General features: G+C 46.6%; 2 protein-coding genes across 7 annotated transcripts in view; both read left to right on the top strand.

Annotated features, from left to right (window-relative positions):
• Nucleotides 1-47,429: 47,429 nt before the first annotated feature.
• EPPK1 (epiplakin 1) lies at nt 47,430-106,260 on the top strand. Its single transcript, XM_088462442.1, has 3 exons — nt 47,430-47,463; nt 55,824-55,876; nt 85,953-106,260. Exon 3 carries the CDS (start codon nt 86,014-86,016, stop codon nt 104,701-104,703), a length of 18,690 nt encoding a protein of 6,229 aa, XP_088318568.1. The 5' UTR covers nt 47,430-47,463; nt 55,824-55,876; nt 85,953-86,013; the 3' UTR covers nt 104,704-106,260.
• Nucleotides 106,261-135,442: 29,182 nt separating this feature from the next.
• NRBP2 (nuclear receptor binding protein 2) overlaps nt 135,443-144,179 on the top strand; it is a 220,245-nt gene continuing 211,508 nt past the window's right edge. For 2 of the 6 annotated variants that reach the window (XM_088462449.1, XM_088462444.1), the window contains exons 1-2: nt 135,443-135,484; nt 140,363-140,503. In XM_088462449.1, the coding sequence (XP_088318575.1) occupies nt 140,492-140,503 (12 nt within the window). In that variant the 5' untranslated portion in view covers nt 135,443-135,484; nt 140,363-140,491. Of the gene's footprint in view, nt 135,485-136,026; nt 136,140-140,362; nt 140,504-144,179 lie in introns of those variants that run through there. The other 4 variants (XM_088462447.1, XM_088462446.1, XM_088462448.1 and 1 more) reach the window with 4 other exon arrangements.

Raw genomic sequence — 144,179 nt, 5'->3', positions numbered from 1 at the left:
TGGGTATATATTAGTACATTAGTATAGGTACATTAGTACATTAGTATGGGGACATTAGTATATTAGTATGGGTACATTTTTATGGTTATATATTAGTACATTAGTATGGGGACATTAGTACATTATTATGGGTATGTATTAGTACATTAGTATGGGTACATTAGTATGGGTACATTAGTACATTAGTATGGGTATATATTAGTACATTAGTACATTAGTATGGGTACATTAGTATGGGTACATTAGTACATTAGTATGGGTACATTAGTACATTAGTATGGGTACATTAGTACATTAGTATGGGGACATTATTATGGGTATATATTAGTACATTACTAAGGGGACATTAGTACATTAGTATGGGTACATTATTATGGGTATATATTAGTACATTACTATGGGTACATTAGTACATTAGTATGGGGAAATTAGTACATTAGTATATTAATATGGGGACATTAGTACTTTAGTATGGGTACATTAGTACATTAGTATGGGTACATTAGTACATTAGTATGGGGATATTAGTACATTAGTATGGGTACATTAGTATGGGTACATTAGTACATTAGTATGTGTACATTAGTACATTAGTATGGGGATATTAGTACATTAGTATGGGTACATTAGTACATTAGAATGTGTACATTAGTATGAGTACATTAGTACATTAGTACATTAGTATGGGTACATTAGTACATTAGTATTGGTACATTAGTACATTAGTATGGGTACATTAGTACATTAGAATGTGTACATTAGTATGGGTACATTAGTACATTTGTATGGGTACATTAGTACATTAGAATGTGTACATTAGTATGGGTAAATTAGTACATTAGTATGGGTACATTAGTACATTAGTATGGGTACATTAGTACATTAGTATGGGTACATTAGTACATTAGTATTGGGATATTAGTACATTAGTATGGGTACATTAGTATGGGTACATTAGTATGGATACATTAGTACATTAGTACATTAGTATGGGTACATTAGTACATTAGTATGGGTATATTAGTACATTAGTATGGGTACATTAGTACATTAGTACATTAGTATGGGTACATTAGTACATTAGTATGGGTACATTAGTATGGGGATATTAGTACATTAGTATGGGTACATTAGTACATTATTATGGGTCCATTAGTACATTAGTATGGGTACATTAGTACATCAGTATGGGTATATTAGTACATTAGTATGGGTACATTAGTATGGGTACATTAGTACATTAGTATGGGTACATTAGTATGGGTACATGTGTATAGGTACATTAGTATGGGTACATTAGTATGGGGATATTAGTACATTAGTATAGGTACATTGGTACATTAGTATGGGTACATTAGTACATTAGTATGGGTACATTAGTATATTAGTATGGGTACATTAGTATGGGGATATTAGTACATTAGTATAGGTACATTAGTACATTTGTATGGGTACATTAGTATGGGTATATATTAGTACATTAGTATGGGTACATTAGTACATTAGTATGGGTACATTAGTACATTAGTATAGGTACATTAGTATGGGTACATTAGTATGGGGATATTAGTACATTAGTATAGGTACATTGGTACATTAGTATGGGTACATTAGTACATTAGTACATTAGTATGGGTACATTATTATAGGTACATTAGTATGGGTACATTAGTACATTAGTATGGGTACATTAGTACATTAGTATAGGTACATTAGTATGGGTACATTAGTATGGGGATATTAGTACATTAGTATAGGTACATTAGTATGGGTATATATTAGTACATTAGTGTGGGTACATTAGTACATTAGTATGGGGACATTAGTACATTAGTATGGGGAAATTCGTACATTAGTAATGGTACATTAGTACATTAGTATGGGTACATTAGTATAGGTACAATAGTATGGGTACATTAGTATGGGGATATTAGTACATTAGTACATTAGTATGGGTACATTAGTACATTAGTACATTAGTACGATTACATTAGTATGGGAACATTAGTACATTAGTTCATTAGTATGGGTACATTAGTACATTAGTATGGGTACATTAGTATGGGTACATTAGTATAGGTACATTAGTATGGGTACATTAGTATGGGTGCATTAGTATGGGGATATTAGTACATTAGTACATTAGTATGGGGTACATTAGTATGGGGTACGTTAGTACATTAGTATGGATATATTGTAATTAGGCTATTCATGAAATTCCAAAAATTATGTATTATCGGAATTTGATGGTGGTACTATACGGCACTCTCAGGTGGCGTGCAGCGGGATATACTTACCTGCTGTCAGTGTGAGCAGGCCCTCCTCCGCTCCCTCTGTCACTCCCTGGTCTTTCCTCCGGCTACGGCTGCTGCTCCCGGCAGAACACAGTAAAGTTTAAAAAAAAACTTCAGCCGTAGGTCGGGATCAGCGGCTGCAGCCTGTGACAGGCGGCCAGGTAGGTGGGAAAGATGAGCAGAGGAGGAAGGGGGGGGTGGGGGGTAGGGAGGACACAGAATTATCGCAGGTGTAATCAGTGCTGCGCCTGCGCTGCTTTTTGTGAACGTTACGGTGCATGCTTAGCTCTGATTACAGCTGCGGTAAGGTAGTATAGGCAGGAAATGTATCTATTTCCTGAAAAGCTGTCATCGCAAAAATAACAGCTTTTGGAATAGATACTGATGGTGAAGAGGAATGATGAATTTCCCCGGTAATTAGGTAGAACTCCATGCGAGTTCTACCTAATTACCTCCATCGATTTTTTAGTAATGATGAATATGCCCCAGTGTTAGAGTTAGGGTTAGTGTTAGGGTTAGTGTTAGCATTAGGCTTAGTATTAGTGTTAGGGTTAGTGTTAGCATTAGGGTTAGGCTTTATGTTAGGGTTAGTGTTAGTGTTAGCATTAAGGCTAGTGTTAGTATTAGTGTTAGTGTTAGGGTTAGTGTTAGCATTAGGGTTAGGCTTACTATTAGTGTTAGGGTTAGTGTTAGCATTAGGCTTAGTATTAGTGTTAGGGTTAGTGTTAGCATTAGGCTTAGTATTAGTGTTAGGGTTAGTGTTAGCATTAGGGTTAGGTTAGTATTAGTGTTAGGGTTAGTGTTAGCATTAGGGTTAGGCTTAGTATTAGTGTTAGCATTAGGGTTAGTGCTAGTATTAGTGTTAGCATTAGGGTTAGTGCTAGTATTAGTGTTAGCATTAGGGTTAGGCTTAGTATTAGTGTTAGCATTAGGCTTAGTATTAGTGGTAGGGTTAGTGTTAGCATTAGGGTTAGGCTTAGTGTTGGGGTTAGTGTTAGGGTCAGTGTTAGAGTTAGCATTAAGGTTAGAGCTATCATCAGATTATGGTTAGGCTTAATGTTAGGCTTAGTGTTAGGGTTAGTATTTGCATTAGGGTTAGGTTAGTGTTAGCATTATGGTTAGTGTTAGTGTTAGGCTTAGTGTTAGAGTTAGCATTAGGGTTAGTGTTAGCATTAATGTTAGGTTTAGTGTTGGGGTTAGTATTAGGGTTAGGCTTAGTGTTAGGTTAGTGTTAGAGTTAGCATTAGGGTTAGGCTTAGTGTTAGGTTAGTGTTAGCATTAGGGTTAGGCTTAGTGTTGGGGTTAGTGTTAGGGTCAGTGCTAGAGTTAGCATTAAGGTTAGGCTTAGTGTTAGGGTTAGCATTAGGCTTAATGTTAGGGTTAGCCTTATTGTTAGAGTTAGCATTAGGGTTAGTGTTAGAGTTAGGCTTAGTGTTAGGGTTAGTGTTAGCATTATGGTTAGCCTTAGTGTTAGTGTTAGGCTTAATGTTAGGGTTAGCCTTAGTGTTAGAGTTAGCATTAGGGTTAGTGTTACAGTTAGGCTTAGTGTTAGGGTTAGTGTTAGCATTAGGGTTAGCCTTAGTGTTAGTGTTAGGCTTAATGTTAGGGCTAGCCTTAGTGTTAGAGTTAGCATTAGGCTTAATGTTAGGGCTATGCTTAGTGTTAAGGTTAGTGTTAGCATTAGGGTTAGTGTTAGCATTAGGGGTAGGGTTAGGGTTAGTTACAGCATTAGGCTTAGTTACAGCATTTGGGTTAGTGTTAGAGTTAGCATTAGGTGTAGGGTAAGGGTTAGCATTAGGGTTAGGCTTAATGTTAGTGTCAGCATTAGGGTTAGGCTTAGTGTTAGGGTTAGTGTTAGCATTAGGGTTAGGCTTAGTATTAGTGTTAGGGTTAGTGTTAGCATTAGGGTTAGGCTTAGTATTAGTGTTAGCATTAGGGTTAGTGCTAGTATTAGTGTTAGCATTAGGGTTAGTGCTAGTATTAGTGTTAGCATTAGGGTTAGTGCTAGTATTAGTGTTAGGGATAGCATTAGTGTTAGCATTAGGGTTAGGCTTAGTATTAGTGTTAGCATTAGGCTTAGTATTAGTGGTAGGGTTAGTGTTAGCATTAGGGTTAGGCTTAGTGTTGGGGTTAGTGTTAGGGTCAGTGTTAGAGTTAGCATTAAGGTTAGAGCTATCATCAGATTATGGTTAGGCTTAATGTTAGGCTTAGTGTTACGGTTAGTATTTGCATTAGGGTTAGGTTAGTGTTAGCATTATGGTTAGTGTTAGTGTTAGGCTTAGTGTTAGAGTTAGCATTAGGGTTAGTGTTAGCATTAATGTTAGGTTTAGTGTTGGGGTTAGTATTAGGGTTAGGCTTAGTGTTAGGTTAGTGTTAGAGTTAGCATTAGGGTTAGTGTTAGCATTAGGCTTAGTGTTAGAGTTAGCATTACCATTAGGGTTAGCATTAGGCTTAGTGTTAGGGTTAGGGTTAGGGTTAACTTTAGGGTTAGTGTTAGCATTAGGCTTAGTGTTAGGGTTAGTGTTAGCATTTGGTTTAGTTACAGCATTAGGGTTAGTATTAGCATTAGGTTTAGTGTTAGGATTAGTGTTAGCATTAGGGTTAGACTTAATGTTAGGGTTAGCATTAGTGTTAGGCTTAGTGTTAGGGTTAGTGTTAGCATTAGGGTTAGTGTTAGCATTAGGCGTAGGGTTAGGGTTAGTTACAGCATTAGGCTTAGTTACAGCATTAGGGTTAGAGTTAGCATTAGGTGTAGGGTTAGGGTTAGCATTAGGGTTAGGCTTAATGTTAGTGTCAGCATTAGGGTTAGGCTTAGTGTTAGGGTTAGTGTTAGCATTAGGGTTATGCTTAGTATTAGTGTTAGGGTTAGTGTTAGCATTAGGGTTAGGCTTAGTATTAGTGTTAGCATTAGGGTTAGTGCTAGTATTAGTGTTAGGGATAGCATTAGTGTTAGCATTAGGGTTAGGCTTAGTATTAGTGTTAGCATTAGGCTTAGTATTAGTGGTAGGGTTAGTGTTAGCATTAGGGTTAGGCTTAGTGTTGGGGTTAGTGTTAGGGTCAGTGTTAGAGTTAGCATTAAGGTTAGAGCTATCATCAGATTATGGTTAGGCTTAATGTTAGGCTTAGTGTTAGGGTTAGTATTTGCATTAGGGTTAGGTTAGTGTTAGCATTATGGTTAGTGTTAGTGTTAGGCTTAGTGTTAGAGTTAGCATTAGGGTTAGTGTTAGCATTAATGTTAGGTTTAGTGTTGGGGTTAGTATTAGGGTTAGGCTTAGTGTTAGGTTAGTGTTAGAGTTAGCATTAGGGTTAGTGTTAGCATTAGGCTTAGTGTTAGAGTTAGCATTACCATTAGGGTTAGCATTAGGCTTAGTGTTAGGGTTAGGGTTAACTTTAGGGTTAGTGTTAGCATTAGGCTTAGTGTTAGGGTTAGTGTTAGCATTTGGTTTAGTTACAGCATTAGGGTTAGTATTAGCATTAGGTTTAATGTTAGGGTTAGTGTTAGCATTAGGGTTAGACTTAATGTTAGGGTTAGCATTAGTGTTAGGCTTAGTGTTAGGGTTAGTGTTAGCATTAGGCGTAGGGTTAGGGTTAGTTACAGCATTAGGCTTAGTTACAGCATTAGGGTTAGTGTTAGAGTTAGCATTAGGTGTAGGGTTAGGGTTAGCATTAGGGTTAGGCTTAATGTTAGTGTCAGCATTAGGGTTAGGCTTAGTGTTAGGGTTAGTGTTAGCATTAGGGTTATGCTTAGTATTAGTGTTAGGGTTAGTGTTAGCATTAGGGTTAGGCTTAGTATTAGTGTTAGCATTAGGGTTAGTGCTAGTATTAGTGTTAGCATTAGGGTTAGTGCTAGTATTAGTGTTAGGGATAGCATTAGTGTTAGCATTAGGGTTAGGCTTAGTATTAGTGTTAGCATTAGGCTTAGTATTAGTGGTAGGGTTAGTGTTAGCATTAGGGTTAGGCTTAGTGTTGGGGTTAGTGTTAGGGTCAGTGTTAGAGTTAGCATTAAGGTTAGAGCTATCATCAGATTATGGTTAGGCTTAATGTTAGGCTTAGTGTTAGGGTTAGTATTTGCATTAGGGTTAGGTTAGTGTTAGCATTATGGTTAGTGTTAGTGTTAGGCTTAGTGTTAGAGTTAGCATTAGGGTTAGTGTTAGCATTAATGTTAGGTTTAGTGTTGGGGTTAGTATTAGGGTTAGGCTTAGTGTTAGGTTAGTGTTAGAGTTAGCATTAGGGTTAGGCTTAGTGTTAGGTTAGTGTTAGCATTAGGGTTAGGCTTAGTGTTGGGGATAGTTTTAGGGTCAGTGCTAGAGTTAGCATTAAGGTTAGGCTTAGTGTTAGGGTTAGCATTAGGCTTAATGTTAGGGTTAGCCTTAGTGTTAGAGTTAGCATTAGGGTTAGTGTTAGAGTTAGGCTTAGTGTTAGGGTTAGTGTTAGCATTATGGTTAGCCTTAGTGTTAGTGTTAGGCTTAATGTTAGGGTTAGCCTTAGTGTTAGAGTTAGCATTAGGGTTAGTGTTACAGTTAGGGTTAGTGTTAGCATTAGGGTTAGCCTTAGTGTTAGTGTTAGGCTTAATGTTAGGGCTAGCCTTAGTGTTAGAGTTAGCATTAGGCTTAATGTTAGGGCTATGCTTAGTGTTAAGGTTAGTGTTAGCATTAGGGTTAGTGTTAGCATTAGGCTTAGTGTTAGAGTTAGCATTACCGTTAGGGTTAGCATTAGGCTTAGTGTTAGGGTTAACTTTAGGGTTAGTGTTAGCATTAGGCTTAGTGTTAGGGTTAGTGTTAGCATTAGGTTTAGTTACAGCATTAGGGTTAGTATTAGCATTAGGTTTAGTGTTAGGGTTAGTGTTAGCATTAGGGTTAAACTTAATGTTAGGGTTAGCATTAGGGTTAGACTTAATGTTAGGGTTAGCATTAGTGTTAGGGTTAGTGTTAGCATTAGGGTTAGTGTTAGCATTAGGCGTAGGGTTAGGGTTAGTTACAGCATTAGGCTTAGTTACAGCATTAGGGTTAGAGTTAGCATTAGGTGTAGGGTTAGGGTTAGCATTAGGGTTAGGCTTAATGTTAGTGTCAGCATTAGGGTTAGGCTTAGTGTTAGGGTTAGTGTTAGCATTAGGGTTATGCTTAGTATTAGTGTTAGGGTTAGTGTTAGCATTAGGGTTAGGCTTAGTATTAGTGTTAGCATTAGGGTTAGTGCTAGTATTAGTGTTAGCATTAGGGTTAGTGCTAGTATTAGTGTTAGGGATAGCATTAGTGTTAGCATTAGGGTTAGGCTTAGTATTAGTGTTAGCATTAGGCTTAGTATTAGTGGTAGGGTTAGTGTTAGCATTAGGGTTAGGCTTAGTGTTGGGGTTAGTGTTAGGGTCAGTGTTAGAGTTAGCATTAAGGTTAGAGCTATCATCAGATTATGGTTAGGCTTAATGTTAGGCTTAGTGTTAGGGTTAGTATTTGCATTAGGGTTAGGTTAGTGTTAGCATTATGGTTAGTGTTAGTGTTAGGCTTAGTGTTAGAGTTAGCATTAGGGTTAGTGTTAGCATTAATGTTAGGTTTAGTGTTGGGGTTAGTATTAGGGTTAGGCTTAGTGTTAGGTTAGTGTTAGAGTTAGCATTAGGGTTAGTGTTAGCATTAGGCTTAGTGTTAGAGTTAGCATTACCATTAGGGTTAGCATTAGGCTTAGTGTTAGGGTTAGGGTTAACTTTAGGGTTAGTGTTAGCATTAGGCTTAGTGTTAGGGTTAGTGTTAGCATTTGGTTTAGTTACAGCATTAGGGTTAGTATTAGCATTAGGTTTAATGTTAGGGTTAGTGTTAGCATTAGGGTTAGACTTAATGTTAGGGTTAGCATTAGTGTTAGGCTTAGTGTTAGGGTTAGTGTTAGCATTAGGGTTAGTGTTAGCATTAGGCGTAGGGTTAGGGTTAGTTACAGCATTAGGCTTAGTTACAGCATTAGGGTTAGTGTTAGAGTTAGCATTAGGTGTAGGGTTAGGGTTAGCATTAGGGTTAGGCTTAATGTTAGTGTCAGCATTAGGGTTAGGCTTAGTGTTAGGGTTAGTGTTAGCATTAGGGTTATGCTTAGTATTAGTGTTAGGGTTAGTGTTAGCATTAGGGTTAGGCTTAGTATTAGTGTTAGCATTAGGGTTAGTGCTAGTATTAGTGTTAGCATTAGGGTTAGTGCTAGTATTAGTGTTAGGGATAGCATTAGTGTTAGCATTAGGGTTAGGCTTAGTATTAGTGTTAGCATTAGGCTTAGTATTAGTGGTAGGGTTAGTGTTAGCATTAGGGTTAGGCTTAGTGTTGGGGTTAGTGTTAGGGTCAGTGTTAGAGTTAGCATTAAGGTTAGAGCTATCATCAGATTATGGTTAGGCTTAATGTTAGGCTTAGTGTTAGGGTTAGTATTTGCATTAGGGTTAGGTTAGTGTTAGCATTATGGTTAGTGTTAGTGTTAGGCTTAGTGTTAGAGTTAGCATTAGGGTTAGTGTTAGCATTAATGTTAGGTTTAGTGTTGGGGTTAGTATTAGGGTTAGGCTTAGTGTTAGGTTAGTGTTAGAGTTAGCATTAGGGTTAGGCTTAGTGTTAGGTTAGTGTTAGCATTAGGGTTAGGCTTAGTGTTGGGGTTAGTGTTAGGGTCAGTGCTAGAGTTAGCATTAAGGTTAGGCTTAGTGTTAGGGTTAGCATTAGGCTTAATGTTAGGGTTAGCCTTAGTGTTAGAGTTAGCATTAGGGTTAGTGTTAGAGTTAGGCTTAGTGTTAGGGTTAGTGTTAGCATTATGGTTAGCCTTAGTGTTAGTGTTAGGCTTAATGTTAGGGTTAGCCTTAGTGTTAGAGTTAGCATTAGGGTTATTGTTACAGTTAGGGTTAGTGTTAGCATTAGGGTTAGCCTTAGTGTTAGTGTTAGGCTTAATGTTAGGGCTAGCCTTAGTGTTAGAGTTAGCATTAGGCTTAATGTTAGGGCTATGCTTAGTGTTAAGGTTAGTGTTAGCATTAGGGTTAGTGTTAGCATTAGGCTTAGTGTTAGAGTTAGCATTACCGTTAAGGTTAGCATTAGGCTTAGTGTTAGGGTTAACTTTAGGGTTAGTGTTAGCATTAGGCTTAGTGTTAGGGTTAGTGTTAGCATTAGGTTTAGTTACAGCATTAGGGTTAGTATTAGCATTAGGTTTAGTGTTAGGGTTAGTGTTAGCATTAGGGTTAAACTTAATGTTAGGGTTAGCATTAGTGTTAGGCTTAGTGTTAGGGTTAGTGTTAGCATTAGGGTTAGTGTTAGCATTAGGCGTAGGGTTAGGGTTAGTTACAGCATTAGGCTTAGTTACAGCATTAGGGTTAGTCTTAGAGTTAGCATTAGATGTAGGGTTAGGGTTAGCATTAGGGTTAGGCTTAATGTTAGTGTCAGCATTAGGGTTAGGCTTAGTGTTAGGGTTAGTGTTAGCATTACGGTTAGGCTTAGTATTAGTGTTAGGGTTAGTGTTAGCATTAGGGTTAGGCTTAGTATTAGTGTTGGGGTTAGGTTAGCATTAGGGTTAGGCTTAGTATTAGTGTTAGAGTTAGTATTAGTGTTAGGGCTAGTGTTAGCATTAGGGTTAGGCTTAGTATTAGGTTTAGTGTTAGCATTAGAGTTAGGCTTAGTATTAGGGTTAGGCTTAGTATTAGGGTTAGTATTAGTGTTAGGGTTAGTGTTAGCTTTAGGGTTAGTCTTAGTATTAGTGTTAGGATTAGTGTTAGCTTTAGGGTTAGGCTTAGTATTAGGGTTAGTGTTAGCATTAGGGTTAGGCTTAGTATTAGGGTTAGGCTTAGTATTAGTGTTAGGGTTAGCTTTAGGGTTCGTCTTAGTATTAGTGTTAGGGTTAGTGTTAGCATTAGGGTTAGGTTTAGTATTAGGGTTAGTGTTAGGGTTAGTATTAGCATTAGGGTTAGGCTTAGTAGTAGTGTTAGGGTTAGCATTAGGGTTAGGCTTAATGTTAGTGTTAGCATTAGAGGTAGGCTTAGTGCTAGGGTTAGTGCTAGCATTAGGGTTATGCTGGGTACACATTAGATGATGTGTACCCAGCACGATCTCGTGAGCGACGAGACCTGGCGGGGGTGTTGGCATCAACAAGTGCATCCACACTTGCTGATGCCGGCAGTGACAGCGGGGGGGGGGTAGTGAGTGACATCTTCAGATCTTTTTGCATATACAAGGTTTGAGGATGCGACGGATGACTTATGGAAGCGTGCATCGGCATCGTGATTGGGTACTCACTGGAAGATTTGAACGATTTGTCTTTCCGATGCATCGGAATCGGCCAAATTGCTCAAGATATTGTCTAGTGTGTACCCAGCTTAGGGTTAGTGTTAGGGTTAGTGTTAGCATTGGGTTGGTGTTAGCGTTAGCATTAGGGTTACTGTTAGGGTTAGTGTTAGCATTTGGGTTAGCCTTAGTGTTAGTGTTAGCATTAGGGTTAGGGTTAGCCTTAGTGTTAGTGTTAGCATTAGTGTTAGGGTTAGTGTTACATTACATTAGGGTTAGGCTTAGTGTTAAGGTTAGCCTTAGAGATAGAGTTAATGTTAGGGTTCAGATTAGAGTTAACATTAGAGTTAATGTTGGGGTTAGTGTTAGGAAAAGTGTTAAGGTTAGCGTTTATGTTAGGGGTAGGGTACTAGGCTCTGTACCTGTCGACATTATGGATTCAACAATATTATATTTGGCTATTTGAACATTTGCATTGGGGGCATCACTGTGGTTTGTATTATGAATTAGGGGTATTGTTGTGTGTCATATTATGAATTAGGGGTATTGTTATGTGTCATATTATGAATTAGGGGTATTATCGTGTGTCATATTATGAATTAGGGGTACAATTGTGTGTCATATTATGAATTAGGGGTATTATTGTGTGTCTTATTATGAATTATGGGTATTATTGTGATTCGCATTATGAATTAGGGGTATTATTGTGTGTCATATTACGAATTAGGGGTATTGTGTCATATTATGAATTATGGGTATTATTGTGTGTCATATTATGAATTAGGGGTATTATTGAGTGTCATATTATGAATTAGGGGTATTGTTGTGTGTTGTATTATGAATTAGGGGTATTATTGTGTGTCTTATTATGAATTTTGGGTATTATTGTGATTCGTATTATGAATTAGGGGTATTATTGTGTGTCATATTATGAATTAGGGGTATTGTGTCATATTATGAATTATGGGTATTATTGTGTGTCATATTATGAATTAGGGGTATTATTGTGTGTCATATTATGAATTAGGGGTATTATTGTGTGTTACATTATGAATTAGGGGTATTATTGTGTGTCGTATTATGAATTAGGGGTATTGTGTCATATTATGAATTATGGGTATTATTGTGTGTCATATTATGAATTAGGGGTATTATTGTGTGTCATATTATGAATTAGGGGTATTATTGTGTGTCATATTATGAATTAGGGGTATTATTGTGTGTCATATTATGAATTAGGGGTATTATTGTGTGTTACATTATGAATTAGGGGTATTATTGTGTGTCGTATTATGAATTAGGGGTATTGTGTGTCGTGTTATGAATTAGGGGTATTATTGTGTCTTATTATGAATTATGGGTATTATTGTGATTCGTATTATGAATTAGGGGTATTATTGAGTGTCATATTATGAATTAGGGGTATTGTTGTGTGTTGTATTATGAATTAGGGGTATTATTGTGTGTCTTATTATGAATTTTGGGTATTATTGTGATTCGTATTATGAATTAGGGGTATTATTGTGTGTCATATTATGAATTAGGGGTATTGTGTCATATTATGAATTATGGGTATTATTGTGTGTCATATTATGAATTAGGGGTATTATTGTGTGTCATATTATGAATTAGGGGTATTATTGTGTGTTACATTTTGAATTAGGGGTATTATTGTGTGTCATATTATGAATTAGTGGTATTATTGTGTGTTATATTATGAATTAGGGGTATTGTTGTGTGTCATATTATGAATTAGGTGTATTATTGTGTGTTATATTATGAATTAGGGGTATTATTGTGTCATATTATGAATTAGGTGTATTATTGTGTGTCATATTATGAATTAGGGGTGTTATTGTGTGTTACATTATGAACTAGGGGTATTATTGTGTGTCATATTATGAATTAGGGGTATTGTTGTGTGTCATATTATGAATTAGGGGTATTATTGTGTGTCATATTATGAATTAGGGGTATTATTGTGTGTCATATTATGAATTAGGGGTATTATTGTGTGTCATATTATGAATTAGGGGTATTATTGTGTCATATTATGAATTAGGTGTATTATTGTGTATCATATTATGAATTAGGGGTATTATTGTGTGTTACATTATGAATTAGGGGTATTATTGTGTGTCATATTATGAATTAGGGGTATTGTTGTGTGTCATATTATGAATTAGGGGTATTATCGTGTGTCATATTATGAATTAGGGGTACAATTGTGTGTCATATTATGAATTAGGGGTATTATTGTGTGTCTTATTATGAATTATGGGTATTATTGTGATTCGCATTATGAATTAGGGGTATTATTGTGTGTCATATTACGAATTAGGGGTATTGTGTCATATTATGAATTATGGGTATTATTGTGTGTCATATTATGAATTAGGGGTATTATTGAGTGTCATATTATGAATTAGGGGTATTGTTGTGTGTTGTATTATGAATTAGGGGTATTATTGTGTGTCTTATTATGAATTTTGGGTATTATTGTGATTCGTATTATGAATTAGGGGTATTATTGTGTGTCATATTATGAATTAGGGGTATTGTGTCATATTATGAATTATGGGTATTATTGTGTGTCATATTATGAATTAGGGGTATTATTGTGTGTCATATTATGAATTAGGGGTATTATTGTGTGTTACATTATGAATTAGGGGTATTATTGTGTGTCGTATTATGAATTAGGGGTATTGTGTCATATTATGAATTATGGGTATTATTGTGTGTCATATTATGAATTAGGGGTATTATTGTGTGTCATATTATGAATTAGGGGTATTATTGTGTGTCATATTATGAATTAGGGGTATTATTGTGTGTTACATTATGAATTAGGGGTATTATTGTGTGTCGTATTATGAATTAGGGGTATTGTGTGTCGTGTTATGAATTAGGGGTATTATTGTGTCTTATTATGAATTATGGGTATTATTGTGATTCGTATTATGAATTAGGGGTATTATTGAGTGTCATATTATGAATTAGGGGTATTGTTGTGTGTTGTATTATGAATTAGGGGTATTATTGTGTGTCTTATTATGAATTTTGGGTATTATTGTGATTCGTATTATGAATTAGGGGTATTATTGTGTGTCATATTATGAATTAGGGGTATTGTGTCATATTATGAATTATGGGTATTATTGTGTGTCATATTATGAATTAGGGGTATTATTGTGTGTCATATTATGAATTAGGGGTATTATTGTGTGTTACATTTTGAATTAGGGGTATTATTGTGTGTCATATTATGAATTAGTGGTATTATTGTGTGTTATATTATGAATTAGGGGTATTGTTGTGTGTCATATTATGAATTAGGTGTATTATTGTGTGTTATATTATGAATTAGGGGTATTATTGTGTCATATTATGAATTAGGTGTATTATTGTGTGTCATATTATGAATTAGGGGTGTTATTGTGTGTTACATTATGAACTAGGGGTATTATTGTGTGTCATATTATGAATTAGGGGTATTGTTGTGTGTCATATTATGAATTAGGGGTATTATTGTGTGTCATATTATGAATTAGGGGTATTATTGTGTGTCATATTATGAATTAGGGGTATTATTGTGTGTCATATTATGAATTAGGGGTATTATTGTGTCATATTATGAATTAGGTGTATTATTGTGTATCATATTATGAATTAGGGGTATTATTGTGTGTTACATTATGAATTAGGGGTATTATTGTGTGTCATATTATGAATTAGGGGTATTGTTGTGTGTCATATTATGAATTAGGGGTATTATTGGGTGTCATATTATGAATTAGGGGTATAATTGTGTCATATTTTGAATTGGGGGCATAATTGTGTGTCGTATTATGAATTGGGGGATAACTGTGTGTCATATTATTAATTGGGGGCACTACTATGGGTATCTGGATAGAAGAGCTATAGTGTCAAGATAAGTCAAAAAGTCAACACCACATTGTCAACAAGAAATATGTGGTATCCTGCAACTGCAAAGTACCAAAGCACAATGCACCAGGCTCATCTAGGGCACATCATGCACAGCCAGAAGTGACAGTTACAGAGAGGACAGTTAGTGATGGTTACATAGAGGACAGTTAGTGATGGTTACAGAGAGGACAGTTAGTGATGGTTACATAGAGGACAGTTAGTGATGGTTACAGAGAGGACAGTTAGTGACGGTTACATAGAAGGACAGTTAGTGACGGTTACAGAGAGGACAGTTAGTGTTAGTTACAGAGAGGACAGTTAGTGACAGTTACATAGAGGACAGTTAGTGATGGTTACAGAGAGGACAGTTAGTGACAGTTACACTAAGGACAGCTAGTGTCAGTTACAGAGACGACAGTTAATGATGGTTACAAAGAGGACAGTTAGTGACAGTTACAGAGAGGACAGTTAGTGACAGTTACACTGAGGGCAGTTAGTGACGGTTACAGAGAAGACAGTTAGTGACAGTTACAGAGAGGACAGTAAGTGACGGTTAAATAGAAGGACAGTTAGTGATGGTTACAGAGAGAACAGTTAGTGATGGTTACATAGAAGGACAGTTAATGGCGGTTACATAGAAGGACAGTTAGTGACGGTTACAGAGAGGACAGTTAGTGATTGTTACAGAGAGGACAGTTAGTGACAGTTACATAGAAGGACAGTTAGTGACGGTTACAGAGAGGACAGTTAGTGATGGTTACAGAGAGGACAGTTAGTGATGGTTACAGAGAGGACAGTTAGTGACAGTTACAGAGAGGACAGTAAGTGACGGTTAAATAGAAGGACAGTTAGTGATGGTTACAGAGAGGACAGTTAGTGACGGTTACATAGAAGGACAGTTAATGGCGGTTACATGGAAGGACAGATAGTGACAGTTACAGAGAGGACAGTAAGTGACGGTTAAATAGAAGGACAGTTAGTGATGGTTACAGAGAGGACAGTTAGTGACGGTTACATAGAGGACAGTTAGAGATGGTTACAGAGAGGACAGTTAGTGATGGTTACAGAGAGGACAGTTAGTGATGGTTAAATAGAAGGACAGTTAGTGATGGTTACATAGAAGGACAGTTAGTGATGGTTACATAGAGGACAGTTAGTGACAGTTACATAGAGGACAGTTAGTGATGGTTACAGAGAGGACAGTTAGTGTCAGTTACAGAGAGGACAGTTAATGATGGTTACAAAGAGGACAGTTAGAGACAGTTACAGAGAGGACAGTTAGTGACAGTTACACTGAGGGCAGTTAGTGACAGGTACAGAGAAGACAGTTAGTGACAGTTACAGAGAGGACAGTAAGTGACGGATAAATAGAAGGACAGTTAGTGACAGTTACAGAGAGGACAGTTAGTGACGGTTACATAGAAGGACAGTTAATGGCGGTTACATGGAAGGACAGTTAGTGACGGTTACAGAGAGGACAGTTAGTGATGGTTACAGAGAGGACAGTTAGTGACAGTTACATAGAAGGACAGTTAGTGATGGTTACAGAGAGGACAGTTAGTGATGGTTACAGAGAGGACAGTTTGTGACAGTTATATAGAAGGACAGTTAGTGATGGTTACAGAGAGGACAGTTAATGACGGTTACATAGAAGGACAGTTAGTGACGGTTACATAGAAGGACAGTTAGTGATGGTTACAGAGAGGACAGTAAGTGACGGTTAAATAGACGGACAGTTAGTGATGGTTACAGAGAGGACAGTTAGTGACGGTTACATAGAGGACAGTTAGAGATGGTTACAGAGAGGACAGTTAGTGATGGTTAAATAGAAGGACAGTTAGTGACGGTTACATAGAAGGACAGTTAGTGATGGTTACTTAGAGAACAGTTAGAGATGGTTACAGAGAGGACAGTTAGTGATGGTTACAGAGAGGACAGTTAGTGACAGTTATACTGAGGACAGTTAGTGACGGTTACATAGAAGGACAGTTAGTGACGGTTACAAAGAAGGACAGTTAGTGACGGTTACAGAGAGGACAGTTAGTGATGGTTACAGAGAGGATAGTTAGTGACGGTTACAGAGAGGACAGTCAGTGATGGTTACACTGAGTACAGTTAGTGACAGTTACACTGAGGATAGTTAGTGACAGTTACAGAGAGGACAGTTAGTGACAGTTACACTGAGGACAGATAGTGACAGTTACACTGAGGACAGTTAGTGACAGTTACACTGTGGACAGTTAGTGACAGTTACACTGTGGACAGTTAGTGACAGTTACACTGAGGACAGTTAGTGACAGTTAAACTGTGGACAGTTAGTGACAGTTACACTGAGGACAGTTAGTTACGGTTACAGTAGAGGCAGAGCTGGACAAGGAGGTGCTGAGTGATCTGCACATCAAGGTAAGAGGGAGAAAGACAGCTCCAGGGCTTGGCAGTGGGATAACCTACAGCCACTGAGAGTAATAAATAAAGGAGAGATCAGAGGGCCTTATTTAGGTTGGATCGCAATGCTGCATTCGCACGCAGCCGGCCGATGTTTGCATCCTGTGCATACGTACAAGATGCAGTGCACGTGCGCGAATCAGGCAGTGCTATCGGGAATGCGATCGCAGCCAGTATGCAGACCCATCACTCAGTGATAGATAGAAAGTTTTTCATGCTTAACTTTCTCTCCCGGAATGGCCCGCTGTCCCCATACACTAGTATCACAGATATCTCCTGCTTACCTTCCTCTCCCAGAATGGCCGCTGTCCCCATATACTAGTATCACAGATATCTCCTGCTTACCTTCCTCTCCCGGAATGGCCGCTGTCCCCATACACTAGTATCACAGATATTTCATGCTTACCTTTCTCTCCCGGAATGGCCTGCTGTCCCCATACACCAGTATCACAGATATCTCCTGCTTACTTTTCTCTCCCGGAATGGCCCGCTGTCCCCATACACTAGTATCACAGATATTTCATGCTTACCTTTCTCTCCCGGAATAGCCCGCTGTCCCCATACACTAGTATCACAGATATCTCCTGCTTACTTTTCTCTCCCGGAATGGCCTGCTGTCCCCATATACTAGTATCACAGATATTTCATGCTTACCTTTCTCTCCCGGAATGGCCCGCTGTCCCCATACACTAGTATCACAGATATCTCCTGCTTACCTTTCTCTCCCGGAATGTCCCACTGTCCCCATACACTAGTATCACAGATATCTCCTGCTTACCTTCCTCTCCTGGAATGGCCGCTGTCCCCATACACTAGTATCACAGATATCTCCTGCTTACCTTCCTCTCCTGGAATGGCCCGCTGTACTCATACACTAGTATCACAGATATCCCCTACTTACCTTTCTCTCCCGGAATGGCCGCTGTCCCCATACACTAGTATCACAGATATCTCCTGCTTACCTTCCTCTCCCGGAATGGCCCGCTGTACTCATACACTAGTATCACAGATATCTCCTGCTTACCTTCCTCTCCCGGAATGGCCCGCTGTCCCCATACACTAGTATCACAGACATCTCCTGCTTACCTTTCTCTCCCGGAATGGTCCACTGTCCCCATACACTAGTATCACAGATATTTCATGCTTACCTTTCTCTCCCGGAATGGCCCGCTGTCCCCATACACTACTATCACAGATATCTCCTGCTTACCTTCCTCTCCCGGAATGGCCCACTGTCCCCATACACTAGTATCACAGATATCTCCTGCTTACCTTTCTCTCCCGGAATGGTCCGCTGTCCCATACACTAGTATCACAGATATTTCATGCTTACCTTTCTCTCCCGGAATGGCCGGCTGTCTACATACACTAGTATCACAGATATCTCCTACTTTACCTTTCTCTCCCGGAATGGCCCGCTGTCCCCATACACTAGTATCACAGATATCTCCTGCTATCCTTTCTCTCCCGGAATGGCCCGCTGTCCCATACACTAGTATCACAGACATCTCCTGCTTACCTTTCTCTCCCGGAATGATCCGCTGTCCCCATACACTAGTATCACAGATATTTCATGCTTATCTTTCTCTCCCGGAATGGCCCGCTGTCCCCATACACTAGTATCACAGATATCTCCTGCTTACCTTCCTCTACCGGAATGGCCCGCTGTCCCCATACACTAGTATCACAGATATCTGCTGCTTACCTTCCTCTACCGGAATGGCCCGCTGTCCCATACACTAGTATCACAGACATCTCCTGCTTACCTTTCTCTCCCGGAATGATCCGCTGTCCCCATACACTAGTATCACAGATATTTCATGCTTATCTTTCTCTCCCGGAATGGCCCGCTGTCCCCATACACTAGTATCACAGATATCTCCTGCTTACCTTTCTCTCCCGGAATGGTCCGCTGTCCCCATACACTAGTATCACAGATATTTCATGCTTACCTTTCTCTCCCGGAATGGCCCGCTGTCTACATACACTAGTATCACAGATATCTCCTACTTTACCTGTCTCTCCTGGAATGGCCCGCTGTCCCCATACACTAGTATCACAGATATCTCCTGCTAAACTTTCTCTCCCGGAATGGCCCGCTGTCCCAAGACACTAGTATCACATATCTTCTGCTTACCTTTCTCTCCCGGAATGGCCCGCTGTCCCCATACACTAGTATCACAGATATCTCCTGCTTACCTTTCTCTCCCGGAAAGGCCCGCTGTCCCCATACACTAGTATCACAGATATCTCCTGCTTACCTTCCTCTCCCGGAATGGCCCGCTGTCCCCATACACTAGTATCACAGATATCTCCTGCTTACCTTCCTCTCCCGGAATTGCCCGCTGTCCCCATACACTAGTATCACAGATATCTCCTGCTTACCTTTCTCTCCCGGAATGGTCCGCTGTCCCCATACACTAGTATCACAGATATTTCATGCTTACCTTTCTCTCCCGGAATGGCCCGCTGTCCCCATACACTAGTATCACAGATATCTCCAGCTTACATTCCTCTCCCGGAATGGCCCACTGTCCCCATACACTAGTATCACAGATATCTCCTACTTTATCTTTCTCTCCCGGAATGGCCCGCTGTCCCCATACACTTGTATCACAGATATCTCCTGCTAACCTTTCTCTCCTGGAATGGCCCGCTGTTCCCATACACTAGTATCACAGACATCTCCTGCTTACCTTTCTCTCCCGGAATGGTCCGCTGTCCCCATACACTAGTATCACAGATATTTCATGCTTACCTTTCTCTCCCGGAATGGCCCGCTGTCCCCATACACTAGTATCACAGATATCTCCTGCTTACATTCCTCTCTCGGAATGGCCCGCTGTCCCCATACACTAGTATCACAGACATCTCCTGCTTACCTTTCTCTCCCGGAATGGCCCGCTGTCCCAAGACACTAGTATCACATATCTCCTGCTTACCTTTCTCTCCCGGAATGGCCCGCTGTCCCCATACACTAGTATCACAGATATCTCCTGCTTACCTTCCTCTCTCGGAATGGCCCGCTGTCCCCATACACTAGTATCACAGATATCTCCTGCTTACCTTTCTCTCCCGGAATGGCCCGCTGTCCCCATACACTAGTATCACAGATATCTCCTGCATACCTTTCTCTCCCGGAATGGCCCGCTGTCCCCATACACTAGTATCACATATATCTCCTGCTTACCTTCCTCTCCCGGAATGGCCCGCTGTCCCCATACACTAGTATTACAGATATCTCCTGCTTACCTTTCTCTCCCGGAATGGTCCGCTGTCCCCATACACTAGTATCACAGATATTTCATGCTTACCTTTCTCTCCCAGAATGGCCCGCTGTCCCCATACACTAGTATCACATATCTCCTGCTTACCTATCTCTCCCGGAATGGCCCGCTGTCCCCATACACTAGTATCACAGATATCTCCTGCTTACCTTCCTCTCCCGGATTGCCCGCTGTCCCTATACACTAGTATCGCAGATATCTCCTGCTTACCTTTCTCTCCCGGAATGGCCGCTGTCCCCATACACTAGTATCACAGATATCTCCTACTTACCTTTCTCTCCCGGAATGGCCGCTGTCCCCATACACTAGTATCACAGATATCTCCTGCTTACCTTCCTCTCCCGGAATGGCCCGCTGTCCCCATACACTAGTATCACAGATATCTCCTGCTTACCTTTCTCTCCCCCGGAATGGCCGCTGTCCCCATACTCTAGCATCACAGATATTTCATGCTTACCTTTCTCTCCCGGAATGGCCCGCTGTCCCCATACACTAGTATCACAGATATCTCCTGCTTACCTTCCTCTCCCGGAATGGCCCGCTGTCCCCATACACTAGTATCACAGATATCTCCTGCTTACCTTTCTCTCCCGGAATGGTCCGCTGTCCCCATACACTAGTATCACCGATATTTCATGCTTACCTTTCTCTCCCGGAATGGCCCGCTGTCCCCATACACTAGTATCACAGATATCTCCTGCTTACCTTTCTCTCCCGGAATGGCCGCTGTCCCCATACACTAGTATCACAGATATCTCCTACTTACCTTTCTCTCCCGGAATGGCCGCTGTCCCCATACACTAGTATCACAGATATCTCCTGCTTACCTTCCTCTCCCGGAATGGCCCGCTGTCCCCATACACTAGTATCACAGATATCTCCTGCTTACCTTTCTCTCCCGGAATGGTCCGCTGTCCCCATACACTAGTATCACAGATATTTCATGCTTACCTTTCTCTCCCAGAATGGCCCGCTGTCCCCATACACTAGTATCACAGATATCTCCTGCTTACCTTTCTCTCCCGGAATGGCCGCTGTCCCCATACACTAGTATCACAGATATCTCCTGCTTACCTTTCTCTCCCGGAATGGCCGCTGTCCCCATACACTAGTATCACAGATATCTCCTACTTACCTTTCTCTCCCGGAATGGCCGCTGTCCCCATACACTGGTATCACAGATATCTCCTGCTTACCTTCCTCTCCCGGAATGGCCCGCTATCCCCATACACTAGTATCACAGATATCTCCTGCTTACCTTTCTCTCCCGGAATGGTCCGCTGTCCCCATACACTAGTATCACAGATATTTCATGCTTACCTTTCTCTCCCGGAATGGCCCGCTGTCCCCATACACTAGTATCACAGATATCTCCTACTTACCTTTCTCTCCCGGAATGGCCGCTGTCCCCATACACTGGTATCACAGATATCTCCTGCTTACCTTCCTCTCCCGGAATGGCCCGCTATCCCCATACACTAGTATCACAGATATCTCCTGCTTACCTTTCTCTCCCGGAATGGTCCGCTGTCCCCATACACTAGTATCACAGATATTTCATGCTTACCTTCCTCTCCCGGAATGGCCGCTGTCCTCATACACTAATATCACAGATATCTCCTGCTTTACCTTTGAGGACAGTTAGTGACAGTTACACTGAGGACAGTTAGTGACAGTTACACTTAGGACAGTTAGTGACAGTTACAGAGAGGTCAGTTAGTGACAGTTACACTGAGGACAGTTAGTGACAGTTACACTGAGGACAGTTAGTGACAGTTACACTGAGGACAGTTAGTGATGGTTACAGTAGAGGCAGAGCTGGACAAGGAGGTGCTGAGTGATCTGCACATCAAGGTAAGAGGGAGAAAGACAGCTCCAGGGCTTGGCAGTGGGATAACCTACAGCCATTGAGAGTAATAAATAAAGAAGAGATCAGAGGGCCTTATTTAGGTTGGATCGCAATGCTGCATTCGCACGCAGCCGGCCGATGTTTGCATCCTGTGCATACGTACAAGATGCAGTGCGCGTGCGCGAATCAGGCAGTGCTATCGGGAATGCGATCGCAGCCAGTATGCAGACCCATCACTCAGTGATTGACAGGAAGTACTCATTGTGTGCAGGAAGTTTAGCAACTTCTGTGGCAGCGTCATGTCAGCCACAAGTGTGCGTGCAACTCCGATGTTACTCTATGTTACCGATGATTTTGCATACTTGCACAATAGTACGGATGTGTGAAAAGGGTAAGGGGGCGGCATTATGTAGTGCTGCGCTGCATCCAGAGTCACTTAGGGCCCTATTAATCAATATAATTTTTATCAATATAAATGTGAAAAAAGGTATTTTAATTTCAAATCCTTTTCACATTATTTTAGCATCACATAAATGTATTAAAGGGCAATTGGAGCAGCGTTCATGAAAAACTACTCCAATCCCATCAATTGGTATATTTTTAGTATGCAGATCGCAATTCCCATACTGTAATGTGAAATTTGATCTGCATGAGATTTACTAACAATCAATTGTAAAAAAATACAGGGAAAGCGCTGTGATGATAGCGCCATCTTCAGACACTTACCTGCACCGGGGGCTGAGCGGTGACCTCCTCTCCCGGAATGGCCCGCTGTCCCCATACACTAGTATCACAGATATCTCCTGCTTACCTTCCTCTCCCGGAATGGCCCGCTGTCCCCATACACTAGTATCACAGATATTTCATGCTTACCTTTCTCTCCCGGAATGGCCCGCTTTCCCCATACACCAGTATCACAGATATCTCCTGCTTACTTTTCTCTCCCGGAATGGCCTGCTGTCCCCATACACTAGTATCACAGATATCTCCTGCTTACCTTTCTCTCCCGGAATGTCCCACTGTCCCCATACACTAGTATCACAGATATCTCCTGCTTACCTTCCTCTCCCGGAATGGCCGCTGTCCCCATACACTAGTATCACAGATATCTCCTGCTTACCTTTCTCTCCCGGAATGGCCCGCTGTCCCCATACACTAGTATCACAGATATCTCCTGCTTACCTTCCTCTCCCGGAATGGCCGCTGTCTGCATACACTAGTATCACAGATATCTCCTGCTTACCTTTCTCTCCCGGAATGGCCTGCTGTCCCCATACACTAGTATCACATATATCTCCTGCTTACCTTTCTCTCCCGGAATGGCCCGCTGTCCCCATACACTAGTATTACAGATATCTCCTGCTTACCTTCCTCTCCCGGAATGGCCGCTGTCCCCATACACTAGTATCACAGATATCTCCTACTTACCTTCCTCTCCCGGAATGGCCGCTGTCCTCATACACTAGTATCACAGATATCTCCTGCTTACCTTTCTCTCCCGGAATGGTCCGCTGTCCCCATACACTAGTATCACAGATATTTCATGCTTACCTTTCTCTCCCGGAATGGCCCGCTGTCCCCATACACTAGTATCACAGATATCTCCTGCTTACCTTTCTCTCCCGGAATGGCCCGCTGTCCCCATACACTAGTATCACAGATATCTCCTGCTTACCTTCCTCTCCCGGAATGGCCTGCTGTCCCCATACACTAGTATCACAGATATCTCCTGCTTACCTTTCTCTCACGGAATGGCCCGCTGTCCCTATACACTAGTATCACAGATATCTCCTGCTTACCTTCCTCTCCCGGAATGGCCCGCTGTCCCCATACACTAGTATCACAGATATTTCATGCTTACCTTTCTCTCCCGGAATGGCCGCTGTCTCCATACACTAGTATCACAGATATCTCCTGCTTACCTTTCTCTCCCGGAATGGCCCGCTGTCCCCATACACTAGTATCACATATATCTCCTGCTTACCTTTCTCTCCTGGAATGGCTCGCTGCTCCCATACACTAGTATGGGCAGGGGCGTATCTATAATGGGTGCAGGGTGTGCGGGGCACACGGCCCCCTGGGTCCAGGGGGGCCCCGCACCGCGCACACCCTGCACCCATAGTATTGCTTACCTCTCCGGAGTCCCACGTCCGAGCGGGGGTCCGGCGCTGGAAATACGACTGGAAAATGGCCGGCGCTGCCATTTTTGCGTCGTTTGCACATGCGCAGTACAGGGAAAATGGCCACCATGGCCATTTTCCCGGGGACCTGTGCATACTCTATAGACTCTGGGCGCACTCTAGTGCCCAGAGTCAATAACTCTGGCGCTGGTCGCGCACAGCTCAGTGCTCTGCTGGCCGCCGGACAGAGAGGAGGGGGCCCGTGTCAGAGACTGCACATGGGCCCCCTCCTCTCTAGAAATGCCCCTGAGTATGGGGACAGAATTCATCAAGCTCCGATATATTTTTGGAGCTTGACTGCGGGAGCATTCGCCATCTTCAGATGGCAAATGCTCCTGCTCCGGGATTGCAATCCACTCCTTGCTTAAGGGAAGGAGGTCTGGGTTGCGATGAGGGATCCTTTTGGATCCCTTCCGCCGGACGTCGGGGCTCTTGTGCGCATGTGTGACCTGTAGGTCAAGCATCCGCACTACGGTCACTGCTCCTTAAAGGAGTAGTGAAGCGGCTCGCGGTGACAGCTGATATCGCATCAGCTGTCACCGTTCCAGAGCAATGATGAATTGCTCCGGTAGCCGCGGCGAGTTAGATAACATCATGAATAGGCCCCTTGGAGAGAGATAAAGTTGAGAGAGATAAAGTACCAACCAATCAGCTCCTAACTGTCACTTTACAGACTGTGGGGTCTATTCATCAAACTTAACAAATACAAGGTGTTAATTAAGTTTAGAATTCGCATCGAGTTCTACCTAAATAACGGAGGGATTCATCATCCCTCTTATACATAAGTGTCACTTCCGAAAATCTGCTTCTTTTGCAAAGTCAGCTTTTCGGAAGTTAATGAGTTTCACCTGCTGCGTCTTTCCGATGTTCTTTGCAGCCGGACATGTGCTATGGGCAGTATGCTGCCCGGGCACCGGCTGTTGAACTGTTAGTCCCCTAGATCAGGTGGTAATTACACAGGGACACAGCAGCAGAGATCTGACACAGCTGGAGGCGGAGGGTGCAGTGAGTACAGAGCGGGGGGAGCAGGAGAAGCGAGTAATGGCAGCTTGTGCAGACTATCGGAGGCTGTACGCCATCTCAGGGTGACGTACAGTTTCACCCACAAGTTCCGAGAAAAATTCTTTTTCAGAACTTGATGAACAGCACAATTTCTAAATTACAGTATGGGGAGTGTGGAAATGAATGCGGTAGGACTGTAACCAGGAGATATTAGTAATATCTCCTGCATTACAAGCTACATGAATGGGACACAAACTGTAATGCCAATGTTTACTGGGTTGGCACAATCTTTTTTGTGCTGCATATGCGTCTGAAGCGAACAGCACATGCAGGACTATGGCTTTGAGACAGCGGTTGCAGTGAGGATTTGGATGCAGATTGATTGACAGTCAGGGGTCGTTTGTGGGAGGTAACAGATGAGTTTTCAACTCAAACACAGATATGTCGCGGCCATTTCGGTGGCTTGTCTGTGCTTGTGACTACAAATTCATTAGCAGTGGTTGAGGCTCCAGTGGCTGATTTGTGACGGACATTCTGAGCATCCATAGGGATGCTGCGACTGATGGTGCATCTGTGTACACAAGCGGCAGATTAGAGATGCAGCCAGTGGGTGTACGGGATCATAGCCATGACAGGATTTGCGTCCACCTCTAAATCAGGCCCAGAGAGCAGGGGAGGAGAGAGAAAGACAGGGTAGGAGACGGAGAGAGATGGGGAGGTGGGGGAGAGCGAGACGGGAGGAGGGGGAGAGAGATGGAAAGGTTGGGGAAGAGAGAGACACAGGGGAGGAGGGGGAGAGAGAGAGGGGAGGAGGGGGAGAGATGGGAAGGTTGAGGAAGAGAGAGACACAGGGGAGGAGGGGGAGAGATATGAGAAGGTCAGGAGAGAGACAGGGAATAAGGGGAGAGAGATGGGAAGATGGTGGTGAGAGAGACAGGAAGAGGGAGAGAGAGATGGGAAGGTGAGGGAGGAAGAAAGAGACAGGAGAGGAGGGAAAGAGGATGGGAAGATCAGGAGAGAGACAGGAAAGGAGGGAGAGAGAGATGGGAAAGTGGGGGAAGAGAGAGACACAGGGAGGAGGGGAGAGAAATGGGAAGGTGAGGGAGAGAGAGACAGGGGAAGAGGGGGAGAGAGATGGGAAGGTGGGGGAGGAAGAAAGAGACAGGAGAGGAGGGAAAGAGGATGGGAAGATCAGGAGAGAGACAGGAAAGGAGGGAGAGAGAGATGGGAAAGTGGGGGAAGAGAGACACAGGGAGGAGGGGGAGAGAGATGGGAAGGTGAGGGAGAGAGAGACAGGGGAAGAGGGGGAGAGAGATGGGAAGGTGGGGGAGGGAGAGAGACAGGGGAGGAGGGGAAGAGAGATGGGAAGGTGGGGGAGGGAGAGAGAGACAGGGGAGTATGGGGGAGCGATGGGGAAGGTCAGGAGAGAGACAGGGAAGAGGAGTTTGGAGATGGGAAGGTGGGGGGGAAGGAGAGAGAAACAGGCAGAAGGTGGAGAGAGATGAGAAGATGGGTAAAACGAGAGACACAGGGGAGAAGGAGAGAGATGGGAAGGTGGGGGAGGGAGAGAGAGACAGGGGAGGAGGGGAAGAGAGATTGGAAGGTGGGGGAGGGATATAGAGAAAGGGGAGGAGGGGAAGAGAGATGAGAAGGTGGGGAAAGGATATAGAGACAAGTGAGGAGGGAGAGAGATATGGGAAGGTGGGGGAGGGAGAGAAAGACAGGGGAGGAGATAGAGAGAGATGGGATGGTGGGAGAGAGTGAGACAGGAGGAGGGGGAGAGAGTGGGAAGGTGGGGGAGGGAGAGAGAGACAGGGGAAGAGAGGGAGAGAGATGGGAAGGTGGGGGAGGGAGAGAGAGACAGGGGAGGAGGGGAAGAGAGATGGGAAGGTGGGGGAGGGATATAGAGACAGGGGAGGAGGGAGAGAGATATGGGAAGGTGGGGGAGGGAGAGAAAGACAGGGGAGGAGACAGAGAGAGATGGGATGGTGGGAGAGAGCGAGACAGGAGGAGGGGGAGAGAGATGGGAAGGTGGGGGAAGAGAGAGACAGGGAGGAGGGGGAGAGAGATGGAAAGGTTGGGGAAGAGAGAGACACAGGGGAGGAGGGGGAGAGAGAGAGGGGAGGAGGGGGAGAGATGGGAAGGTTGAGGAAGAGAGAGACACAGGGGAGGAGGGGGAGAGATATGAGAAGGTCAGGAGAGAGACAGGGAATAAGGGGAGAGAGATGGGAAGATGGTGGTGAGAGAGACAGGAAGAGGGAGAGAGAGATGGGAAGGTGAGGGAGGAAGAAAGAGACAGGAGAGGAGGGAAAGAGGATGGGAAGATCAGGAGAGAGACAGGAAAGGAGGGAGAGAGAGATGGGAAAGTGGGGGAAGAGAGAGACACAGGGAGGAGGGGAGAGAAATGGGAAGGTGAGGGAGAGAGAGACAGGGGAAGAGGGGGAGAGAGATGGGAAGGTGGGGGAGGAAGAAAGAGACAGGAGAGGAGGGAAAGAGGATGGGAAGATCAGGAGAGAGACAGGAAAGGAGGGAGAGAGAGATGGGAAAGTGGGGGAAGAGAGACACAGGGAGGAGGGGGAGAGAGATGGGAAGGTGAGGGAGAGAGAGACAGGGGAAGAGGGGGAGAGAGATGGGAAGGTGGGGGAGGGAGAGAGACAGGGGAGGAGGGGAAGAGAGATGGGAAGGTGGGGGAGGGAGAGAGAGACAGGGGAGTATGGGGGAGCGATGGGGAAGGTCAGGAGAGAGACAGGGAAGAGGAGTTTGGAGATGGGAAGGTGGGGGGGAAGGAGAGAGAAACAGGCAGAAGGTGGAGAGAGATGAGAAGATGGGTAAAACGAGAGACACAGGGGAGAAGGAGAGAGATGGGAAGGTGGGGGAGGGAGAGAGAGACAGGGGAGGAGGGGAAGAGAGATTGGAAGGTGGGGGAGGGATATAGAGAAAGGGGAGGAGGGGAAGAGAGATGAGAAGGTGGGGAAAGGATATAGAGACAAGTGAGGAGGGAGAGAGATATGGGAAGGTGGGGGAGGGAGAGAAAGACAGGGGAGGAGATAGAGAGAGATGGGATGGTGGGAGAGAGTGAGACAGGAGGAGGGGGAGAGAGTGGGAAGGTGGGGGAGGGAGAGAGAGACAGGGGAAGAGAGGGAGAGAGATGGGAAGGTGGGGGAGGGAGAGAGAGACAGGGGAGGAGGGGAAGAGAGATGGGAAGGTGGGGGAGGGATATAGAGACAGGGGAGGAGGGAGAGAGATATGGGAAGGTGGGGGAGGGAGAGAAAGACAGGGGAGGAGACAGAGAGAGATGGGATGGTGGGAGAGAGCGAGACAGGAGGAGGGGGAGAGAGATGGGAAGGTGGGGGAGAGAGAGACAGAGGGAGAGAGATGGGAAGGTGGGGGACGAGATAGACAGGGGAAGAGAGATGGGAAGGTTGGAGAAGGAGAGAGAGACAGGGGAGGAGGGGAAGAGAGATGGGAAGGTCAGGAGAGAGAGAGACAGGCAAGGAGGGAGAGAAAGATGGGAAGGTGGGGGAAGAGGGAGACACAGGGAGGAGGAGGAAAGAGATGGGAGGGAGAGAGAGAGAGGGGAGATGGGGTGGAGAGACGGGGAAGGTCAGAAGAGAGACAGGGAAGAGGGGGAGAGAGATGGGCAGGTGGGGGAGGGAGAGAGAGACAGGGGAGGAGGGGGAGAGAGATGGAAAGATGGGTGAAAAGAGAGAGACAGGGGAGGAGGGGAAGAGAGATGGGAAGGTGGGGTAGAGAGACAGGGAAGAGGGGGAAAGAGATGGGAAGGTGGGGGTGGGAGAGAGAGACAGGAGAGAAGGGGGAAAAAGATGGGAAGATATGTGAAAAGAGAGACACAGAGGAGGAGGGGAGAAAGATGTGAAGGTGGGGGAGAGAGATAGAGACAGGGGAGGAGGAGGAGACAGATGGGAAGGTGGTGGAGAGAGGGGAGGAGGGAGAAAGATATTGGAAGGTGGGCAAGGAGAGATAGAGGAGGAGGGGGGAGAGATTGGAAGGCGAGAGAGGGAGAGAGAGACAGGGGAGGAGAGAGATGAGAAGGTGGCGGAGGGAGAGAGAGAGACAGGGGAGGAGGGGAAAGAGAGACAGGGGAGGAGGGGGAGGGAGAGAGAGACAGGGGAGGAGGGAGAGAGAGATGAGAAGGTGGCGGAGGGAGAGAGAGAGACAGGGGAGGAGGGGAAAGAGAGACAGGGAAGGAGGGGGAGGGAGAAAGAGACAGGGGAGGAGCGGGAGAGAGATCTGAAGGTGGGGGAGGGAGAGAGAGACAGGGAAAGAGGGGGAGAGAGACAGGGGAGGAGCGGGAGAGAGATGGGAAAGTGGAGAAAGAGAGAGATAAAAACTAGCAACATCCGGCAAATAAATGTTCCAAAATATTAGTATATAATAGTACAAATGTGTCCTCATACATCTTTACTCCAAGCGTGACATTCAGGAGTCCTAGTCATGCATGTAAATAAATACGTGTGTGTGGGCGCTAAGATGCGAGAGACATTATCGCCAGCAGCTTGCTAATCGGGGTGAGAAATAGGAAGGTAGGGGAAGAGATAGACAGGGGAAGAGAGGGGGAGAGATGGGAAGGTTGGGGAGGGAGAGAGAGACAGGGAAGGAGGGGAAAAGAGATGGGAAGGTCAGGAGAGAGTCAGGCGAGGAGGGAGCGTAAGATGGGAAGGTGGGGGAAGAGGGAGACACAGGGAAGAGGGGGAAAGAGATGGGAATGTGGGGGAGGGAGAGAGAGACAGAGGAGGAGGGAGGGAGAGACGGGGAAGGTCAGAAGAGAGACAGGGAAGAGGGGGAGAAAGATGGGCAGGTGGGGGAGGGAGAGAGAGACAGGGGAGGAGGGGGAGGGAGATGGGAAGATGGGTGAAAAGAGAGAGACAGGGGAGGAGGAGAAGAGAGATGGGAAGGTGGGGTAGAGACAGGGAAGAGGGGGAAAGATGGGAAGGTGGGGGTGGGAGAGAAAGGAGAGAAGGGGGAAAGAGATGGGAAGATATGTGAAAAGAGAGACACAGGGGAGGAGCAGGAGAAAGATGGAAAGGTGGTGGAGGGAGATAGAGACAGGGGAGGAAGAGGAGAGAGATGGGAAGGTGGGGGAGAGAGAGATAGAGGAGGAGGAGGGGAGAGAGATGGGAAGGCGTGAGAGGGAGAGAGAGACAGGGGAGGAGGGGGAGAGAGATGAGATAGTGGGGGAGGGAGAGAGAGACAGGGGAGGAGGGGGAAATATAGACAGGGGAGGAGGGGGAGGGAGAGAGAGACAGGGGAGGAGGGGGAGAGAGATGAGAAGGTGGGGGAGGGAGAGAGAGACAGGGGAGGAGGGGGAAAGAGAAACAGGGGAGGAGGGGGAGGGAGAGAGACACATGAGAGAAGCAGGAGAAAGATGGGAAGGTGGGGGAGGGAGATAGAGACCGGGGAGGAGGGGGAGAGATGGGAAGGCGTGAGAGGGAGAGAGAGACAGGGGAGGAGGGAGAGATGAGAAGTTGGGGGAGTGAGAGAGAGATAGGGGAGGAGGGGGAAAGAGAGACAGGGGAGGAGGGGGAGGGAGAGAGAGACAGGGGAGGAGGGGGAGAGAGATGGGAAGGTGGAGATAGAGAGAGATAAAAACTAGCAACATCCGGCAAATAAATGTTCCAAAACATTAGTATATAATAGTGCAAATGTGTCCTCATACATCTCTACTCCAAGCGTGACATTCAGGAGTCCTAGTCATGCATGTAAATAAATACGTGTGTTTGGGCGCTAAGACACAAGAGAATCCATGTCATGCAATACACGGTTTAACCGCTGGGCGGCGAATGCTCCACTGATATTGAGGGTCTGATTCAGAGCCGGATGCTATTTGCGCTCGCTCGTTCAGAAAAAGGGGGTGGCTATTTAAATTAACCGTTCGCTCTTTGCGGTCTGTTGACGCCTCCATGTCTGAACGAAACATGCAGACTTTTTTTGTAAAAAGCGCCCCCTGGCCGCTCGCATCATACGTCATGTCCGCTATTTATTAGATTAATCGAGTACATCGAACGGCGTATGAACTGCTCGCTATTCTTGTGGTTGGTTTTTCCTACCGCAATCATGCGAGCAGTTCTGGCTAAAAGACACCCAACTGACGTGGTCGATGACGCTGCTTTGTTAATTATTCACACCCTTAAAACGCCCGTTTTGACCGTTTGGCACGCCTGCGTTCGGATCTCCACTCCCACTTTTTAAGCACCTTCCCCTGTTACCACCCACAAACGCCTCATCCTGTCACTCAAAATAGCAGGCATTCGCTATATTGCGAGCACACGATTTCTGACCGCACTGACTGGTTCACACATGCGTACTAAAACCCATACGCATGCGCAGATGTGCGAACATCGCTCAGAACGAAAGAGCGGCCGCTTACGAGCGGCTCTGAATGAGACCCTGAATACAATACTGTAGCAGTGGATGGAGATACGTGACGGGCGGGCCGAAGCCGCCGAACACATACACTGCTCGCTACAGCCATCTTTGTAATAATATTGAGGTGTCCCCATACGGCTTTGCTGCTAATCTCTATAGACATAGGCCCTCATTCAGAGCCGGACGCTCTGAGCAGAGCGCACGCTCTGAATGAGGGCCGTCCTCCATAATTATGGAGCGTCCTCCTGGACGCTCGTATAGCTGTGGGTCACCACCCACAGCCTATACGAGCGTGCACTTTGATGGCCGCAATGGTCTTGACCATCGCGACCATCGCCACTGCGAGCCGGAGCCTGCGGTTGAGGTTGTCAACCGCAAGGCCCGGAGTGATTCTGGCTCTACCAGAGCCAAAATCACTCCCACTGACATCACTAGTGATGTCAGTGGGCCGGCTTCTGACGGTAGGCGTTCCCTTGGGAACGCCCCCGTCAGGGAGGCACGCCCCCGGCACGCCCACCAAAGGGGGCGTGCTGTCAATCAACATCGACAGCACGCCCCCTTTGATCAGACACAACGAGCGAAGGAAAGTCCTTCGCTCGTCGCGTCTGGCGCATGCGCACGACGGAGCTCCCACCGTCGTGCGCATACGCAGTGCACAACATCGACCCACTTGCGAGCGGACAGCCGCTTGTGAGTGTGTCTGAATCAGGCCCATTGTCGCCAGCAGCTTGATAATCGGTACACATACACTGTAATATTACATGACAGGTGGGGAGAATTACATCAAAATACTTTCTAAAATATCGACAGGGAAATGTCGGCTTACAAACGAATCAGACCTTTCGGTCTCAATCCGGCTCGGCTAGTAGATACAGTAAGTGCTACAGTAGTTTAGGTTCTTATAGACTGCAACCTCTTGGGTCCACAGTGTTATAAGGAGAAAAGACAAACTGAGGATTTGAAGCAGCTGAAACAGGTTAACCCATTCCTGTCCAGGGCAGGGAGCGGCGTCCTCGCAGCCCTACCTTCCAGAGAAATCTGACAGGAGTTTCTGAGATTAGTCAGATACACTAGAAGGGAAACCCCCTCCCCTCTGCTCCCTGGAGGCGCTCAGGAATTATGTATCCACCACTCCCCATTGCCCCCTCGCCACCACGCCCTCTGCAGGACAATCCACATGGGGCACGGCACACTGTCCTGGTGGGTGAGTCCGGTACGGGATAATGAGGGCGCCCCGCGATACTGTGATTAGTTTACTGAATTTGATCATTGTAATTTCTCCCCCACAATAAATATTAATTTCTAAAGCCCAGAGAATGAGAACAATTGGTAAGAATTGTATTGTAAGTATAAAGGAATGTGCCTGCGCTAAATAAATACCTGTCAGCAATAATTAGATATGCGCGGACTCCCGTGTTTTGGTTTTAGGTTTTGGATCTGGATTTAAAAAAAAAAAAAATTATAAAACATTTTTTATAATCAGCTGAAATAATACAATCCAAAAGCCGAAAATTCAGATTTAAAATCCTAATTCCGAACTACTGGAAGATCAGAACCATGGCTCGGATTTGTCCGGATCGCCTCAGGAGATCAGAACCGTGACTGGGATTTATCCGGATCGCCTCAGGACATTAGAACCGTGACTCGGATTTATCTGCATCGCCCCTGGAGATCAGAACCGTGACTCGGATTTATCCTGATCGCCTCAGGAGATCAGAACCATGGCTCGGATTTGTCCGGATCGCCTCAGGAGATCAGAAGCGTGACAGGGATTTATCCGGATCGCCTCAGGACATTAGAACCGTGACTCGGATTTATCTGCATCGCCCCTGGAGATCAGAACCGTGACTCGGATTTATCCAGATCGCCTCAGGAGATCAGAACCATGGCTCGGATTTGTCCAGATCGCCTCAGGAGATCAGAACCGTGACTCGGATTTATCCAGATCGCCTCAGGAGATCAGAACCATGGCTCGGATTTGTCCGGATCGCCTCAGGAGATCACAACCATGACTGGGATTTATCCGGATCGCCTCAGGAGATCAGAACCGTGACTGGGATTTATCCGGATCGCCTCAGGAGATCAGAACCGTGACTGGGATTTATCCGCATCGCCTCAGGAGATCAGAACCGTGACTGGGATTTATCCAGATCGCCTCAGGAGATCAGAACCATGGCTCGGATTTGTCCGGATCGCCTCAGGAGATCAGAACCGTGACTGGGATTTATCCAGATCGCCTCAGGAGATCAGAACCATGGCTCGGATTTGTCCGGATCGCCTCAGGAGATCACAACCATGACTGGGATTTATCCGGATCGCCTCAGGAGATCAGAACCGTGACTGGGATTTATCCGGATCGCCTCAGGAGATCAGAACCGTGACTGGGATTTATCCGCATCGCCTCAGGAGATCAGAACCGTGACTGGGATTTATCCGGATCGCCTCAGGAGATCAGAACCGTGACTGGGATTTATCCGCATCGCCTCAGGAGATCAGAACCGTGACTCGTATTTATCCGGATCGCGTCTGGAGAACAGAACCGTGACTGAGAATTATCCGGATCGCCTCAGGAGATCAGAACCATGACTGGGATTTATCCGGATCGTTCAGGAGATCAGAACAGTGACTGGGATTTATCCGCATCGCCTCAGGAGATCAGAACCACGACTCGGATTTATCCGGATCGCCTCAGGTGATCAGAACCGTGACTTGGATTTATCCGGATCGCCTCAGGAGATCAGAACCACGACTCGGATTTATCCGGATCGCCTCAGAAGATCAGAACCGTGACTTGGATTTATCAGGATCGCCTCAGGAGATCAGAACTACGAGTCAGATTTATCCGGATCGCCTCCGGTGATCAGAACCGTGACTTGGATTAATCCGGATCGCCTCAGGAGATCAGAACCGTGACGTGGATTTATCCGGATCGCCTCAGGAGATCAGAACCGTGACTCGGATTTATCCGGATCGCCTCAGGAGATCAGAACCGTGATTCGGATTTATCCGGATCGCCTCAGGAGATCAGAACCGTGATTCGGATTTATCCAGATCGCCTCGGGAGATCATAACGCAGGGAACCTCCTGGGACATGTGTGAGGGGGCAGCAGAGACGCAGGGAACCTCCTGGAACATGTGTGAGGGGGCAGCAGAGACACAGGGAACCTCCTAGGACATGTGTGAGGGGGGCAGCAGAGACGCAGGGAACCTCCTGGGACATGTGTGAGGGGGCAGCAGAAACATAGGGAACCTCCTGGGACATGTGTGAGGGGGCAGCAGAGACACAGGGAACCTCCTGGGACATGTGTGAGGGGGCAGCAGAGACACAGGGAACCTCCTGGGAGATGTGTGAGGGAGGCAGCAGAGACGCAGGGAACCTCCTGGGACATGTGTGAGGGAGGCAGCAGAGACGCAGGGAACCTCCTGGGACAGGTGTGAGGGGGCAGCAGAGACGCAGGGAACCTCCTGGGACACGTGTGAGGGGGCAGCAGAGACACAGGGAACCTCCTGGGACACGTGTGAGGGGGCAGCAGAGACGCAGGGAACCTCCTGGGACATGTGTGAGAGGCAGCAGAGACACAGGGAACCTCCTGGGACACATGTGAGGGGGCAGCAGAGACACAGGGAACCTCCTGGGACACGTGTGAGGGGGCAGCAGAGACGCAGGGAACCTCCTGGGACACGTAGAGGGGGCAGCAGAGACGCAGGGAACCTCCTGGGACACGTGTGAGGGGGCAGCAGAGACGCAGGGAACCTCCTGGGACATGTGTGAGGGGGCAGCAGAGAAGCAGGGAACCTTCTGGGACATGTGTGAGAGGCAGCAGAGACACAGGGAACCTCCTAGGACATGTGTGAGGGGGCAGCAGAGACGCAGGGAACCTCCTGGGAGATGTGTGAGAGGCAGCAGAGACACAGGGAACCTCCTGGGACACGTGTGAGGGGGCAGCAGAGACAGAGGGAACCTCCTGGGACACGTGTGAGGGGGCAGCAGAGACGCAGGGAACCTCCTGGGACATGTGTGAGGGGGCAGCAGAGACGCAGGGATCCTCCTGGGACATGTGTGAGGGGGCAGCAGAGACGCAGGGAACCTCCTGGGACATGTGTGAGGGGGCAGCAGAGACGCAGGGAACCTCCTGGGACATGTGTGAGAGGGCAGCAGAGACGCAGGGACCCTCCTGGGACATGTGTGAGGGGGCAGCAGAGACGCAGGGACCCTCCTGGGACATGTGTGAGGGGGCAGCAGAGACGCAGGGAACCTCCTGGGACATGTGTGAGGGGGCAGCATAGACGCAGGGACCCTCCTGGGACATGTGTGAGGGGGCAGCAGAGACGCAGGGACCCTCCTGGGACATGTGTGAGGGGGCAGCAGAGACGCAGGGAACCTCCTGGGACATGTGTGAGGGGGCAGCATAGACGCAGGGACCCTCCTGGGACACGTGTGAGGGGGCAGCAGAGACGCAGGGACCCTCCTGGGACATGTGTGAGGGGGCAGCAGAGACGCAGGGACCCTCCTGGGACATGTGTGAGGGGGCAGCAGAGACGCAGGGAACCTCCTGGGACACGTGTGAGGGGGCAGCATAGACGCAGGGACCCTCCTGGGACATGTGTGAGGGGGCAGCAGAGACACAGGGACCCTCCTGGGACATGTGTGAGGGGGCAGCAGAGACGCAGGGAACCTCCTGGGACATGTGTGAGGGGGCAGCATAGACGCAGGGACCCTCCTGGGACATGTGTGAGGGGGCAGCAGAGACGCAGGGACCCTCCTGGGACATGTGTGAGGGGGCAGCAGAGACGCAGGGACCCTCCTGGGACATGTGTGAGGGGGCAGCAGAGACGCAGGGACCCTCCTGGGACATGTGTGAGGGGGCAGCATAGACGCAGGGACCCTCCTGGGACATGTGTGAGGGGGCAGCAGAGACGCAGGGACCCTCCTGGGACATGTGTGAGGGGGCAGCAGAGACGCAGGGAACCTCCTGGGACATGTGTGAGGGGGCAGCATAGACGCAGGGACCCTCCTGGGACATGTGTGAGGGGGCAGCAGAGACGCAGGGACCCTCCTGGGACATGTATGTGGAGTAATTTGCTGCAGAGTAACACTGTAAGTTGGTTAATCAGCAATTACACGGGTAGTGATGACACTGAGTGCATAGTGCGCCCCCAGTGGTCACTGAGGAGCCTGTCACCCTTTCACTGCCGGGGATAATAGTTAACCCCTCACGGTGTGATGATTACTGGGACTGTGCAGCTCTCCTGCCTGTGATCCTGTGCCTGGGAGCATCACCCACATACAAGCCCCTCCTGTATGGCTGCTCAGTGTGGGGAGGGCGGGGAGGGGAGGGCAGGACTGTCCCAGCCCTTTAAATAATCACACAGGAGCTGGTGCAGATTTGGGACTCAGAGTTGGAATGAGCCTAAAAGTGACAGGGAAGCCGGGAAGTCAGTCACAGGACGAGACAGGTGAGAGAGGAGGGGGCACTGGTGAGGAGACCTGTTACCCCCAGACTCATGTTCCCCTCATTTCACTCCTACCTTGTGTACAATCCTCCCCACTACCATCACTGATGGGGTATTCTATATGCCCCCTCCCCATTACCCTCACTGATGGGGTATTCTGTATGCCCCCTCCCCATTACCCTCACTGATGGGGTATTCTTGATGCCCCCTCCCCATTACCCTCACTAATGGGGTATTCTATATGCCCCCTCCCCATCACTGATGGGGTATTCTGTGTGGGAATGGGAAGCGGTATGGGATGCCAGCAGTAGGGATCCCAACGGTCAGAATCCCAACACCGACATCCTGTCCGGGCTAGCATAGTGACACTTGTTGTTCGTTATGCTAACCCTCCCTCTCTGGTGCCTAACTCTAACCCTCCACCCAATCCCGCTACTTACCTTCGGTATCCCGGCGGTCGGGATGTCGACACCGGGATTGTGATAGGCGTCGGGATTCTGGCGTCGGTAATATCAGTGCCGGCATTGCGGCCGCCAGGATACTGACTGTATCCCATTCTATGTGCCCCCTCCCCAATACCATCACTGATGGGGTATTGTGTGTGCCCCCTTCCCATTACCGTCTTCTGATGGGTTATTATATTTGCTTTCTCCCCATAGGCAAATGCAGGGGGGTGGGGTTTCAGGTTGCCCGGTCATGGCTCCCCAGCCCACACCATGACCACAATAGAAATAGTAATATTATTGGAACCACCTGTGGATCCTTTAACCTGTGTCAGTAAATAATAAATGCAGCAGTGCACAAACTAGGAGATCTGGAAAACATGCACTGTTAAGGGTGCACTGCTATAGTCCATCAATAGGGTTGATTATTAATACTGTATAATAATATTACACTATCCAGTGCATAAGGAGACCAATATGTACATATATGTCTAGGGCAGGTTCTTCTGCTTCTCCCCCAGACTCCCGGACTTGCTCCCATGCTCTGTAATGGTGCCCACAGGTGAGATAAAAACATTCAGCTCAGGCAGGATGGCCGTACTGCCACATATAATGGGTTACTGTGATCGCTGGTCCTGTATATGCTGGAATTATCACACACAATACACTATGTATGACACATATAATGGTTACTGTGATCGCTGGTCCTGTATATGCTGGGATTATGACATACAATACACTATGTATGACACATATAATGGGTTACTGTGATCACTGGTCCTGTATATGCTGGGATTATGACATACAATACACTATGTATGACACATATAATGGGTTACTGTGATCACTGGTCCTATATATGCTGGAATTATGACACACAATACACTATGTATGACACATATAATGGGTTACTGTGATCGCTGGTCCTGTATATGCTGGAATTATGACACACAATACACTATGTATGACACATATAATGGTTACTGTGATCGCTGGTCCTGTATATGCTGGGATTATGACATACAATACACTATGTATGACACATATAATGGGTTACTGTGATCACTGGTCCTGTATATGCTGGAATTATGACACACAATACACTATGTATGACACATATAATGGGTTACTGTGATCGCTGGTCCTGTATATGCTGGAATTATGACACACAATACACTATGTATGACACATATAATGGTTACTGTGATCGCTGGTCCTGTATATGCTGGGATTATGACATACAATACACTATGTATGACACATATAATGGGTTACTGTGATCACTGGTCCTGTATATGCTGGAATTATGACACACAATACACTATGTATGACACATATAATGGGTTACTGTGATCGCTGGTCCTGTATATGCTGGAATTATGACACACAATACACTATGTATGACACATATAATGGGTTACTGTGATCGCTGGTCCTGTATATGCTGGAATTATGACACACAATACACTATGTATGACACATATAATGGGTTACTGTGATCACTGGTCCTGGATATGCTGGAATTATGACACACAATACACTATGTATGACACATATAATGGGTTACTGTGATCGCTGGTCCTGTATATGCTGGAATTATGACACACAATACACTATGTATGACACATATAATGGGTTACTGTGATCACTGGACCTGTATATGCTGGAATTATGACACACAATACACTATGTATGACACATATAATGGGTTACTGTGATCGCTGGTCCTGTATATGCTGGAATTATGACACACAATACACTATGTATGACACATATAATGGGTTACTGTGATCACTGGACCTGTATATGCTGGAATTATGACACACAATACACTATGTATGACACATATAATGGGTTACTGTGATCACTGGTCCTGTATATGCTGGAATTATGACACACAATACACTATGTATGACACATATAATGGGTTACTGTGATCGCTGGTCCTGTATATGCTGGAATTATGACACACAATACACTATGTATGACACATATAATGGGTTACTGTGATCACTGGACCTGTATATGCTGGAATTATGACACACAATACACTATGTATGACACATATAATGGGTTACTGTGATCACTGGTCCTGTATATGCTGGAATTATGACACACAGTACACTATGTATGACACATATAATGGGTTACTGTGATCGCTGGTCCTGTATATGCTGGAATTATGACACACAATACACTATGTATGACACATATAATGGGTTACTGTGATCGCTGGTCCTGTATATGCTGGAATTATGACACACAATACACTATGTATGACACATATAATGGGTTACTGTGATCGCTGGTCCTGTATATGCTGGAATTATGACACACAATACACTATGTATGACACATATAATGGGTTACTGTGATCGCTGGTCCTGTATATGCTGGAATTATGACACACAATACACTATGTATGACACATATAATGGGTTACTGTGATCACTGGACCTGTATATGCTGGAATTATGACACACAATACACTATGTATGACACATATAATGGGTTACTGTGATCACTGGTCCTGTATATGCTGGAATTATGACACACAGTACTCTATGTATGACACATATAATGGGTTACTGTGATCGCTGGTCCTGTATATGCTGGAATTATGACACACAATACACTATGTATGACACATATAATGGGTTACTGTGATCACTGGACCTGTATATGCTGGAATTATGACACACAATACACTATGTATGACACATATAATGGGTTACTGTGATCACTGGTCCTGTATATGCTGGAATTATGACACACAATACTCTATGTATGACACATATAATGGGTTACTGTGATCGCTGGTCCTGTATATGCTGGAATTATGACACACAATACACTATGTATGACACATATAATGGGTTACTGTGATCACTGGTCCTGTATATGCTGGAATTATGACACACAATACACTATGTATGACACATATAATGGGTTACTGTGATCACTGGTCCTGTATATGCTGGAATTATGACACACAATACACTATGTATGACACATATAATGGGTTACTGTGATCGCTGGTCCTGTATATGCTGGAATTATGACACACAATACACTATGTATGACACATATAATGGGTTACTGTGATCGCTGGTCCTGTATATGCTGGAATTATGACACACAATACACTATGTATGACACATATAATGGGTTACTGTGATCACTGGACCTGTATATGCTGGAATTATTACACACAATACACTATGTATGACACATATAATGGGTTACTGTGATCGCTGGTCCTGTATATGCTGGAATTATGACACACAATACACTATGTATGACACATATAATGGGTTACTGTGATCGCTGGTCCTGTATATGCTGGATATATGACACACAATACACTATGTATGACACATATAATGGGTTACTGTGATCACTGGTCCTGTATATGCTGGAATTATGACACACAATACACTATGTATGACACATATAATGGGTTACTGTGATCGCTGGTCCTGTATATGCTGGAATTATGACACACAATACACTATGTATGACACATATAATGGGTTACTGTGATCACTGGTCCTGTATATGCTGGAATTATGACACACAATACACTATGTATGACACATATAATGGGTTACTGTGATCGCTGGTCCTGTATATGATGGATATATGACACACAATACTCTATGTATGACACATATAATGGGTTACTGTGATCGCTGGTCCTGTATATGCTGGAATTATGACACACAATACACTATGTATGACACATATAATGGGTTACTGTGATCACTGGACCTGTATATGCTGGAATTATGACACACAATACACTATGTATGACACATATAATGGGTTACTGTGATCACTGGTCCTGTATATGCTGGAATTATGACACACAATACTCTATGTATGACACATATAATGGGTTACTGTGATCGCTGGTCCTGTATATGCTGGAATTATGACACACAATACACTATGTATGACACATATAATGGGTTACTGTGATCACTGGTCCTGTATATGCTGGAATTATGACACACAATACACTATGTATGACACATATAATGGGTTACTGTGATCGCTGGTCCTGTATATGCTGGAATTATGACACACAAGACACTATGTATGACACATATAATGGGTTACTGTGATCGCTGGTCCTGTATATGCTGGAATTATGACACACAATACACTATGTATGACACATATAATGGGTTACTGTGATCACTGGTCCTGTATATGCTGGAATTATGACACACAATACACTATGTATGACACATATAATGGGTTACTGTGATCACTGGTCCTGTATATGCTGGAATTATGACACACAATACACTATGTATGACACATATAATGGGTTACTGTGATCGCTGGTCCTGTATATGCTGGAATTATGACACACAATACACTATGTATGACACATATAATGGGTTACTGTGATCGCTGGTCCTGTATATGCTGGAATTATGACACACAATACACTATGTATGACACATATAATGGGTTACTGTGATCACTGGACCTGTATATGCTGGAATTATTACACACAATACACTATGTATGACACATATAATGGGTTACTGTGATCGCTGGTCCTGTATATGCTGGAATTATGACACACAATACACTATGTATGACATATAATGGGTTACTGTGATCACTGGTCCTGTATATGCTGGAATTATGACACACAATACACTATGTATGACACATATAATGGGTTACTGTGATCACTGGTCCTGTATGTGCTGGAATTATGACACACAATACACTATGTATGACACATATAATGGGTTACTGTGATCGCTGGTCCTGTATATGCTGGAATTATGACACACAATACACTATGTATGACATATAATGGGTTACTGTGATCACTGGTCCTGTATATGCTGGAATTATGACACACAATACACTATGTATGACACATATAATGGGTTACTGTGATCACTGGTCCTTATATGCTGGAATTATTACACACCATACACTTTGTATGACGCATTGGTTATGTTATAATTATACCCTCTTCATGGACTGGCCACACTCACTCTAAAACAAGCCCCCTCTAGAAATCCTGCATTTGCCTCTGCTCCCCATTACCCTTTGTGAACAACTGGCACAGAGATTGGCAGAGTCAGAGCACTCCCTGCCCCATTGTCCTCCCCCTACTGTGCCAAGCAATATGAATGTGCTTTATCTCTGGCTCATTGTGAAATTGTTAACTGCAGATAGAGGTTGTTGTGTATATCTATTACTGTAGTACATGTAACTTATCTGTCATCGGTGCGTAATAACTTACCTGTCAGTGGTGTGTATCACTGTAATAACGTACCTGTCAGTGGTGTGTATCAGTGTAATAACTTACCTGTCAGTGGTGTGTATCAGTGTAATAACTTACCTGTCAGTGTTGTGTATCAGTGTAATAACTTAGCTGTCAGTGGTGTGTATCAGAGTAATAACTTACCTGTCAGTGGTGTGTATCAGTGTAATAACATACCTGTCAATGGTGTGTATCAGAGTAATAACTTACCTGTCAGTGGTGTGTATCAGTGTAATAACATACCTGTCAATGGTGTGTATCAGTGTAATAACTTACCTGTCAGTGGTGTGTATCAGTGTAATAACATACCTGTCAATGGTGTGTATCAGTGTAATAACTTACCTGTCAGTGGTGTGTATCAGTGTAATAACTTACCTGTCAGTGTTGTGTATCAGTGTAATAACTTAGCTGTCAGTGGTGTGTATCAGAGTAATAACTTACCTGTCAGTGGTGTGTATCAGTGTAATAACATACCTGTCAATGGTGTGTATCAGTGTAATAACTTACCTGTCAGTGGTGTGTATCAGTGTAATAACTTACCTGTCAGTGGTGTGTATCAGTGTAATAATAACTTACCTGTCAGTGGTGTGTATCAGTGTAATAACTTACCTGTCAGTGGTGTGTATCAGTGTAATAACTTACCTGTCAGTGGTGTGTATCATTGTAATAATAACTTACCTGTCAGTGGTGTGTATCAGTGTAATAACTTACCTGTCAGTGGTGTGTATCAGTGTAATAACTTACCTGTCAGTGGTGTGTATCATTGTAATAATAACTTACCTGTCAGTGGTGTGTATCAGTGTAATAACTTTCCTGTCAGTGGTGTGTATCATTGTAATAATAACTTACCTGTCAGTGGTGTGTATCAGTGTAATAACTTACCTGTCAGTGGTGTGTATCAGTGTAATAACTTACCTGTCAGTGGTGTGTATCATTGTAATAATAACTTACCTGTCAGTGGTGTGTATCAGTGTAATAACTTACCTGTCAGTGGTGTGTATCAGTGTAATAACTTACCTGTCAGTGGTGTGTATCATTGTAATAATAACTTACCTGTCAGTGGTGTGTATCAGTGTAATAACTTACCTGTCAGTGGTGTGTATCAGGGTAATAACTTACCTGTCAGTGGTGTGTATCAGTGTAATAACTTACCTGTCAGTGGTGTGTATCAGTGTAATAACTTACCTGTCAGTGGTGTGTATCAGTGTAATAACTTTCCTGTCAGTGGTGTGTATCATTGTAATAATAACTTACCTGTCAGTGGTGTGTATCAGTGTAATAACTTACCTGTCAGTGGTGTGTATCAGGGTAATAACTTACCTGTCAGTGGTGTGTATCAGTGTAATAACTTACCTGTCAGTGGTGTGTATCAGTGTAATAACTTACCTGTCAGTGGTGTGTATCAGTGTAATAACTTACCTGTCAGTGGTGTGTATCAGGGTAATAACTTACCTGTCAGTGGTGTGTATCACTTTAATAACTTACCTGTCAGTGGTGTGTATCATTGTAATAATAACGTACCTGTCAGTGGTGTGTATCATTGTAATAATAACTTACCTGTCAGTGGTGTGTATCAGTGTAATAACTTACCTGTCAGTGGTGTGTATCAGTGTAATAACTTACCTGAGTGGTGTGTATCAGTGTAATAATAACGTACCTGTCAGTGGTGTGTATCAGTGTAATAACGTACCTGTCAGTGGTGTGTATCAGTGTAATAACATACCTGTCAGTGGTGTGTATCAGTGTAATAACTTACCTGTCAGTGGTGTGTATCAGTGTAATAACTTTCCTGTCAGTGGTGTGTATCAGTGTAATAACTTACCTGTCAGTGGTGTGTATCAGTGTAATAACTTACCTGTCAGTGGTGTGTATCAGTGTAATAACTTACCTGTCAGTGGTGTGTATCAGTGTAATAACTTACCTGTCAGTGGTGTGTATCAGTGTAATAACTTACCTGTCAGTGGTGTGTATCAGTGTAATAACTTACCTGTCAGTGGTGTGTATCATTGTAATAATAACGTACCTGTCAGTGGTGTGTATCATTGTAATAATAACTTACCTGTCAGTGGTGTGTATCAGTGTAATAACTTACCTGTCAGTGGTGTGTATCAGGGTAATAACTTACCTGTCAGTGGTGTGTATCACTGTAATAACTTACCTGTCAGTGGTGTGTATCATTGTAATAATAACGTACCTGTCAGTGGTGTGTATCATTGTAATAATAACTTACCTGTCAGTGGTGTGTATCAGTGTAATAACTTACCTGAGTGGTGTGTATCAGTGTAATAATAACGTACCTGTCAGTGGTGTGTATCAGTGTAATAACGTACCTGTCAGTGGTGTGTATCAGTGTAATAACATACCTGTCAGTGGTGTGTATCAGTGTAATAACTTACCTGTCAGTGGTGTGTATCAGTGTAATAACTTTCCTGTCAGTGGTGTGTATCAGTGTAATAACTTACCTGTCAGTGGTGTGTATCAGGGTAATAACTTACCTGTCAATGGAGTGTATCACTGTAATAACTTACCTGTCAGTGGTGTGTATCAGTGTAATAACTTACCTGTCAGTGGTGTGTATCAGTGTAATAACTTACCTGTCAGTGGTGTGTATCAGTGTAATAACTTACCTGTCAGTGGTGTGTATCAGTGTAATAACTTACCTGTCAGTGGTGTGTATCATTGTAATAATAACGTACCTGTCAGTGGTGTGTATCATTGTAATAATAACTTACCTGTCAGTGGTGTGTATCAGTATAATAACTTACCTGTCAGTGGTGTGTATCAGTGTAATAACTTACCTGTCAGTGGTGTGTATCAGTGTAATAACTTACCTGTCAGTGGTGTGTATCATTGTAATAATAACGTACCTGTCAGTGGTGTGTATCATTGTAATAATAACTTACCTGTCAGTGGTGTGTATCAGTGTAATAACTTACCTGTCATTGGTGTGTATCATTGTAATAACTTACCTGTCAGTGGTGTGTATCAGTGTAATAACTTACCTGTCAGTGGTGTGTATCATTGTAATAATAACTTACCTGTCATTGGTGTGTATCGTTGTAATAACTTACCTGTCAGTGGTGTGTATCATTGTAATAATAACGTACCTGTCAGTGGTGTGTATCATTGTAATAATAACTTACCTGTCAGTGGTGTGTATCAGTGTAATAACTTACCTGTCAGTGGTGTGTATCAGTGTAATAACTTACCTGTCAGTGGTGTGTATCAGTGTAATAACTTACCTGTCAGTGGTGTGTATCACTGTAATAACTTACCTGTCATTGGTGTGTATCAGTGTAATAACTTACCTGTCATTGGTGTGTATCATTGTAATAATAACTTACCTGTCAGTGGTGTGTATCAGTGTAATAACTTACCTGTCAGTGGTGTGTATCAGGGTAATAACTTACCTGTCAGTGGTGTGTATCATTGTAATAATAACTTACCTGTCAGTGGTGTGTATCAGTGTAATAACTTACCTGTCAGTGGTGTGCAGCCCACACACACTTACCATGTCTTCTGGAGGCGAGCGCTCCTCTTTCAGCGGTGCCATGCGTTTGACATCATGACGTCATGCATGCCATGTCACAATAAAGAAATAAAAACGTTATTGTACCACACAGCCACCGTCAGTGGCTGCCCGGACCCCTCAGATAGATCCAGCTTTGCCAGCTGCAGTGGTCAGCAGGGTGCAGGAAGCGGTTACAGAAAGATTTATCTGTGCTCCCTTGACAGCTGGCGCCTCGGGGAAATGCCTCCATTGCCGCCAGCAGTTCCGCCACTGTTGAGATGTTTGACAGCGCATTTGTGTTTGCTCATTCTTGCTGGTAAATACCTCAGATGACACAACTGAAAAAATATTTTATTGCCTAAGCAAATATGTTTCTTTCAGTCTGGATGTCTTATAAATGAATTCGGGCCCTTTTCCCAGTGGTGAGAGCTGATCTGACAAGGCATTGCCCGCAGGTGGTCAGTGCAGTGAGTGCACCTGGCTGGAATGGATGTACCTTGGGCACACACAATTATATTTCATTCTCATCAGCGCCCAAAGGTTATTTGCTCAGGGTCCCCCGCAAATCTCAGGGAGAAATGTATCAAGCCTTGGAGAGATACAAAGTCTAGAGAGAGAAAGTACCAACCAATCAGCTCCTAACAGAAGTTGTCCATTCAGCTTCTGTGATTTCATTGACTGTGCTAGATAAATCACAGAAGCTGAGGCAATTTCCCCAGTTTATCTCTACAAAGCTGGATATATCTCTCCTTAAATCCGCCAAAGTAGAACAATTGCATCTCACTGTGAGGAAAATAGAAATACGATTGTGATACTTATGATTTGTGGCTGATTGTGTGGTCATCTGGGTGGTTGGGCGTTTGCCATACTGTCATGATGATGGGCCTATTTTTATGTAGAGGCCTGGAGCTGGCGTCCCATCCTCTCCATCGTTAATCTGGCCCTGGCACCACGAGGTGACCCCGATTCTCTCACATCTCGGGGGATAACTCACCGGCTTCATCTCAGCTGCTCACAGGCAGATACTTCAGATTTGCTATAAAAAGATGGAATTTTCCTGTGTTCGCAGGCGCACAGCGGCAGATTCCTGTATGACGCACAGCGAGGATCATTATAATTCCTGAGAGCCGGCGCCCGTCTCCACAGATCCACACTGGAGGAAGCTGGAGGTACCGTATCTGGGTCTCAGTTATATCGGACGGCCATCTTAGATAACAAAATACGGGTCATTGGGCCTGGTACAGAGGTGGACGCAAAGCGGCAGCAGCGGAGACTTTTGTCGCAGACGCTACTAGGAAATGATGCTTATGCTGCAGCCGAGGGGCTGTCTATTGAGACGCCCACCAGCTGCAGCTCTTAATCTGCCGTGGAGCGCACCAGCGAGCGGACATCGGCCGTACCATCGGACTTCTGAACAACTCTGCGATTGCTTGGAATGTCCGACGGTATTTGGCTGCTGGTTTCAGTGGAGCTGCGTCTTTCGACGCAGACCCCTAACAATCAGAGTTCTGCGTTCATCCTAGAATGAATGTACATCTCTGAATCAGACCCTGCGCCGGACGGCTGTAACCATGGTGACGCATGAACTGTGCATCTCGGAAGCATGTGCATAAGTAAAACATCGAGCACGTGCGCCAAATGTTTTACTAGCATCCACCTATGTATCAGGTCCATTATCTTCTGGGGAGATTGTAACATTTTACTGTTCTGATGTCAAGAAGAATCTATTTTGTTGCAAATTTAAAAAAATGTCACAGACATATATATATATATATACTGCATAAGAAATAAATAAGAAATCTGTGAAATTAAATTATGAGGGGCTGGTACTGAGATGGGATTAAGGCAAAAAATAAGGTGATGGGCTCTGGGCAAACCACACTGCAATACCGGGGGGACAAATACATGTATTATGTGTACATGCAGGGTAAATACCGGCTGCTTCTGCATGCAGCCCTGAGATGCTGGGCAGCTTTATCCTTACACTGTAATGTAGCTCTGAGCTAGGACACGTCCCTCCCACATCTAACTCTCTGCACATTGTACATCTGCCCCCTGCAGTGCAGCACGGTGTTACCCAGGGGCACAGTTACTGGCACTATCAGAGTCAGGGTATCACACATGCTGGGCAGCTTTATCCTTACACTGTAATGTAGCTCTGAGCTAGGACACGTCCCTCCCACATCTAACTCTCTGCACATTGTACATCTGCCCCCTGCAGTGCAGCACAGTGTTACCCAGGGGCACAGTTACTGGCACTATCAGAGTCGGGGTATCACACATGCTGGGCAGCTTTATCCTTACACTGTAATGTAGCTCTGAGCTAGGACACGTCCCTCCCACATCTAACTCTCTGCACATTGTACATCTGCCCCCTGCAGTGTAGCACGGTGTTACCCAGGGGCACAGTTACTGGCACTATCAGAGTCAGGGTATCACACATGCTGGGCAGCTTTATCCTTACACTGTAATGTAGCTCTGAGCTAGGACACGTCCCTCCCACATCTAACTCTCTGCACATTGTACATCTGCCCCCTGCAGTACAGCACGGTGTTACCCAGGGGCACAGTTACTGGCACTATCAGAGTCAGGGTATCACACATGCTGGGCAGCTTTATCCTTACACTGTAATGTAGCTCTGAGCTAGGACACGTCCCTTCTACATCTAACTCTTTGCACATTGTACATCTGCCCCCTGCAGTGCAGCATGGTGTTACCCAGGGGCACAGTTACTGGCTGTATCAGAGTCAGGGTATCACACATGCTGGGCAGCTTTATCCTTACACTGTAATGTAGCTCTGAGCTAGGACACGTCCCTCCCACATCTAACTCTCTGCACATTGTACATCTGCCCCCTGCAGTACAGCACGGTGTTACCCAGGGGCACAGTTACTGGCACTATCAGAGTCAGGGTATCACACATGCTGGGCAGCTTTATCCTTACACTGTAATGTAGCTCTGAGCTAGGACACGTTCCTCCCACATCTAAGTCTCTGCACATTGTACATCTGCCCCCTGCAGTACAGCACGGTGTTACCCAGGGGCACAGTTACTGGCTCTATCACAGTCGGGGTATCACACATGCTGGGCAGCTTTATCCTTACACTGTAATGTAGCTCTGAGCTAGGACACGTCCCTCCCACATCTAACTCTCTGCACATTGTATATCTGCCCCCTGCAGTGCAGCACAGTGTTACCCAGGGGCACAGTTACTGGCTGTATCAGAGTCAGGGTATCACACATGCTGGGCAGCTTTATCCTTACACTGTAATGTAGCTCTGAGCTAGGACACGTCCCTCCCACATCTAACTCTCTGCACATTGTACATCTGCCCCCTGCAGTGCAGCACAGTGTTACCCAGGGGCACAGTTACTGGCTGTATCAGAGTCAGGGTATCACACATGCTGGGCAGCTTTATCCTTACACTGTAATGTAGCTCTGAGCTAGGACACGTCCCTCCCACATCTAACTCTCTGCACATTGTACATCTGCCCCCTGCAGTGCAGCACGGTGTTACCCAGGGGCACAGTTACTGGCACTATCAGAGTCAGGGTATCACACATGCTGGGCAGCTTTATCCTTACACTGTAATGTAGCTCTGAGCTAGGACACGTCCCTCCCACATCTAACTCTCTGCACATTGTACATCTGCCCCCTGCAGTACAGCATGGTATTACCCAGGGGCACAGTTACTGGCACTATCAGAGTCAGAGTATCACACATGCTGGGCAGCTTTATCCTTACACTGTAATGTAGCTCTGAGCTAGGACACGTCCCTCCCACATCTAACTCTCTGCACATTGTACATCTGCCCCCTGCAGTGCAGCATGGTGTTACCCAGGGGCACAGTTACTGGCTGTATCAGAGTCAGGGTATCACACATGCTGGGCAGCTTTATCCTTACACTGTAATGTAGCTCTGAGCTAGGACACGTCCCTCCCACATCTAACTCTCTGCACATTGTACATCTGCCCCCTGCAGTACAGCACGGTGTTACCCAGGGGCACAGTTACTGGCACTATCAGAGTCAGGGTATCACACATGCTGGGCAGCTTTATCCTTACACTGTAATGTAGCTCTGAGCTAGGACACGTTCCTCCCACATCTAACTCTCTGCACATTGTACATCTGCCCCCTGCAGTACAGCACGGTGTTACCCAGGGGCACAGTTACTGGCACTATCAGAGTCAGGGTATCACACATGCTGGGCAGCTTTATCCTTACACTGTAATGTAGCTCTGAGCTAGGAGACGTCCCTCCCACATATAACTCTCTGCACATTGTACATCTGCCCCCTGCAGTGCAGCACGGTGTTACCCAGGGGCACAGTTACTGGCACTATCAGAGTCAGGGTATCACACATGCTGGGCAGCTTTATCCTTACACTGTAATGTAGCTCTGAGCTAGGACACGTCCCTCCCACATCTAACTCTCTGCACATTGTACATCTGCCCCCTGCAGTGCAGCATGGTGTTACCCAGGGGCACAGTTACTGGCACTATCAGAGTCAGGGTATCACACATGTTGGGCAGCTTTATCCTTACACTGTAATGTAGCTCTGAGCTAGGACACGTCCCTCCCACATCTAACTCTCTGCACATTGTACATCTGCCCCCTGCAGTGCAGCATGGTGTTACCCAGGGGCACAGTTACTGGCACTATCAGAGTCAGGGTATCACACATGCTGGGCAGCTTTATCCTTACACTGTAATGTAGCACTGAGCTAGGATACGTCCCTCCCACATCTAACTCTCTGCACATTGTACATCTGCCCCCTGCAGTGCAGCATGGTGTTACCCAGGGGCACAGTTACTGGCACTATCAGAGTCGGGGTATCACACATGCTGGGCAGCTTTATCCTTACACTGTAATGTAGCTCTGAGCTAGGACACGTCCCTCCCACATCTAACTCTCTGCACATTGTACATCTGCCCCCTGCAGTGCAGCACGGTGTTACCCAGGGGCACAGTTACTGGCACTATCAGAGTCAGGGTATCACACATGCTGGGCAGCTTTATCCTTACACTGTAATGTAGCTCTGAGCTAGGACACGTCCCTCCCACATCTAACTCTCTGCACATTGTACATCTGCCCCCTGCAGTACAGCACGGTGTTACCCAGGGGCACAGTTACTGGCACTATCAGAGTCAGGGTATCACACATGCTGGGCAGCTTTATCCTTACACTGTAATGTAGCTCTGAGCTAGGACACGTCCCTCCCACATCTAACTCTCTGCACATTGTACATCTGCCCCCTGCAGTACAGTATGGTGTTACCCAGGGGCACAGTAACTGGCACTATCAAGGTATCACACATGCTGGGCAGCTTTATCCTTACACTGTAATGTAGCTCTGAGCTAGGACACGTCCCTCCCACATCTAACTCTCTGTACATTGTACATCTGCCCCCTGCAGTGCAGATTGGTGTTACCCAGGGGCACAGTTACTGGCACTATCAGAGTCAGGGTATCACACATGCTGGCCAGCTTTATCCTTACACTGTAATGTAGCTCTGAGCTAGGACACGTCCCTCCCACATCTAACTCTCTGCACTTTGTACATCTGCCCCCTGCAGTACAGCACGGTGTTACCCAGGGGCACAGTTACTGGCACTATCAGAGTCAGGGTATCACACATGCTGGGCAGCTTTATCCTTACACTGTAATGTAGCTCTGAGCTAGGACACGTCCCTCCCACATCTAACTCTCTGCACATTGTACATCTGCCCCCTGCAGTGCAGCATGGTGTTACCCAGGGGCACAGTTACTGGCACTATCAGAGTCAGGGTATCACACTTGCTGGGCAGCTTTATCCTTACACTGTAATGTAGCTCTGAGCTAGGACACGTCCCTCCCACATTTAACTCTCTGCACATTGTACATCTGCCCCCCTGCAGTGCAGCATGGTGTTACCCAGGGGCACAGTTACTGGCACTATCAGAGTCAGGGTATCACACATGCTGGGCAGCTTTATCCTTCCACTGTAATGTAGCTCTGAGCTAGGTCACGTCCCTCCTACATATAACTCTCTGCACATTGTACATCTGCCCCCTGCAATACAGCACGGTGTTACCCAGGGGCACAGTTACTGGCACTATCAGAGTCAGGGTATCACACATGCTGGGCAGCTTTATCCTTACACTGTAATGTAGCTCTGAGCTAGGACACGTTCCTCCCACATCTAAGTCTCTGCACATTGTACATCTGCCCCCTGCAGTACAGCACGGTGTTACCCAGGGGCACAGTTACTGGCACTATCAGGGTATCACACATGCTGGGCAGCTTTATCCTTACACTGTAATGTAGCTCTGAGCTAGGACACGTCCCTCCCACATCTAGCTCTCTGCACATTGTAGATCTGCCCCCTGCAGTGCAGATTGGTGTTACCCAGGGGCACAGTTACTGGCACTATCAGAGTCAGGGTATCACACATGCTGGGCAGCTTTATCCTTACACTGTAATGTAGCTCTGAGCTAGGACACGTCCCTCCCACATATAACTCTCTGCACATTGTACATCTGCCCCCTGCAGTACAGCATGGTGTTACCCAGGGGCACAGTTACTGGCACTATCAGAGTCAGGGTATCACACATGGTGGGCAGCTATATACTTACACTGTAATGTAGATCTGAGCTAGGACACGTCCCTCCCACATCTAACTCTCTGCACATTGTACATCTGCCCCCTGCAGTGCAGCATGGTGTTACCCAGGGGCACAGTTACTGGCACTATCAGAGTCAGGGTATCACACTTGCTGGGCAGCTTTATCCTTACACTGTAATGTAGCTCTGAGCTAGGACACGTCCCTCCCACATCTATCTCTCTGCACATTGTACATCTGCCCCCTGCAGTACAGCACGGTGTTACCCAGGGGCACAGTTACTGGCACTATCAGAGTCAGGGTATCACACATGCTGGGCAGCTTTATCCTTACACTGTAATGTAGATCTGAGCTAGGACACGTCCCTCCCACATCTAACTCTCTGCACATTGTACATCTGCCCCCTGCAGTGCAGCATGGTGTTACCCAGGGGCACAGTTACTGGCACTATCAGAGTCAGGGTATCACACATGCTGGGCAGCTTTATCCTTACACTGTAATGTAGCTCTGAGCTAGGACACGTCCCTCCCACATCTAACTCTCTGCACATTGTACATCTGCCCCCTGCAGTGCAGCATGGTGTTACCCAGGGGCACAGTTACTGGCACTATCAGAGTCAGGGTATCACACATGCTGGGCAGCTTTATCCTTACACTGTAATGTAGCTCTGAGCTAGGTCACGTCCCTCCTACATATAACTCTCTGCACATTGTACATCTGCCCCCTGCAGTACAGATTGGTGTTACCCAGGGGCACAGTTACTGGCACTATCAGAGTCAGGGTATCACACATGCTGGGCAGCTTTATCCTTACACTGTAATGTAGCTCTGAGCTAGGACACGTCCCTCCCACATCTAACTCTCTGCACTTTGTACATCTGCCCCCTGCAGTACAGCACGGTGTTACCCAGGGGCACAGTTACTGGCACTATCAGAGTCAGGGTATCACACATGCTGGGCAGCTTTATCCTTACACTGTAATGTAGCTCTGAGCTAGGTCACGTCCCTCCCACATCTAAGTCTCTGCACATTCTACATCTGCCCCCTGCAGTACAGCATGGTGTTACCCAGGGGCACAGTTACTGGCACCATCAGAGTCAGGGTATCACACATGCTGGGCAGCTTTATCCTTACACTGTAATGTAGCTCTGAGCTAGGACACGTCCCTCCCACATCTAACTCTCTGCACATTATACATCTGCCCCCTGCAGTGCAGCACGGTGTTACCCAGGGGCACAGTTACTGGCACTATCAGAGTCAGGGTATCACACATGCTGGGCAGCTTTATCCTTACACTGTAATGTAGCTCTGAGCTAGGTCACGTCCCTCCCACATCTAAGTCTCTGCACATTCTACATCTGCCCCCTGCAGTACAGCATGGTGTTACCCAGGGGCACAGTTACTGGCACCATCAGAGTCAGGGTATCACACATGCTGGGCAGCTTTATCCTTACACTGTAATGTAGCTCTGAGCTAGGACACGTCCCTCCCACATCTAACTCTCTGCACATTGTACATCTGCCCCCTGCAGTGCAGCACAGTGTTACCCAGGGGCACAGTTACTGGCACTATCAGAGTCGGGGTATCACACATGCTGGGCAGCTTTATCCTTACACTGTAATGTAGCTCTGAGCTAGGACACGTCCCTCCCACATCTAACTCTCTGCACATTGTACATCTGCCCCCTGCAGTACAGCACAGTGTTACCCAGGGGCACAGTTACTGGCACTATCAGAGTCAGGGTATCACACATGCTGGGCAGCTTTATCCTTACACTGTAATGTAGCTCTGAGCTAGGACACGTCCCTCCCACATCTAACTCTCTGCACATTGTAGATCTGCCCCCTGCAGTGCAGCACGGTGTTACCCAGGGGCACAGTTACTGGCACTATCAGAGTCAGGGTATCACACATGCTGGGCAGCTTTATCCTTACACTGTAATGTAGCTCTGAGCTAGGACACGTCCCTCCCACATCTAACTCTCTGCACATTGTACATCTGCCCCCTGCAGTACAGCACAGTGTTACCCAGGGGCACAGTTACTGGCACTATCAGAGTCAGGGTATCACACATGCTGGGCAGCTTTATCCTTACACTGTAATGTAGCTCTGAGCTAGGACACGTCCCTCCCACATCTAACTCTCTGCACATTGTAGATCTGCCCCCTGCAGTGCAGCACGGTGTTACCCAGGGGCACAGTTACTGGCTCTTTTTCGCTTCACATCCATTTCAGAACCAGCCCCTAAATGTGGGTTTAGGTGTAAATTATGTGTCTGAACAATCCCTCTTTGCTTCAGCCTATAGGCACCAGCTTTCTTTAGGGCTCATGTTCCTCCAATATCTGAGGCGGCGCGGGAGACTTAGATAACGGTTTAATGTGTTTTTTTATATAACTCTGTTGGACAAACGATGAATTACTTCCTCTCTGTGTTATTGTAGAACTCTGTAATTAACTGGCTGTCGCGGCGTCTACCCTCTCTAGGGCGTGCAAATCTACCATTGGATGTGTGCAGTTAAGCAAAGTTTCCCACATTATGGGTAACGAGGTTGGAGGTACATGTGCTTTATACACTTATATTTTCTCATTACTAGGAGGGCTGTAATGAGCAAAGACATCATTGTACACTGACACTAATAGTACAGATGTAGCCGCCGTCATCGTTGCGGCGATGCGCGCTCACAGCGTCATGCATTACGACATAGCACCTCTCTCGCCAGGCTGCGACTAGGCGTGGCCGTCATTCTCCCCATTGCAGTCCATGGCATGCGCGTGCCGTAGACCCGCGCACACTAGTCGCGCCGTCCATGCTGTGATGCGCTCGCATTGCGGCAACGATGAAGGCGGCTACATCTGTATAACCCGTATGCGATGAATGCCTGCAGGAATATTCTACGCTGTGTAAGTAAATGGTTTGTGTCTCTGTCTATAGGACGTCTCGGGTGTAGATCTCGTTCTGCTGTCCAGACCGTTAATAACTGGAAGGTAAGAGATCCCGGTATCCGCTGCTGTGCTCTCAGTGTAATGATGTGAGGCGCTGCCTCCGAAATATATGTCCACTCCCTGCGCATTTCCCTGTACAATCTGAACGATTATGTTTTAATCTTGTGTAGCATGTCATTTGTGTGGCCATTATACATCAGAGTCTATGTTATACAGCACCGTTCTATTCATGTATCGGTAGCGCGGTGGTGGTTGTAGTGTCCTGTCTATGTGGGTGGGAAATGTACACATCAATCTCATTAACATTCCCCTAGAATATAAGATGCACGTCTGCCGCCTATGTGGTCCTGCTCTCCAGGAGGGGAGCCCTGTACAGAGGGAGCTGGTCGGGGTGACGCGTTTCGCATCATACGTCCATTGCTGCCTCACACCATGCCCAGGGGTGATGTCATTGGCAACATGAGCCATTGGGGCGCAGGGCATACAATACGTGTCACCACAGCCTTCCTCATACGTTTTGCGTCATCTATTAGTAAGTTACATCACCAGCCCTCACCCGTCTCCCTGCTCCTGCTATCCGGCAATCTCCCAGAGCGCCCAGGACGGTCAGTATACATGGTAACATCGGTAACACGTGATCATTCATAATATAAATGTAAGGAATATTAGTCCCATGTCTGCGACTTTTGCCGGCATTGCTTCTGTGACTTTAGGCTAATGCCGCTACAATGCCCTCCCCTGGTGGGCATCCATGGTCTAAGACGCCCACTTTGAGCACCTTCAGATGCTGTAATACGTCTGATGTGTGTTTAGACGCCACCATCGGTCGCTCCATCAAAACTTACACCAGCCCTATTCTGGGTGCAGATTATCTGTCAGAGTACGGCCGCCTATGTAAGAGATTACGCCGAGACACTACCATAACACACCCATAATACGGACCTTCTCTGTGCGTCCGCTAAGTCACCGACTAGGAATGCCCACTACATTTTTTAAAACATTTCCGAGGCCATGCGCTTTCTGTGCTCCTCGATTGCAGCTACGGAATATGGAAGCATGCACAGTGCAACTGAAACGCAGGCGCAGAAGAAAAAAAATCTCTCCACAGCGTCCAACATCGCCGCTGCGCCAAAAGTGTCTGTTTGGCCCAGAACCCAGCTATTCCCCCTCTTTCCTCCTACGCTCTGACTTGGCTGTCAGGTGAATACCCCGGGCCCCTCCTGTCTGCCCTTCAGGGGATTTGCTGAGGAATCCGGCAGGTATGGGAGACCGTCCCGTAATTCAGGTTTGTCTGGCGGGGTATAGGCTCTCTGCCCCCAGTATGCAGGTTTCATCCAGTGCTTTGTAAATAAGGGTTGGGCAGCCCACGCAGGAATGTGTCCTGTTTTCTCCTTTCCCCGGGCCAGGGTCCGGTGAGGAGACAGTACATAGATTCCTGCTCCTGGGGTAATTAGCAAACCATGAAACATGCAGTGATTCATCACGTATTCTGTGTGCATATATTATCATTCATATATCAGTATCGTCTCCGTCTATGTAACTGCGCAGACGCTCACAGGCCATCACAGGAATGCAGCTAAAATATCAGGTTAAAAAAAACGAAAAAACTTTCACATATTTGAAAAATGCTTCATTCGAGGAATAGGGCTTCCAAGAATAAAGCATTTTAATAACGTGTTCATCACTTATCGCTATTCTGAGATGAACTGTCATAAGTGGGTTTACTGCCGGCGACAGCATTAACCCTTCGTTGTATAGGGCAAAACAAATATGGCAATAGGATTTTCTTTTACCTTTGATAAATCTCCTTATTTATAGATATCCTCCGATCGGTGGCGGAGACCGTTCTAGCGTCTTTACCCCCATCCGGAACGCAGAGCGTCAGGATTTGTGTCTGATTAGATGAGATTTGGCAGTTTGGCACATGAGTGTTACACCCAGATCCGCTCCAGCTGTATCGGCCTGTGCGTGCTGTCGGCAGATCGCTTCTGATTAGGTTAATAGTGCCCAATGTTTTTGGACGTGCTGCAATATAGGGCTATGTCCCCAGGGTCTCTGGTAATATCGTTGTGTGCGAAAGTGCTTGTTATTCCGCAGTCCTGTTCTGAATTTGGGGTATATTTATCATTAATTGGTTCAGTGATTTCGGTTTGCGTTGCAACAATACAGAATGCATTTCGGGGTATAGTTATCAATCCTCAGGGTTTAGACCCGATAATTGTAATTTATTATCGGTGCTGTTTGCGGCAATCGGAAGTAAAGTGTTGCCTGAATGTACTAATATATATACACATGCAGGAACAGGGATCTGGCAGGAGCTGGTCCCTGCGATGTGTGAGAGGTCCATGTCACCCACAGTGTTACTGCGCATGCGCGGTCTGCACGCATGTACGGGGGCCACTGCCGGGGAGCGATCCTACAGAACCTTCTATTGGTCATTTCTGCCATCTATAGCCCATAGGCTACAGTCTGAATGGCGTTAGCTGCCGGGCCTAGCTCCTGAATGCTTCACAGTCCCCAGTGAGACCTATAGGGGCAGCTTCTGCTGTTGGCGGTATCTGCTGTGACCCCTCTATGGTACATCTGGGAGATCCTCAATATTTAAACAGCAGCTTTTTGGGACTTACCTGTAAATATTGTTTAATAAATATGCCTCTCTATCTGCTCCCTAACGCTGCCGGCGAGGAGCTCCAGCAATGCGCATGGAGCTTTGACCCAGTAGGGATCTTGGGAAGCCTCTCCGGGCTTTGTGTATCCCACTATGCCGGCTGGGTACAGGGTGACTCCATCTTTAGATGGCGTTACCCAGTGATGGAAGCGTGACTTTTCAATGCCAGACTGCATACATAGCAGGATATGGAGACTATGGTAACGCAGGAAACCTCTGTGTACCTCTTGTTGAATAGGAGGAAGCAGTGAGATCTCTTTGGCAAGTAGGGAATTATCCCTGCTTTATAGATAGACATTAAACTCCTCTGTGAGGAGAACCCCTCAGGGAAGAAGACGTTGTACAGACAGTAGGAAGGATTACAGCAGATTAATTGTGGTTTCTGACGTACTGGCAGGAACAGGTGGAATCACAGGGGAAGACTGGAAGCGGCCTATGCCAAATCCAGTATCTCCTCTCCTACTAATCTCTTTACCACTTCAAAGCCACTGGACTCTCCTACCTGCTCTGTACAATACACTGAGCACTGTCACTGCCACTGGGGGGACGATCTCTGACCTGCTCTGCGCAATACACTGAGCACCTGGAGGATGCTCTCTGACCTGCTCTGTGCAATACACTGAGCACTGTCACTGCCACTGGGGGGACGATATCTGACCTGCTCTGCGCAATACACGGAACACCTGGAGGATGCTCTCTGACCTGCTCTGTGCAATACTCTGAGCACTGTCACTGCTGCTGGGAGGACGCTCTCTGACCTGCTCTGTGCAATACACTGAGCACTGTCACTGCCGCTGGGGGGACGATCTCTGACCTGCTCTGCGCAATACACTGAGCATCTGGAGGATGCTCTCTGACCTGCTCTGTGCAATACACTGAGCACTGTCACTGCCGCTGTGGGAAACACTCTCTGACCTGCTCTGCGCAATACACTGAGCACTGTCACTGCTGCTGGGAAGATGCTCTCCTACCTGCTCTGTGCAATACACTGAGCACTGTCACTACCGCTGGGAGGGTGCTCTCTGACCTGCTCTGTGCAATACACTGAGCACTGTCACTACCGCTGGGAGGATGCTCTCTGACCTGCTCAGCGCAATACATTGAGCACTGTCACTGCCGCATATGTATAAAAGGCCTTCTTACTTTTCTTTCCAACTGTTACCGATTACTATATGGGAACTGTCTCTGTTTATAGAAATGTATTGTGTTTTCCCTCCTAGAGTCTTTTTAAGTTACCCCGGTGCACAGTACCACTTCTATTTCTCTGTATACTGAATGTAATTCTCCATTTCTGTCCTTATTTTGTATTTATGGACCATTGCATAGTACTTCTAGGGGTATAATTACTATAGTGCGGGCTTTTAGAAGTGGAGATGTTGCCCATAGCAACCAATCAGATTCTACTTAACTTTTGTCTAGCACCTTCTAGAAGATAATAGCTAGAATCTGATTGGTTGCTATGGGTAACATCTCCACTTCTAAAAATCCGCACTTTACTAAATATACCCCCTAGAGGGTATTCAATCGGGAAGCCGGCGCACGTAAGCCCGACAGCCGGCTTCCCGACTGCATTATCCCGGTGAGGGTTAAATGACAGGCGTCTAATTCTACCGAGTGATGCCAGGCGCCACTGCGGACAGCCGCGGGGGGGAGGGTTAGGTTTAGGGCTCTCGGGGGGGACTTAGGGTTAGGCAGCGGGGAAGGGGGGGTTAGGTTTAGGCACTTAGAGGGGGGATTATGGTTAGGCACTGGGGGATAGGTTAGGGTTAGGCATCCCCCCGGGAAGTTAGGGTTAGGCTAGGGGGAGGGAGGGTTAGGGTTAGGCACCCCCGGGGGGTACTTAGGGTTTAGGCAGCGGGGAAGGGGGGGGTTAGGTTTAGGCACTTAGAGGGGGGATTAGGGTTAGGCACTGGGGGGAAGGTTAGGGTTAGGCATCCCCCCGGGAAGTTAGGGTTAGGCTAGGAGGAGGGAGGGTTAGGCACCCCCGGGGGGTACTTAGGGTTTAGGCAGCGGGGAAGGGGGGGTTAGGTTTAGGCACTTAGAGGGGGGATTAGGGTTAGTCACTGGGGGGAAGGTTAGGGTTAGGCAACCCTAAGGAGGGTTAGGTTAGGTTAGAACATACTTACTTTTTCAGCCTTGTCGGCCTGCCGCTGCTGGGATTTAAACCGCCGGACTTGAGTCCGGCGGTCATTCGTATGTATTCCCCCCTAGAGTATGTGCTGGACGCAGTTACTGCTGTTATTATTCTGTATGAATCGACCACTGCACAGTACTAATTTTGCAAAACTCAGTACCTGTTCCTATCATGTATGTAACTGCACAGTACTACTTCTGCTTGGTGCAATATGCATTATCTGTTAATTTTCTGTGTGTGTATATATATATATATATATATATATATCCATACATACATATCTGCACAGTACTACTTCTACTTGAAGCAATACTCAATATCTGTGGTTATTGTGTATGTAAATATGACTGCACAGTACTACTTCTGACTGGTGCAATACTCAGTACCTGTTCCTATTCTCTATGTATGAGTAACTGCACAGTACTAATCTGCTTTGTGCAATACATACTAGTATCTGTTCCTATTCTGTATGTATGTGTAACCGTGTAATACCCCGCTAATAGATGTTGTAGTGTGAACCTTACTGAGTAAGGATGGACTATTACACTCTGGGTAGGGTCTGTTTATCCTCATGAATTACCAGAGAGGTACAGTAAGGAGGATTGCTTCAGACACAAAGAATTATTCCTGTGGTTACCAAATAACTTTCAATTTATTTTAAAATATTATTGCTCAGTGTAGTTTGGGTAACCACAGTTACAACAACAACTTCTCAAATAGATTAACTAACAAGCGTTTATATATTTATAATACATTCCCACAATAAATTAACCTGTTTATTGTGCTGGAATTCCGGATCTGGAGCTATTGGAATTGAAAGGTCAGTATTTAGCAAATGCAGCAATCCGAATAAAATTCATTTTCCTCCACTGTAACAAATAACATAAACACATTGCAACATTAAACTCGTATCTCTCATTACACTTGAAATAATTCAGTTTACACTAACCAATCTCAATGCCTAACAGTGTATACACATAAATCAGTGCGCTACACCACTTTACTTCAGTACCTTAGTCCGGACTAGGTTATCCCCCCTAACTGAGTCTTCCCTCATTGGCCAAGATGCCTTCGTCGGTGCACACAGGTTTAACATGAAAGTAGATAAAAAACTATCTATGGCTCAGTTAGTAAAGAGAGAATTGCTGAGCTGGAGTCACTAATGATGATTACTAGGGTGCAGGCTGCATTCCTGTAATGAGTCTGTTAATTTGTCTAAAAACCTTGAGGTCAGATACCCCCTTACTTCCTTTGGGGGGTCGCAGTGCACTGGCTGTAATGCCTTTCTGCTCAGTTACCATCAGTTTCAGTCTTCACTAGCTGATGTTGGGTAAGGCTTACAGGGCTCTGACCATCAACAGTGAATGGATGCCCTCAGTAATGCTGGTGCGGTGAGGTAATGCTCCCTGATGTAGATATTACTCTAGCTTGCCCTCAGTAATGCTGGTGTGGTGAGGTAATGCTCCCTGATGTAGATATTACAGTCTAGCTTGCCCTCAGTAATGCTGGTGTGGTGAGGTAATGCTCCCTGATGTAGATATTACTCTAGCTTGCCCTCAGTAATGCTGGTGTGGTGAGGTAATGCTCCCTGATGTAGATATTACTCTAGCTTGCCCTCAGTAATGCTGGTGTGGTGAGGTAATGCTCCCTGATGTAGATATTACTCTAGCTTGCCCTCAGTAATGCTGGTGTGGTGAGGTAATGCTCCCTGATGTAGATATTACTCTAGCTTGCCCTCAGTAATGCTGGTGCGGTGAGGTAATGCTCCCTGATGTAGATATTACTCTAGCTTGCCCTCAGTAATGCTGGTGTGGTGAGGTAATGCTCCCTGATGTAGATATTACAGTCTAGCTTGCCCTCAGTAATGCTGGTGCGGTGAGGTAATGCTCCCTGATGTAGATATTACTCTAGCTTGCCCTCAGTAATGCTGGTGTGGTGAGGTAATGCTCCCTGATGTAGATATTACAGTCTAGCTTGCCCTCAGTAATGCTGGTGTGGTGAGGTAATGCTCCCTGATGTAGATATTACAGTCTAGCTTGCCCTCAGTAATGCTGGTGCAGTGAGGTAATGCTCCCTGATGTAGATATTACAGTCTAGCTTGCCCTCAGTAATGCTGGTGCGGTGAGGTAATGCTCCCTGATGTAGATATTACAGTCTAGCTTGCCCTCAGTAATGCTGGTGCGGTGAGGTAATGCTCCCTGATGTAGATATTACAGTCTAGCTTGCCCTCAGTAATGCTGGGGCGGTGAGGTAATGCTCCCTGATGTAGATATTACAGTCTAGCTTGCCCTCAGTAATGCTGGTGTGATGAGGTAATGCTCCCTGATGTAGATATTACAGTCTAGCTTGCCCTCAGTAATGCTGGTGCGGTAAGGTAATGCTCCCTGATGTAGATATTACAGTCTAGCTTGCCCTCAGTAATGCTGGTGCGGTGAGGTAATGCTCCCTGATGTAGATATTACTGTCTAGCTTACCCTCAGTAATGCTGGTGCGGTGAGGCAATGCTCCCTGATGTAGATATTACTGTCTAGCTTGTCCTCAGTAATGCTGGTGCGGTGAGGTAATGCTCACTGATGTAGATATTACTATCTAGCTTGCCCTCAGTAATGCTGGTGCGGTGAGGTAATGCTCCCTGAAATAGATATTACTGTCTAGCTTGCCCTCAGTAATGCTGGTGCGGTGAGGTTATGCTCCCTGATGTAGATATTACTGTCTAGCTTGCCCTCAGTAATGCTGGTGCGGTGAGGTAATGCTCCCTGATGTAGATATTACAGTCTAGCTTGCACTCAGTAATGGTGATGCGGTGAGGTTATGCTCCCTGATGTAGATATTACTGTCTAGCTTGTCCTCAGTAATGCTGGTGCGGTGAGGTAATGCTCACTGATGTAGATATTACTATCTAGCTTGCCCTCAGTAATGCTGGTGCGGTGAGGTAATGCTCCCTGAAATAGATATTACTGTCTAGCTTGCCCTCAGTAATGCTGGTGCGGTGAGGTTATGCTCCCTGATGTAGATATTACTGTCTAGCTTGCCCTCAGTAATGCTGGTGCGGTGAGGTAATGCTCCCTGATGTGGATATTACTGTCTAGCTTGCCATCAGTAATGCTGGTGCGGTGAGGTAATGCTCCCTGATGTAGATATTACTGTCTAGCTTGCCCTCAGTAATGCTGGTGCGGTGAGGTAATGCTCCCTGATGTAGATATTAGTCTAGCTTGCCCTCAGTAATGCTGGTGCGGTGAGGTAATGCTCACTGATGTAGATATTACTATCTAGCTTGCCCTCAGTAATGCTGGTGCGGTGAGGTAATGCTCCCTGATGTAGATATTACTGTCTAGCTTGCCCTCAGCAATGCTGGTGCAATGAGGTAATGCTCCCTGATATAGATATTACTGTCTAGCTTGCCCTCAGTAATGCTGGTGCGGTGAGGTAATGCTCCCTGATGTAGATATTACTGTCTAGCTTGCCCTCAGTAATGTTTGTGCAGTGAGGTAATGCTCCCTGATGTAGATATTACAGTCTAGCTTGCCCTCAGTAATGCTGGTGCGGTGATGTAATGCTCCCTGGTGTCTATAGTACAGTCTTTCTTACGATTAGAAGATTAAGGCCAGGAGTATGCAGTGTGACTGGTGTTATTTATACTACACACAATAAGCTAGTCTCTGGTATTGTAGTTCACTTAATCAGGTTACTAGAAGTGTAGCCAGGGCTGTGCATAGGGGCATTTACAGAGCTCTCTGGTAGTTTTCAGCAAAGCTCAGCTAGATGGGGGCATCTATCAGAGGGGAATCACCTCCCTCTCACTAGCTGCTGCCTCACAGAGCGTCCCTCTCTGCCAGCCACTGCCTCTTTGCTGAGTGCCCCCGGTCTCCTCAGCTCAGGTGGGCTTTTCTTCTGCAGAGCTGATCCTTCCCTCCCCGTCCTCACTTCCCACATAGCGGCCTTTCCTTAGGGCAGACTCCTACTCTGTCCTTCACCTCAGGAGAGTCTCCCTGGCCGACTTACCTGTCCACCTCAGCCACCTGCAGCCGGTTCTATGTGATGTGACCTCTGCTGGATGACCACTCCATTGCTCACTGCTCCTCTCTTCTGTGAGGGGGAAGGGGGTCAAATATATGTGAACTAGAAAAAACTTTTAAGATTAACATGCAGACAGACACAAATACTATATAATGACATATATATATACATATATTTGACATAGGTACCAGCATGGGTAGGGACAACCAGGGTCTGGGGTACCACAATCGCACAGTGCTACTTCTGCTTGGTGCAATGCTCAGTATTAGTGACAAAAGGCCAATGTTGGGAGATCTGTGCAGAACTGTCAGCCAGAGCATGATGACATGTTGCAGTGTTTGGGGGGGGAGCAGGGGCTGGCACCCTTTATTTGAAGGCGTGACGGGTCCAGGTGCTGTGTCGTTGGACGCAGACTTCCTGGATCTGGGTATCCGAATCCCACGCCCTGAAAGTTACGCAGGCTGGCCGGTGGCTGAAACCATGGCGAATCTCAACCGATGGTCACGGTAGCGATCCAAGGGTGCGTCCTCACACAGATCTTTCAAATGCTAACGGGAGGCTTCTATCTCCTACAGACGCCTCCTGTTACATTTGAATTGAATGACTCAGAATTGCACAGCTGAATCTGGCCCATAGATAAGGTGCATGTTATATTGTTATGGTGACGTAACGTGGGTGTGAGGCTGGTATCTGGCCCTCGGGATCAGTCCCTTACATTATAGATGCTACCGGCCACCAACGTCGGGGAATATGGGAGAGGTCTCTGTGGGATTATAGGTGCCATGGACACCTGATATTAATGCTCCCTCCTGCAGGGCGTGTTACTCTGGAGCTTCATTCCTGTGAATAATAATATCAGTGCCAGCAGGGTGTGTTACTGTCACCCCTGTGTATGACGGATGATGTGTTATACTGACACTGTTATAGGCCTCTATGTGAGCGTGAGAAGGGCACAATCCCCGCTGTGACTGGAATATGTGTTTATTTTATTATTTATGATCAGTTACTTATATAGCACAGCGCTGTGCAGAGATTATTTGCCATATACATCAGTCCCTGGACCACTGAAGCTTACACTCTATATTCCCTATCACACAGACACACCAATTAACCTGCCAGTATGTTATTAGGAGTGTGGACAGAACATACAAACTCTACACCAATACAGATAGAGCCTTGCTGGGAAATGTGCACAAAACCTCAGTGCTGCACGGCAGTATTGCTAATCATTGTGCCACCATGCTGCCCAAATATGTAAGTACAGATAAAACCTCCTGCAAAACGTGTATTTGCTGATTGGGCAAATCCGTCTCCTCCCTGTGTGGGGTCCCTAGTGAAGGACAGACCCCTATTAGGACAAGCCTGCAATCATCGCTTATACAATATCCCCCTTATGCCAGTCCCATGTCCCCCTCGGCGCCTCAGCCCTGTGGGCGTAATGCTGGTGTTTCCCTTTAGGATACATTATTGCCAGCTGGGCACTAACACGACGGGGCTGGTTGTCCTGTACCATGTGCTGCGTTACTTACAGGGCACCACAGGTGTGTGCCAGTTATATTGTGCGGAGCTTTGTGCCGGGATTTTCCCTTATTCAGCACACAATGCCTGTGCCAAGCTGTTTGGGTGGTTACAGCGGTGCCCACGCCCTATTGGCATAACTGAAGCCTATTACAATAACGTCATTTACTGACTTTGCCCAACACGCACATGAGACCTGCCAGCGCTCAGTATCACTGCCCCTCTGAGTATTACAGCAGTCACTGATGTAGAGTAACAGAAATAGCAGCGATGGGAATGTAGAACCAGGTTACTGCATTTGGCACCGGAGTGAGTAAGGTGTGTCTGAGAAAATTCCATCACTCCAGCCTGGATCTCTGTTCCGGAATGTAGGAGCGCACGGTGGCATCCCAGTATCTGTTCACACCATGTCCACAAAGGGAATATGAGAAATAGGGAGCTCTATATACTGCACCGCGTCACGCCGCTTATGTCACCCTTTCCGGCAATCAGTACTGAATATGAGGAGGGCGGAGGGTGGTAGGAATCGTGTTCTAGTTGTGTTATCCTGCGCTGCACCATACTTGCCTACTTTTGCAAAAGCATGTCAGGGAGAGTGTGAGAGCAGCACCTATGAGCGCGGCGGTAATGTGGGCGTATACTGCTACATCTGAGAGACGCGTCATACATGTGATAGGCATGTACTGCTACATCTGAGAGACGCGTCATATATGTGATAGGTGTGTACTGCTACATCTGAGAGGCGTGTCATACATGTGAGGGCGTGTACTGCTACATCTGAGAGGCGTGTCATACATGTGAGAGGCGTGTACTGCTACATCTGAGAGGTGCGTCATACATGTGAGAGGCGTGTATTGCTACATCTGAGAGGTGTGACATACATGTGATAGGTGTGTACTGCTACATCTGAGAGGCGTGTCATACATGTGATAGGCGTGTACTGCTACATCTGAGAGACGCGTCATACATGTGATAGGCAGGTACTGCTACATCTGAGAGACGCTTCATACATGTGATAGGTGTGTACTGCTACATCTGAGAGGCGTGTCATACATGTGAGGGCGTGTACTGCTACATCTGAGAGGCGTGTCATACATGTGAGAGGCGTGTACTGCTACATCTGAGAGGTGCGTCATACATGTGATAGGTGTGTATTGCTACATCTGAGAGGTGTGACATACATGTGATAGGTGTGTACTGCTATGTCTGAGAGGCGTGTCATACATGTGATAGGCGTGTACTGCTACATATGAGAGATGCATCATACATGTGAGAGGCATGTCATACATGTGATAGGCGTGTACTGCTACATATGAGAGATGCATCATACATGTGAGAGGCGTGTCATACATGTGATAGGCATGTACTGGCGTTACCTAGGGACGTGATGCATTCTGTTGCTTAGTACATTCAGGGAATGCGGTAAAACCCCCGAAAACTGCATTTTCAGGGGTTTTACCGCATTTTCCCCTTTAGTACATCCCGCCCATTGTGCTGTATAACTAATGCAGGGAAATTATACTAATGATCCTATTTGAATGTATATATCTCTGTATTTTTTATATATATAACAGCTACATAATGAGGGTAAGGTGCAATCGGAGAGAGTGGCAGACTCTTCAGGGAGACATGGAGATTGCTGCTATGTCAGGGAGATGGAGACGGGGAGATTGCTGCCATGTCAGGGAGACGGGGAGATTACTGCCATGTCAGGGAGACGGGGAGATTGCTGCCATGTCAGGGAGACGGGGAGATTGCTGCCATGTCAGGGAGACGGGGAGATTGCTGCCATGTCAGGGACACGGGGAGATTGCTGCCATGTCAGGGACACGGGGAGATTGCTGCTATGTCAGGGAGACATGGAGATTGCTGCTATGTCAGGGAGACGGAGACGGGGAGATTGCTGCTATGTCAGGGAGACGGGGAGATTACTGCCATGTCAGGGAGACGGGGAGATTGCTGCCATGTCAGGGAGACGGGGAGATTGCTGCCATGTCAGGGAGACGGGGAGATTGCTGCCATGTCAGGGACACGGGGAGATTGCTGCCATGTCAGGGACACGGGGAGATTGCTGCTATGTCAGGGAGACGGGGAGATTGCTGCTATGTCAGGGAGACGGAGACGGGGAGATTGCTGCTATGTCAGGGAGACGGGGAGATTACTGCTATGTCAGGGAGACGGGGAGATTGCTGCCATGTCAGGGAGACGGGGAGATTGCTGCCATGTCAGGGAGACGGGGAGATTGCTGCCATGTCAGGGACACGGGGAGATTGCTGCTATGTCAGGGAGATGGGGAGATTACTGCTATGTCAGGGAGACGGAGACGGGGAGATTGCTGCTATGTCAGGGAGACGGGGAGATTGCTGCTATGTCAGGGAGACGGAGACGGGGAGATTGCTGCTATGTCAGGGAGACGGAGACGGGGAGATTGCTTCTATGTCAGGGAGTCGGGGAGATTGCTGCTATGTCAGGGAGTCTGGGACATTGTTGCTATGTCAGGGAGACGGGGAGATTGCTGCTATGTCAGGGAGACGGGGAGATTGCTGCTATGTCAGGGAGACGGGGAGATTGCTGCTATGTCAGGGACACGGGGAGATTATTGCTATGTCAGGGAGACGGGGAGATTGCTGCCATGTCAGGGACACGGGGAGATTGCTGCTATGTCAGGGAGACGGGGCGATTACTGCTATGTCAGGGAGACGGAGACGGGGAGATTGCTGCTATGTCAGGGAGACGGGGAGATTACTGCTATGTCAGGGAGACGGAGACGGGGAGATTGCTGCCATGTCAGGGAGACGGGGAGATTGCTGCCATGTCAGGGAGACGGGGAGATTGCTGCTATGTCAGGGAGACGGGGACATTGCTGCTATGTCAGGGAGACGGGGAGATTGCTGCTATGTCAGGGAGACATGGAGATTGCTGCTATGTCAGGGAGACGGACACGGGGAGATTGCTGCTATGTCAGGGAGACGGGGAGATTGCTGCTATGTCAGGGAGACGGAGACGGGGAGATTGCTGCTATGTCAGGGAGACGGGGAGATTGCTGCTATGTCAGGGAGACGGAGACGGGGAGATTGCTGCTATGTCAGGGAGACGGGGAGATTGCTGCTATGTCAGGGAGACGGGGAGATTGCTGCTATGTCAGGGAGACGGACACGGGGAGATTGCTGCTATGTCGGGGAGACGGGGAGATTACTGCTATGTCAGGGAGACGGAGACGGGGATATTGCTGCTATGTCTGGGAGACGGGGAGATTGCTGCTATGTCAGGGAGACGGAGACGGGGAGATTCCTGCTATGTCAGGGAGACGGGGAGATTGCTGCAATGTCAGGGAGACGGGGAGATTGCTGCTATGTCAGGGAGACGGGGAGATTGCTGCTATGTCACGGACACGGGGAGATTGCTGCTATGTCAGGGAGACGGGGAGATTGCTGCTATGTCAGGGAGACGGGGAGATTGCTGCTATGTCAGGGAGTCGGGGAGATTGCTGCTATGTCAGGGAGTCTGGGACATTGCTGCTATGTCAGGGAGACAGGGAGATTGCTGCTATGTCAGGGAGTCTGGAACATTGTTGCTATGTCAGGGAGACGGGGAGATTGCTGCTATGTCAGGGAGACGGGGAGATTGCTGCTATGTCAGGGAGACGGGGAGATTGCTGCTATGTCAGGGAGATGGGGAGATTTCTGCTATGTCAGGGAGTCTGGGACATTGCTGCTATGTCAGGGAGACGGGGAGATTGCTGCTATGTCAGGGAGACGGGGAGATTGCTGCTATGTCAGGGAGACGGGGAGATTGCTGCTATGTCAGGGACACGGGGAGATTGCTGCTATGTCGGGGAGACGGGGAGATTGCTGCTATGTCGGGGAGTCGGGGAGATTGCTGCTATGTCGGGGAGTCGGGGAGATTGCTGCTATGTCGGGGAGTCGGGGAGATTGCTGCTATGTCGGGGAGTCGGGGAGATTGCTGCTATGTCGGGGAGACGGGGAGATTGCTGCTATGTCGGGGAGACGGGGAGATTTCTGCTATGTCGGGGAGACGGGGAGATTGCTGCTATGTCGGGGAGACGGGGACATTGCTGCTATGTCGGGGAGACGGGGAGATTGCTGCTATGTCAGGGAGATGGGGAGATTGCTGCTATGTCAGGGAGTCTGGGACATTGCTGCTATGTCAGGGAGACGGGGAGATTGCTGCTATGTCAGGGAGACGGGGAGATTGCTGCTATGTCAGGGAGACGGGGAGATTGCTGCTATGTCAGGGAGACGGGGAGATTGCTGCTATGTCAGGGAGACGGGGAGATTGCTGCTGTGTCAGGGAGACCGGGAGATTGCTGCTGTGTCAGGGAGACGGGGAGATTGCTGCTATGTCAGGGAGAGTTGGCAGGTACAGTACAGTATGCGCTGTGTGCGCTGAGGTCTGGCAATCGCTCCCTGGTGTCTGCTCTCTGTGTTGATCTTGGCAGAGGATGAGGCAGCCCCAGCACACTGTAATTTGTACTCAGTGTTGCTCAGTGTGTGGATAAACAGTGACTGGCAGATAGTGAGAGAGACACAGAATGACTCAGGAATGAGGGAGAGAGCTTTACTGCCTCCATCTTGTGTCACAGGTCCTGCTAATGGCTGCATGGTCCCCAGAAGCTACTCCCACCTTACCTGTAATCATGTGGCTCTGTATATAGAACACAGCACTCTTACCCTGCTCCTTACCCTGCTGTCTCTGCTCCTTACCCTGCAGTCTCCGCTCCTTACCCTGCTGTCTCTGCTCCTTACCCTGCTGTCTCTGTTCCTTACCCTGCTGTCTCCGCTCCTTACCCTGCTGTCTCTGCTCCTTACCCTGCTGTCTCTGCTCCTTACCCTGCTGTCTCAGCTCCTTACCCTGCTGTCTCAGCTCCTTACCCTGCTGTCTCCGCTCCTTACCCTGCTGTCTCCGCTCCTTACCCTGCTGTCTCCGTTCCTTACCCTGCTGTCTCTGCTCCTTACCCTGCTGTCTCTGCTCCTTACCCTGCTGTCTCCGCTCCTTACCCTGCTGTCTCCGCTCCTTACCCTGCTGTCTCCGCTCCTTACCCTGCTGTCTCTGCTCCTTACCCTGCTGTCTCTGTTCCTTACCCTGCTGTCTCCGCTCCTTACCCTGCTGACTTTGCTCCTTACCCTGCTGTCTCCGCTCCTTACCCTGCTGTCTCCGCTCCTTACCCTGCTGTCTCCGTTCCTTACCCTGCTGTCTCCGCTCCTTACCCTGCTGTCTCCGCTCCTTACCCTGCTGTCTCTGCTCCTTACCCTGCTGTCTCTGCTCCTTACCCTGCTGTCTCTGTACTCTCTGCATATTGCAGCTGCTCCCAATGTAAGATATGAAGCTATATACAGTTTAGATAAATAAACTTTCCCTATCTTGCAGCCATAAAATGAGTCATTTATAGGAGGATCCGTGATCACAGGTATCTATCCATTTATTGCCCCACAATTTATGAAAACCTAACTCACCCGGATCCAGCTAACCCTGATCCTTGTTCTAGATGACCCACCGGAGCCTCTAATGTATACTTACCGACATTCTGGCAGCTCCCGGGAGGTCGGTGCAGCAGGGGGTGGGGACGGCTTAAGTTGGCAGTGTTGCGCAATTGCGTCCCCGCTTTCTAATGCCGATATTAATGCCATTGTAAAGCAGGAGGCGGGGCGACGATGACGTGTTTCGTATGTGGTCGCCCGGGGGGGGGGAGTTGGCGGTAGTCTGGGGTCAGGGGTTAGGCACTACAGGGAGGTTTAGGGTGCAGGGAGGGAGGGTTCGGTTTAGGCACCGGGGAGGGAGGGTTAGGGCATGCTTGCTGACATTCCGGCCGCCCCCTCCGGGAGGGAGCAGCCACGTCGGCATAGCGGGGGGCACGTGGCCGGCAAAGGGGTTGCGGCCGGGAGTATTACCCGGCATTGTGAAGCAGGGGCAGGGTCATGGTGAATCAATTCAGCGCAAAAGGCGTCATTGCCAGCCACACTGCGGGATTAGTGTTGTAATTGTGGGGGGCTTCTGGGGAGGTAGTGATGAGGAGGCGGAGGGATCTCCCATAGGAAGGAGCAGGGATCTGAGAACCAGCGTCATCTGATAATGGCGCTTGTTCTCGCAAGCAAACTTCGAAAACTTTCAGTTTTCGGAGTGTGCTGAATATCAGGTGGTCCATTTGGGACCCCTGATGATGAATGGCCCGGTAACTAAAATATGTGGAAACTAGCGTTTTTGCATGGTTACCGTACCATTTATTGATGATGAATAGGCCCCTATCTGTTACTGTCAGTGTCTGTTATCACCAGTGTGGGGCTGCGGTGCTGTGACTCTGTGGGCTACTGTGTGTCACACTCAGTGTTACTGTCAGTGTCTGTTATCACCAGTGTGGGGCTGCGGTGCTGTGACTCTGTGGGCACCTGTGTGTCACACTCAGTGTTACTGTCAGTGTCTGTTATCACCAGTGTGGGGCTGCGGTGCTGTGACTCTGTGGGCACCTGTGTGTCACACTCAGTGTTACTGTCAGTGTCTGTTATCACCAGTGTGGGGCTGCGGTGCTGTGACTCTGTGGGCACCTGTGTGTCACACTCAGTGTTACTGTCAGTGTCTGTTATCACCAGTGTGGGGCTGCGGTGCTGTGACTCTGTGGGCACCTGTGTGTCACACTCAGTGTTACTGTCAGTGTCTGTTATCACCAGTGTGGGGCTGCGGTGCTGTGACTCTGTGGGCTACTGTGTGTCACACTCAGTGTTACTGTCAGTGTCTGTTATCACCAGTGTGGGGCTGCGGTGCTGTGACTCTGTGGGCTACTGTGTGTCACACTCAGTGTTACTGTCAGTGTCTGTTATCACCAGTGTGGGGCTGCGGTGCTGTGACTCTGTGGGCACCTGTGTGTCACACTCAGTGTTACTGTCAGTGTCTGTTATCACCAGTGTGGGGCTGCGGTGCTGTGACTCTGTGGGCTACTGTGTGTCACACTCAGTGTTACTGTCAGTGTCTGTTATCACCAGTGTGGGGCTGCGGTGCTGTGACTCTGTGGGCACCTGTGTGTCACACTCAGTGTTACTGTCAGTGTCTGTTATCACCAGTGTGGGGCTGCGGTGCTGTGACTCTGTGGGCACCTGTGTGTCACACTCAGTGTTACTGTCAGTGTCTGTTATCACCAGTGTGGGGCTGCGGTGCTGTGACTCTGTGGGCACCTGTGTGTCACACTCAGTGTTACTGTCAGTGTCTGTTATCACCAGTGTGGGGCTGCGGTGCTGTGACTCTGTGGGCTACTGTGTGTCACACTCAGTGTTACTGTCAGTGTCTGTTATCACCAGTGTGGGGCTGCGGTGCTGTGACTCTGTGGGCTACTGTGTGTCACACTCAGTGTTACTGTCAGTGTCTGTTATCCCCAGTGTGGGGCTGCGGTGCTGTGACTCTGTGGGCACCTGTGTGTCACACTCAGTGTTACTGTCAGTGTCTATTATCACCAGTGTGGGGCTGCGGTGCTGTGACTCTGTGGGCACCTGTGTGTCACACTCAGTGTTACTGTCAGTGTCTGTTATCACCAGTGTGGGGCTGCGGTGCTGTGACTCTGTGGGCACCTGTGTGTCACACTCAGTGTTACTGTCAGTGTCTATTATCACCAGTGTGGGGCTGCGGTGCTGTGACTCTCTGGGCTACTGTGTGTCACACTCAGTGTTACTGTCAGTGTCTGTTATCACCAGTGTGGTGCTGCGGTGCTGTGACTCTGTGGGCACCTGTGTGTCACACTCAGTGTTACTGTCAGTGTCTATTATCACCAGTGTGGGGCTGCGGTGCTGTGACTCTCTGGGCTACTGTGTGTCACACTCAGTGTTACTGTCAGTGTCTGTTATCACCAGTGTGGTGCTGCGGTGCTGTGACTCTGTGGGCTACTGTGTGTCACACTCAGTGTTACTGTCACCAGTGATTAAGGGCTGTACAGGCTGCTGTGTGCCACTGTCACCATCACAGTGAAGGTCTGTGTAGTACAGCACTGTGGCTGTGTCCTTATCATTAGGCAAACTATCATTCTAAAAAAAAAAAAAACCTTGCACGTTCAGGTCAGGACAGGTTCAAGCACTGTAATTAACAAATAACTTTCAGTAGGTGCGGAGCCGCCGTTAATGAGATCAGTGCTGTGTGTTACATTATGAAGCTGTAATTTCTTCCAAAAGTAAAAGAAAAAACATTTTTTTTTTGCAAAACTTGTGTGTGTTCAGTGGGCAGTGTGCTGTAAGCGTTGAATAATAATGTATCGTAGGTGCAGTCCACCATTAATATCAGCGCTATGTGACTCGCCGTGTGACTCTGTGTGACTCTGTGTAAATCGCTGTGTGTCTCGCCGTGTGACTCTCTGTGTGACTCTCTGGGTGACGCTGTGTGACTTACCATGTGACTCTGTGTAAATTGCCGTGTGACTCGCCGTGTGACTATCTGTGTGATTCGCTGTGTGATTCGCTGTGTGACTCTCTGTGTGACTCTCCGTGTGACTCGCCGTGTGACTCTCTGTGTGACTGTGTGTCTCACTGTGTGACTCTCTGTGTGACTCCCAGTGTGACTCTCTGTGTTACTCGCTTTATGACTGTTTGACTCTCTGTGTGACTCACCGTGTGACTCCCAGTGTGACTCTCTGTGTTACTCGCTTTATGACTGTTTGACTCTCTGTGTGACTCCCAGTGTGACTCGCCGTGTGACTCTGTGTGACTCGCTGTGTTACTCCCAGTGTGACCTTCTGTGTGACTCTGTGTGACTCTGTGTGACTCGCTGTGTGACTCGCTGTGTTACTCCCAGTGTGACCTTCTGTGTGACTCGCTGTGTGACTCTGTTTGACTTGCTGTGTGACTCACTGTGTGACTCTCTGTGTGACTCGCTGTGTGACTCTGTGTGACTTGCTGAGGAAAAAACAATCTCTTTAATCAATAAATGATTTTTCGTCTCTTCTGGTCTCAGGCGGAGAAGCGATCACGGTTTGGCTGTAATAGAGGAAATGGCGTCTACTGTCACATATGAATAATCTTATATACTGTCTCAGTAAAATAGAAGTCCCCCTACAACGTCTGGGATGTGTGACTGTCCACATGGTTGTAATGTTCGGCATGTCTACATTAACTAAGCTGACATTCATCATATCGACTCTGATGAAATGCATTCTTGCCGACATTCAGCTCCCTCCTTCCGGTAGGGGGGGCATGGCCGGGCAACGCCCCTGCTCGGTGTGGTGTGCTGTGACATCATAGTGCAGTGTTGCACTCCCGGCTCGGTGTTCTGTGCTGTGACATCATAGTACAGTGTCGCACTCGCGGCTCAGTGTGGTGTACTGTGACATCATAGTGCAGTGTCGCACTCCCGGGTTGTTGTGGTGTGCCGTGACACCATAGTGCAGTGTCGCACTCGCAGCTCAGTGTGGTGTACTGTGACATCATAGTGCAGTGTCGCACTCGCGGCTCAGTGTGGTGTACTGTGACATCATAGTGCAGTGTCGCACTCCCGGGTTGTTGTGGTGTGCCGTGACATCATAGTGCAGTGTCGCACTCGCAGCTCAGTGTGGTGTACTGTGACATCATAGTGCAGTGTCGCACTCGCAGCTCAGTGTGGTGTACTGTGACATCATAGTGCAGTGTCGCACTCCCGGGTTGTTGTGGTGTGCCGTGACATCATAGTGCAGTGTCGCACTCGCGGCTCAGTGTGGTGTTCTGTGACATCATAGTGCTGGGTGCACTATGCTAAGTGCCTTGTAATATATACAATCTATATTTAATATGTTGTAAATGTATTATTTCAAGTAAATTGCCGGGAAGCACAGGCAGGGAGAGCGGGGAAGCACAGGCAGGGAGAGCGGGGAAGCACAGGCAGGGAGAGCCGGGCAGCACAGGCAGGGAGAGCCGGGAAGCACAGGCAGCGAGAGCCGGGAAGCACAGGCAGCGAGAGCCGGGAAGCACAGGCAGCGAGAGCCGGGAAGCACAGGCAGGGAGAGCCGGGAAGCACAGGCAGGGAGAGCCGGGAAGCACAGGCAGGGAGAGCCGGGAAGCACAGGCAGGGAGAGCGGGGAAGCACAGGCAGGGAGAGCGGGGAAGCACAGGCAGGGAGAGCCGGGAAGCACAGGCAGGGAGAGCCGGGAAGCACAGGCAGGGAGAGCCGGGAAGCACAGGCAGGGAGAGCGGGGAAGCACAGGCAGGGAGAGCGGGGAAGCACAGGCAGGGAGAGCCGGGAAGCACAGGCAGGGAGAGCGGGGAAGCACAGGCAGGGAGAGCGGGGAAGCACAGGCAGGGAGAGCGGGGAAGCACAGGCAGGGAGAGCCGGGAAGCACAGGCAGGGAGAGCCGGGAAGCACAGGCAGGGAGAGCCGGGAAACAGGCAGCGACAGCCGGGAAGCACAGGCAGGGAGAGCCGGGAAGCACAGGCAGGGAGAGCGGGGAAGCACAGGCAGGGAGAGCCGGGAAGCACAGGCAGGGAGAGCCGGGAAGCACAGGCAGCGAGAGCCGGGAAGCACAGGCAGGGAGAGCCGGGAAGCACAGGCAGGGAGAGCCGGGAAGCACAGGCAGGGAGAGCCGGGAAGCACAGGCAGGGAGAGCCGGGAAGCACAGGCAGGGAGAGCGGGGAACGCGTCATTCTGGTTGACCGCCAGCACACACAGCCAGATGCATCGATATATATCCCCAGTGCATACCCAGCTTTAGGGCCTTATTTATGAGTGTTTTCCATATGAAGTACTGGTTGGTCGCCAGGGCTCCGCTGGCGTTACCCTATAGAAGCCTATGGGCTTCTACCGCATCGCTCTGCTCTAAGGGATCTGATCGGTTCCCTCCCAGCATGCCCCACGGCCGTCGCGTCACTCTGCGCATGCGCAGATGGACTCCCGGGTCATAAACCCTTATCGGAAGAGCTGTCCTTTGTGTTACTGATTGCATATGTTAGTACATATGCGATCAGTAGGGACGCGGTGACAGGCGGGGTGCACTCCGCAAGGTTAGTACATCCCGTCCCCTAAATGTCATGTTACAGCTGTTGTTTGAAAAATGACCGTTAGAGCTGATTGGCTGGAGCACCGTGTAAGATTAGTAACGAGAGATAAGAAGAATATGACTCATTGATAAATGAGGCCCTTATTCATTTCTACGACAGTAGGTGAACATGTTAGTATCCAGTTCAGTGATTAATATTGGGATTCCCATTTATATTACACTCATCGTCATTCTCTCTGCCCCTTCCAGGAGGGAGCAGCCAGATCGGCATAGCAAGGGGGTGTGGCCGGCATAGGGGGGCGCAGCCAGACAGCTTACCCGTCATTTGTGGGCGGAGTGAGGGGTCACCGGCATTGTGAAGCAGAGGGCGAGGTCAAAATGACGCGATTCATCGTGATTGGCGTCACCGAGGGGTCGGCGGCTGGAGGGAGGCTTGCCTGCCTTTCCGGGGTGCAGGGAGCGGCACCCAACTTCAGGAGATTGCCGGCCGAATCGGGAGGGTAGGCAAGTATGATTTACAGGGGGCAGAACTGCTCCCCCACAGAAGGGCTAGGTATAAGGAGGGGCTGGTAATACTATGTGTATGTAGGCATTGGATGTGGGCATCGGCTGCCATGGCACCAGTGTCCCTGTGGCTACCTTAGGCCCGCAGGCTGATTTGGGACGTGTACTGATGCAGGTTGCAGCTTGCTCTCTTCCCATGCTGGTGTCAGCGGAGGAACTTGGCATAGTTTAGTGGGGTGAGGCTGTCAGTGGCGGGTGGGGGTTTGATTACCGACATTCTCACCTAATGTATAACATCGCGCAAGCAGTGCTGTACAGCACAGAGCATAATACTAACTGTGTGTAATGGGGAAACAGCGATGAGCTCATTATGCACCCTGTAATTCTGCAGAGCTCAGACAGGGCTTCCATAAACACAGGTGTGTATCTGTGACTCTGTACCCATCATTTACCGCATGTATGTGTGACAGTGTACCTGTCCTTTACCTCAGGTGTGTGTGTGTGTGAAACAGTGTACCCGTCCTTTACCTCAGGTGTGTGTGTGTGTGTGTGTGTGTGACAGTGTACCCGTCCTTTACCTCAGGTGTGTGTGTGTGACAGTGTACCTGTCCTTTACCACAGGTGTATGTGACACTGTACCCATCCTATACCACAGGTGTGTGTGATACTGTACCCATCCTTTACCGCAGGTATGTGTGACAGTGTACTCGTCCTTTACCTCAGTTGTGTTTGTGTGACAGTGTATCTGTCCTTTACCACAGGTGTATGTGACACTGTACCCACATCCTATACCACAGGTGTGTGTGTGATACCGTACTCATCCTTCACCACAGGTGTGAATGACACTGTACCCATCCTTTACCACAAGTGTGTGTGACACTGTACACATCTTTTACCACAGGTGTGTGTGTCACAGTGTACCTATCCTTTATCACAGGTGTCTGTGTGTGACAGTGTGCCCATCCTTTATCACAGGTGTATGTGTGACAGTGTACCCTTTCTTTACCACAGGTATGAGTGTGACAGTGTACCCATCCTATACCACAGGTGTGTGATACCGTACTCATCCTTTACCACAGGTGTGAATGACACTGTACCCATCCTTTACCACAGGTGTGTGTGACACTGTACTCATCTTTTACCACAGGTATGAGTGTGACAGTGTACCTATCCTTTATCACAGGTGTCTGTGTGTGACAGTGTGCCCATCCTTTACCACAGGTGTGTGTGAGTGTAATTTGTGCATTAATGCAGATGTGTGTGACAGTGTCCCCATCCTTTACTTCAGGTGTATGTGAGTGTAATTTGTGCATTAATGCAGATGTGTGTGACAGTGTTCCCATCCTTTACCACAGGTGTGTGTGAGTGTAATCTGTGCATTAATGCAGATGTGTGTGACAGTGTCTCCATCCTTTACCTCAGGTGTGTGTGACTTCTGTCTGGCTCCCCTGGTGACCTCAGGACACTGACATCTCCTCAGCTCTTTCATGCAAATCTGGAATGTGATGTCTCCTTTGTTTGTCAATATAATAACTAGAGGGGGTAAATTTACTAAGATGGGAGTTCTTTTAAGAAGTGATGTTGCCCATAGCAACCAATCAGAGTCTACTTCTCATTTATCTAGCACCTTCTAGAAGATAATACCTGGAATCTGATTGGTTGCTATGGGCAACATCACTTCTTAATAGAACTCCCATCTTAGTAAATTTACCCTTAGGTGTCACTGGGCTCCACAATGCAGATCACAGACAGGAATGTGCCCCGGTCTGTGGAACTGGTCCCCTCCCATTGTAGAGCCCAATGTAAACAGGACAGCCCGTTGCCAAGTGCCTTGTAATATATACAATGTAGGGTGTCGGTGTAACCAGGCCAGGTATCTGCAGCCTGCAGCATTAACCCCTCAGCTGCCGGAGTAAAATATATAAATGTATGTGCCCCCCTGCAGTGTAACATGGTATGACTATATAAATGTGGGCGGGACTATATGTCTGTGGGCGGGACTATATGACTGTGGGCTATTTTCTGCGCATACGCGGTTTTTGTGTGTTTGTTTTTTCTGCGCATGTGCATTGAAAAATGAGAACTGCGCACAGCCTCCGCAGCTCACGGGAGGTGTGGACTGCAGCGGGGGCAGCCTCCCCCCCCCCACAAAAAAGAGATAGGAGCCACCACTGATTAACACCAATAAATGTGGTCAAACCTCAGAAAACGCCATGTTTGGAGGTTTGTCTGACCGCATTCCCCATATGCACCATGTTCCGGAAGGTGAAACTTTCCCCAGCTTGGACCCAATAGGCCCCCTCCGTCTGTAGATGGCGTTGTATAATAGAAGCCTAAGGGCTTCTCTTCAGTGCTTTCGCCAAGAAGGGGATCACGGAAGTGCTTATATCACATAGGACAGCTCTTATCGGGAGATAGCAGCAATCGTACAAACATACGGCGTTACTAAATGCTGCTACGCCTGTGTACCTGCATGTATGCCGCCCCTTGTGTGCGCCATAGCTCTTACAGTACAGGGTAACAGTACAATACAGTACACAAGTAACAAAGGGCAATACATCTGCCTGCCTTCCTGGGGGGCCGGGAGGGGCACCCGATTTTCGGAAGGCTCCCGGCCGATTCGGGAGGGTAGGCAAGTATGGCTTACAGTCATTAGCATTTTACTACCCACAATTCCCGGATGTAACACCCACATTTATCACTCAGTAACACTTGTCCATGTGGGCGTGTGATCATTTGTTTATATGAAAAAAGGCCGAGTGCAGCAATGCATTCTGGGCACGAGTACAAACAAGATCATAGAATGCAAATATCTACTTCCCCCGCGCTGGATAATAGACGGGCAGAGTACGGATAATATACGTGTCATTGCACACATTACAGCGGATTATCTAATCGCCCATCTTGTCCTTTCTGTCTCAGCGTCTAATTTGAATTAATAATTGGTTTATTAATTCAATAGAAGAAAATGATTCAGAGAGGAGTATGGTAATTAGGGGACTCCACCTAATCTCGGGAGTCGCAGACACACGCAGGCCGCAGGCTACAACCGTCCAGGAATAATCATTGCTCAGTCGTCTCTACGCTATGGGCCTGGTCTGCATTCATTGTGCGATATTTGGTAAACCGCGCGCAGACGCAGCTCAACGAACGCACGAGCGTTTCTCAGTCGGCTGCATCTTGACCAGTTATCACTAGGGCCGCAGCTGTGTGGCGGCGCCGGGACCCCGGAGTCTGAATGGATGCTGCACGCATTTGCGCGGTATCCATTCAGTGCCGTGAGAGGGCTGTGGGAAGCCCAGCTAGTGAGGCTCCCCCCAGCCTGACGTTATTTGGAGGCGTGCCATGTGGGCATGCCCCTCAGATAATGTCACGTAAGGAGGCGTGGCCTATGGTAATTAGGTCACACCCCCAATTTCGCTGAGAAGCGCAGAGCACTCGGCCGGCACAGGGCGTTATTAGCCCTGGAGCCGACCCTGTTTGTCTGCATTTCTCATATGCGCCAAGCCCCGGAATACGATACATTCTGGGACTTGGAAGCGGTTGGCAGCGCCATCTAAAGATAGAAGCCTATTGCAGAGGATTCCAAACTCAGGGCCTGATTCAGAGCCGGACGCTCTGACCAGAGCGCTCGCTCTGAATCAGGGCCGGGCTACCTAAAATTGGAGCGGCCTCTTGGACGCTCGCGTAGCTGTGGGTTACCACCCACAGCTTATGCGAGCGTCCATGATGATGGTCGCGATGGTCAAGACCATCGCGACCATCGGGCTTGCGACGAGACCCTGCGGTAGGGTCTCGCTGCCGCAAGCCCTGGAGTGATTTTGGTTCTATCAGAGCCAAAATCACTCCCACTGACATCACTAGTGATGTCAGTGGGGCCGGACCCAGACGGTAGGCGTTCCCATGGGAATGCCTCCGTCTGGCAGCCACGCCCCCGGCACGCCCACCAAAGGGGGCGTGCTGTCACTCACCATCGACAGCACGCCCCCTTTGGTGCGAGACCCCGATCATTGCCTGCCACGTTGCTCGCCGGGTCTCGCGCATGCGCACGACGGAGCAGCCTCCGTCGTGCGCATGCGCATTTGGGTACCATCGACCCGCTTGCGAGCATCCTGCGCTCGCGAGTGGGTCTGAATGAGGCCCTCAGTCCTCAAGGCACGCTAACAGTCCAGGATTTAAGGATATCCATGCTTGACTACAGGTGACTTAATTAGTACCTCAGTGTGTGAACGTTAACCAGTGATAGAGACTGATTCAGAGGTGGGTGGAGACGCGTCCGCGTCTATTATCGGCCACTTGTCTGCGACTTCAATGAAATGCTGCAACAAAGTCCTCCCCTGCTGTACATCTGTGTCCGAATGTGAAAGGACTTAGACGCCCACTGTCAGCATCCGCAGGCGCTGAGGTACCGATTGGTGGTGGTGGGTCTCTGACGCATCAGGGATTCTTGCCCCAGCCCCTATGTCTGGTGCAGATCCGCCATCCGTGTACGGCCTCCTATGGGAGCGGCTGAGCACCTGTGGACGCATCCAATTTAACCGACACTGCAGCGACACTGCCATAACACGCCCAGAATACGGACCATCTCTGTGCGTGCGCTTAGCCACCTCCCAGACATTCTCATACCGTGCGCCTCGCTCGCAGCAGCGCCTTTGTGCCTACCCGATGTGTAACGCATGCACCGTAGGAGCATTTAGGGATTCTCACGTGTGCGCAGTAGCAGAAAATCGTTTCACTAAATGAAGATCGGCGTTGCGTGCGCTTGCTATTCCGGCAGTAACGAGTGTATCTGCGCAGATCTCCCAGTCACTCAGGACAGGTGGGGACAGGGCGTTATAGTACCTGCGGCTGCCATTCACACTTCTATATCAGCCATTAGGGAACATACAGTAGGGAGGGGTGAAGCGGTATCACCGAGCCCCATTGCAGAATTTGGATAGCTGCCCACTCGCGTCACCGGGACACCCTCTTCTGCGCAAACACGAGCTCAGAAAAGTCCCCTGCTCTGCGATCACTGCGGGGTAGGGAGTGTGGCCCTCAGAGGGGGGGAGGGGGGCTCCCTTACGGCCACAATAGCGTCCGAATTCCCTGCTTTCCCCATAATTCTGCCACTGGCTCAGACGATCATCTTTTCAAACTCGCAAAACACGTCAAGTGGTCTTCCCGGCTCACAAGTGGATAGGTTACGAACAGATTTGAAATATGCTTATTCTTTATCAGAAGGCAGCAAAACGTTAATAACTGATAAATGCTGTTAATACTGATTGTGGATTTTCCTTTTAAGGCGGCATCATCCTGCCGACTTACAGCGCAGTCGTTATTAGCTTACATTGGGCAACGCTTGGCATGATCTGCGCTGAGATCATCGACGTCAGCTTATTGTTACCTAATTCTGATCGCAGAGACGGAATGTGGGCAGGTTAGGACAGTTCCCATATCTGTATGTGTCACCTGCATTCATCTCAGAAAATAACCCTCTAATTGCCAGGAGTCTATGACGAAATGATGTCACCGGCTGGTGGACGCGCTCTGTGGTGACTTCATGCTGTTCTGAGGAACAGGGCGGAACACCGCTCCTGTTAGGAAGTAACGGCAGCAACCGATCAGACGTTTCACATTTACAGCAGAAGATATCGGCCCTCATTCAGAGCCGCTCGCTATTTGCGGTCGTTCGTTTTATAAAAAGGGGTGGCTATTCAAATGAACCGTTCGCACTTTGCGGTCTGTTCACGCCTCTAAGTCTGAACGAGTGAGCAAAACTTGCGGTTGTAATTTTGAAAAATACGCCCCCTGGCCGCTCGCACCATACGTCATGTCCGCTATTTATTAGATTAATCGAGTACATCGTACAGCGTATGAACTGCTCGCTATTCTTGTGCTTGGTTTTTTCAACCGCTATTTTGCGAGCAGATCTGAGTTAAAAAAAAACAAGTGACGTGGTCAATGACGCTGCTGTATTAATTATGCACACCCATAAAACGCCCGTTTTGACCTTTAAGCACGCCTGCGTTCACAATTCCACTCCCCCGTTTTCAAGCACCTTCCCCTGTTACCACCCACATACGCCTCTTCTGTCACTCAAAGTAGCAGGCATTCGCTATATAGCGAACAAACGATTTTCGGCCGCACTGACTGGTTCGCGCATGCGTATTACAATCTGTACGCATGCGTAGATGTGCGAACATCGGTCAGAACGAACGAGCGGCCGCTTACGAGCGGCTCTGAATGAAGCCCATCATTAAGAACAGGGGTCGTTAAAGCATCGAAAAAGCTAGAAATATTCTAATAAATAATATTGTGCCATTTATGAATACAGTAAAGCGTTGGTCTGGGAATAATAATAACTGGTGGATTATAGGTGGTCGGAGATCACAGAATACAGCCAAATACACACTAGATGATTTTTATGAACGAAACAGAAGTGATCAGTACCCAGAGGTACCCGATGAGGCGCTGCTTCATGCTCCCAAAAGCAGTTGTCCCCATGGAAAGCATCGCAGCTACTTCTGTAGCTGCGTTACTTACCTGCTCCCCGTCGTCCTGGCTACGCATGCATGACTTCGGGTCACGCATGCGCAAAGCCGCCGGGAGGGAATGGGGAGGCGGCGGAGGCAGAGGGATCCCCTCGGATCCCTTTTCACAACCCCTGAACTCCTCCCATAGGAAGGTTTGGGGATCCGAGAACAAGCGCCGTCTGCAGATGGCGCTTGTTCTTGGCAGCAAACGCAGAAAACTTTCAGTTTTCGGAGTTTGCTGAATACCGGGGGGGTCCTATCGGACCCCTAATGATGAATGGCCCGGTAACTTAAATATGCGGAAACTAGCATGGTTACCGGGCCATTTATTGTTTGATGAATAGGCCCTCGAGTGTGTTTTCATCAACAAATAGATCTTACTAACTGCTTTGGGCCTATGCGCTCGCAAGTGGGTCGATGGTGGGGCACTGCGCAAAAAAATTATCTCGCTCCAGGGCTCTCTACAAAAGGGGCAGCTGTCGATGTTGATCGACAGCTCGCCCCGTTTTATAGGTGGGGTGGTGGGGTGGCTGGACAAACGGAGGCATTCCCGAAGGAACGCCTGCCGTTTGGGGGCGGCCCCACTGACATCACCAGTGATGTCAGTAGGGAGCCTCCTGCTCTGTTAGAGCAGGAAGCTACCTGGGGCTTGCGGTAGACGAGACCCTACTGCAAGGGTCTCGTCGCAAGCCCCGATGGTTGCGATGGTCTCGACCATCACCTGGTCCCTCGCTAAAGCTATGGGTGGTAACCCACAGCTTAGCGAGCGGCCAGGAGGCCGCCTTTCTAAACAAAAGCGGCCGCCCTCATTCAGAGCGAGCACTCGCTTTTTGCTAGCGGCTCTGAATGAGGGCCTTGGTTCCATAGTCCTCATCATTATCATAGGTAGAACTGACCTTATTGTGCTTGTGGAAGACAATATTTCTTGTGTCTTTAAGAAAAAATATTCTTCTGTGCCATAAAAAGGTCATTGATTACAAACACCCCTACACTTATCGCCTTACAGCGTCTAAGTGCAATCACAAACTTCAGTCTCTTCAAATCGTGACAGTCCTGCCCAAACCGACACAGTTAGGAGGTGCATTAGAGACCTTTTCACACTGGTTTTAGGCCGGCGTTATACGCGTGTACTTCCTGCGCCACCCAGTGGTCAGGCTGCCTTATCGCAGCATATACAGTGTACCCGTCACCTATCCAGGCTGAATATCGGCTGCTCCTGCCTTGTATAGGCCATGCGTGTGCTCTAAAGTGCAGCATCTCTACTCAGAAATCTTTACTTTTCGAATAAAACTACTTACGAAATGTAACGCTGTGTTCTGAGAACTTCTACAAGTCACATTATATATTTTTATAATACCCCGCCTGTTTATCAAGATTATTATAGCAGCAATAACTTTTGCCCATGGGGTGAGAGGGGTCTCTTCTTAGTTGTCTTCTATAGAAATAACTGAGTCTGCACTGCAAAAGCGCAGCGAATGCTCCATATAGAGATGTGTCCACTCGCCAAATAAACGTTAGTGCGCTGTTTATTATGTGGTGCACTTTTTTTAACATACGTTTTTCCTACATGAGTTTAGTGCAGAAATCTGTCCAACTCATGAGCCCTCGTATGAGCTGCGTGCAGCCGATCAATAATCTATATTCTATGTCGTGTTCTCTCAGCTGGAAGTTGCTCAGGCTGAGCAGACCACGGAGGCATAGTAAATGCCATGTGCACATAGCCTTCGAGGATACAGGAGCAGAATGCTTGATGATGACTGCACAAATGTCAGTCATGAATATAACTTTTACCTCTGTTCTTTCCACAGTGATTGAGGCAACCACGGAATACCTGAGAAGAAACGCTCCTCTACTCAGCCAGCCACAGCCATGGAGAAGAAAACTACTCACACAGTGAAACACTCGACGGGCAAAGTGGAGATTCAGAGTTTCCAAAGCCATCATTCCTCACACACTGTCACGCACAGCTCGCACACCGTCAGTTCTCAGAGCCATCACATATCCAAACATACGGTTCAGTCCAGGAGCCACCACGAGACCTCTCACATTAATGGAGCCATTGGCCATCATGAGACCTCGCCAGCGATCGAGCCTATCAAAGCCTCTCCCTGCATCGGTGGCTTTTTAGTGGCTCATACAAAGGAGAAAGTCGGGATCTACCAAGCTCTACAGAAAAAACTTGTGTCTGAGAGAGTAGCCACAGCTCTGCTGGAAGCCCAGGCTGCCACTGGCTACATCATCAATCCGACAAATAATCAAAATCTATCTGTAGAGGCAGCCATCCAACAGGGAGCTGTCGGCCCAGAGTATCGAGAGAAACTCATCTTTGCAAGCAATGCAGTAACGGGGTATAAAGACAAAGAGGAAACATTATCTTTGTTTCAAGCATTTAAAAGAGGTCTGGTGGCCAAAAATGATGTTGTGCGTTTCCTGGAGGCTCAAGTGGCCACCGGTGGCATTATTGACCATGTAAATGGACACCGTGTGCCTTTGCCCGAGGCCTTGAAGCTTAACTTCATAGATGAACATATGCTTAAAACGCTTACTGAAGTTTCTGAGTTTTCCAAGTGCTATCTTGATCCCAACACAAAGGAGAAATCCACTTACCAGGAACTATTGTCCAAATGCACCAAAGATTCTGACAGTGGATCACTACTGCTCCCTCTACAGGAGACACTGCAAGGACTGAGGAACACAGTAACACTCGAACAAATACTCAAGGCCAACATCATTAGCCAGGTACAATTTGATGAAATCATGCAAGGCAAACAGACCACCCAGAAGGTGGGAGAACTTCAAGAGGTCCAGCAATACCTACATGGAGTGGCAAGCGTCGGTGGTGTGTACATAAAGAGCACCAATAAGAAAATTAGTATATATGAGGCTATGAAAAAGAACTTCCTTCCATCAGACTTTGCAGTTGCTCTTTTGGAAGCTCAGGCTGCCTCTGGTTTCATTATTGATCCAGTGAGTAACAAGACGTTCTCGGTCACTGAAGCTATTCAGGAAGGACTGGTGGGACTTGAACTCAAAGAGAAACTGCTCACTGCAGAAAGAGCAGTGACAGGATTTAAAGACCCATACACTGGAGAAAAGATTTCCCTTTTCCAAGCAATCAAGAAGGAACTTATTGACAAGAACTTGGGTGTTAATCTGCTAGAAGTACAAATTGCAACAGGAGGCATTATTGATCCTGTTCACAGTTTCCACGTTCCATTGGAAGTTGCCTACAAACGTGGCTTGCTTGATGAAGGCACTGCAAATATAATATCTGACCCTGATAATGATGTTGGTGGGTTCCTGGATCCAAACACTAATAACTTGGTCACTTACCAAGAGTTGAGAAAACGTTGTACAATTGATCCTGACTCAAAACTTTCCTTTTTCCCCTTGGAACTCACTTTCCATGGCTTAAGAGGAAAAGTTACAAGTGATGAGCTGCTGGACTCACTGATCATTGATAAAACGACTTATGAAAACTTACAGCGGGGAAATATCTCTGTACAAGATGTTGCTGAACAGGAGAAGGTGAGGCGGTATCTTCAGGGAACTGGGTGCATTGCTGGAGTGGCTGTAGTGTCTACCAACGAGAGAAAGACCATCTACCAAGCAATGAAAGAACATTTTCTTATGCCAGGAACTTCCATCACTCTCTTGGAAGCACAGGCTGCCACTGGATATTTGCTAGACCCCATAAAGAACTTGAAATTCTCTGTGGATGATGCTGTGAAAAATGGCTTGATTGGACCAGAGTTTTATGAAAAACTTCTGTCTGCGCAGAAAGCAGCCACGGGCTACAGAGATCCTTTGTCTGGAGAAACACTTTCTCTGTTTCAAGCCATGAAAAGGGGATTTGTTATGAAAGATCATGGCATTCGTCTTCTGGATGTCCAACTTGCTACTGGTGGAATCATTGACCCATCAATGAGACATCGAGTCCCAGAGGAGGTGGCTTACACACGTGGCTGTTTTGACCAGGAAATTAATAAGAGTTTGCTCAATCCAACAGAAGACATAAAGGGATTTTTTGATCCAAACTCTAAAGAGAACCTTACCTATGGACAATTGCTGGAGAGATGCCTTGTTGATTCCCATACAGGTCTCTACCTGATCCCTGTGTTTGACAATACCCAGGATGCACTCAAAGCACCACATTCATTTGTAGATTTCAAGACCAAGGTGACATTAGATGAAACAAAACTTACACTGACTTATGGAAAATTCAAAGGACAACTTGTTTCCCTGTGGCAACTTCTCTTCTCAGAATATTTCACTATTGAGCTGAGAGAGTCCCTATTTAAACAGTATAAATCAGGAAGCCTTTCAGTGGAAGAGTTTTCTAGCCAAGTTGAAGCGACAATTAAGCAACTGGTGTCCTCCACCAAAATCACATTTGAGGGCCTAAGAGAATCTGTTACTCCTGGACAGTTGCTGGACTCTGAAATTATTGACAAGGAATTGTTTGAGAAGTTGCAACAAGGTGAAGCATCAGCAAAGGATGTGGTCAATATTGATACAGTCAAGAAATTCCTGCAAGGCACTGGAAGCATTGGTGGATTGATCCTGACAGATACCCAAGAAAAGATGAGCATCTACCAAGCTAAGAGAAAAGGCTTTCTAAGACCTGGAACATCCTTAATTCTACTTGAAGCTCAAGCAGCAACAGGCTTTATTATTGACCCAGTGAAAAACAAAAAATATTCAGTTGACGAGGCTCTGAAGTCAAACATAATTGGACCAGAGTTCTATGAAAAACTTTTGTCAGCAGAAAAATCAGTCACTGGCTATAAAGATCCGTATACAGAAGAAATAATTTCTCTCTTCCAGGCCATGAGCAAAGACTTGATTGTGAAAGAACATGGCATTCGACTTCTAGAAGCCCAGATTGCCACTGGGGGAATCATTGATCCAATAAATAGCCATAGAATTCCTGTTGAAGTTGCTTACAAACGAGGGTATTTTGACAAGAAAATGAATGTTATACTCTCAGATCCAAGTGATGACACTAAAGGGTTCTTTGATCCTAACACCAATGAAAACCTCACCTACCTACAGCTGAAGGAGAAATGTATCTCAGAACCATCAACCAAACTCTGCCTTCTTCCCCTCATCAGTACACAGCAGCGGTTCAACATCAATAACCACATCAAGGATTCTTTCAGAAACCTGGAGATTTATGTTAGATATGGAAGATTCAGGGGGCAAACGGTTTCAGCTTGGGTTCTCATTAACTCTGAGTACTTCAATGAGTGGAGGAGGAGAGAACTTCTAGAGCAGTACAGACTGAAGAAGCTGACATTGGAACAAATCTTCACACTGATTGAGGAGGAAATGAAAAAGTGGACAGAGATTCGCATCCCTGCCTTGAGAGGACAGGTAAACATTTACGATTTGCTGGAGTATGAGATAATTGATAAAGAGGTATTTGAACAAGTCATAGAGGGAAAATTAAAAGCAGAGGATGTATTTAAGATGGAGACAGCTCAGAGGTACTTGCATGGGTCTGGTGTGCTTGGCGGAATCCTCATTCAGCCATCCAACCAAAGGATCAGTTTTTACGAAGCAACCAAGAAGAACATCTTGCTGCCTAGCACCGTCCTGCCATTATTAGAAGCCCAGGCTGCTACCGGACACATAATACACCCAGAGAACAACCAGAAACTGTCTGTGAATGAGGCTCTCAAAGCAGCAGTCATTGACCCACAGATATATGATAGACTTGTTTCTGCAGAGGAAGCTGTAACAGGTTACCAGGATCCATTTTCAGGAAAGAAAATTTCACTCTATCAAGCCATGAAGAAAGGCCTTGTTGAAGAAAAACATGCCAAACTCCTCTTGGATGCCCAACTAGCCACTGGGGGAGTTATTGATCCAATACACAGCATCCATCTACCAGATTCTGTTGCCAAGAAGTATGGTTATCTTAACGAGGAAGTGCTTGAAAGTCTTTCTCACCCTACAGATGACGCAAAGTCCTTCTATGTCCCAAACACCAAAGAAAAGGTGACTTATTCAGAACTCATCAGTCGCTCACAAAAAGATGAATCTACCGGCATTTATTTGCTCCCATTGCCACAAGATTATGCCGAAGTTCCAGTACAAGAAATTTACTCTGATGAGGAGGTACGGCAAACATTCAAGAACACCAGGATTGAAGAACGAAACACTACAGTTTGGGACCTGATTCATTCTGGATTCTTCACGGAAGAACAGCGATATGATATTCTGGAAAAATATAAGTCAAAGAAAGTGACGCTGGAAGTGCTGATCACAGAAATTGTGCAAATAGTCAAGAACAACGAAATCAAGAAGACAACTCATATTAGTTTTCAGGGACTGAGAGGAAAAGTGCCAGTCGTGTGGCTTCTAGATTTGGGTATTATTACACAGAAAACATTTGATGAACTTGTACAGGGCCTTATCTCCATTGAGGAAGTTTCACAGCTGGAAAATGTAAAAAAATGTCTCCAGGGCACCGGCAACATCACTGGAGTTTTTCTGCCATCAACAAAGGAAAAACTGAGTATTTATCAAGCAATGAAAAAGAATTTAATCTTGCCTGCTAATGGCTTAATGCTTCTGGAAGCCCAGGCTGCAACCGGATTTATAATTGACCCAATAAAGAATGAAAATTACACAGTGGACGGAGCCGTGAAGGCTGGTGTGATAGGACCTGAACTTCATGAAAAACTCCTGATTGCTGAAAGTGCAGTGACCGGATACCATGATCCCTACACTGGAAACAATATATCTCTGGGACAGGCAATCCATAAAGAACTTATTCCTCAAAAAGAAGGAATTCCCCTGCTCCAAGCCCAATTGGCAAGTGGTGGAATTATTGATCCTCTGCATTGTCATTATGTCCCATTGCAGCTGGCTTACAAGTTGGGGTTTCTAGATGAACAAATAGCCAAACAAACAAATGAGCTGAAAATCTACTTTGATCCAAACACGAAAGAAAAACTGAGCTATCAGCAGCTAAAAGAAAAATGCTACACTGACCCGGATACGGGCTCTGCGCTTCTGTCTCTCTCAGAAAGTGCTGCCTTTTATGCTGAAGGCCACCTCACCGATGTTTTAAAATCAGTCACAGTTAATATCAACACTGGAAAGTTTAAAGGCCAAACCGTGTCTGTTTGGGAACTTCTGAACTCTGAGTACATAAGTGTCGATAAACAGAAAGAACTCATTCTTAAATACAAAAACAGTAGTTCTGAAGTTCTGCAGGAGGTTATAAAAACAGCCACCCTATTCATTGAGGAGGCCGAAGCAAGCAGCACAAAAATAAAGTTTAAAGGCCTTCGGAAGCAGGTGTCTGCAAGTGACCTTTTCAAGTCAGAGGTCATAGACAAGCAAACCCTTCACGAGCTTAATCTGGGAAAGAAAACAATAGTAGAGGTGACAGAAATGCACAACGTAAAGCGTTACCTGCAAGGTACAAACTGCATTGCAGGAATTCTCCTTCAGTCCACCAACACTAAGATGAGCATTTACGAGGCAATGCTCAAACGCATTCTGAGACCTGGAACGGCTTTGGTTCTCTTAGAAGCTCAGGCAGCCACAGGGTTTATTGTGGATCCTGTTAAGAATGAGAATCTTTCGGTGGATGAAGCACTGGCTGGTGGACTAATAGGACTTGACATACATGCTAAACTGCTCTCTGCAGAGCAAGCAGTGACAGGATACACTGACCCATATAATGGGGAAAAGATTTCCCTCTTCCAAGCCATGCAAAAGAACCTCATTGTTGAATGCCATGGAATCCGGCTGCTGGAAGCCCAGATTGCTACCGGTGGTATTATTGACCCAGTGCATAGCCATAGAGTCCCGGTAGAGGTTGCCTATAAGCGTGGATACTTTAATGAAGAGATGAACAGAATCCTCTCAGATCCCAGTGATGATACTAAAGGCTTCTTTGACCCCAACACCCATGAGAACCTCACATATCTACAACTTGTGGAAAGATGCATCCAGGACCCTGAAACCGGGTTGTATCTGCTACAGGTTGTGAAAAAGGGAGATAATTATTTCTATATTACTGACCAAATGAAATCTGACTTGAAATCAAGAAACATAAGGATGCAGTTTGGAAAGTTCACCAATCAGACAGTAACAATCTGGGAGATCCTGACTTCTCATTATGTCACAGACCTAAAAAGGAGAGAGTTGGTTAAACTCTATACAATGGGAGTGTTTACCATAGAACAACTCATATCTAACCTCACCACACTTATAGAAGAATATGAGACCAAAAGTAGTAGCTTGAAGTTCAAGGGAATTCGAGGAGAAGTGAGTGCCACTGACTTGTACAATGTGGACATAATTGACAAAAAGACCATGGATGACCTGAAAAAAGGCAAGCAATCTGTTGAAACTGTTTCCCAAATGGAGTCCATTAAGAGATACTTGGAAGGAACAAGCTGTATAGCTGGAGTCATATCCTTACCAAACAATGAGATCCTCAGTATTTATGAAGCTATGAAGAGAAACATTCTACCCAGAGACATTGGTGTGAAACTTCTGGAGGCCCAAGTTGCCACTGGATTTCTTATAGACCCCTCAAAAAATCAGACCTTCTCCATCACCGAAGGATTGTCCGCAGGAGTGGTTAGCAGCGATGTTCAGGAACAACTTGAAATAGCCGAAAAAGCAGTAAGTGGATTTACAGATCCTGAATCTGGTGACAAAATCTCAATTTTCCAAGCCATCAAGAAAGGTCTCATAGCCAAAGAGCGAGGAATCGCTCTGTTGGATGCCCAACTGGCTACTGGAGGGGTTGTCGATCCCGTTCATGGTCATAGACTTCCTCTTCAAGTGGCTTACAGGAGAGATTATTTGGATGAAGATCTTTACATTATGATCTCAGATGCTGTTAATGAAAAGAAAGGATTTGTGGACCCTAACACTCATGAAAGAATAACATACAAAAGTTTGTTGGAAAGATGTGTCAAAGATCCTAAAACTGGACAGTATTTACTTCAAGTGGCTGAAAAACGTGATGACTACTTCTACATTGATGAACCAACTAAGTACCTTCTGACATCCACTATGGTGAAGATGAATGAAGGCAGGTTCAAGGGACAGGACGTTTCCCTGTGGGATCTTTTGTGTTCTACTTACATCTCTGAAGAAATGCGAAAGGACCTCATTAAGAAATACAAAACAAAGACCTCATCAACACTTAAAGAGATAATAACTGTGATCCTTTCAATAATTGAAGAAAAGTATAAGGGTCAGACTGATATCTGGTTCCAGGGATTAAGGAAACAGGTCACTGCAGCAGAACTTTTTGATTCCGGAATTATAAACAAAGAAACTCTTGATGGTTTAAAGCAGGAGAAACAGACTGTGAGTGATATTTCTAAAACAGATTCGGTTAAGAGATATCTTGAAGGAACCAGTTGCATTGCTGGGCTCCTCATCCCTTCAAAACATGATCCCACCAAAAAAGAGACAATGAACATCTATGATGCCATGCTAAGGAGACTGCTAAGACCAGGCACTGCTCTTATCCTGCTAGAAGCTCAGGCAGCTACTGGATTTGTCATTGATCCCATAAAAAACAGAAAACATTCAGTCGATGAAGCTTTAACTGCTGGACTGATTGGATATGAGATTTATGAAAAACTTTTATCTGCAGAGAAAGGTGTTACGGGCTACACCGACCCATATACTGATGAGAAAATCTCCTTGTTCCAAGCTATGCAGAAAGATTTAATTGTCAGGGAGCATGGCATTCGTTTATTGGAAGCTCAAATTGCCACTGGTGGCATCATTGACCCAGTGCATAGCCATCGTGTCCCTGTGGAAGTGGCTTACAAACGGGGTTACTTTGATGAAGAAATGAACCTGAGTCTTTCAGACCCTACTGATGACACTAAAGGATTCTTTGATCCAAATACCCATGAAAACCTCACCTACCTGCAGCTGCTCCAGAGATGCATCCAAGACCCAGATTCTGGATTATATCTGCTGGAACTAAAAGACCAGAAGTTCTCCCTTTCACAGATCCAAAACAAATTACAATCCAGAATGATTCAGGTCACTACCGGGGAGTTCAAAGGACAGAATGTTTCCATCTGGGAACTTATTAACTCTAAGTATATTTCTGTAGAGAAAAGAGAGGAGCTGGTGAAACAATATGAGTCTGGTACATTGTCTGTTGAAGAAATAATAACTATAATTATCAAGGTCATGACTGAAACAGAAAGAAATGTATCCGAAGTGGATGCAGCAGTCTCAGATAGTCAAGATTCCAATGTTCAGAAGTCACTCCAAGTAGAAAAGGTGGAAGTGTCTGTGGGCGACTTCAAAGGACAAAGTTTATCATTGTGGGAGCTCCTGAGTTCCCGTTATTTCTCAGAAGAGAAAAGGAAAGAAATATTAGAAAAAGTGAAATCTGGGACTCTGACCATGCAAGAAATTATTACATATGTCACAATGGTCATCGCTGAGGCTGAGGCTAAGGGGACTGAAACGGTCTCACAAAGTGTGGCTGTAACAACAGAACAGGCGGCCGAATCTGATCAGTCTGTAAACAACGATGAAATTCAAAAGGCCCTGCAGAGTATAAACCTTCACGTTAGGAAAGGGGACTATGCAGGACAGGATGTGTCTGTATGGGATCTTCTTCAGTCTAAATACATCCCTGACACAATAAAACAAGACTTGTTAGGAGATTACAGGTTAACTGTCCAAGGCATCATGGAGCTGGTTTTAAAGTCAGTAAAAGAGATTAAACAGAGGAGCAACAAATCTACATTAAAAACAGAATATAATTTGACAGAGGAAGTATATCATTCTCTGCAGACTGCCCAGATTGAAGTAATTCTAGGCGAGTTGAAGGGTCAGAAACATTCTGTGTGGCATCTACTGAACTCCAAATACATTTCAGAAGAGAAAAGGAGGGAGCTACTAGAGAAATTAAAATCGGGGACAATCAGTATAGATGAACTTATCAAAATTATCACCACTATTATAGAGGAGACAGAAGAGCGCAGCAAAAAGTTGAAATTTAAAGGCCTCAGGAGACAAATTACAGCAACCGAACTGCTCACATCTGAAATCATTGACCAGAAAACAATGACAGAGCTGGCTCAGGGGACAAAAACTGTGGAAGAAGTAACTCAGATGGACAATGTAAAGAGATACTTGGAAGGAACCAGCTGTATTGCAGGAGTACTTGTCCCATCTCTCAAAGATCCTTCAAAGAAAGACAAGATGAGCATATATAATGCAATGCTAAAGAACATCCTTAGACCCGGGACGGCACTGATTCTCCTGGAAGCTCAGGCAGCCACTGGATTTATCATTGACCCACTGACAAATGAGAAACTATCTGTAAATGAAGCTGTATCGATTGGCATAATTGGCCAAGAGCTTCAAAGAAAGCTCCTGTCTGCAGAGAGAGCAGTAACTGGCTACATTGACCCATACACCGGAGACAAAATCTCCCTTTTCCAAGCCATGCAGAAAGATCTGATTGTAAAAGATCATGGCATTCGTCTACTTGAGGCCCAGATTGCCACTGGCGGCATCATTGACCCAGTACACAGCCACCGTGTCCCTGTGGAAGTTGCCTATAAACGTGGCTACTTCGATGAAGAGATGAATCAGATCCTTTCAGATCCCACAGATGATACAAAAGGATTCTTTGATCCTAATACTCATGAGAATCTTACATACCTGCAGTTGCTGAATCGGTGCATTCGGGTCCCAGATACTGGACTGTACATGCTGGATATGAAAGACAAGAAAGCTTTGTCAGCAGACAAGGCCATAGACATCTCTTTGAAGACACGTACTGTCCAAGTTACAGTCGGTCAATATAAAGGACAGACTATTTCCATTTGGGAACTCCTAAACTCTCGTTATTTTACAGAGGAGGAAGAAAAGAGACAGTTACTCCTGAAACAATACAAATCAGGAACGATTACCATAGAAGAGCTGATCCAAATCATTATTACAACCATTGAAGAATGGGAAGAGAGAAAAACTAATCTGATCCTCAATGAATCCACCGTGGGTCAATTAAACCAAGAAATTACAGAAGAAAGACAGACAAATCTCCTGCAGTCTAAATTCATTGAGATCACTAAGGGCAAATTTCAGGGGCAAAATCTCTCCGTGTGGGAACTTCTGCACTCTGAGTATATTACTGAGAGTAAGAAGGAAGAGATCTTGCAGAAATATTCTTCAGGGATCTGGAATCTAGAAGAGGTCATTAGAATCATTACAATCATTATTACGGAGACTGAAGAAAATACAGATATCATTGAGAAAGTAGAGGTTGATGGCACATTTTCTTTGCCCAAGTCACAGGAACATGTGACAGATGATGAGGAACTCCATAATGCCTTAAGTGTTTTCACTGTACAAGATGAATCTGAAGAATTTCAAGGTATGAGGGTATCTCTTTGGGAAATCCTCAACTCTAAATATGTTTCGGAGGACACAAGAAATACCCAGCTAATCAAACACCAGGCCACTGTTGAAAAACTGAAACAAACTATTTTAAAATTTATTGAGGACTCAGAAATAGAATCTGATAAGCAGATACAAGGAGAATTGGAACTTAAGCTCACTGAGGTCACTGTCGGAGAATTCAAAGGACAACATGTCTCTGTCTGGTTCCTTCTCCATTCCAAGTATATTACTGAGGAGAAGAGAAAAGAACTAATTGAAAAGTACAAATCAGGGACCTTAACAAAAGAAGCGCTCTTAACAATCATCATTACAATTATCGAAGAGACTGAAAAGAGTCGCAGTTTGAAGTTCAAGGGTCTTAGGCGGCAAGTAACAGCCACTGAACTGCTCCAGTCTGAAATCATTGACCAGACCACCCTGAATGAGTTGACCCAAGGTAGCAGAACAGTAGATGAGGTCAGTCAGTTGGATTCTGTTAAGAGATACCTGGAAGGAACCAGTTGTATTGCAGGTGTGTTTGTCCCATCAAAGAAAGATTCTTCACAAAGAGAAAAGTTGACCATTTATGATGCAATGTTGAAACATATACTGAGACCTGGAACAGCTTTAATTCTTCTTGAAGCACAAGCGGCTACTGGATTTGTGATTGATCCCATCCAGAATAAGAAACTGTCTGTTGAAGAGGCTTTATCCGCAGGACTAATTGGGTATGAGATTTATGATAAACTTCTGTCAGCAGAAAGAGGAGTTACTGGCTATAATGACCCGTACACGGGCAGAAAAATTTCTCTCTTCCAGGCCATGAAAAAAGACCTGATTGTAAAGGACCATGGGATCCGCCTTCTGGAAGCCCAGATTGCTACTGGTGGCATCATTGATCCAGTGCACAGTCACCGTGTCCCTGTGGAAGTAGCATACAAACGAGGTTACTTTGATGAAGAAATGAACCAGGTTCTCTCTGATCCTACTGATGATACAAAGGGATTCTTTGACCCAAATACCCACGAGAACCTCACCTACCTGCAGCTGCTCCAGAGAAGCATTCAAGACCCGGACACAGGCCTATGCATGTTGGAAGTGAATGTAAACAAGTTACCTTCCTCCCAAATAGGGATAGAAACTATTCTTGAGTCAAAAACTGTTCAGATCACACAGGGTCACTTACAAGGCAAAGAGGTTACGGTCTGGGAACTTCTGAATTCTGTTTATATTTCTGTAGAAAAAAGAGAGGAGCTGCTGAAAAAGTATAAAACTGGCACTTTATCCATCAATGAACTTATTACAGTAGTCACCAAAATCATTCATGAAACAGAGGGATCATCACCCCAAGTGGATATGACGGACAGTACTGATCAAGATACACAAGTTCAGACATTGCTCCAATCAGAAAACACTGAGGTATCTGTAGGTGACTTCAAAGGACAGAAGGCCTCATTGTGGGAGCTCCTAAACTCTCATTATATCTCTGAAGAGAAAAGGAAAGAATTATTACAAAACATAAAATCTGGGACCATAACTGTGCAAGAAATTATTACAATTCTCATTACAATCATCACTGAGCATGAGAGTAAAAAGGCTGAGAAAATCCAGCAAGATGTGGCAGTAACAGTAAAACAACCAGTGGAAGTTGACCGTTCTGTGCAAGATGATGAAATTAAAAAGGCCCTGCAAAGTATAAACATTGACATCAGGAATGGACAGTATGCTGGACAGGAGGTTTCCGTGTGGGATCTTCTTCACTCCAGATACATTCAAGAGGAGAAAAGGCAAGAACTGCTTGGGAATTACAAGTTAACTGTCCAAGATATAATTGGGTTGGTTGTACAGTCTATTGAAGAGACTGAGCACAAAAACATCAAAAATCTTCTAGGAACAGAATATAATTTGACGGAGGAAGTATATCATTCTCTGCAGACTGTCCAGATTGAAGTAACTATAGGCGAGTTGAAGGGTCAGAAACATTCTGTGTGGCATCTACTGAACTCCAAATACATTTCAGAAGAGAAAAGGAGGGAGCTACTAGAGAAACTGAAATCGGGGACAATCAGTATAGATGAACTCATCAAAATTATCACCACTATTATAGAGGAGACAGAAGAGCGCAGCAAAAAGTTGAAATTTAAAGGCCTCAGGAGACAAGTTACAGCAACCGAACTGCTCACATCTGAAATCATTGACCAGAAAACAATGACAGAGCTGGCTCGGGGGACAAAAACTGTGGAAGAAGTAACTCAGATGGGCAATGTAAAGAGATACTTGGAAGGAACCAGCTGTATTGCAGGAGTCCTTGTCCCAACACTCAAAGATCCTTCAAAGAAAGATAAGATGAGCATATATAATGCAATGCTAAAGAACATCCTTAGACCCGGGACAGCACTGGTTCTCCTGGAAGCTCAGGCAGCCACTGGATTTATCATTGATCCAGTGAATAATAAGAAACTTTCTGTTGATGAAGCTGCAGCTGCTGGTGTAATTGGCCAAGAGCTTCATACAAAGCTCCTGTCTGCAGAGAGAGCATTAACTGGCTACATTGATCCATACACCGGAGACAAAATCTCTCTCTTCCAAGCCATGCAGAAAGATCTGATTGTAAAAGATCATGGCATTCGTCTGCTCGAGGCCCAGATTGCCACTGGTGGCATCATTGACCCAGTACACAGCCATCATGTCCCTGTGGAAGTTGCCTATAAACGTGGCTATTTTGATGAAAAGATGAATCAGATCCTTTCAGATCCCACAGATGATACAAAAGGATTCTTTGATCCTAATACTCATGAGAATCTCACATACCTGCAGCTGCTGAATCGGTGCATTCAGGACCCAGATACTGGATTGTACATGCTGGATATGAAAGACAAGAAAGCTTTGTCAGCAGACAAGGCCATAGAAGTCTCTTTGAAGACACGTACTGTCCAAGTTACAGTCGGTCAATATAAAGGACAGACTATTTCCATTTGGGAACTCCTAAACTCTTGTTATTTTACAGAGGAGGAAGAAAAGAGACAGTTACTCCTGAAACAATACAAATCAGGAACGATTACCATAGAAGAGCTGATCCAAATCATTATTACAACCATTGAAGAATGGGAAGAGAGAAAAACTAATCTGATCCTCAATGAATCCACCGTGGGTCAATTAAACCAAGAAATTACAGAAGAAAGACAGACAAATCTCCTGCAGTCTAAATTCATTGAGATCACTAAGGGCAAATTTCAGGGGCAAAATCTCTCCGTGTGGGAACTTCTGCACTCTGAGTACATTACTGAGAGTAAGAAGGAAGAGATCTTACAGAAATATTCTTCAGGGATCTGGAATCTAGAAGAGGTCATTAAAATCATTACAGTCATTATTACGGAGACTGAAGAGAATAAAGCCACCAATGAGAAAGTAGAGGTTGGCACAGTCTCTGTGACCAAGCCACAGGAAAATGTAAATATTGATACTGGTGAATTCAACAAAGCCTTAAACGCCATTGCTCTCAGCATCAAAACTGCTCAGTTTCAAGAACAAAAAGTTACTCTTTGGGAAATCCTCCACTCTAAATATATTTCAGAGGACAAACGGAAAGAGCAGCTGAACAAACACCAGGTAACTGTTGAAAAACTAAAGAAAGTAATTACAGTATTAATTGAGGACTCAGAAATAAAAACTGACGAACAAATACAAGAAGAATTGGAACTTAAGCTCACTGAGGTCACTGTAGGAGAATTCAAGGGACAAAATGTCTCTGTCTGGCTCCTTCTCCATTCCAAATATATAACTGAGGAGAAGAGACAAGAACTACTTGAAAAGTACAAATCAAGGACATTGACAAGTGAAGAATTGTTTAAAATTCTCATAACAATTATTGAAGAGACTGAAAAGAGTCGCAATTTGAAGTTCAAGGGTCTTAGGCGGCAAGTGACAGCCACTGAACTGCTCCAGTCTGAAATCATTGACCAGACCACCCTGAATGAGTTGACCCAAGGTAGCAGAACAGTAGAAGAGGTCACTCAGTTGGATTCTGTTAAGAGATACCTGGAAGGAACCAGTTGTATTGCAGGTGTGTTTGTCCCATCAAAGAAAGATCCTTCACAAAGAGAAAAGTTGACTATTTATGATGCAATGTTGAAACATATACTGAGACCTGGAACAGCTTTAATTCTTCTTGAAGCACAAGCGGCTACTGGATTTGTGATTGATCCCATCCAGAATAAGAAACTGTCTGTTGAAGAGGCTTTAGCCGCAGGACTAATTGGGCATGAGATTTATGATAAACTTCTGTCAGCAGAAAGAGGAGTTACTGGTTATAATGACCCGTACACCGGTGGAAAAATTTCTCTCTTCCAGGCCATGAAAAAAGACCTGATTGTAAAGGACCATGGGATCCGCCTTCTGGAAGCCCAGATTGCTACTGGTGGCATCATTGATCCAGTGCACAGTCATCACGTACCTGTGGAAGTAGCATACAAACGAGGTTACTTTGATGAAGAAATGAACCAGGTTCTCTCTGATCCTACTGATGATACAAAGGGATTCTTTGATCCAAATACCCACGAAAACCTCACCTACCTGCAGCTGCTCCAGAGATGCATTCAAGACCCGGACTCAGGCTTATGTATGTTGGAAATGAAGGACAGCACACAGGCTTCTCAGGTAGACCAAAAACACAAATCTGTTCTTCAGTCTAAAACCGTTCAGGTTGCAGCTGGTGAATTTCAAGGGAAAGATATTTCTGTATGGGATCTTCTTTATTCTCACTACATTTCAGTAGAAAAACAAGAAGAACTTTTGAAGAGATACCGTTCAGGCTCTCTTACTATTGAAGAACTGATAACCATCATTATCACAATCATTACAGAAACTGAAGCAGCAAAGGCAAGTGCATCACTCAAGGAAGTTAGTTCTGTTGAGCGGTCTTTCCAATCTGTAAAAATAGACATCTCTATAGGAAGTTTCCAAGAAAAATCCATGTCACTCTGGGACCTTCTACATTCCAAGTATATCCCTGATGATAAAAGGGAGGAATTGTTGGAGAAATTTAAGTCTGGAACACTAACTATTGAAGAGATAGTCACCATAGTTGTATCTATGATTCAAAAATCAGAGCATATTACCGCAAAGACTGAGGTAATTGTACAGGAGGTGAAAGCATCATTGGTTTCTGGTGAGGCTGAAAGTTGGCCTCCAGAAGAACAATTGCAGAAAGCACTGCAAGCAATTCCGAATGACTTTTCAGCGAAGCAAACCCAACAGGAGAGTGCTTCAGTTTGGGAGCTTTTGCATAGTGAGAGTTTGTCTGAGGGTAAAAAAAATGAGCTACTGCAGACGTATAAATGTTCTGTAAGAGAGATTATGAGTGCTTGCACCAGCATTATTACTGGAAGTTCCAGGGAAGCCTCTGCCGTTGAGACCATCTTCATCGATGAAGTAAAACAAAAATCATTAGAGGCTGCCATGACTGAAATTTCTGTGGGTCAGTTCAAAGGTCAAACGTTATCTGTCTGGGATCTCCTGCATTCTAAAAGCATCACTTCAGAGAAAAGGAAGGACATCCTCTTAGCATATATTGCAGGAACTTTAACTGTTGAGGACATTATTAAAATGATAATTACCATATTAGAGGAGACAGAAGAGAGATCAAGCAAGTTAAAGTTCAAAGGACTCAGGAGACAAGTCACAGCCACAGAGCTACTGAGTTCTGAAATTATTGACCAGAAAACACTCAGTGAATTGGCTCAGGGCAGCAAAACGCTGGAGGAGGTCACTCAGATGGACAATGTGAGAAGGTACCTGGAAGGCACTGGCTGTATATCTGGTGTGTTTGTTCCATCTAAAAAGGATCCATCAAAGAAAGACAAAATGAGCATTTACCAGGCGATGTCGAAACATGTCTTACGGCCGGGTACTGCACTGGTGCTCTTAGAGGCTCAAGCAGCAACTGGGTTTATCATTGACCCGATCAACAATAAAAAGCTCTCCGTGGATGAGGCTGTATCTGCTGGGGTAATTGGGAAAGAACTCCATGCTAAACTTTTATCTGCCGAACGCGCTGTGACAGGATACAATGATCCTTATGCAGGTGAAAAGATTTCTCTCTTTCAAGCAATGAAGAAAAGTCTAATTGTGAAAGAGCATGGCATTCGTTTGCTGGAAGCCCAGATTGCTACCGGCGGCATCATTGATCCAGTGCGCAGTCACCGTGTCCCAGTGGAGGTCGCATACAAACGTGGCTACTTTGATGAAGAAATGAATCAAGTCCTCTCTGACCCCTCTGATGACACAAAGGGATTCTTTGACCCTAACACTAATGAGAATTTAACCTATCTGCAGTTACTCAAGAGGGGCATTCAGGATCCAGACACCGGACTTTGCATGTTAGAAGTAAAAGACTCTAGGTCACCTCTTTTCCAAATAGATCAGGCAATGAGGAACACCTTGCAGATGCAGACTGTAGATATCAAGATTGGGCAATACCAAGGCCAAAAGATCTCTCTTTGGGAACTTCTCAGCTCTCACCACCTGGCAGACGTGGAAAAAGAAAGGCAGGAACTAATGACCAAATACAAATCAGGCTCTATAAGTGTAGAAAATCTCACCACCAGAATTGTATCTCTAATCGAGCAACTGGAGAAGACGAGAAGCACCACCATCAGCCAGACCGTTCCTGAGGAAACTGAGCAAGCAAAAAAGAGGGCTCAAACCCAGAACTTTTTCCAGTCTGTAGAAGTTGATGTCGGTCACCTCAAAGGTCACAAAACTTCCCTGTGGCAGCTACTGAACTCTTCACAGATCACGAGTGACAAAAAGAATGAACTTCTTCAAAGTTATGAAGCTGGTACGCTTGCCCTTGAAGATGTCATGAAAAGTGTCCTACAGATCCTTATGCAGGGTGAGAAAGCCAACACGGAGGTGTCCATTCATCATTCTTCACAAGGACAATTAGATTTTGAATATCCAGATGCAGTTAGAAATTCCCTAAAGGCATTTTCTGTTGATATTTCCAGTGATGAATTCACAGGACAAAATACCTCACTATGGGATATTCTCCATTCTAAAACAATTACCAAAGACGAATGGCGCAGACTGCTGCAAAAGTACTATTTATCCATCGAAGGGGTTGTTACAATACTAAAACAATCGCTGCACAAAACGGACCCTCCGTTGGCTGTAAAAGCAGACACCGCTACATTCCTGAAATCCGTCAAAGTGCAGGTCAACATTGGGGAATTCAAATTAGAAGGCAAAATGCATTCTCTGTGGGAGCTACTTCACACCGAATACGTCACAGATGAAAAAAGAAAGGAACTTCTTGAGAAGTTTGAATCCAAAGCTATAACCTGGGAAGAAATCTTCAGTGTTATTACAACAATCATAAAAGAGACTGAGGAAAAAAGCAGGAACCTCAAGTTTAAGGGTTTGCGCAAGCAGGTTTCAGCCTCTGAGTTAATACAATCCAAAATCATTGACCAAAGTACTCTTCTAGAGCTAACTCATGGAACCAAGACCTTAAGTGAAGTAACACAAATGGACTCAGTGAGGAGATATCTAGAGGGCACCAGCTGCATTGCAGGTGTACTTATACCATCCAAGACCGATTCCACCAAGAAAGAGAAAATGAGCATCTATGATGCCATGTTGAAGAATATTTTAAGACCCGGGACAGCACTTGTCTTACTTGAAGCCCAGGCAGCCACTGGCTTCATTATCGACCCAATTAAAAATACCAAGCTCACTGTGGATGAAGCAGTAGCCGCTCGTGTGTTTGGGAAAGAGCTCCACTCAAAACTACTCTCTGCGGAGAAAGCTGTGACTGGTTACACAGACCCCACCACCAATCAGAAAATCTCCCTGTTCCAGGCTATACAAAAAGACCTCATTGTAAAAGATCATGGCATCCGTCTGCTGGAAGCCCAGATTGCCACCGGTGGAATCATTGACCCAGTGCACAGTCACCGTGTGCCTGTGGAAGTGGCCTATACACGTGGCTACTTTGATGAAGGGATGAACCAGATTCTTTCCGATCCCTCCGATGACACTAAAGGGTTTTTTGACCCAAACAGTCACGAAAACCTCACCTATCTGCAGCTGCTCCAGAGATGTGTCCAGGATCCAGATACTGGTCTGCTTATGTTAGAGGTGACCAAGAAATAAATGTTTTGAAAGAAATTAAAAGCAAAGCTCCACATTTACAGCCACAATGGGCCTGATTCAGAGCCACTCGTAAGCGGCAGCTCGTTCGCTCTGAGCGATGTTTGCCCAACTGCGCATGCGTACGGATCGTTAAATTCATGTGCTCGCAAAATAGCGAATGCCTGCTAATTTGAGTGACAGAAAGAGGCGTATGTGGGTGGTAACAGGGGAAGGTGCTTGAAAACGGGGAGTGGAGATCAGAACGCAGGCGTGCTTAAAGGTCAAAACGGGCGTATTATGGGTGTGCATAATTAATACAGCAGCGTCATTGACCACGTCACTGGGTTATTTTATAGCCAGAACTGCTCGCAAAATTGTGGTAGCAAAAACCAACCACAAGAATAGCGAGCAGTTCATACCCTGTTCGATGTACTCGATTAATCTAATAAATAGCGGACATGACGTAGGATGCGAGCGGCCAGGGGGCGTAGTTTCCTAAAAAACGACTGCAAGTTTTGTACGCTCGTTCAGACCTAGAGGCGTGAACAGACCGCAAAGAGCGAACGGTTCATTTGAATAGCCACCCCTATTTTCTGGACGAGCGAGCGCTAATTGCGTCCGGCTCTGAATCAGGCCCAATGTTTTGGTTTTTTTTTTAGTTTTTATGCTGTAAAGAATCACGGTTTCACTAGCTATAGCAAATAGTTCACCCAAAACAGGAGCTGTATGTTTGTGATATCTAGAACCTTCATTGTGGGAAAATAGTTTTTCAGGCTTTCTTTTTTTTGTTTCATGGCTTATAGCAATACTATGACTTTTCCTAACTGATGGAACATGGGACTAATTTCAGGCAAATTGCACCATTTTGTTACTTGTTTCATATAATTGTACCATTTACTAATGTTAGGTTATCACATCTATGCATAAACAAAGGCTTCTTTCCACCAAAGAGAAAAAGGACAGATTAATAAGGATTGGCTGGACCTACCTTTATTAAAATGTGCAGTCTATTACCAGCCAGTCTTCCTCCTAGTAATGGGCCAGTTACTAGGCTGGCTATCTGCGGAGTACAGGTATTATGGCCAAGTTCCACATTCTCAGTCACTTCAGTCATTTAAAGATCCCATACAGAATTGTACATTTGGTTTTAAATCGCATAAAAAAAATGTTCCAAAGAGGAAACAGCCTGGGGAACTTTTGGGATAACTGCTATAAACTACATTACACTGTATAACGCAATGCATCTTCTATACGTTGTATAACACAATACAGTATGTCTTCTATACGTTGTATAACACAATACAGTATGTCTTCTATACGTTGTATAACACAATACAGTATGTCTTCTATATGTTGTATAACACAATACAGTATGTCTTCTATATGTTGTATAACACAATACAGTATGTCTTCTATACGTTGTATAACACAATACAGTATGTCTCCTATATATTGTATAATACAATACAGTATGTCTCCTATACATTGTATAATGCAAACATTTCTATACTACCTCTGTGTACTGGTCTTGTTTCAGTTTATTTCTGATATCAATAAATCTGTGACTTTCTTTTACAATCCGGAGTGTGATTTATTAGCTGATCATACATTATACTGTGCGCATATCAGTGATTTAGGTCACTAGTACTAATTCAGGGTTATATGTGAATCAATGGCACATCGCTTATTAATGTACCTAATTCTATGCCCAATGCACATTTGGGTTATATAAAACTGGTTTTACTATTATCACTTATCAGGTATGTCCTGAGGGAAGGAGACCCTGAATTCTGATTGTGTGACCAGAACAGCTCTTCTAGGGTTAATGTCACAGTCATGTCGCCTATAATGACAGGACCGCAGGGGAGGTCCTTTCTGCTGTGCTGCCTCCATTGGCTCAGCCTCAGACACATGACACTGAGTACCAGCCATCACAGGAGCTGTGCTGAGACCTGATTGGAGGAACTAAACACTCGCTCTTCATTGACACCACCTAGGAACAACTGGTCTCATTTATACACTCTCAGCGGGATGGGGGATATTGCTGAATGTGTCATCTGCATAGAGTTTGTATGTCTGGGAGGTAAACACAGAAAGAACAAGACTGGGGTTATAGAAAATAATCGCTGAAGATATCGGTATTGATTAACCATTACTGGAAAGCATCCTGTGTACAGGTATAGCCCCAGTGCTGGCACATTTATACATAATAACACACATTTATAGTGACAGGAAAGAGACATTATTCTGCTAAAGATCTACAAGGGGTGTGAAATGAAATGAAATATGCTGCAGCCACTATTTGTGTTCCTAGACGTCCCAGCTATGGGTTGGTCATACGTGTAATAGTGTCTGGTAATAAAGGATGTATCAGGCTCTTTACATAATACCGACTCTCCAACATGACCCCTTCCATCAGGTACAAAACGCTCTTCTCCTGGACTTCCCATCCAATGTATGATTGCTGTTCCATTTTATACCTAATGGAAGGGGTCATGTTGGAGGGTCTGCATAATATATCATTGTATTTCCTGTTCCTGCGTAAGTGTCAGGTTTGGATTATTTTTTGAACCCGGGGTGGATGCAGGAGAGAAAACTGGAACGGGTTTGCAGTATTGAAATGCAGCAGGTTTAATAGGAGTATTATGATTCATGAAATGATGATAAATATAAAAACTGGCAGAAAACAAATCCACGTGATGTGTGCGCCCTAGACATAGGCCTTATAAGCAAATGCGTAGGGGCGACTCAGAATGCTAGGGGCATTCCAGGGTTCTGCCTCTGTCTGTCTCCCCCCACCGCTGCTAGCCGCTGCTCCCAGCCTCCCACCTCTGTCAGTCAACCCCGGTGCTGGCGCTGCTACCCGCACTCTCTCCCAGAGCGCTGCCATGATCGGAGCTCTCCGATCGGGAAGCGCAGCAGATGGCAGGCCGGTCATGTGACTTTTGACCGGGATCCGCATCCGCCCGGCCCTTAGTCAGAATGAGCTTAGAAGCTCATTCTGTCTACAGGAGAAACCAAGATGGCCGCGGGAGGGCGTGCTGCGCATGCCCTGCCGCTGCCACACCTCCCATGGGCCTTTGCGGAGCAGAGAGTAACGACTCACGGCTCCGCCTCCATCTAATAGACGCCCAGGCCCCCAGCCAGCCATTGTGAAGAAGGCAGGCGGCAGGTAAGAGAGAGCGTAATAACAACACACAGCACAGAATCATTACATTTAGCTGTACTTCACCACAGTGCCAGCAGCATAATTAAAAAACAAGGAGGCAGCTTCCTCACCCCAACTCTGGTTATATTACAGTGGTTTTGTCAGTGCTGCGTCTGACAGTGACTATGAGAGGAGGTGGTGTAATCTCATTTGTATGTTATATATGTGTAATAAATATATATATAATATATATACATATACACATATATATATATATATAATATATATGTGTGTATGTATGTGTATATATATATATACCTACATTTATATATATATATATATATGCGTGTATATATGTGTGTGTGTGTGTATATATATATATATTATATATAATATACATACATTATATGTGTGTGTGTGTGTATATCTATATGTATATAGATATACACATATATATATACATATGTGTGTATATATATATATTTATTAGGGGTGTGCACCGGCCACTTTTTGTGTTTTGGTTTTGGATCTGGATCTTTCTTCGTGTTTTGGATCTGGATTGGTTTTGCCAAAACCACCCTTCCGTGTTTTGGGTTCTGGGTTTTGTGTTTTGGATCTGTATTTTTTTTTAAAAAAGCATAAAAACAGCTAAAATCACAGAATTTGTAGGTTTTTCTGCTCCTATGCTATTATTAACCTCAATAACCTTAATTTCCACTCATTTCCAGTCTATTCTGAACACCTCACACCTCACAATAGTGTTTTCATGTCCAAAAGGTTGCACCGAGGTAGCTGGATGACTATGCTAAGCGACACGAGTGGGCGGCACAAACACGTGACCCATCTAGGAGTGACACTGCAGTGGCAGACAGGATGGCAGTTTGAAAAACTAGGCCCCAAACTGTACATAATGCAAAGAAAAAAAAGAAGTGCAAGATGGAATTGTCCTTGGGCCCTCCCACCCACCCTTATGTTGTATAAACAGGACATGCACACTTTAACAAAGCAATCATTTCAGCGCCAGGGTCTGCCACACAACTGTGGCTGAAATGATTGGTTCGTTTGGGCCCCCACAAAACAAGCTGGCAATTAATGTGTCCCTGCACAAACTGGCTCTACGGAGGCAAGATGTCATCCTCATCTCCTCATCAACCGATTCCTCACCCTCTTCAGTGTGTACATCCTCATCCTCACAAAGTATTAACTCGTCCCCACTTGAATCCACCACCACAGGTCCCTCTGTACATTCTGGAGGCTGGTCTCCCTGGAAGAGCTGATAATTCATTTTGATGAACATCATCTTCTCCACATTCTGTGGAAGCAACCTCCTACGCCTTTCGCTGACAAGGTTCCCGGCTGCACTAAACACTCTTTCGGAGTACACACTGGAGGGGGGGCAACTCAGGTAAAATAGAGCCAGTTTGTACAGGGGCCTCCAAATTGCCTCTTTTTCCTGCCAGTACAGGTATGGACTGTCTGACATGCCTACTTGGATGCTGTCACCGATGTAATCCTCCACCATTCTGTCAATGGTGACAGTATCATATGCAGTGACAGTAGACATGTCAGAAATTGTTGCCAGGTCCTTCAGTCCGGACCAGATGTCCAAACTTGGTCCTGCCTGCCCTGCATCACCGCCAGCGGGTTGCTTAGGATACCTAAGTTTTTTCCTGGCAGCCCCAGTTGCGGGAGAAAATGAAGAAGGAGCTGTTGACGTGTCACGTTCCGCTTCAGCTGACAGTGTGTTCACCAGCAGGTCTTTGCACCTCTGCAGGCTTGTGTCGGCCAGAAAGAGAGACACCACATAGGCTTTAAACCTAGGATCGAGCACGGTGGCCAAAATGTAGTGGTCTGATTTCAACAGATTGACCACCCTGGAATCCTGGCAAAGCGAATGAAGGGCTTCATCCACAAGTCCCACATGCCGAGCGGAATTGCTCCGTCTTAGCTCCTCCTTCACTTTCTCCAGCTGCTTCTGCAAAAGCCTGATGAGGGGAATGACCTGACTCAAGCTGGCAGTGTCTGAACTGACTTCACGTGTGGCAAGTTCGAAGGGCTGGAGAACCTTGCACAACACGGAAATCATTCTCCACTGCGCTTGAGTCAGGTGCATACCCCCTCCTTTGCCTATGTCATAGGTGGATGTATAGGCTTGAATGGCTTTTTGCTGCTCCTCCATCCTCTGAAGCATATAGAGGGTTGAGTTCCACCGCGTCCAACCTCTTGCTTCAGGTGATGGCGGGGCAGGTTCAAGAGTGTTTGCTGGCGCTCCAGTCTTCGGCACGCAGTCGCTGAATGGCGAAAGTGGCCAGAAATTTTTCGGGCCACCCAAAGCGTCTCCTGCACGCCCCTGTCGCTTTTCAGAAAATTCTGCACCACCAAGTTTATTGTGTGAGCAAAACATGGGACGTGCTGGAATTTGCCCAGATGTAATGCCCGCACAATATTGGTGGCGTTGTCAGATATCACAAATCCCCAGGAGAGTCTAAGTGGGGTAAGCCACTGGGCGATGATTTCCCTCAGTTTCTCTAAGAGGTTGTCGGCGGTGTGCCTCTTACTGAAACCGGTGATACACAGCGTAGCCTGCCTTGGAACGAGTTGGCGTTTCTGAGATGCTGCGACTGGTGACGCTGCTGCTGTTGCTGCGTAAGGTGATACATCTACCCAGTGGGCTGTCACAGTCATATAGTCCTTAGTCTGCCCTGTTCCACTTGTCCACATGTCCGTGGTTAAGTGGACATTGGGTACAACGGCATTTTTCAGGACACTGAGGACACTTTTTCTGACGTTTCTGTACAGTCTCGGTATTGCCTGCCTAGTGAAGTGGAATCTAGACGGGATTTGGAACCGGGGACACACTACCTCCAGCAATTGTCTAAATCCCACTGCACTAATGGCGGATACCGGACGCACGTCTAACACCAACATAGCAGTCAAGGCCTCAGTTATACGTTTTGCTTCAGGATGACTGCTGTCGTACTTCATCCTCCTCGCTAAGGACTGTTGGAGGGTCAATTGTTTAGTAAAAGTAGTGGTGTTCCTACTTCCTCTCTGGGATGATGAACGACTCCCAGCAGCAGCAACAGCAGCAGTGGCAGCAGGAGGCGTAGCAATGCAGGATCCTCCGGAGGAATCCGGGATAGGAGAGTCAGTCATGCCAGTGACATGGCCTGCAGGATTACTTCCGATCCTGACTAAGGAGGAAATTGACGAGGAGGGAGTTGACGGTGTGGTTTGCAGGCGCTTGGATACAACAGGACAACGGGATTTAGGTGTCCCTGGACTGCTTACGGTCTTAGCCAAAGTTTCTGAACTTGACAGTAACTTATTATGAACGCGCTGCAGGTGCCGTATAAGGGAGGATGTTCCTAGGTGGTTAACGTCCCTACCCCTACTTATTCCATCTTTACATAAGGTACATATGGCAAGACAGTTGTTGTCCGGATTTGGATAGAAATATTGCCAGACCAAAGAGGTGGAATGTTTGGTCTTCTGCCCAGGCATGACCGTGATGGGCTTTTTCATCCCACGGACAACAACTGTCTCCCCCGGAGCCTGATTTAAACAAACCACATCACCATCAGAATCCTCCTCGCCAACTTCCTCCTCAGCGCCAGCTACACCAGTATCCTCATCCTGTTGTACTTCAACAGTGACATCTTCAATTTGCATATCAGCAAGTGGACTGTGGGTGCTCCTTTCAGCACTTGCAGGGGGCGTGCAAATGGTGGAAAGAGCCACCTCTTCCCGTCCAGTGCTGGGAAGGTCAGGCATCGCAACCACCACCACACTTGGACTCTCCTTGGGGATTTGTGATATCTTCTTAGAAAGCACAGTTCTTCGCTGTGCTTTTGCCAGCTTAACTCTTTTGATTTTTTTAGTGGGAGGAGGGCTTCCATCGTCATGTGAAGCTGAACCACTAGTCATGAACATACTAGGGATCGACCTTAGCCGTTCCTTGCCACTCCGTGTCGTAAATGGCATATTGGCAAGTTTACGTTTCTCTTCAGATGATTTAAATGTTTTTTTCAAGGTCATTTTCCTGAACTTTGTCATTTGGGATTGTATGTGCCCCCTATTATGACATTGGGCATCGGCCTTGGCAGACGACGTTGATGGCATGTTATCGTCTATGTCATGACTAGTGGCAGCAGCTTCAGCACTAGGAGGAAGTGGTTCTTGATCTTTCTCTATTTTATTTTTATCGGAGAAAGTTTGGTCCTCCATTTATGTTATATCGATTTGATATATACTTGCGGCTAAACACAGAAAATATTTTTTTATTTTTGCTGGAGAGTAGTGCACTTTGTGGGTTACACCAGCCTTTAAGAAATGAGCCAGCCGGCTCTTTACTTATGGGACACAGGCGCACGCTTGGCGCTGCTCCTTTGTTGATGCACGTGCGGCTACTGCGCACACAATTCACAAACACAGAAAATATTTTTTTTTTTGGTTTGGATTGGAGTGTACTTTGGGGGTTACAGCACCCTTTAACGGTCTAGCCAGCCGGCCCTTTACTTATGACACAGGCGCACGCTTGGCACTACTTTGTTGATGCACGTGCGGCTACTGCGCACACAATTCACAAACACACAAAAAATATAATTTTTTTGGTTTGAACTGGAGTGTACTTTGGGGGTTACAGCACGCTTTAACGGTCAAGCCAGCCGGCCCTTTACTTATGACACAGGCGCACGCTTGGCACTACTTTGTTGATGCACATGCGGCTACTGCGCACACAATTCACAAACACACAAAAAATATTATTTTTTTGGTTTGAACTGGAGTGTACTTTGGGGGTTACAGCACCCTTTAACGGTCAAGCCAGCCGGCCCTTTACTTATGACACAGGCGCACGCTTGGCACTACTTTGTTGATGCACGTGCGTCTACTGCGCACACAATTCACAAACACAGAAAATAATTTTTTTTTTGGTTTGGACTGGAGTGTACTTTGGGGGTTACAGCACCCTTTAATGGTCAAGCCAGCCGGCCCTTTACTTATGACACAGGTGCACGCTTGGCACTACTTTGTTGATGCACGTGCGGCTACTGCGCACACAATTCACAAACACAGAAAATAATTTTTTTTTTGGTTTGGACTGGAGTGTACTTTCGGGGATTACAGCACCCTTAACGGTCAAGCCAGCCGGCCCTTTACTTATGACACAGGCGCACGCTTGGCACTACTTTGTTGATGCACGTGCGGCTACTGCGCACACAATTCACAAACACAGAAAATATTTTTTTTTTTTGGTTTGGACTAGAGTGTACTTTCGGGGGTTACAACATCCTTTAACGGTCAAGCCAGCCGGCCCTTTACTTATGACACAGGCGCACGCTTGGCACTACTTTGTTGATGCACGTGCGGCTACTGCGCACACAATTCACAAACACAGAAAATAATTTTTTTTTTGGTTTGGACTGGAGTGTACTTTGGGGTTACAGCACCCTTTAATGGTCAAGCCAGCCGGCCCTTTACTTATGACACAGGTGCACGCTTGGCACTACTTTGTTGATGCACGTGCGGCTACTGCGCACACAATTCACAAACACAGAAAATCATTTTTTTTTTGGTTTGGACTGGAGTGTACTTTCGGGGATTACAGCACCCTTAACGGTCAAGCCAGCCGGCCCTTTACTTATGACACAGGCGCACGCTTGGCACTACTTTGTTGATGCACGTGCGGCTACTGCGCACACAATTCACAAACACAGAAAATAATTTTTTTTTTGGTTTGGACTAGAGAGTACTTTCGGGGGTTACAGCACCCTTTAACGGTCAAGCCAGCCGGCCCTTTACTTATGACACAGGCGCACGCTTGGCACTACTTTGTTGATGCACGTGCGGCTACTGCGCACACAATTCACAAACACAGAAAATAATTTTTTTTTTGGTTTGGACTGGAGTGTACTTTCGGGGGTTACAGCACCCTTTAACGGTCAAGCCAGCCGGCCCTTTACTTATGACACAGGCGCACGTTTGGCACTACTTTGTTGATGCACGTGCGGCTACTGCGCACACAATTCACAAACACAGAAAATAATTTTTTTTTTGGTTTGGACTGGAGTGTACTTTTGGGGTTACAGCACCCTTTAACGGTCAAGCCAGCCGGCCCTTTACTTATGACACAGGCGCACGCTTGGCACTACTTTGTTGATGCACGTGCGGCTACTGCGCACACAATTCACAAACACAGAAAATATATTATTTTTTTAGCACTTGGGGGGAGCACCCCTGATGGACAGAGCACCCCCTGGACAACACTACAGCACCCCTTTAGGACTGGGACACTGCACAGGACTTTGGAGTGGACACAGCCCCTATGGAGAACTGACTGCACAACACAGTCCAGCCAGCCCCTATGGACTTTGAAGTAGTGGACACAGCCCCTATTAACAACAGCAGCACAGCACAACACAGCCAGCCCCTATGGACTTTGAAGTAGTGGACAACAGCAGCACTACACTACACTACACAGCCCTAACTCCCACCCTCCCTCTTCACTGTCCACAGCCGAGTGAGAAAATGGCGCCGACGCGGGTACCTTATATAGGATCCAAAACCCGCGAGACTCGGAAGGCGGGATGATGACGTTTTGCCTCGATTTCAGATCCGAGTCAGGCGGGAAAAGTCGACCCTGACTCGGATCGGACTCGGATCGGGGGGGTTCGGATTTCAGAAATCCGAACCCGCTCACCCCTAATATATATATACACACACACACAGGTATACATATGAATATATACTGTCAGGTGCATAAATATTGGGACATTGACAGAATTTTCATATTTTGGCCTCTAGTCACCACCACAATGGCTTTGAAATGAAACAAACAAGATGTGATTTAACTGCAGACTTTCAGATTTAATTTGAGGGTGATTACATCCAAATCAGGTGAACGGTGTAGGAATTACAACGGTTTCTATATGTGCCTCCCACTTTTTAAGGGGCCAAAAGTAATGGGACAAACTAAACAATCCTAAATCTAACTTTCACTTTTTAATACTTTGTTGCAAATCCTTTGCAGGCAATTACAGCCTGAAGTCTGGAACGCATAGACATCACCAGACGCTGGGTGATGCTCTGCCAGGCCTCTACTGCAAATGTCTTCAGTTCCTGCTTGTTCTTGGGGCTTTTTCCCTTCAGTTTTGTCTTCATCAAGTGAAATGCATGCGCAATCGGATTCAGGTCAGGGGATGGACTTGGCCATTGCATAACATTCCACTTTTTAGCCTTAAAAAACTCTTTGGTTGCTTTTGCAGTATGCTTCGGATCATTGTCCATCTGCACTGTGAAGCGCCGTCCAATGAGTTCTGAAGCATTTGACTGAATATGAGCATATAATATTGCCCGAAACACTTCAGAATTCATTCTGCTGCTTTTGTCAGCAGTCACATCATCAATAAATACAAGGGAACCAGTTCCATTGGCAGCCATGCATGCCCACGCCATGGCGCTATCACCACGCTTCACTGATGAGGTGGTATGTTTTGGATCATGAGCAGTTCCTTTCCTTCTCCATACTCTTCTCTTCCCATCACTCTGGTACAAGTTGATCTTTGTCTCATCTGTCCATAGGATGTTGTTCCAGAACTGTAATGGCTTTTTTAGATGTTGTTTGGCAAACTCTAATCTGGTCTTCCTGTTTTTGTGGCTCACCAATGGTTTACATCTTGTGGTGAACCCTCTATATTCACTCTTGTGAAGTCTTCTCTTGATTGTTGACTTTGACACATATACACCTACCTCCTGGAGAGTGTTCTTGATTTGGCCAACTGTTGTGAAGGGGTTTTCCTTCACCAGTGAAATAATTCTTCTGTCATCCACCACAGTTGTTTTCCGTGGTCTTCCAGGTCTTTTGGTGTTGCTGAGCTCTCCGGTGCGTTCTTTCTTTTTAAGAGTGTTCCAAACAGTTGATTTGGCCACACCTAATGTTTTTGCTATCTTTCTGATGGGTTTGCTTTGATTTTTCAGCCTAATGATGGCTTGCTTCACTGATAGTGACAGCTCTTTGGATCTCATATTGAGAGTCGACAGCAACTGATTCCAAATGCAAATGTCACACCTAGAATCAACTCCAGACCTTTTACCTGCGTAATCACCTGGGATGATAGCAGGAGAGATCACAGAAGCGGGTTTGAATATAAAACTAGGTTTTTTAATACGTGTTTGAGTAAACATAAAATATGGCAGTAAATAAAAGTCCAGGTATATATAAACGTGCACTAGAGTTCTGTGGTGGGAGTAATGAGTTAATGTCCAAGTAGAAACAATTAGAACTGTCCAGGTGTGCAGGTAGTGAGACTGGAATAATCAACCAGGTATGCAGGTAGTGATGCAGGAAAATAATAAGCCAGGTATGCAGGTAGTGAACTAAGGCAAATGAGCAGGATGTCAGCAGGCTCAGGCACTCAGGTATGGGCAAGGGTGATGGAGGAAGCGGGGTAGTCCAGTGGAAGCTAGGAGTTGACAGGCAGAATGGCAGACAGCGAATTTCACAGGAACAGGATAAGCACAGAGAACTCCCTCTCAGCTAGGCTGAGATACACGTTGCACTGGCAAAGAAGAAAGGCACTGAACCTTCCTAAATACCCCTTGCCGTGCTGTTACTGGCCGGAGGGAACATGTGACTCACCAGGATTGGCCAGCCGCATCACATGGCCAGAAGGCAAAATGGCGGCGCCCATACCAAACGGAACGGAGGCGCCGCCAGGCCTTACCAGCGCAGAGTGACAACAGGCCCGCACAACAACGCGCGCAGCCAAAGCCCCCCGCCAGACACCAGCTCTGCCACCAGACAGCCCGCGCCACAACGACCTCACAGGTAATACCCGCTTAGCGCGATGTTGAAATACCCTGGCCATGACAGTACCCCCCCCTTTTGGGGTGGCCTCAGGATACTCACCAGGCTTCTCCGGATAGGCAGAATGAAATCTCCTGATGAGCGTGGGAGCGTGGACATCACGAGCATCGATCCAGCAACATTACTCTGTACCGTAACCTTTCCAGTCCAGCAAATACTGTAAATGACCTCTGCGCAGACGAGAGTACAAGACCTGGGCGACCTCAAACTCAACTCCTCTCTCTGTTTGGACTCGAGGAGAAGCAGGTAGAGCATTATGGAACCTATTCAGAACCAGGGGCTTTAATAAGGAAACATGGAAGGAATTAGGAATTTTTAGGTATGGGGGTAACTGTAAACGATAGGCCACTGGATTAATTAGTTCTGTTATGGTGAAGGGACGAATGAAGCGGGGTGCAAATTTCATTGAAGGAACTCTTAGACGAAGATTCCGGGTGGACAACCAAACCTGGTTTCCAACTTGCATGCGTGGAACTATTCTACGCTTCTTATCAGCCTGGGTCTTATAGCGAGAGGATGCCTTCAGCAAATCAGACCGTACTTGAGTCCAGATGGCAGCAAAATTCCGCACCGTGTCCTCCACGGCCGGAACATCAAAAACAGGCAGGCTTTGGAATTCGGGAACACGAGGATGAAGGCCATAAACAACCTGAAATGACGTTTGATTAGTTGACGAGTGGTAGGAAGCATTATGTGCAAACTCAGCCCACGGCAGCAAGGCAGCCCAATTGTCCTGGGAAGATGTCATAAAGATTCTTAAGAAAGTCTCTAGATCTTGATTAACTCTCTCGGTGGAGCCGTTGCTTTGCGGATGGTAGGCCGTGGAAAAGTTTAACTTCACTTGAAGAACAGAACACAAGCCCTGCAGAAGTTTGCAGTAAACTGCACACCACGGTCAGAGACAATTTCAGCAGGAAGGCCATGAAGACGAAATATGTGTTGAAAGAACAACTGTGCCAGGTCAGGAGCAGAAGGTAACTTCTTCAAAGGTATATAGTGGACCATCTTAAAGAATCGATCTATTACAACCCAGATAGTATTGAAGCCTTGAGAGACTGGCAGGTCTGTGACGAAATCAATGGAGAGATGCGTCCATGGACGTGATGGAGTAGGTAGTGGAAGCAATTCCCCAGCTGGAGCTTGTCGGTCGTGATGATTTATGCTGGGCACAGGAGGAGCAGGAAGAGATGAACCCCATTATATCTGCCTTCATAGAAGGCCACCAATAGTGTCTTTTCAGGAACTCCAAGGTCTTCTGAGTGCCCTGCGAAGCGAGAGGAATGTGCCCAAGTGAGAAGCCGCTTCCTTAATTCCGGGGCCACAAACGATTTTCCTGTAGGAGGCTGAACCTGTAATCCGGCGAAAACTCTTGATTCCAAGACAGGGGTATTGCTTTGATTTTCAGATTGATCATCACAGAGGAGAGATCTCGATAGGGCATCAGCCTTCTGATTAAGTGCTCCAGACCGGAAGGTCAGGGTGAACTGAAACCTGGCAAAGAATATTGCCCAGCGGGCCAAACGAGGACTCACACATTGAAGGTTTTTGAGAAATAGGAGATTTCTATGGTCCGTAAATACAGTAAATGGAAACTTAGCACTTTCTAGCAAATATCTCCATTCCTTCAACGCCAACTTTACAGCTAGTAGTTCTTGCTCACCTATGGCGTAGTTTCTTTCGGCAGGTGAGAATTTTTTAGAGAAGAACCCACAAGGATGGACTCGATTGTCCTCATAACGTTGAGACAGGACTGCTCCCACAGCTTCAGATTATGCGTCTACTTCCAACAAAAAAGGCCTGTCCAGATCTGGTTGTCGAAGAACAGGTGCTGAAATAAAGGCCTGTTTAGAAGAAGAAAAGCAGACTCTGCCTCAGGTGACCATTGGGCAGGATTAGCACCTTTGTGGGTCAAGGCTGTAATGGGAGCCAGCAATGTAGAAAATCCCTTAATGAAGCGTCTATAATAATTGGTGAAGCCCAACAATCTCTGGATGGCTTTCAGTGTCTGAGGTCGGGTCCAATCCAGAATTGCTTGTACCTTCTTGGGGTCCATTTCCAAACTGGAGCCAGAAATTACATAGCCGAGAAAAGGTACACTGGGCACTCCAAAGACACACTTCTCCAGTTTGCAGTAAAGGTGGTTCTCTCTCAAATGGGTCAAAACTTCTTTAACATGTTCATGATGTTTAGCTACAGAGGATGAAAAAATCTGTATATCGTCCAGATAGACAACAACTGACACATATAACAGGTCCCGGAAAATCTCATTAACGAAACTCTGAAAGACAGCAGGGGCATTGCACAATCCAAAAGGCATTACTAAATATTAAAAATGTCCATCTCTGGTATTAAAAGCGGTCTTCCATTCATCGCCAGCTCGAATACAAATGAGATTGTAAGCCCCTCTCAGATCTAATTTAGAAAAAATGATAGAGCCCTTGACCCTATCAAACAACTCAGTAATCAGGGGAAGAGGGTATCGATTCTTTACAGTAATGTCATTAAGGCCTCGATAATCGATACATGGTCTTAAACCACCGTCTTTCTTGCCAACGAAGAAAAACCCAGCTCCGGCAGGTGAAGTAGAGGGGCGAATGAACCCCTTTGCCAGGTTGTCCCGGATGTACTCGGTCATGGCTTGAGTCTCAGGCAAGGACAGCGGATAGGTACGACCACGAGGTGGTATCTTATCAGGTATCAAATCAATTGGACAGTCCCATTCCCTATGAGGAGGTAAGATATTTGCTTGCTGCTCAGAGAACACGTCGGCGAACATCTGATATTCCTTGGGAATGGCAGAAGAAACTAATGGAACTGTCTTTCTTACAGGTCAAATTTTTGGAAGACAGGATTTCTGACAGTCCATACCCCATGACAGAATCTGCATAGAACTCCAATCTATCCTGGGATTATGTTGACGCAACCAGGGTAGACCAAGAACAATTTCTTGAGAGGCCTCTGATATCACCAGGAATTTTAAGGACTCAGAATGAAGTGCCCCAATTCGGACCAATACTGGCTGAGTCTCCTTGGTGACTATCCCTAGTTAGAGGGTGTCCGTCTATAGAGGTCAGAGAGATGGCATGGTTGAGAGACAAACAAGGAATCTGAAATTTATCTATGAAACTAGACGCTATGAAATTTCCGGCTGCTCCTGAGTCAAGTAGAGCAGTAGCAAAGACAGGTTTGGGTTTAAGATCCAAAGCTAGGGCAATCGTGAAATCTTTAATTTTTGGAGACGGGCTCATAACTCCTAACTTGATGTCTCCAGGGTCAGTTAGGATTTGGCATTTCCCGGTTTACGGGGGCAGGAGATCAGCAGGTTTCCTGACTCTCCGCAGTACAGACAGAGGTTCTTTTGCATTCTTCTCTGACGTTCTTCTTTGGAGAGGTGTGTATGATTCACCTGCATAGGCTCCTCTTCAGTAGGAGGAGTGGGACGGGTAGAAATGGAGGGGACAAATGACCTTTGCCGGTCAGTTCTGTGTTTTTCAGCCTGACGTTCCATGAAGCATAGGTCAACTTTGATACACAACGAAATCATGTAGTTCAGATTAGTAGTAAGCTCTCGAGTGACTAGATCATCCTTTAGTCGGTCTGACAACCCATGCCAGAAGGCCGAGGTGAGGGTTTCCTCATCCATTTGAGCTCTGATGCTAAAATTTGAAATTGCACGGCATATTGACTGACAGGACGGACCCCTTGTCTCAGTGTCATGATGTTTGATGATGCTGATACAGTACACCCAGGTTCATCGAAAATCCTCCTGAAGGATGACACAAAGCCTGCGTAATTATCCATCAGCGGATCTGAGCGCTCCCAGAGTGGGGAAGCCCATTCCAAGGCTTGGCCGGATAACAGAGAGACTATATAAGCCACTTTAGTTCTTGCAGTTAGAAAGTTGTCAGGCTGCAGGGTAAAATGTATGTCACACTGGTTTAGGAATCCTTGGCAGAGTTTAGGGTTGCCATCAAATTTACTTGGTAAAGGAAGATGTAAGCGGGGATATGATCTACCTCCTATATTCCCAGATGCTGATGCGGATGTAGATGCTGGTACTCCAGGGGTAGAAAAGGAAGTTTGCAAACTATCCTGTCGCTTAGACATCTCTTGCAGGAATTGAGCCATCTGATGCTGCATGTTTTCAAGATTTTCTAAACGACCAGAAATGCATCGGAACAAATCCACTCCTGACTCCTGATCCGTGGCCGGCTCCATGGGGCCAGTGCAAACTGTTATGTTCTGCATTGTTTGTGGACCCGGGGTGGTAGTAGGAGCGATCACAGAAGCGGGTTTGAATAAAAACTAGGTTTTTTAATATGTGCTTGAGTAGACATAAACTATGGCAGAAAATAAAAGTCCAGGTATATATAAACGTGCACTAGAGTTCTGTGGTGGGAGTAATGGGTTAATGTCCACGTAGAAACAATTAGAACTGTCCAGGTGTGCAGGTAGTGAGACTGGAATAATCAACCAGGTATGCAGGTAGTGATGCAGTAAAATAATAAGCCAGGTATGCAGGTAGTGATGCAGGAAAATAATAAGCCAGGTATGCAGGTAGTGATGCAGGAAAATAATAAGCCAGGTATGCAAGTAGTGATGCAGGAAAATAATAAGCCAGGTATGCAGGTAGTGATGCAGGAAAATAATAAGCCAGGTATGCAGGTAGTGATGCAGGAAAATAATAAGCCAGGTATGCAGGTAGTGAACTAAGGACCTCATTCAGAGCCGCTCGCTATTTGCGGTCGTTCGTTTAAAAAAAAAAGGGGTGGCTATTCAAATGAACCGTTCGCACTTTGCGTCTGTTCACGCCTCTAAGTCTGAATGAGTGAGCAAAACTTGCGGTCGAAATTTTGAAAAATACGCCCCCTTGCCGCTCGCACCATACGTCATGTCCGCTATTTATCAGATTAATCGAGTACATCGAACAGCGTATGAACTGCTCGCTATTCTTGTGGTTGGTTTTTCCTACCACTATATTGCGAGCAGTTCTGACTATAAAACAACCAAGTGACGTGGTCAATGACGCTGCTGTATTAATTATGCACACCCATAAAACGCCAGTTTTGACCTTTAAGCACGCCTGCGTTCTGAATTCCACTCCCCGTTTTCAAGCACCTTCCCCTGTTACCACCCACATACGCCTCCTCCTGTCACTCAAAATAGCAGGCATTCACTATATAGCGAACAAACGATTTTCGGCCGCACTGACTGGTTCGCGCATGCGTATTACAATCCGTATGCATGCGCAGTTGTGCGAACATCGGTAAGTGCGAACGAGCGGCCGCTTACGAGCAGCTCTGAATCAGACCCTAAGGCAATTGAGCAGGATGTCAGCAGGCTCAGGCACTTAGGTATGGGCAAGGGTGGTGGAGGAAGCGGGGTAGTCCAGCGGGAGCTAGGAGCTGACAGGCAGCCTGACAAACAGCGAATTTCACAGGAACAGGATAAGCACAGAGAACTCCCTCTCAGCTAGGCTGAGATACACGTTGCACTGGCAAAGAAGGTCGGCACTGAACCTTCCTAAATACCCCATGCCGTGCTGTTACTGGCCGGAGGGAACATGTGACTCACCAGGATTGGCCAGCCGAATCACATGGCCAGAAGGCAAAATGGCGGCTCCCATGCCAAATGGAACGGAGACGCCGCCAGGCCTTACCAGCGCACAACAACGCGTGCAGCCAAAGCCTCCCGCCAGACACCAGCTCCGCCACCAGACAGCCCGCGCCACAACGACCTCACAGGTAACACATGCCTAGCGCCATGCTGAAATACCCTAGCCATGACAACTGTATCATGGAGAACACACACTTACACAGGCTCTGACCTTACTCAGGAATTACTAACCTCATCACACGCAGTGACTACACAAGACTGAGATGCCATTAGTAACATGGAGTACCATCACATCCTCACACACACTTACACAGGCTCTGACCTTACTCAGGAATTACTAACCTCATCACACACAGTGATTACACAAGACTGAGACACCATCAGTAACATGGAGTACCATCACAGCCTCACACACACTTACACAGGCTCTGACCTTACTCAGGAATTACTAACCTCATCACACGCAGTGATTACACAAGACTTAGATACCATCAGTAACATGGAGTACCATCACAGCCTCACACACACACAGGCTCTGACCTTACTCCGGAATTACTAACCTCATCACACGCAGTGATTACACAAGACTGAGAAACCATCGGTAACATGGAGTACCATCACAGCTACACGCACACTTACACAGGCTTTGACCTTTCTCAGGAATTATTAACCTCATCACACACAGTGATTACAAAAGACTGAGAACCCATCAGTAACATGGAGTACCATCACAGCCTCACACACACTTACACAGGCTCTGACCTTACTCAGGAACTACTAACCTCATCACACACAGTGACTACACAAGACTGAGAGACCATCAGTAACATGGAGTACCATCACAGCCTCACACACACTTACACAGGCTCTGATCTTACTCAGGAATTACTAACCTCATCACACACAGTGATTACACAAGACTGAGAAACCATCAGTAACACGGAGTACCATCACATCCTCACACACACTTACACAGGCTCTGACCTTACTCAGGAATTACTAACCTCATCACACACAGTGATTACACAAGACTGAGATACCATCAGTAACATGGAGTACCATCACAGCCTCACACACACTTACACAGGCTCTGACCTTACTCAGGAATTACTAACCTCATCACACGCAGTGATTACACAAGACTTAGATACCATCAGTAACATGGAGTACCATCACAGCCTCACACACACACAGGCTCTGACCTTACTCCGGAATTACTAACCTCATCACACGCAGTGATTACACAAGACTGAGAAACCATCGGTAACATGGAGTACCATCACAGCTACACGCACACTTACACAGGCTTTGACCTTTCTCAGGAATTATTAACCTCATCACACACAGTGACTACACAAGACTGAGACACCATCAGTAACATGGAGTACCATCACAGCCTCACACACACTTACACAGGCTCTGATCTTACTCAGGAATTACTAACCTCATCACACACAGTGATTACACAAGACTGAGAAACCATCAGTAACATGGAGTACCATCACAGCCTCACACACACTTACACAGGCTCTGATCTTACTCAGGAATTACTAACCTCATCACACACAGTGATTACACAAGACTGAGAAACCATCAGTAACACGGAGTACCATCACAGCCTCACACACACTTACACAGGCTCTGACCTTACTCAGGAATTACTAACCTCATCACACACAGTGATTACACAAGACTGAGATACCATCAGTAACATGGAGTACCATCACAGCCTCACACACACTTACACAGGCTCTGACCTTACTCAGGAATTACTAACCTCATCACACGCAGTGATTACACAAGACTGAGACACCATCAGTAACATGGAGTACCATCACAGCCTCACACACACTAACACAGGCTCTGACCTTACTCAGGAATTACTAACCTCATCACACACAGTGATTACACAAGTCTGAGAACCCCTGCCCCACCAATGTGTATAATAAACCCACTGCCCCACCAATGTGTATATTAAACCCACTGCCCCACCAATGTGTATAATAAACCCACTGCCCCACCAATGTGTATAATAAACCCACTTCTCCACCAATGTGTATATTAAACCCACTGCCCCACCAATGTGTATAATAAACCCACTGCCCCACCAATGTGTATAATAAACCCACTTCTCCACCAATGTGTATAATAAACCCACTGCTCCACCAATGTGTATAATAAACCCACTGCCCCACCAATGTGTATAATAAACCCACTGCCCCACCAATGCATACCACTGCTCCACCAATGTGTACAATAAACCCAATGCTCCACCAATGTATATAATAAACCCAATGCCCCACCAATGTGTATAATAAACCCACTGCACAACCAATGCATACCACTGCTCCACCAATGTGTACAATAAACCCAATGCTCCACCAATGTATATAATAAACCCACTGCTCCACCAATGTGTATAATAAACCCACTACCCCACCAAACCCACTGCCCCACCAATGTGTATAATAAACCCACTGCTCCACCAATGTGTATAATAAACCCAATGCTCCACCAATGTGTATAATAAACATATCAATGTATATAATAAACCCACTGCTCCACCAATGTGTATAATAAACCCGCTTCCCCACCAATGTGTATAATAAACCCACTGCTCCACCAATGTATATAATAAACCCACTGCCCCACCAATGCATACCACTGCTCCACCAATATGTATAATAAACCCACTGCCCCACCAATGTGTATAATAAACCCACTGCCCCACCAATGCATACCACTGCCCCACCAATGTGTATAATAAACCCACCAATGTATACCACTGCCCCACCAATGTGTATAATAAACCCACTGCCCCGCCAATGTGTATAATAAACCCACTGCCCCGCCAATGTGTATAATAAACCCACTGCTCCTCCAATGTGTATAATAAACCCACTGCTCCGCCAATGTGTATAATAAACCCACTGCCCCACCAATGTGTATAATAAACCCACTGCCGCACCAATGTGTATAATAAACCCACTGCCCCACCAATGCATAACACTGCCCCACCAATGCTTATAATAAACCCACTGCCCCGCCAGTGTGTATAATAAACCCACCAATGCATACCACTGCTCCACCAATGTGTATAATAAACCCACTGCTCCACCAATGTGTATAATAAACCCACTGCCCCACCAATGTGTATAATAAACCCACTGCCCCACCAATGTGAATAATAAACCCACTGCCCCACCAATGTGTATAATAAACCCACTGCCCCACCAATGCATACCACTGCCCCACCAATGTGTATAATAAACCCCCAGCCCCACCAATGTGTATAATAAACCCCCTTCCCCACCAATGTGTATAATAAACCCACTGCCCCACCAATGTGTATAATAAACCCACTGCCCCACCAATGTGTATAATAAACCACTGCCCCACCAATGTGTATAATAAACCCACTGCCCCACCAATGCATACCACTGCTCCACCAATGTGTATAATAACCCACTGCCCCACCAATGTGTATAATAAACCCACTGCCCCACCAATGCATACCACTGCCCCACCAATGTGTATAATAAACCCACTGCTCCGCCAGTGTGTATAATAAACACACTGCCCCACCAATGCATACCACTGCCCCACCAATGTGTATAATAAACCCACTGCCCCACCAATGTGTATAATAAACCCACTGCTCCACCAAAGTGTATAATAACCCACTGCCCCGCCAATGTGTATAATAAACCCACTGCTCCACCAATGTGTATAATAAACCCACTGCCCCACCAAAGTGTATAATAAACCCACTGCCCCACCAATGCATACCACTGCTCCACCAATGTGTATAATAAACCCACCGCTCCACCAAAGTGTATAATAAACCCACCGCTCCACCAATGTGTATAATAAACCCACCGCTCCACCAGTGTGTATAATAAACCCACTGCCCCACCAATGTGTATAATAAACCCACTGCTCCACCAATGTGTATAATAAACCCAGTGCTCCACCAAAGTGTATAATAAACCCACTGCTCCGCCAATGTGTATAATAAACCCACTGCTCCGCCAGTGTGTATAATAAACCCACTGCCCCACCAATGCATACCACTGCCCCACCAATGTGTATAATAAACCCACTGCCCCACCAAAGTGTATAACAAACCCACTGCCCCACCAAAGTGTATAACAAACCCACTGCCCCGCCAATGTGTATAACAAACCCACTGCCCCGCCATTGTGTATAACAAACCCACTGCCCCGCCAATGTGTATAACAAACCCACTGCTCCACCAATGTGAATAATAAACCCACTGCCCCACCAATGTGTATAATAAACCCACCAATGTATACCACTGCCACACCAATATGTATAATAAACCCACTGCCCCACCAATGCATACCACTGCCCCACCAATGTGTATAATAAACCCCCAGCCCCACCAATGTGTATAATAAACCCCCTTCCCCACCAATGTGTATAATAAACCCACTGCCCCACCAATGTGTATAATAAACCCACTGCCCCACCAATGTGTATAATAAACCACTGCCCCACCAATGTGTATAATAAACCCACTGCCGCACCAATGCATACCACTGCTCCACCAATGTGTATAATAACCCACTGCCCCACCAATGTGTATATTAAACCCACTGCCCCACCAATGCATACCACTGCCCCACCAATGTGTATAATAAACCCACTGCTCCGCCAGTGTGTATAATAAACACACTGCCCCACCAATGCATACCACTGCCCCACCAATGTGTATAATAAACCCACTGCCCCACCAATGTGTATAATAAACCCACTGCTCCACCAAAGTGTATAATAACCCACTGCCCCGCCAATGTGTATAATAAACCCACTGCTCCACCAATGTGTATAATAAACCCACTGCCCCACCAAAGTGTATAATAAACCCACTGCCCCACCAAAGTGTATAATAAACCCACCGCTCCACCAATGTGTATAATAAACCCACCGCTCCACCAATGTGTATAATAAACCCACCGCTCCACCAGTGTGTATAATAAACCCACTGCCCCACCAATGTGTATAATAAACCCACTGCTCCACCAATGTGTATAATAAACCCAGTGCTCCACCAAAGTGTATAATAAACCCACTGCTCCGCCAATGTGTATAATAAACCCACTGCTCCGCCAGTGTGTATAATAAACCCACTGCCCCACCAATGCATACCACTGCCCCACCAATGTGTATAATAAACCCACTGCCCCACCAAAGTGTATAACAAACCCACTGCCCCGCCAATGTGTATAACAAACCCACTGCCCCGCCATTGTGTATAACAAACCCACTGCCCCGCCATTGTGTATAACAAACCCACTGCCCCGCCAATGTGTATAACAAACCCACTGCCCCGCAAAAGTGTATAACAAACCCACTGCCTCGCCAATGTGTATAACAAACCCACTGCCCCGCCAATGTGTATAACAAACCCACTGCCCCGCCAATGTGTATAATAAACCCACTGCCCCGCCAAAGTGTATAATAAACCCACTGCCCCGCCAATGTGTATAATAAACCCACTGCCCCGCCAATGTGTATAATAAACCCACTGCCCCGCCAATGTGTATAATAAACCCACTGCCGCGCCAATGTGTATAATAAACCCACTGCCCCGCCAATGTGTATAATAAACCCACTGCCCCGCCAATGTGTATAATAAACCCACTGCCCCACCAATGTGTATAATAAACCCACTGCCCCACCAATGCATACCACTGCCCCACCAATGTGTATAATAAACCCACTGCCCCACCAATGTGTATAATAAACGCCCTGCCCCACCAATGTGTATAATAAACCCCCTTCCCCACCAATGTGTATAATAAACGCCCTGCCCCACCAATGTGTATAATAAACCCCCTTCCCCACCAATGTGTATAATAAACCCACTGCCCCACCAATGTGTATAATAAACCCACTGCCCCACCAATGTGTATAATAAACCCACTGCTCCACCAATGTATATAATAAACCCACTGCCCCACCAATGCATACCACTGCTCCACCAATGTGTATAATAAACCCACTGCTCCACCAATGTGTATAATAAACCCACTGCCCCGCCAATCTGTATAATAAACCCACCAATGCATATCACTGTGTATAATAAACCCACCGCCCCACCAATGTGTATAATAAACCCACTGCTCCACCAATGTGTATAATAAACCCACTGCCCCACCAATGCATACCACTGCCCCACCAATGTGTATAATAAACCCACCAATGTATACCACTGCCCCACCAATGTGTATAATAAACCCACCAATGTATACCACTGCCCCACCAATATGTATAATAAACCCACTGCCCCACCAATGTGTATAATAAACCTACTGCCCCACCAATGCATACCACTGCCCCACCAATGTGTATAATAAACCCACCAATGTATACCACTGCCCCACCAATGTGTATAATAAACCCACTGCCCCACCAATGTGTATAATAAACCCACTGCCCCACCAATGCATACCACTGCCCCACCAATGTGTATAATAAACCCACCAATGTATACCACTGCCCCACCAATGTGTATAATAAACCCTCTGCCCCACCAATGTGTATAATAAACCCCCTGCCCCACCAATGTGTATAATAAACCCCCTTCCCCACCAATGTGTATAATAAACCCCCTGCCCCACCAATGTGTATAATAAACCCCCTTCCCCACCAATGTGTATAATAAACCCACTGCCCCACCGATGTGTATAATAAACCCACTGCCGCACCAATGTGTATAACAAACCCACTGCCCCACCAATGTGTATAATAAACCCACTGCCCCACTAATGTGTATAATAAACCCACTGCTCCACCAAAGTGTATAATAAACCCACTGCTCCTCCAATGTGTATAAAAAACCCACTGCTCCGCCAATGTGTATAATAAACCCACTGCTCCGCCAATGTGTATAATAAACCCACTGCTCCTCCAATGTGTATAATAAACCCACTGCTCCGCCAATGTGTATAATAAACCCACTGCTCCGCCAGTGTGTATAATAAACCCACTGCCCCACCAATGTGTATAATTAACCCACTGCCGCACCAATGCATACCTCTGCTCCACCAATGTGTATAATAAACCCACTGCTCCACCAAAGTGTATAATAAACCCACTGCTCCACCAATGTGTATAATAAACCCACTGCCCCACCAATGTGTATAATAAACCCACTGCCCCACAAATGTGTATAATAAACCCACAGCCCCGCCAATGTGTATAATAAACCCACCAATGCATATCACTGCTCCACCAATGCATATCACTGTGTATAATAAACCCACCGCCCCACCAATGTGTATAATAAACCCACTGCTCCACCAATGTGTATAATAAACCCACTGCCCCAACAATGTGTATAATAAACCCACTGCCCCACCAATGTGTATAATAAACCCACTGCCCCACCAATGCATACCACTGCCCCACCAATGTGTATAATAAACCCACTGCCCCACCAATGCATAACACTGCTCCACCAATGTGTATAATAAACCCACTGCTCCTCCAATGTGTATAATAAACCCACTGCTCTGCCAATGTGTATAATAAACCCACTGCTCCGCCAGTGTATATAACAAACCCACTGCCCCGCCAATGTGTATAACAAACCCACTGCCCCGCCCGCCAATGTGTATAATATTATTATTATTATTATCGTTTATTTATATGGCGCCACAAGTGTTCCGCAGCACCTTACAAGGTACATATCCAAAAAGTGACTTACAGTAAAATACAATACAATGAAGGACAAGGACATGGATAATATTCATTGATACATAGGTGGCCATAACACCCACATAAGCAGCAAAGCATAGGCACCAAGTGTTAGGTGTCCTAGTGGTGAGTAAGAGGTAGATGAACATATAGTAAGGAGAAGCACAAGAGGGTAGAGGGCCCTGCTCGCAAGAGCTTACATTCTCAAGGGGAGGGGCAGACAGATGGGTGTGATACAGTTGGGGAAGACAGGGAGGAGGGAGCATGTAGTAGCAAGTTAGGATGAGAGCTGCAAAGCGTTGATGAAGTAGTGGGTCTTGAGAGCCCGTTTGAAGGATTGTAGAGAGGTGGAGAGTCTGATGGGGAGAGGGAGAGAGTTCCAGAGGTGGGGAGCGGCACGGGCAAAGTCTTGGAGGCGGGAGTGGGAGGAAGTAATCAGCTGGCATGAGAGGAGGGGTGCATTTGTTGAACGAAGAGGGCGGACAGGAAAGTGAAGGGAGATGAGGTCAGAGATGTAAATGGGAGAGGAGTGTGTGAGGGCTTTGTAAGTGAGTGTGAGAACCTTGAATTGGGCTCTGAAGGGGAAGGGGAGCCAGTGGAGGGCTTGTAGGAGAGGGGAGGCAGATGTAGAGCGTTTGGAGAGGAAGATAAGCCGTGCAGCAGCATTAAGGATAGACTGGAGAGGAGCAAGATGGGATTTGGGGAGGCCAGATAGGAGAAGGTTACAGTAATCCAATCTTGAGATGACCAGTGAGTGTATTAACGTCTTAGTTGCATCCTGGGTGAGAAAGGGTCTGATCCTGGAAATATTTTTAAGATGGAAATGACAGGACTGTGAGAGGTTCTGGATATGTGGTTTAAAGGAGAGGGAGGAGTCCAGGATAACTCCAAGACAGCGCACTTTGGGGCTAGAGGAGATAGTTGTGCCGTCAATTGATAAAGAAATAGTGGGAGGTGAGGTTATGTGGGAGGGTAGGAAGATGATCATCTCAGTCTTAGACATATTAAGTTTAAGAAATCGCTGGGACATCCAGGAAGATATAGCAGAAAGACAGTTGGAGATCCGAGTGAGGAGAGAGGGAGAGATGTCAGGGGAGGAAAGGTAGATCTGAGTGTCGTCAGCATAAAGATGATAATGGAGGTCAAAAGAGCTGATGAGTTCACCTAGAGAGGATGTATAGAGGGAGAAAAGGAGTGGTCCAAGAACAGAACCTTGGGGAACACCTACTGTGAGAGGATGTGGGGGGGAAGATAGGCCATGAGAGCAGACAGAGAAGGATCGATCAGAAAGGTAGGAGGATAGCCAGGAGAGGGCAGTGTCACATAGACCAAGGGAGTGAAGGATTTGCAGCAGGAGAGGGTGGTCCACAGTACCAAAAGCAGCAGAAAGGTCAAGGAGAATGAGTAGAGAGTAGTGGCCTTTGGATTTGGCAGCAAGGAGGTCATTGCTGACTTTAGTGAGGGCAGTTTCTGTGGAGTGGAGAGAACGGAAGCCAGACTGAAAAGGGTCAAGGAGGGAGTGGGAGGAAAGAAAGCTGGTAAGGCGGTTGTAAACAATACGCTCAAGGAGTTTGGATGCAAAAGGGAGGAGTGAGATGGGTCGGTAGTTGGCGAGAGTGTTAGGATCAAGAGTAGGTTTTTTAAGAATGGGGGAGACAAGGGCATGTTTGAATGCAGAAGGGACAGTGCCAGATGAGAGGGAGAGATTGAGGAGGTGGGCAAGATGGGAACAGGCACAGGGAGAGAGGTAGCGGAGGAGACGTGAAGGGATAGGGTCAAGGGGGGAGGTGGAAGGGGGGGAGGACTGGATAAGGGCCATGACTTCCTCTCCAGATACGGGGGAGAAGGCGGTTAGTGTAGGTAAAATGGAAGGGGAGGGATGACTCGGGAAAGGAGGAGGTGTAGTGCTGGGCGACTGGTGGGATATGATATCCTGACGTATGGAGTCAATTTTAGATGTGAAGTAGGAAGCAAAGTCAAGGGCAGAGAGCAAGGAGGGAAGGCAAGGAGGGAGTGGGCAGAGGAGGGAGTTCAGGGTGGTGAAGAGACGCTGCGGATTTGAGGATTGAGAGGAGATGAGGTGCTTGAAGTATGACTGTTTAGAAAGGGAAAGGGCAGCACTGTAGGATGAGAGCATAAATTTGAAATGGAGAAAATCTGCCTTAGAGCGTGACCTTCTCCACTGTCGCTCGGCGGTTCGGGAACACTTTTGCAGATATCTGGTGCATTTGGAATGCCAGGGTTGAAGTGTGGATCTGCGAGGGTGAGTAGTGATCGCCGGAGCAACAGAGTCCAGAGCAGAAGTAAGGGAGGTATTGTATAGGGAAGCAGCTTGTTCAGGGCAGGAGAGAGAGAGCAAAGGAGAAAGAAGCGAGTCAAGTAGGGAAGAAAAGGATACGGTGTCGATAGCCTCAATGTTACGCCTAGTGATAGTGGTCTTGGGAGGTAGAGGGGGGGAAGGGGAGAGGGATAGGTTAAAAGAGAGAAGGTGATGGTCAGAGAGGGGGAATGGGGAATTGGAATAATCAGAAATATCACAACGGTGAGTAAAGACCAGATCAAGCGAATGCCCACTCACATGGGAGGGTGAGGAGGTCCATTGGGAGAGACCAAATGAGGATGTGAGGGTGAGAAGTTTGGAGGCAGAGAGTTCAGTGGGGATATCAATTGGAATATTGAAGTCACCTAAGATAATGGAGGGAAGGTCTGAGGAGAGAAAGTGAGGGAGCCAGGAAGCAAAGTTGTCAAGGAATTTGGAGGGATTGCCAGGGGGACGGTAAATGATAGCTACTCGCAGGTGTACTGGTTGGAAAAGACGTATAGTATGAACCTCAAATGTAGAGAATGTAAGGGATGGTTCAGGGGGTATAAGTTGGTAGGTGTAACCAGGGGACAGAAGGACGCCAACACCACCACCATGGCGACCCCCAGGCCGAGGGGTGTGAGAGAAGGTGAGGCCCCCAGAGGAGAGAGCTGCAGCAGAAGTGGTGTCAGAGGGTGAAATCCAGGTTTCAGTAATGGCTAGGAGATGCAAGTTGTTGGAGATGAAAAGGTCATGGGTGGGAACCAGTTTATTACAGACTGATCTGGCATTCCAGAGGGCACAGGATAAAGTGACAGTGTTTGTGGGAGAGATGTGAATGAGATTTTCAGGATTACTGTAACGAGTATGTGAGATTGATTTTGGGGACCGAGATGAATAGAGTGGAGAGATTGTGCGGTCACCAATGCTGGGAAGGGAACCTTTAGGTGGTAAGTAGGGAGGGGGCTTAACGAGATGTGTATGGAGGGGGGTTGAGGTGGCATGGAGAGGAGGGTTGGAGGAGGGATTACCAGTGGGGTAGTAGGACCATGGTGGGCTAGAAGAGAATGCAAGTGTATTAGTGGGAGAGTAGAGGGAAGAAGGCAGACAGAGGAGGGGAGATAAGGGAAGGAGAAGGAGGCAAGGGGAAAAGGATAAAGGTGGAGGAAAGGGGCAGAGCAGAGGATTAGGTAGACACTGAGTGAGGGTGGAAGTGGAAGAAAACATGGTCAAGGTGAGGTAGAGGTGGTTAGGGGGAAGAAGACTGGAAGAAGGAATAAAGTATGAGTGTGAGTGACAGTGCAGGAGATTTGCAGAAAATCACGTGAGAATACAGTGGATAAAAGGTGTCTGCACAATAACAAAAGTTTATTATTGAGGGGAGTAAAAGTGGAGATTTAATAGTTGGAGAAAATGAATGTGAAAGTAGACTGTTAGAAGTTAGATTACATGTGGCAGGGCATAGGACTTAGGGAACAAGACATATTTACTAAGAAGAAAACGGAATTTGGTGCAGAATACAGTGGGCTTTGAGGTCTAGGACAAAGTTTAGTAAGTACAGTGTTAAGTTCTTACAATGAGCAAGCAGAATCCAGTGAATAATGTCCTGGCAATTCTGACATCCGGTGTTTGTATTGAATAAGTAATATTTTGCGCTCTCATTTCATGATGTTATGTTGTGCAAATGTTGTTCAGATTTCTGGTGCAGTTAGCATGTTATCCTTCTGTTTGACTTTGGTTTAATGGCGGTATAACGGCACAATTATGTTTAAATTGCACTTTTAATTTCGCACTTCTATATTGAGCACTACAGCCATGTAAAGGCTCTTAAGTAATGAGACCTAGCATGTGTATGCAATCACTAAAACAACCCCCAAACCCCACCCACTGGATGGGTAGCAATAAATTTAATTAAACAAACAAACAAGAAATACCACAGAGCTAAGAACTGGATCTATACAGCTACAACCTATGACAAAAAATATATATATATATGCTAGATAAACTTGCAGCAATGCCTGGTATGGATTTACCCAGTAATCAATAGATTTTTGCAGACAGGAAGATAAACTTGCAGCAATAATAAACCCCTCTGCCCCAACAATGTGTATAATAAACCCACTGCCCCACCAATGTGTATAATAAACCCACTGCCCCGCCAATCGTATACGATTGATCAAATCGTGTGGTCCTATGTGGAATCATTGCATTTTAAATACAAATCGTCCTGTATCTGATGGGAAGAATTTTCATGGGAAATCGTATGCGACTTCAGATACGATTACAAATCGCACCGTGTATGGGGGCCTTAAGAGCTATATGTTGATGAAAACACAATGACACTTTCCAGAAAATACATGTAGCCATAGGGATCATTGTGCCCTTATACCCAATGCAGGGAAATCATAGTAATTATCCCATTTGAATGTATATATCTGGTTGTTTTTTTTACTATAACAGCTACATAGTGGGGGCCAGGTGCAATCATGGCCACACCTACTAGTTATTTTATGCGCGGCCACTTACCTTACCCCTGGCGCAGTAGGTGCCCGGTCACATGATGCTGCTTTAAAGGAAATTCTAATTGGCTGCGTAATCTGGGTGCATCTCACACGTAATAAGCCTAATGGGCCTGATCCCACGAGTCGCACGCAGGTCCGAATACGCTATGGGGTTGGATTGCGGACACAACGCTAATATTTTATATGTACGTCTGAATGCGTAGGCATCGCACCGGCCCACTTTCCCCGTGTACGTGAGCAGCTGTCATCATTATCATCGGCACTTACACCTACCCCACCATACATGTTCACAACCGCGCATGCGCAGTCTGCTGAGACTCGTAACACGTGGCCACATTGGGGCCTTAGACTCAGGCACTAACATACATGTGGATAACACGTCCCTGGGTGCCAGGTCTGTGTTCCATGTACAGGGAGCAGCTGGTCATGTGACAGGAGGGGGGCGGAGCCTACATCAGTCCTCCTGCAGATCAGTGTGTACCAGGGGCTGTGATTGGCTGTTCTCTCTTCCCTCTAGATGGGAGAGGGCTCCTGATTGGCTGAGGCTCTGTGCTATGTCACGTACAGTCAGTATGTGGGACGGGCCCCTGTCAGTGTACATGGAGGGGCCCCTGCTCCCCCAGGTAAGTGCAGGATAATATAAGTAGCACCTTCCCTGCTGGTGCCCAGTCACTGCCTGCAGTACAGGAAGGAGGTATCACAGATATAGCACATTATCAGCATGCTGTGCAGTGAGGTAGAGGCACAGGAATGAGGCACCTGGGGGTGGGTAGTGACCCAGGCAGAAGACCAGTGGGGGATGGGGGTAGGACACATGAATTACATAGACTCTGTGGCTGGCTGACTTCAGGAGGTAAATTTACTAAAGTGAAAGTTTTTAGAAGTGAGTTTTAAAAGTGATGTTGCCCATAGCAACCAATCAGATTCTACTTACCCTCTAACTAGCACCTTCTAGAAGATAATAGCTAGACTCTGATTGGTTGCTATGGGCAACATCTCTTCTAAAACTCGCTTCTAAAAACTCTCACTTTAGTAAATTTACCCCCAAGTCTCCATATCACCTGGGGTCTATTCATCATCATCATCATCATCATCACCTGATTTATAGATAAGCAGGTGAAAAGTAACATCACACCCCTCCCTGCTGTGTCTGCACTGCGGAGCCCCGGGGGCTGAGAGCACCGCACGTCTGCAGCCCATACTGCTTCTGCTGAACTCCCCGGCAGGAGACAGGTGAGCGGGAGACAGGTGAGCGGGAGACAGGTGAGCGGGAGACAGGTGAGTGGGAGCGGACACTGAGTATGTAGTGCACGGGAGACAGCATCAGGGGGAGAAGAGAGGACGGAGTGGGGGACAGAGCGGACACTGCGCCGGGGAAAGAATTTGGGGACGGGAGACAGCAGCGGGGGAAGGGGAGAAGTCACGGGGGGGGACGGGACGCGTTATTACACACAGCAGCGGGGCTGGGTGGGGAGGGGTCACAGTCACTGGGGAAATCCATAGGAACACTGCAGATGTAGGGGGAAAAGCTGACTCTGCAAAAAGAGCATCTTTTTGGAAGTGATACTTTTGTTAGTGAGGAATGAGGCATGAAAAATGAGGAATGAGGCATGAGGAATGTCTCCAAACAGTTTTTTTAAACTTGCAGTGAGTTTAAAACATAATTATTATAATTAAGTGATAATTATGTAATGATGAATATAACCCCTGGTATTAATCCGCCCCAGAACCTGTGTAACTTACATGTGTGTCCCAGATTACAGGGATGACCTGGTAGGGGGTGGCGGGGGGACTGGGCAGAGGGCAACGTGTGCTCCCTGTGTATATACACATCTTTGGTGGCTCTGGGTGGGTTTGGGGAGCATGATGGTGGCATCTGCACCGGACAAGGAGCGTACAGGTCACACCTGCCTACTTTTGTAAAAGCATTTCAGGGAGATTGTGAAAGCAGCACCTATGAGCGCGGTGTGATGTGAAGCATACAGTAATCACGCCATTGTCCCTGGCGATAGGCTGCCAGGTTTTCATATTAAGGGCCTGATACATTAAGGATCGCTATTGCGATCACAGCTACGTAATCGCACGCAGATCATCTGCGAAAATATGCTAATGATTGCTATTGCACTACCGGCATAGAGACGCCCACTGCCTCCCACTTCCGCTATCTCATACCCGTAATACCTTGTAAACATCGGTAACATCAAGCACTGGGCCTGATTCAGACACGCTCGCTAGCGCATAGCGCTCGCAAGCGGGTCGATGGTGTGGTACTGCGCTGCGCGTATGTGCAAGCCCCGGAGCGAGAGAGAAATTCTCTCGCTCCGGGACTCACTACAGTTGATCAACAGCTCGCCTCGTTTTGTAGGTGGGGAGGGGGGGGTGGCTACACAAACGGACGCGCTCCCAAAGAAATGCCTGCCGTTTGTGGGAGGCACCACTGACATCACCAGTGATGTCAGTGGAGAGCTTCCTGCTCTGTTAGTGCAGGAAGCTCTCTGGGGCTTGCGACGGACGAGACCCTACCCCAAGGGTCTCGTCAAGCCCCGATGGACGTGACCATCGTGACCATCACCTGGCCGCTCGCAAAAGCTGTGGGTGGTCACCCACAGCTTAGCGAGTGGCCAGGAGGCCGCAACAACAACAAAAAAAAACGCCCTGATTCAGAGCGAGCGCTCTTCAAGAGCGCCCAGCTCTGAATCAGGCCCCCTGTCCGCCCCTCACGCTGACCTCGTTGCACGCAGTGAGCTCTCAGGCTGCGTATGCAATCACACTGGCTAATTTAAGCTACGGCCTTCAATCAGACAGACACGCCTGCGTTTCTCTGACCACTCCCCCGTCACCGCCCCCAAACACTTACTGCCGGTCACTCACTCTGCGATGGCTCTCCGTGGTCTGTGTGATCGCAGTGCGATAGCAGTGGTGCCTTCGCGAATGCGCAGTACGCAACAGTCGCCCATCTGCGTACGCTTTAGCAATAGCGATCCTTAATGAATCGGGCCCTTGTACATGGGAAAGCCTATTCATCATGTATTTCAGGACGGTATTCGCATTATGTGACCATTGGAAAGAAAAATAACATCATTTACTGATTAGAAATTTATTGGCATATTATTGGCCCCGTGAATTACATGGAGACGCTCAGATTGTTCCAGCGTTTGGTCAGTGAATGATTGGAAAAATGTAAAATTTAATGGAGTTTCCGGAATTTAGAGCTGGTTAAAAATAATAATAATAATAATATTAAGTTGAACTGATCTGAACACGTTTAGGTGAAATATGAAGCATTTTGCTGCTTTATGTGTTGCTGACCCCGCACAGAGCAACATGAGGAAAAACACTTTTAAAGAAAAATGTGAACACAAAACCTGATGCCAATCAGACTCTCCACCAGCCTCCAATGCTTCTAACGCTCTTTATAACCCACCAGCCTCCAATGCTTCTAACGCTCCTTATAACCCAGCAGCCTCCAATGCTTCTAACGCTCTTTATAACCCACCAGCCTCCAATGCTTCTAACGCTCCTTATAACCCAGCAGCCTCCAATGCTTCTAGCGCTCCTTATAACCCACCAGCCTCCAATGCTTCTAACGCTCCTTATAACCACCAGCCTCCAATGCTTGTAACGCTCCTTATAACTCACCAGCCTCCAATGCTTCTAACGCTCCTTATAACCCAGCAGCCTCCAATGCTTCTAACGCTCCTTATAACCCAGCAGCCTCCAATGCTTCTAACGCTCCTTATAACCCAGCAGCCTCCAATGCTTCTAGCGCTCCTTATAATCCACCAGCCTCCAATGCTTCTAACGCTCTTTATAACCCACCAGCCTCTAATGCTTCTAACGCTCCTTATAACCCAGCAGCCTCCAATGCTTCTAGCGCTGCTTATAATCCACCAGCCTCCAATGGTTCTAACGCTCTTTATAACCCACCAGCCTCCAATGCTTCTAACGCTCTTTATAACCCAGCAGCCTCCAATGCTTCTAACGCTCCTTATAACCCAGCAGCCTCCAATGCTTCTAACGCTCCTTATAACCCACCAGCCTCCAATGCTTCTAATGCTCCTTATAACCCACCAGCCTCCAATGCTTCTAACACTCCTTATAACCCACCAGCCTCCAATGCTTCTAACGCTCCTTATAGCCCACCAGCCTCCAATGCTTCTAGCACTCCTTATAATCCACCAGCCTCCAATGGTTCTAACGCTCCTTAGAACCCACCAGCCTCCAATGCTTCTAACGCTCCTTAGAACCCACCAGCCTCCAATGCTTCTAACGCTCTTTATAACCCACCAGCCTCCAATGCTTCTAACGCTCCTTATAACCCAGCAGCCTCCAATGCTTCTAACGCTCTTTATAACCCACCAGCCTCCAATGCTTCTAATGCTCCTTATAACCCACCAGCCTCCAATGCTTCTAACGCTCCTTATAACCCACCAGCCTCCAATGCTTCTAACGCTCCTTATAATCCACCAGCCTCCAATGCTTCTAATGCTCCTTATAACCCACCAGCCTCCAATGCTTCTAACGCTCCTTAGAACCCACCAGCCTCCAATGCTTCTAACGCTCTTTATAACCCACCAGCCTCCAATGCTTCTAACGCTCCTTAGAACCCACCAGCCTCCAATGCTTCTAACGCTCTTTATAACCCACCAGCCTCCAATGCTTCTAATGCTCCTTATAACCCACCAGCCTCCAATGCTTCTAACGCTCCTTATAACCCACCAGCCTCCAATGCTTCTAACGCTCCTTATAATCCACCAGCCTCCAATGCTTCTAATGCTCCTTATAACCCACCAGCCTCCAATGCTTCTAATGCTCCTTATAACCCACCAGCCTACAATGCTTCTAACGCTCCTTATAATCCACCAGCCTCCAATGCTTCTAACGCTCCTTATAACCCAGCAGCCTCCAATGCTTCTAACGCTCCTTATAACCCAGCAGCCTCCAATGCTTCTAACGCTCCTTATAACCCAGCAGCCTCCAATGCTTCTAGCGCTCCTTATAATCCACCAGCCTCCAATGCTTCTAACGCTCTTTATAACCCACCAGCCTCTAATGCTTCTAACGCTCCTTATAACCCAGCAGCCTCCAATGCTTCTAGCGCTGCTTATAATCCACCAGCCTCCAATGCTTCTAACGCTCCTTATAACCCACCAGTCTCTACCTAACTCCACTCTAACTGCCCTAGCCTCCATGTGCAAACAGTCTCACCCCCTCCCCATTAGATTGCAAGCTCCTGTGAGCAGGAACCTCCCTCTTCTCTGCTCCCACCTCGCCCTCCTGTGCGTCCCTGCATCTTGCCTCCTGCCTGTTCCCTATAACATATTGCTGTACACCTTCCCGTTTACGCGTTATGTACAGTATTATGCTTCTTGTATGTACGGTACTCTGCCTGCTGGCCTCTATGTCATACGCTCTATTTCCCCGCCATACCGCGCTGCAGATTATTGTGGTTTCGTATAAATAAATGATAATAATTGTGGTGTGTGGTCTCTTTTGCCCAGCAGGGGGCACCATAGCCTTACACAGAAAACGCTGCCAGCGCGCAGCTGCCCAGATGTCGGTCGGAGGGTGACTGCTTTCTGTATGTGCCATCTGGAGGCGCTACCCGTATCTGGAAGCCCTGGCACAGGATGCAGTCGGAGGTGAGTCTGTGACAATAACACCCATTAACCCATCTGTTGCCAGCTGTTACCCCGAGCAGCTAATTCCGCCGTCTCGTACTCTTAACTCTTTCATGTCCAGGCAGAGGTGCCCTAAGACCTGTGCCCCAGGTAACGCTGTCTGATAAGGGCGCCCAGAACCGATTAACCCCGAGCTATCATTTCTCACCACGTTAACCCTTCAGTGACCGTTTCTCTCCTGCACTGACCTCAGGTAACTGATGTTTTGTCATCACGGTGAGATGAGCACAGATGGTGATAAATCATTACCTCCTCCAGGTCTGTTCTGTGTACTGTACACAAATGTCCTGGGAGGGAGCTCAGAGACCTGTGACAGAGTGTTCACATAGCACCGGATAATGTCAGCGTAATTCAGAGGGAATCAGAACGTGAACCAGCATTATGGGGACCGGGAACGCAGACACGGGGATCTCGGCAAGTGTGATATTCTGGCCCGTGCGGAGAGATAGCAGGAGCTAACCCTGACATATACGTCATATACCGAGGAGATATCACTGACCAGAGCACAAATCATATACCCCCGGCCTCTGTTTCTGCACGGAGCATCACAGAATGTCACATTCACCGGGGGTCACTTTACATTAACTATAAATAAACTGGAACAGTCACCGCGCATGTTACACAATTACACGTCATAGGCTTTACAGGACGGAGCCCGAGAACTGCCGTGATGTGACGGAACACACGTGTGAGACTGTTACCAGATAACGTGGACTGGAAACAGAATAAGGGACTGCGAGGAGATGTATCAAACCTTCTACGAGGACAGGAGGACGTGTTGTGCGTAGCGACCAATCAGATTTTAGCTGTCGATTACCTAGTATGGTGTTTAAAATGATCGCTGGAAGCTGATTGGTTGCTATGGGTAACACCTCCTCTTCAGAAGTTGTCATACATTATACAGAAGTGTGCGTATGTGTGTGTGTGTGTGTGTGTATATATATATATATATATATATATATATATATAGACCATAGTGTGTGAGCATGTGATAGGGAATATAGAGTGTGAGCTCCACTGGGGCAGGGACTGATGTGAATGGCCAGATATTCTCTGTAAAGCGCTGCGGAATATGTGTGCGCTATATAAATAACTGGTAATAAATAAATATACACATATATATTACAGAGTATCTCATCCCGTGCTGCAAATTTGGTCTGATAGCTGCATTATTTGCACGATTGGTTTCCGGTTTGTAGATCCACGCCTGACCGTCACCGCCTGCGTCACCCGCTGGAGCAACAATCTGAGCCGCGGGGACTGTCTGAGGCTCACATGTTCCTGACCAGCAAGTGTCATCCCCCACATGCGATCACGTTACTGTGGACATCATTCAGAGTCTGTGGAAGCGGCCGCACGGTCGTACGGAAAAAGGGGCCGGATATTCAAATGATTCCCTCGCAAGTTGCGTCCCTAAGTTCGGATCGGTAGCTGGCCGACCAAGGGGAGGAAGCGGTCGGAAGACAAAAAAATACGCCCCCTTCTCGTACGCATTACACTTCATCTCCGGGCATATAAGGATTAATCGAGACCATTGGGAACCATCGAAACTGGTCGTAGAGCTTAAGGTTGACCAAACGCTCTCTTAAGCTCTACGATCATGTCAGTGTAAAAACCTCCCATGTCACGTGTGCCATGATGCTACTTTGTTAATTATGCACTCCCATAATCCGTATGCACTCCCACAAAACGCCGTTCGCATAATTAGGCACTCCTGCGTTCGGATCTCCACTCCCCCGTTTTCAAGCACCTTCCCCTGTTACCACCCACAAACGCCTCATTCTGTCACTCAAACTACCGACCTGGCTGTGTTCAAGGAGAGAGAAATTTCTGATCGTAGTGGCTAGTTTGCGCACACGCATTGCGAACTTTACGCATGAGCAGTATAGCGAACATCGGTGGCGTACGACCGTGCAGCCGCAATGACCGACTCTGAATGAGGTCCTATATCTTTTCAACAGAGCGTGTCCTGTCCACGTAGAGGGACTGACAGGGGTGATCTGCCACAGCGCCCATAGCAGGGACGGACTGAGGCTCTAGATCACCCCTGGCAGCCCCCTGTGCTGTGCGCACTCACAATAGGGACGTGGCCTAGTTCGCAAAAGGGGCGTGGTTGAATCTCATGAGGGCCTGGCCTCATGACACGCCTCCGTCTCTAAGTTTCCCGGCCAAGCAGTGCTCCGGGAGGCGGTGCTGTTCGGCCAGGATATAAGATCAGACCGGCCCATCAGACCATCCAGGGCCGTCTCAGGGCGGCAGTGCGCCATGTGCTGCATTGTCCCCCCCCCCCCTCGCTCATACCATGAACCCCAGCGGGCGGGAACACCTCCATAGACGGCCCGGTGATTTCTGATCAGTGCAGCCGCACTCCTCGAGCTGACCCTGAGGCGGCCCTTCTGGCATTTGCTGGTCCTGGCCCATAGTGTTAGGCGCCAATTCTGTCACAGATGACTTCCCTGGAAAAACCAACTTCACCTCTATTTCACACTTACAAGCATCATACTCATGACCAGATATTTTTATCCTATACCAGTGTTTCTCAAATCCAGTTCTTTTGGAAGGTATACAATCGGGAAACCGGCTGTCGTATCCCGGCGAGGGTGAAATGCCGGGCGTCTATATTTAGACGCCTGTCATTTCCCCAACGCCGGGAGACAGGCGCCCGGCATTCCCGATCGAAGGGATGCCAGGCGCCGCGAGCGGACAGCCGCGGGGGGGAGGGTTAGGTTTAGGGCACCCGGGGGGACTTAGCGTTAGGCTAGGGGGAGGGAGGGTTAGGGTTAGGTACTTAGAGGGGGGATTAGGGTTCAGCACTTGGGAGGGAGGTTAGGGTTAGGCACCCCTAAGGAGGTTAGGGGGTGAGGATAGGTTAGTATATACTTACCTGATCGAAGATCGGGATTTCCAGCGCTGGGCTCTGCTGATCTGTCGGGCTGCCGCTGCCGGGAATCGAACTGCCGACCATGCGGCAGCCGGGATTCCGTACCGATTCCTTTTGGAAGCCTACTAGCAGAGCCGTAACTAGACTTTTTGGTGCCCTGTGCCAGAAAGAGCATTGGCGCCCCCCTCATTTTTCAAAGGGACATAATGCACCCAAAATAGGGCCATGGCCTCATGGGGAAGGTTCAGGGAAGATATAGGAGAGGCCAGGAGATACTGGGGATGAAATAAGAGGAGGCTACAAGTGAGAATGATAATAAACAGAAATTTGACAGGCCCAAACAGTGCCCCCTGCCCTGTGGTGCCCTGTGCCACGGCACCGGCCGCACTACTCTAGCTACGGCCCTGCCTACTAGTGCATGTTTTCAAGATCATCTAGCTGGAGTACAGCTGTTTTAATGGACTTACACAATATCTCTATGTCAGACGAGTATTTTTTTGTGGACCCGGTGTCTGATATTCGTCTGTGTTGGTGTCTGGAGGCGTGTACAGAAAGCTGGTAGGCCTAAGGAGACCTCCTGGCATGAAATGTAGAACACTTCCCTGACCGGGAATCCAACCCGGGTCTCGGCGGAGAGATGCCGTATCGTACCCATTAGAGAAGTGTGGCAGTAGATTGACCAGGCTGGTACTGGGTTGATACTTTAGAAAATTATTTAATACACTTCTGACTGTAACCGGAATGCTGCAGTGGTAG

Source organism: Taudactylus pleione, unplaced genomic scaffold (assembly GCF_031769625.1).
Source record: "Taudactylus pleione unplaced genomic scaffold, aTauple2 ptg001240l, whole genome shotgun sequence".
Lineage (NCBI taxonomy): Eukaryota > Metazoa > Chordata > Amphibia > Anura > Myobatrachidae > Taudactylus > Taudactylus pleione.
This window is presented reverse-complemented; position numbering and strand designations above follow the sequence as displayed.

Coding starts and splice junctions, on each gene's coding strand:
- EPPK1 (XM_088462442.1), top strand. CDS start 86,014: ATGGAGAAGAAAACTACTCACACAGTGAAACACTCGACGGGCAAAGTG.